Here is a 144,179-nt window from a genome sequence, read left to right as displayed (position 1 = left end):
AACTTGAATTTCTGAGTCAGTCCTGCCTGTTTAGGAGTCCGGTAGTCTTTCATTACCGTTTGCTTGGGGGAGCCCCGTGTTCTAGCCATCCCCTACCCTACCCCCATGTGTGGCAGCTCCCAATTTTGTATTGATCAGAAGCAAGTGATCAAGCCAATATCATAAGCCCCTTGTTTTGCCTACACACAGTCATATCTGAAAGGGGCAAGCAGTTCATGTATGAGATGAGCCTAGCGGCTCTCTGGATTAATGTCCCAGCTAAAACCAGTGGCTCTTCCTCCCCACAAAGGGGGAGGCTGCGCGTGATCTCAGTTGCTCACAGTCTCTCCCAGTGCTATCAGCAATGGGCAGCTGATGTTCTCAGAATGGGTATGCAACTCCCCTAGATAGCTGGCAGCCAAGTTCAAATCCACATCTTCCTAACGCTGCCAGCCCACACCCCCACACAACTGCTCTCATAGAAGCCCTATAAAAAAAGGGGGGAAACTGCCAAAAAAAATATATGAAAGGATTTTCAACCTCACTAACAAACAGGGGAATGCAACCAAAACAACAAGAAATAATTTTTCACCCACCAGACCGGAAAATATGACATTTTGGCAAAGTTTAGGGCAAAGAGGCACTTTTGTTACTGCAGGAAGTATAAATTGGCACAGCCATTTTGCCTAACAATTCGGTTGTGTCGCTAAGACTAAATATGTACACATTATATGACTCGGCATCTGCTTTAGGAAACACACCCTGGAATAGATAGATGGGAGACGTTCACCTTGGCATTGTGTATACGAGTGAAAATCTGGATGCAACCTAAAGGTTGTCAGTATAAGTGAAATGTGGTGTTTTCACCATTTCATAGCTCAGAATGAGCTAGATGCACGTGTATTAACAGGGATTTCAGAACCGGATAAGATGGCTGAGTAAAAAAAAAAAAAAAAAAAAGTAAGGAGGACTGCAAACAGTGAATGATACTACAGGAGAGTATTAACTTTCTAAAAACAGGCACATACATTTTTATATACATATTTTTAAGTTCTATAAAGATTTATTCCCAAGCCGTAATAAAGAGTGGAGAGGTGGGGAGGAGAGGGACCTAGATCAGGTTATAGTTAAAGAGGACTTTATCTTTATTAATAATGTACTTTTTCTCATCCAGAGAATGTTTTATTCTTACAAATGAAAATTAGTAATAAAAATAATGCTTGTTACTCTGGAAAGTTTACTTACCTTAAAATGCTCACTCATCTGGTGTATGATAAAGACCTGCCTTTGGCAACAGCCTTTTTGTAGGACCATAGACCAAGTGGCCGCAGAAGCTTCCAGCAGTACTCCCATGGAGATGCAAGGTCTCAGGGGCTAACCAGGCAGGCACAGCAGAACTTCTTTATGAGGCTTAAGTCAAATTTAAACAGGAAGATTCCAAAACTTTTGACAATCCACCAAAACTAACGAGCCAGCTTTGGCCCTCGAATGACTCAGCTACTGCTGCATAATGAATCGTCTCAAAACTTAATGGCTCAAAACAGCATTTATTTCCTCACAGTTACTGTGGGCCAGGAACTCGGGTTTCCCACAGTGCTTCAGTCAAGATGTCGACTGGGGCTACGGTCTCATCTGAGGGCTCCATGGGGAAGCGTCTGCTTTCAAGCTCACTCAGGGGGTTGCTGGCAGGACTGTGTTCCTCACAAGCTGTTGGACTGAGAATCCGGGTTCTGGTGAGGGCCTTAGTTTCTCACTGGCTTTTGCCCACAGACTGTCCTCAGTTCCTTGCCATGCGGACCTCTCCATGGTGTAGATCACAACACGGCAGCCGGCTTCATCAGAATGAGCAAGTAAGAGGCACCAGACAGAGACGGCTGTGACCCAGACAGAAGTCACAGTCTTTTGTGAGCTGATCTTAAAAGGGACAACCCATTGCATTTGTTGCATTCCATTCATTAGAAGCAAGTGACTAGTGCAGCACACTCAAGGAGAGACAGGCGTCGTTGGGATCCAGATCAGAGGCTGCGACAATCGTCCCATGTGAATTCTGTGTTGTGTTTGTGCTGTGTTAGGATGGGGCCAGTAAGGTGCCCGGGGCGGCAGGGGGCGGGGGTTGCCCCAGGCATGGCAGAAATATTAGTATCCAAGAGTCTCGAAAGACAGATGCTGGCGTTAGAGAGATTTACTAGTAAGTCCAGCAGATGGCAGCCCTCACTGTGAGCGCGCACCGCACCCGCTCCCTGGAGAATAGCATCTTCTAACACAGCTACCCTGGGAATAAAGAGATTTACTCAGCCAATTAAATAATCTTGTTAACAGGGAATTATGATCTATACCTATTGATGATCAGTTTTCAGAGCAAAATAATATGGTTCTGCTATAATTTGAAGTGATTTCTGTGATCGTCTTTTTAAAATTTTGTTGCACATTTTGACAGTATGGTGACAAATTATGTCACAATGACATGGAAAGTTTTTGCATGTGAGCCAGGATCTGACTAGTACGGAGAGAGCAGTCATTTTAAACTGCAAGTACCCCAGTTCAGCATCACAACTGCTAAATTCAGCAAGCTGTGGCCCTTTGTGTCTAACAAAGTACTGTACTGCCAGAAAAATGGCCATACCGTCGATTACCTTTTTTTTTAAGATTTTATTTATTTATTTGACAGAGAGAGATCACAAGTAGGCAGAGAGGCAGGCAGGGGGAAGCAGGCTCCCTGCTGAGCAGAGGGCTCGATCCCAGGACCCTGAGATCATGACCTGATCAAGACATGACCTCAGTGGCTTAACCCACTGAGCCACCCAGGAGCCCCCCATCAATTAACTTTTAATCTTTCTTCACGTGGGTAAAAATCTCTGGGTAATTATAGATATCAAGGGTCATCCAGAAGTGTTTTTCAGTCTTTACTAAGACGACTTATGAGTGCATCAGAAGGGACATTGCCATGGGGGCTGAGCGATCTTCTAGGTGGTTGATTTGTAGACTACCTGTGGAGTGCTCGTGTTCTCTCTCTGTTTCTGTCTCTGTTTCTCTCTCTCTCTCTCTCTCTCTCTCATCCCGTGTTCTCCGGGGGCTTGTGCCGAGCACTGGACAGCAGCAACACAGACTCTCTGCCCAAACTACCCCAGGAAGCCAGCAATCCCCAACAGACACAGAGGCCACGAAACATCCCCCCCCTCCACTCCGGCCCACTAATCCTCAAAACAAACTCCATAATCAGAATGAGCATCGCAGCCACACAATAGGAATTCTCAAATGCAAACACAAACACGGAAAACTCAGGGAACATTTGAGAGAATCCACTACCATGAAAGACAGGCTCAACCGACACGAGAAATACCAAAGTTGCCTCTGGTATTTATGGAGGGATAGTTCTGAGTGTGTGTGTGTGCGTGTGTGTGTGTGTGTGTGCGTGTATGTGCGTATGTGTCTTCTTTCCACTCCACCTGGAGGAGTCTGAAACATCTCCAAGTTGGGATAATAGGAAGAGGGTTTTTTAGAAATGTAATTAAAGGCGAAGGAGTCATGAGCTCTTTCAGCATAATTAGCTTCAAAATAGACACCAACAGGAAGTTATCCTCCTCAGAAACGTCTGACTGCTTTGTAACAATTTCTCGCGAAGGTCACCTCACCACACTAAACCCTTCCACCAGCAGGACCTAAAATTTGGTCCTCCTCCATCCAAGAGGGGAACCGGATGGAGCGCCCCGTAGCTGACAGCCGTTATCAGAAGTAATAAAGGGATCAGGGGATATGGGGAGAAGCCAAGGGGTTGGGCATGGTTCAGGGAGGTTGCTCTCTCCTAGCGGGACAAGGGGACACAAGCGCGCAAGATGGTTTGGATGGATGAGGGCAACCTGCCAAGTTCTTCTTTCGAGCCCATATGGCTTGGATTAGGAAGTGACGAACCAGTGCTGTGTGTTTGCTAGGCTGGCGTGTGGGCGTGCTACATCCTTTACCTCTCGAGCTACTCACAAAGGTTTGCTTTCTCTCCAGTAGAGGATAAAGAGGAAGGGGTCGTGTACGGGGTACTTATTGTCCCTCCTGCCCCTTCCCCAACAAGGTGAAAGTCACTAAGCCTAGACTGCATTGTGAGGCGCTGTAAGCCATCCTTGTGTTTGAGAGTGTAATATTCAGCTGGACTTTAGATCGAAACTTTTGTGTTAAACCTGAACAAGAAAACATTTTCACCATAAACGTCAGACCGTCCGAACAATGATGTTAAAGGACAAGAGTTGGGCCACCTGGGCGGCTCAGTCAGTCAAGCATCCGACTCACTTCATGACCTCGTGGGTTGTGAGAGAGCCCTGTGGGCTTGGTGCCGGGAGAGGAGTCTGCGTGAGATTCTCTGCGCCACCACTGTACACTCTCTCTCCTTCTCTCAAATAAATAAATAAGTCTTTAAAACAGGAGGGGGGCGCCTGGGTGGCTCAGTGGGTTAAACCTCTGCCTTCGGCTCAGGTCATGATCCCAGGGTCCTGGGATCGAGCCCCACATCGGGAATCTCTGCTCAGCAGGGACCCTGCTTCCCACCCCCCCTCTGCCTGCCTCTCTGCCCACTTGTGATCTCTCTCTCTCTCTCTGTCAAATGAATAAATAAATAATATTTTTTTAAAAAGTAAGAATAGGAGTTGTCCCGACCCAAATGGCAATAGCTCTGAACTTCACCCCAGATAGCCCCCCAGAAAGGGACATTGTGAGATTTGAAGTCAAAGTGGCAAATTTGGGGAAGACTATGTTGTCGGAACTGCATATATTAAAGAGAAACCCAATATAGGCCGCATTATGTAAGTCTCCCAAACTGAGCAAGTCCGAAGTTGTAAGTCGGATGTTACTTCAAACATAACCTCCACAGATGTCTCATCTCCAAAGAAATTCAAGTTCTTCCTGGATGGGGACCGAGGTCTTGTGACCAACAGGCTTGCATTCACTCAGGCCCTCGTAAGCCCCACCAGTGCCCCCAGCCCCCTGGGACCCGGGAGCCCCCGTGAGGTTGGGGATACCATATGCTTTAGGGTCACTGATAGCGAATACTTGCTACCAGAAGCATGATCAGTTTGCGAGAAGTATTTCTTAAGGCACCAGATCGAAAGACTTTGATCTGTGATTTGAGATGCCAGCGAAAGGGGACCAGAGTGGAAGGCACACGAACAGAGCAGCTCTCAAGTGACTCCCATGTTAGGGCAGTTCGTGGGCTCTAAGTCACCAAAATGATTTTCTGTTTGTTCTGAGAGCCGCCTCACAGCCCTTGAGAGAAGAGCAGAATGGACGATGCTGGCAATTCACAGGCCCCATTTATTAGCACGTGTTGGTGAGAAGGGGACAGGACACTGCCCCCTTCTCTGGACTGCCACAGCCGGCCTCTCCCGGGAAAGAAGACCACAAGTCCGGAAGGGCCAGAAGCCCCAGGAGCAGAGCTTCTGAACCTCGGCTACACGCTGAGTCACCGAGGGAGCTTTCTAAAAATACCGGTGTCTTGATTCCTCCCGCAGACAGTCACAGTCTCCCAGCTGGGGCTGAGTCCTGCGAGGAGGGACTTTTTCAGACGGTACCCGGTGAGTCTAATGTGCCGCTAGCATCAAGAACCTCTGATCCAGATGAAAAGCCTGTAATCCTAATTTATAGCTAAGATTTATTAAGCTGTCTTGGCTTCAGCATGATTTTCCGAATCCTCACTGCTGGTGAAGCTAATCTAAGGAGAAGAAAAAGGTCATTCATAGCTGTTCTCCAAAAGCAAGAGTGAATAATCAAGCCCAGACTGAAGATTCTGGTGTAGATCTGTTGGGGTGGGGGGGAGTGACCCAAAATACAAAATTGGACCCAAGATAAGCAAGATCCCAGTGATTTAGATACAGCAGGGTCGGGGCACCTGGGTGGCTCACGGTGGGTTAAAGCCTCTGCTTTTGGCTCAGGACATTATCTCAGGGTCCTGAGATCGAGCCCCTCATCGGGCTCTCTGCTCAGCGGGGAGCCTGCTTCCCCCTCTCTCTCTGCCTGCCTTTCTGCTTACTTGTGATCTCTCTCTGTCAAATAAATAAATAAAATCTTAAAAAAAACAATTTTAGATACAGCAGGGTCTGAAACCCGAGGAGGGCCCTTCCCTCCCCAGAGTTCTGCTGGGAGACTCTACACACTAATTTGCTTTCAGCTGAACGGGATGAATCATGACAGGGCTGGCAGGAAGTTTTTTAGCCATTCGTACCCCCTAGCATTTTGGAAACTCAGACAAGTGTACATAAATGAAACCTCAAATGCTACCTCCAAACACTGGGATGTTCTATACGGCCTGGGTTTGTTTCGAGTTGTTAAGGAAGACTGCCAACCAGCGAGCAGCCTGCGAACACAAAGAGATCTACTTGGTGAATGTTTTCTCATTGTCGCGTCACACGGGGCAGAAACTGTGGCGTGTGCCTCTCTCTGGCTCTAAAGTACGTGAGAAGAAATCCAGATGAACGCAGTCAGCCTCGGCCTGGCCTGGCCTCCACAGAACCAAAATAGTCATTAAACTCCTAGCAACAGGAGAAGGATGGAGGCTGGACTCGAGGAGTGTTCTTTGGATGCCGCTATGAAACTCTGGGCCTCTCTTTGCAGAAACTTTCAAATACTTCCTTAGGAAAAGTGTAACAGGGACAGCAGTTTTATAGTACGAACATTTTTTTTTAAAAGATTTTATTTATTTATTTGACAGAGAGAGATCACAAGTAGGCAGAGAGGCAGGCAGAGAGAGAGAGGAGGAAGCAGGCTCCCTGCTGAGCAGAGAGCCCGATGCGGGACTCGATCCCAGGACCCTGAGATCATGACCTGAGTTGAAGGCAGCAGCTTAACCCACTGAGCCACCCAGGCGCCCTTAGTACGAACATTTTTGATAATATGAACTATCATCCCCCACTAAGTTCAGTTTCTAAGGGAGGAAGAGTTTTTTTTTCATGTGGCAACTCTGGGGCTTTCCTTTGTTGAGGAGAATCCACAGGTAAGGCACAAAGAGATTAAAAAAAAAAAAAAAGTAAAGAATACAGAGATTCCAAGTTGGAAGAGGAGCAAAGAGGGAGAAAAACAAGCTCCAGGGACTAGTTATTTGAGGGGATTTGAGAAGGTTGGAAAGTGACAGTGGGAGAGATTTTCAGAGATCTCTCACCAGCAGTGTAAAGTTTATTAGAGAACAGCAGTAGGGAGAAGGAATATTTAGTATGTTGGTAGGCATTAAAAATGCATTTTCTCTTTGGTTTTTCCCAAGAGACCAAGTAAAGCTGTAAATTACTCATGGTGAATGTGGGTTGCTAACCTAGATTTCTTTGGCTAGATGCCTTGCAATAAATGGATCACATGAAGTCCCGGCTAGATGCCTTGCAATAAATGGATCACATGAAGTCCCGGCAAATTAAAAGTATTAGACTTGGAATTAACTATTAATATCAGGAGAAAGATTAGAGAGGCTATCACATTCATAAAACAAGAACTGGCTGTTAAGAAATAAACCAATTAAAAACTGGAAAATAAAAATTTGAATATCAGAAAACACTCTCGCCGAAGAACAAGTTTTTCTGAGGGATTTTCTCAGAACACAGTGCAAAAGGGGAACAAAAGAGGTAAAAATGTGAAAGAAAAGAGAACAAGGACAAATTTAGAAGTATCCGCACTGATGTAATGAAAATTCCAGAGTAGCTAAAGGGAATAGAGGGGAGGATTTAACAAAAGAAATGAGATGAAAATGCCCCAGACGTGAGAGACACTGGATTTCAGATTTTAAAAGTCAATCCAATGCCAAGGAAGATGATTTTTAAAATATTTCTCTGGATCTATTGTGATGAAATATCAGAACACTGAGAATAAAGGGGAAAAAAAGTCCTTTAAATTCCCAAACAGGAAAAACATACTGCCTTCAAAAGAACCAGAATAATATTATTGTCAGATTCTCATCACAGCCTCTAAGTACCATAAGAAAGGAAATAATACAGCTTCAACTCTCAAGAGTGAGAACAGAATAGACATATTCAGACATGCAAGGACTCCAGGTTTCCCAAACCCTTTTCAGGAATTTAGAGGATGTGTTCCAGCATGCAATTGTGTAAGTCTAGAAAGAGAAAGACAAACTATTAAAGAAACAGCAAATACGACCAGGAAAACAAATAGAAATAATTCAAGAACAGGAGCTGCACAAAGAGACCTAGAGAGAAACCACACCCAGTTAAAACGGGGGAAGGAGGATCCCAGAGGGGGGAAAATTGTGAATAAACCCAACCATCCAAACGCAGAATTAAAATAAAGAGCTCAAAAATGGCTCTGCTGTGGTAAAACGACGGGTGAGGGACATTAAATATAAATTTAGAATTAACACTAAACTAGAAATTATGTTTATAGAATAGAATGCAAATTTCAAACACCTTAACGAAGTAAAAAAAAAAAAGTAACCCATAAAAAATGGACAGTATATTTTCTATTTTGGGCAAGAGTAAACTAACTTATTGTATACAAGCTCTTTCACGAAGTATGGCCAGAAACACCAGGCAAGACATTTTTCAAAATCTGTTGGAGGGTATCAGGGCCAATGCAAAGAGGACTTGAGAGCCAAGATAAAACAGAGATGAGAAACATACAAAGATGAGACCAACAAGCAGCACTGACTTCTTTGAGTAAATCCCTTTGAGGCATTTACTGATTCTAAAAAAGCAGCTGAAAGTCTGAAAAGCTTAGCAAATGCAATGACTCATAAACTGTGGAACTGAGCAGTGCTTCCAATAGTCTCTAAGGGATGGGGGGAAATTAAAGAGTTTAGGGTCCACTAAGGAGGAGGGACACTGATAAATACTTCATGTTTTCAGCTGAAATCTCTGACAGACCACACATTAGGGATATGAATGAATCAGAAATGAGTAAGCCCTCAAAAAAGGCTTACTCCTAGATTCAAATCAGTTTAATCCCTGATTATATTAAGGAGAATTGTGTCCCTTTCAGCTTCTAGCCTGAAGCTAAACAAACAAACAAACAAGCAAACAAAAAAGCTGTTCCGTAAGAATTCACTACAGTGAATCAAGTTGTCTCTATAATTTTTCATACACAATGTCAAACATTCCATCAAACATTATTAGAAGGATTCTGGCCAAGATGGAGTAAGAGGATTGAATTTACCTTCCCATCTGAAACAACCAAAAGATAGGGGAGAAAAAAAAAAAAGGAAAAACTAGGTTACAAGACATGATCTTTAAGCAACAAATGGCAGTGATGGGGAGAACTGAGAAATAAAAAAGGTGACCCCTAGGACTGCCCCACATCACTGCCTTGAGTTTTGAGCTCCCAGGGCAGGAAAGAATTCAGGCATAGCCTGGCAACCTCTCCAAGTTGAAGAGACAGAGCCGAAGATCTAAGGAGTTCAAAATGGTGGAATCTGCTGGAATGAGTTCCAGAGAGGAAAAAAAAAAAAAAACTGCAAAGACACAGAGAGAACTCCAACTATCTACAGAGGGCCTCCCGAGTATTCATCAGAGTGCTAATCAGCACAAGTATGTTAGCAAGCTGCCCAAGGCCAGGGGAAAAAGTAAATGAAGAGGGAACAGTACTCAGGCTTACACAAGGCCAACAACACTGCCTGTTCCCACTAACCAGACTGGACAACTTCAAAATTCACAGGGAATTTGGCAGAGTACTCAGAAGAATCTTGGGTCAGTTGTGGAGATAATTAACCCTAGACTAAACACTGTTCTGGTCCTGTCTAACAGATCTTAAAAGCAAGATCTGAAAGGATCAAATTGTTTCCAAGTGACTTAACTGTGTCACAGAATAAGACTCAAGAGTGTTTATAGGATCACAAAATTATCCAGCACTCAACAAGGTAAAATTCACAATGTCTGGCATCCAATTAAAAAATTACTAGGCATGCAGAGAGGCAGGAAAATGCAAACTAAAATGAAGTGGTAGGTGGGAATAAATCAATGAAACCAACCTAAAATGACACAGATGTGAGAATTAGTAAACAAGAACATTAAGAGTTATAACAGTATGTCATACGTTCAAAAAGTTAAGACATGGACATTATATAAAAAAAAAAAAAATCAAGCTTCAAGAGATGAAAACTATAATGTCTGAAATGAAACTACACTGGATATTAATAACAGATTAGTAATAGCCAAAAAATTCCAAAAATGAAGAAAACTATTAATTCACAGATTTAAGAAGGTCAGTGACATCCAGGCGCGCGCGTGCACACACACACACACACACACACTCACTAAACCATGAAGAAAACCATTACAAGACACATCTTAATCATATTGCTCAAAACCAGGGATAAAGAGAAAAATCTTAGAAGCATCCAGATAATCAAAAAACACGTTACACAGCATATTTCTCTTTGGAATGATGCAAGCAAGAAGTCAGTGAAGACACAACTTTAGTGTATTAAAAGAATAAATGTCCACCTAGAATTCTGTGCCAAGTGAAAATCTTTCATAATGAAGGGAAATAAAGACTTTTTCAAACTTACAATAGCTGAAAGAAGTCATCACATGGTGGGGAAAGGATAGTCTCTTCATAAACGATGTTGGGAAAACGGGATCTCAAAGAGATACCTGCATTCCCATGTTCACTTCAGCATTAGTCACAATAGTCAAGATACAGAAACAACCTAAGTGCCTGTAATGAATTAATGGCTAAAGAAAATGTAGCATAAGGGGCACCTGGGTGGCTCAGTGGGTTGAAGCCTCTGGCCTCGGCTCAGATCATGATCTCAGGGTCCTGGGACTGAGCCCTGAGCCGGGCTCTCTGCTCAGCGGGGAGCCTGCTTCCTCCTCTCTCTGCCTGCCTCCTGCCTATTTGTGATCTCTGTCAAATAAATAAATAAAATCTTTTTTAAAAATGTAGCATAAGTATACACATGTACACATATATACACACATACACACACACACACACCGTATACACACAAGCACTAGAACATTATTCAGCCTTTGAAGGGGAAAAAAAAAAGGAAATTCTGCCATTTGTAACAATGTGGATGAACCTGGAGGACATTATGCTAAGTGAAATAAACCAGACATGGAAAAACAAACACTGCATGATCTCAGTTGTATGTGTAATCTAAAAAAGTTGAATGCATAAAACCAGAGAGTAGAATGGTGGTTGTCAGGGACTAAGAGGTGGAGGAAATAGGAAAATTTTGGTCATAGGGTACAAAGTTTCAGTTATGTAGGATGAATAAGTTCTGAAGATATAATGTACAACATAGTGACTATAGTTAATAATACTGTACTGAATATTTGAAATTTGCTAAAATAGTAAATCTTAAGTGTTTTTGCCACACACACACAAAAGGTAACTATGTGGGGCAATAGATATGTTAACTAGCCTGAATGTGGTAATCACTTCAGGGTGTACATGTAGATCAAAACATTACATTTTACACCTTAAACATTTGTCAGTCATACCTCAATAAAGCTGGGGGGTGGAGAACAAGGGGAACAAAGAACAGATAGGATGAACAGAAAACTAGCAAAAAAATGACAGATGTAAACCTAATCACATCAATATTCATATTAAATGTAAGTGGTCTAAACACCCCATTAAAAAGGAAGAGATTGTCAATTTAGATTACCAATAAGGATAACCTAACTATAAGAAAGGGACCTTAATTATAAAGAAACTTGGTTAAAAATAAAATGATGGAAAAGATATACCATTCTAAAACTAATAAGAAAGCTGGAGTGGCTATACTAATTTCAGACAAAGCCTATTTCACAGCAAGGACTATTATAAGCAATAAAGAGTATTTCATAATGATAAAGGGGTGAATTAATCAAAACAGCATGAAAATCCTAAACATTTATGCATCTACTAACAGAACTCCAAAATACACGAAACAAAAACTAAAAGAACTGCACAGAGAAAGACAAATCCACAACTGTGGTCAGAGATTTCAATATCCCTCTAAATAATTTATAATAGAAGTAGGCAGAAAATCAGAAAGGATATAGAAAATTTGAACAAAACTACCCAACACCTGGACCTAACTAACTGACACTTAATACTCCCCCAACAAGAACAGAGTACACATTCTTTTCAAATATTTGGTTACTAAATAACACACTTCTCTATAATTCACAGGTCAAAAAGGAAATTAAAAAGTAAACTGAACTAAATGAAAAAGAAAATAGAGCATTTCAAAATTTGTAAGATGACACTAAAGTAGTACTGAGATGGGAAATGTTTAGGACTAAATAACTAAATTAGAAAAGAAGCAATGACTTCAGCTTCCACCTAAAGAAACTAGAGAAAGAAGAGGAAATTAAACCCAAATTAATCAGAAGGAAGATGATACAAAGATCAGAGCAGAAATCAATGCAAAAAAACCCCACAAAAATCCAAGAAAATAAATGAAACCAAATGCTGCCCCTTGGAGAATTTTAATAAATCTGATAAACCTCTAACCAGATGGGTTAGGGAAAAGAAGAAGAAATCATCACAAGATATGAAAACCACAAACCAGCATGCATCATGAACATAGCTACAAAAATTCTCACCATCCCTCAAACCACCTTCTCCTCCCCATAGCTCTGCCAATAGTTGTGCATCACCATTCGAGTCATCCTCAAAACCCATTTTCTACTTCTCTTTATCTCTGCTTCCACATGCAATCAATCAACTTGTCTTTAATTTTCCTTCCCCACTCACTGGTTTCAACGCTGTTCCCCCCACCCCCGCCTTTCCTTTCCTACCATCCCTGCTCTAGCTCAGGTCCCTGCTGTAGCTCAGGTCCTTCCTATCTCACAACGGAACTCTTGCCTCAGTCCTTGAATGGCATCCTCTTCTGGGTCCAGTCCGTGCAGAACACCTGCACACTGGTACAAACCGGATTGACCTTCCAGCAGCACCGTCTTTGCTAACACCTTGAACTAAATGCCTTGTGTCAACAAGCACTAACCACAGTGTTTTATACATAATCAGCACTCAAACATTACTTGCCGGATGAAATGAACAGTGAGTTCCTCAGGGTGGGGATCATGTTGTTTACCAATGGACAGTCGTGATCCAACATGGTGTACAGGGTAGCACTCAATAAACGTTTGATTGACTAAATAAACAGAAGGATGCCACTTATCTACTCAGAAGTTTTCAAGGGCTCCCTGTCCCTATTGACTATTGATTCAAACTGCTTAGGCTGGCATTCAATACACTTTATAAAATATTTCTGTATTAACCAGGGCTCTTTATGTTTTGAAAGATTAAAAGTCCAATTCAGAAGAATTTACGCATAAAAAAGGACATTTATTGGCTTGTGTAACTAGAAAGTCCAAATACCAAGAACAGGATCAGTTGAGTCCATGGGTTCACTGTGGGCGGTGGCATCCTAAAGATGTCTGAGGCAAGATCTCAGGGGGAAGCATGCACCAAGTTAAGAGGAAGCTGAAGAATCAGAGGTAGTGGGGAGCAGTGGGGGAGTAACTGATAGGTGTTTGAGGCAAATCCAGGAGTCGGCAGGCAATCCAGGGCCCTGTGTGTGAACAAGAGCAGGTCCATTTAAAGCAGCCTCAGTGGGTAATACCCTGGTGAGTGTTAAGGACTAAAGGCCAGGCCCACTCAGCCTGGGTTGCGGGTGGAGAGAGGAGCTCCGTAATACCCCACAGGAATTTCTACTCAGTGAGAAAGACATTTTCACCTGATTATACCTCCCTTCCCACCCAAGTGAAAATTATTTCCTTCCTGTCAAAGAACATCAGGGTTGCTGATGGCCCTGAAAAACTTACACATTCATATGCTTAATATCATGGCCCCGCCCCAGAGGACAGCTTCCTGTGCCTTTCACTGCAATGAATTCCTATTTGTTTCCCTTTGTCAGTAACAGGAGATTTCCCCAAATTTCAGAAAACCGGAGTGATCCAGGGTTGATGCAAACAAGTTGTATCTTTTGGAACTGTGTGTGTCCCCAGGACCCAAGCCTACACCCTGGGGTTACAAACCCAAGGCAATAGAAGCACTGATGTTAACTGTAAATATTCCAGGAATTTCTTGACGCATATGAAGGGGTACTGTAGTTCAAAAGAAAATTCTAAACAAAAACTTGGTAATGTGAATTCAACAATATATAAAAAGGAAAGGACTTCTACAAAAAAAATCCAGAGCTAAAATAATACTTATGACTGAAAGACTGAAGGCTTTACCCCAAAGAGCAGAAAAAGGCAAGGATTTCTAATAAGGCCAGGAAAAGAAATTTCGTAAGATGGGAATGTAACAAGTAAAAACACGTCACAGATGACATGATTGTCTATGTAGAAAATCCCAGTGACTCAACAACGAAAAGCTCCTACACCTAATAAGCAAATATATAAAAGTAGCAAGTTTCAAGGTCAAGATACAAAAGTCAATTGTATTTCTATATGATAACAATGAACAATTACTGGGAGCAGAAATTAAAAACCCAATATCACCACAACAATTCCCAAACTAAGTACTTAGGTATAAATCTAACAAAACGCGTACAGGTTATGGGTGCTAAAAATTACAAAATGCTAGTAAAAGAAGGGGAGACATGCCATGTTCTTGGATTGAAAGACTCAGTAAAAGTAAGATGGCAATTCTCATCAAATCGCTCTACAGATCTAATGCAACTCCAATCAAAATCCAGGGGAAATTTTTGAAGATAGAAACAAACTTTTTCTAAAATTTATATGGAAATGCAAAGGAATTGGAATAGTCAGAACAATTTTGATATAAAGTTGCAGGACACAGACTACCCAATGGTAGGACTATACTATGAAGCTACAGTAATCAAGACAATGTGGTATTAGAGAGGATAGACACATAGATTAATGGGGCAGAACTGACTCCAGAAAGAGAACTATAGAAATATGGCAAATTGATTTTTGACAAAGCTGCAAAGTCAATTCAATGAAGAAAAGATAGTGCTTTCAACCAATGATGCTGGAACAAATGGATATCCATATGTCCCCCCCCCCAAAAAAAAAGAAGCACCTCAACTTAAACATCAAACCTTGTACAAAAATTCACTCGAAAGGGATCATAAATCAGGGGTGCCTGGGTGGTTCAGTGGGTTAAGCCTCTGCTTTCAGCTCAGGTCATGATCTCAGGATCCTGGGATCAAGCCCCATGTCTGGCTCTCTGCTCAGCCTGCTTCCCCCTCCCTCTCTCTGCCTGCCTCTGCCTACTTGTGATCTCTCTCTCTGTCAAATAAATACATAAAAATATTTTTTTAAATGGATCATAAATCTAAATCTCAATTGTAAAACAAGATGTAAAATAGAAAAATCTTGATCTAGGGTTAGAGTTCTTAGGTATGATGCCAGAAGCATAATCCATAAAAAGAAAAAAATGAAATATTGGACTTTGTAAAAAACTTAAAACTTCTGATCTGCAAAAGATGGTGTGAATACATCAAATAAAAAGATAAGCTATAGACCAGAAGAAAATATTTGAAAGTCACAAGCCCAACAAAGGCCTTATATCCAGAATATATAAAGAAACTCAGAACCCAAAAGAAAGAAAAAACAACTCCTTTAAAAATGGGCAAAATGCATTAACTGACACTAAAACAGATATATGGGTAGTAGACACAGTGTAAAATTCCCTTTCTTTTAAATGACCAGAATAGCAAACTTATGGAGAATGAAAGGAGCTTAGGGGTTGCCAGAGACTGGAAGGAGGGCGGGCATTACAGAGTGACTGCTAGCTTACTAGCATGGGGTTTCTTCTGAAGTGATGAAATCGTTTAAACTTAGATCTTGGTGATGGTTGGGAACTCTGAATTGTACACTTTAAATGGGTAGATCTTAGAGACGTGAATTCTATCTCAATAAAAAAAATTTTTTTTTAATTCAGTCAAACAGGGGCTCCTGTGTCTCTCAGTGGGTTAAAGCCTTTGCCTCTGGCTCAGGTCATGATCTCAGGGTCCTGGGATCGAGTCCCGCATCGGGCTCTCTGCTCAGCGGGGAGCCTGCTTCCTCCTCTCTCTCTCTCTCTCTCTGCCTCTCTGCCTATTTGTGATCTCTGTCAAATAAATAAATAAATCTTTAAAAAAAAATAAGTCAAACAGTGTGGTATATTTACAGAAAAAGACAAATGACAAATGGAACAAAACAGAGAAAAAGACCCACATATGTAGGAATATTATTCCTATTATACCGCTGGTTCCACAAATCAGTGGGAGGAGTATTGGAGTTTTTTGATGGAATTCAAATGGTACCAGTTTGGAATTGAAAAAAACCTAAATTGGATGCCTAACTCATATATTTCCTAAAACCAACTGTAAAGACTTCAATAAGGGAAGTCAAACTACAGAGCTTTTAGAAGATGGTATTAGAGAATATCTTCCTTATTGTAGAGAAAGGAAGCCTTTCCTCAGACACATTAAGTGCTAATCATAATGAAAGTATCTAGGGGCGCCCGGGTGGCTCAGTGGGTTAAACCCTCTGCCTTCGGCTCAGGTCATGATCCCAGGGTCCTGGGATCGAGCTCCTGATGGAGCCCCTGATGGGCTCTCTGCTGGGGGGCGGGGGTGCTTCCTCCTCTCTCTGCCTGCCTCTCTACCCACTTGTGATCTCTGTCTGTCAGATAAATAAATGAAATCTTTAAAAAAAAAAAAAGAAAGTATCTCAATTTTACTTATTTATTTTTTATTTTAAAAAAATGTGTAAGTAATCTCTACACCCCAAATGGGGCTCAAACCCAACCCCGAGATCAAGAGTCACATACCCCACCGACTAAGCCAGCCAGGGACCCCTCAAGTTCACTACTTTAAAATGAAGAACTGTTCCTCAAGAAACACAATAGAAAGAGCCTTAAGGCAAGTCACGGATCCGAGAGAAAATGTGTCCAGGGATTGTTAAACATCAAGGACTAATACCAAGAATATATAAAGGATGTTTATGAATCAACAAGGAAAAGGCAAACAAGCCAACAGAAAATGGACCCAAAAAACCCTATACAGCCATGTCACAAAAGAGGAAACACAAAGCATCAACAAACATATGAGAAGATACTCAATATTATTCATTGTTGGGATATGCTAATTAAAGCCTCAATGAACTAGTTTTTTTTTTTTTAACACGCATAAAAGTACCAAAACTAAAAAGTCTGAAAGTACTACGCTTCAGTGAGAGTGCATAACACTGAGAATTTTCACACGATGCTGCCCATCTTCACCAAAACTGAATTTTCAGATTTTGCTGGTAAGATGTGTAAATTGGTCCGGTTTGAAACAGAGCTTGGCGTTGCATGCGCAATTTGAATAAGTCATTGGCCCTGGTTATTTTCTCTCTCATTCTCACCGGCTTAACAGGACGTACAGCATTCCAGCAGAGAAAAGTGTGGGAACTCAGAGCCAGCACTGCCTATATGCTAAGCATTAAGACTGTTTCACACACTTCTTTAAAGTTGAGGCAAGGGGTGCCTGGGTGGCTCAGAGGGTTAAAGCCTCTGCCTTTGGCTCAGGTCATGATCCCAGGGTCCTGGGATCAAGCCCTGCATTGGGTTCTTTGCTCAGCAGGGAGCCTGCTTTCCCCTTTCTCTCTGCCTACCTGTGATCTCTGCCAAATAAATAAATAAAATATTTTAAAAAATAAAAATAAAAAAATAAAGTTGAGTCGAAAGGGGTGCCCAGAATGCTGTTATTCTTTGACGAGAAACTTCCGGCTAAAGTTGCTTCTACTAAAGAAAAATATCCCAGGAGCACTCTTCCTCCATCTCGAGAAGGTACACATGGACAAGTATTACTGTTCCCTGGCTTCTTTCTTCAAGAGACACTGGGTTTCAAACACTGCAGTTTTTCGGTACAAGAGTGATCACACAGTGAGGTGTGGGAATAAAGGGATTTTTCCTGTCGGTGCCGTTGTAGGATGATGAGACAAATCCAGGAGACCTTGGCTGTGAGTGATAGGAATGCCCAAAGTAGCAAAACACCGATCAGAGAAGTAATAAATACAAGCATGAGAAAATTTCCTTCCCCTGAATGGGGATTTGACTCGTCAGGAAGAAAGGACTCAGCAAATAAGCCCCAGACATGATCAGGACATACACACACATACACACAGGAGAGATCCTGGTAAACTTTCTAAATTCCAAAGATAAAGAAAAATAAATCCCATAACCTTCAGGCAACAAAAGAACAGGAAACATATCTAAAAAACAAAAACAAAAACAAACTGCCACACCAGCATCAGACTTCTCAGAACACTGACGCTGGAAAACAGTGAGACATCTATGAACTGTCAAAGAAAAGGGACTGTGACCTGAAGCTGTGACATCCCCAGTAAGATACCATTTGTCAAAGCAAAGGAGATATTTTGGGGGTAGTTGAGGCCTCAAGAAGAATATACACCCACACTGCAGACACGAGAGAGCACACATGATCTATGCATCAGTCACACGACAGTCTCCTCGGCATGCAGATGGCAAATGGGGAGAGATAAAATGACTGAGAAGCAGCCATGACAATAAATCCTGCAGTGCACACTTACATCTCAATTGATTATGATAACACAACTGAGGTCTGTAATAGAAGAGATAAGAAAAGACTGTTGAAATAGAAAACGTACCAGACAAAGCAGAATTCGGGACCCAATACGTTAAAGAGGACGAAAATGATGCTCTGTAAAAGGCACAATCATGAAGAAGTCACACATCTATGCAACAAAAATCTATCCAGACACCGAATATATAAAGCAAAACTTGAAACACAAGGAAACTGCCTAAAACACGCTTATGGGGAAAGATTTTAATATTTTTTCAAAATTAAAAAATTTAGGGGCGCCTGGGTGGCTCAATGGATTAAACCTCTGCCTTTGGCTCAGGTCATGTTCTCAAGGTCTTGGGATCGAGCCCCACGTTGGGCTCTCTGCTCAGTGGGGAGCCTGCTTCCCCCTCTCCCCCGCCTGCCTACTTGTGATCTCTCTCAAATAAATAAATAAAATCTAAAAAAGAATTAAGTAGTCAAAAATTAGCAAGGATATAAAGGATTTGAAAATATCATCAAGAAGCTAGATTTTATTTATAAGTTTATACCAGATATGGAAAAGTAAACATACTAATGTGTCTGTGTTTTATTTCTGAAAAACCTTATTGTGCCTCTCCCAAAAAGAAAACTTTAAACATTTCCCCCAAATGTGGAGGTTATACATGCCATACTTTAAACCCAAACCAATAAAACTAGAGATCAACACTTGAGAAATTAATAAAAACTTTTACTATTTAGAAGTTAAACACTATTGTAAAGAGGAAATCAAAACTCTCATGTAGAACTATCTAGAAAATTATGAAAAAGAACAATTAATATGCAATGGGGCATAGCTAAAGTCATATACCGAATAAAACGCATAGCTTTCAAGGAGTTCATTTAGTCGGAAACAAAAATAAATGAAATCTGAAACATAACACATTTCAATTAGATAACAAAATAAATCAAAAGAAAATAGGAAAAGAAAACCAATAATAATGTAAGAGGAAATTAAATAGAAAACCGAAACATATAAGGAATAAACAAAATTAAAAGCCATTTCTTTGGGGCGCCTGGGTGGCTCAGTGGGTTAAGCCGCTGCCTTCGGCTCAGGTCATGATCTCAGGGTCCTGGGATCAAGTCCCACATCGGGCTCTCTGCTCAGCAGGGGGCCTGCTTCCCTTCCTCTCTCTCTGTGATCTCTTCCCTTCCTCTCTCCTACTGTGATCTTAAAAAAAAAAAAAAAAAAGCCATTTCTTTGATAATATCTATAAATAGCCAAACCTCTGAAAGCCGGCTTAAAGAAAAACAGAAGGGGCACCTGGCAGGCTCAGTCAGAGGAGTGTGTGACTCTTGATCTAGGGGTTGTGGTTTCAAGCCCCACGTTGAGTGTAAAAATTAGTTAAAAATAAAATCTTTTAAAAAACAAAGCAAAATATACAATATCCAGGATGCAACAGGAAATAAAACCCTTAGTGCAAGAGAATTAATCATAATAATACTGTGTCTACCTTCAGGGCAATAAATTAAAAATCTGGAAGACTAGCTCTCAACCTTAGCTATGCCTTATAATCACCTGCGTTTGCAAAGCTACTGATGACTGAGCCTGCCCCAGAGGTTCTAATTTAACTGGTCAGGGCACGAGAAAGATGAAGGCTGGGCCACATGATTCTCATGTTCCCCCCAAATCTAGAACCACTAAATCCTTACAGGGCTTGAGCCATGTGCTCCGTGAACCAGCAGCATCAGCCTCTCCAGGGAGCTTATAAGAAACTCAGAATCTAAGGAAAAAAAAAAAATGAAAAACAAAATCAAACATAAAGAAATGCAGAATCTTGGGCCCCAGACATGCAGAATCAGGATGAGCATTTTCAGGGCATCTCGCAGGTGATGCGGACGCACATTAACATATGAAATGTAGGCGCGTCTGGGTGGCTCAGTTGGTCAAGCCACTGCCTTCCGCTCAGGTCATGATCCCAGAGTCCTGGTATGGAGTTCCATGTTGGGCTTCCCCTGCTCTGCAGGGAACCTACTTCCCTCTCCTTCTGCCTGCCACTCCCCCTGCTTGTGCTCCCGTTCTCTCTCTCTGTCAAATAGATGAATAAAATCTTAAAAAAAGAAAAAAAAAACCATATGAGATGTACTGATGGAGAACATGGACAATTTCCAAGGGAAATAGAGACATGGAAATTTATTTGAGAAGAAAACCTGATGGATTAATTAATTAATTTAATAATTAATATAGAAGAGATCAGAAAAGTGAAGATCTCCCATTTGTTTGTTTTTGGTTTTGCTTATGTATTTATATATTTTTTCTTATTAACGTATAATGTATTATTTGTCCCAGAGGTACAGGAGAGATACCATTTATAGAGACATCAGACCCAGGGTGCCTGGGTGACCCAGCGGGCTCACTGGGCGTCCAACTCTTGATTCCCACTCAGGTCCCGATCCCAGGGTTGTGAGGCTGAGAGCCCCGAGTCAGGCTCTGTGCTCACTGGGGAGTCCACTGAGATTCTCTCTCCCTCTGCCTCTGCCCCTCCACCTGCTAACTCTCTCCATCTCAAATAAATAAATAAATAAATTTTTTAAAAATGATGACGATTCAAAGATGTATTTATTTATTTATTTATTTGACACAGAAAGAGAGAGAGACAGTGGGAGCGGAAACACAAGCAGGGGGAGTGGGAGAGGGAGAAGCAGGCTCTCCACGGAGCAGGGAGCCAGATTCAGGGCTTGATCCCAGGACCCAGGGATCATTATCTGAGCCGAAAGCAGATGCTTAACGACTGCGCCACCCAGGTACCCCCCAAAATGATGAACATTAAAAAAAAAAAAGAAAAGTATCAGACCCAAATTCTTTCACAATTGAGATCTAGCTAATCCTTAAAAATTAGATAATGCCTTCGGTTTTTAAACCCTTCTCGACTATAGAAAAGTTTCCAAGTTTATCTTACGCAGCTAGTGTTACATGAACATTCAAACCTGACGACAATAGTTCCAAACAAGAAAATGCAACAATTATGAACACAGATGCAAAAATTCTAAATAAAATACTAGCCAGTTAAAGCGACAGTATAAAGAACAACAAAAATCGCCTAAATAAGATACTTTCACCCTAGAAATTCAAGTACAGTTTAACTTTAAAAAAATCTATCAGTGTATGGGGTGCCTGGGTGGCTCAGCGGGTTAAGCCGCTGCCTTCAGCTCAGGTCATGATCTCAGGGTCCTGGGATTGAGCCCCGCATCGGGCTCTCTGCTCAGCGGGGAGCCTGCTTCCTCCTCTCTCTCTCTGCCTGCCTCTCTGCCTACTTGTGATCTCTCTCTGTCAAATAAATAAATTTTAAAAATCTTTAAAAAAATCTATCAGTGTGGGGCACCTGGGTGGCTCAGTGGGTTAAAGCCTCTGCCTTCGGCTCAGGTCATGATCCCAGGGTCCTGGGATCAAGCCCCACATCAGGCTCTCGGCTCAGCGGGGAGCCTGCTTCCTCCTCCCTTTCTCTGCCTGCCTCTCTGCCTACTTGTGATCTCTGTCTGCCAAATAAATACATAAAATCTCTTAAAAAAAAATCTATCAGTGTAATTCAGTGTACTTCATGACATAACAAATAAAAAGAGAAAAATCAAGTACTTATTATCAATAGGAGGCTAAAAGGTATGCGATATTATTAGCCTTTCCTAACAAAATCTCTAAGTCAAATAATAATGGAAAGCAACTAGCATTTATGCTACTTTCCAAAACCAACATTATACCAAGGGGTTAAATACTGAAGGATGGCCATCCAAAGGGATAACACAGAAATGTCTGCTACAATTTGTATTCTTCAACATCGTTTTAGAATTTCTAGCTAAGATAAGATGCAAAAATGAAATAATTGACACCTTTCTGTGGCGACTACATACACAGAAATTCAAGAGATGACCAAAGCACAATTGGAATTGGGACGATAATGCAGTAAACCATTGGGTACATAAGAATATATAAAAAAACCAATAGCTTTTCTCTACACTCTAGCAACCTCTAGGTAGCCAAAAATTTATAATGTACTTATGACAAATATGACCTATATGAAGAAAGCAGTAATATCTTATGAAAGAATGTAAAACAAAACCAGAATAAATGGAGGAACATGAACGTGAAGACAATGTGATACACATATCAGGCTCAATTTAATATTGAAAACTCAAGCCATTTGGAGTGATAAAAAATCCCAATGGGTCTTCTAAGGGAAACCAGGTGAAATGATCTTACTGTTCCTATGAAAGAATAAATGTCGAAGAGACAGTGAAAAAGAAAAGGCCTTCCCTTTTGATCCTAAAGTTCAGCACAGAGCACTGTGAGTAAAACAATATGGCTTTGGCATAAGAACAGCAAATAGATCACTGAAACAGAATGCGCTTCATAAATGAGTCCAAAGTTAAGTTATGAACTTGGTACATAAAAGTGTAATTTCAGTTCCTCACGATCAAGGATGACTTACCATAATAAGTGGCTCTCTATCCAAGAGAAAAGGGAAACTAGGCCCTTTACCCAATAACATATACCCAAATAACTCTAACTGTATACAAATCCAAACAAAATCAAAACATCACAAGAAAATATACGTGTGTATTTGTAGAAACGTGGGGTAGAAAAGGCCTTTATAAGTAGGACAAGAAACGTTAGGATCATAAAGGAGGAAAATAAACGTATCTGATTACACAAATATTACAGATTTTTATGTATGTAAAGAGAATGTAAACAGTAGCAAGATAAACAATAGACTGAAAAACTGTGCAGCAAGTGTATTAAAAAGCTACTAGGCTAGATGGTCAAAGGGCTAAAAAGAAAACTCAAAGGGCTCTTAGCCCTTAGACTGAGGGGAGTAGCTACAACCCTGAAAACCTCAACGTCCAACAAATATCTCTTTAGTATCCACTACACACCATGCTGTTCTAGGTGAACTGCAATGAACAGAACAGACAGGAATCCCTGTGCTCCTGGAACTGACATTCCAACAAAAAAATAACTTGCTAATATCGAGTGACATTTTCAAAATAGCACATATCCTCTCACTTAGCAATCACATCATAGGGGAATCCATCCTACAGAAGTCGAAGCCCAAGTATGTGAGGATTATAGGCACAGGGACAATTATTTCAGTATTCCTGTAGTGGCAGGAAGCTGGAAACAACCTAGATGTCCATTAAAAGGGGAATGGTTGACCAAATTATGGTGGGTTCAGTATCTGGAAAGTTATTCAGCGATCAGAATGAAACAGAGCTCTGTCTCCTGTCCCAGAGAGATGCACACAATATATTAAACGACTTGCAAAGATACATAATCAGACTTTGGTCAAAAAAACGTGAAATTTCTGCCTCCCCTGTTTTCCCAGCTTCCTCATACTCTCCGTTACCTATCTTTGTACGGGTTTGTAGGAGTATGGAGGGAAAACACACAGTCTGTTAATGATGATGACCACGAGGAGAGGGATTTATTTACTTGACAGAGATCACAAGTAGGCAGAGAGGCAGGCAGAGAGAGAGGAGGAAGCAGGCTCCCTGCGGAGCAGAAAGCCCGATACAGGGCTTGATGCCAAGACTCTGGGATCATGACCTGAGCCAAAGGCAGAAGCTTTAACCCAATGAGCCACCCAGGCGCCCCTCAAGCTTGTCTTTATACTTATTTTGTATTGTACAACACTTGTTCCAATAACATGTATTTTACAACTAAAAAACCTAATAAAATTAAAACTCAGTAAAGATAGTCTTAAAAAGATAATATGTTCGTCTAGATAGGTCTCCTGAGGGAAGGAAATGAAGCAAAAATGAACTATTGGGACTTCATCAAAATAAAAAGCTTCTGCACAGCGAAGGAAACAATCAACAAAGCTAAAAGGGAGCCTACGGAATAGAAGATATTTGCAAATAATGTATCTGATATAAAGGGTTACTATCCAAAGTATATAGACTTAATCAAACTCACACAAAAACCAAATAATCCAATTAAAAAATGGGCAGAAGACATGAACATTTTTCCAAAGAAGATATCCAGATGGCCAACAGACACGCGAAAAGATGCTCAACATCATTCATCATCAGGGAAATGCAAATCAAAACTATAATGAGATCTCACCTCACACCTGGCTGGATGGCTGAAATCAACAACACAGGAACCAACAGGTGTTGGCGAGGATGTGGAGAAAGGGGAACCCTCTTGTACTGTTGGTGGGAATGCAAGCTGGTATAGCCACTGTGAAGAACAGCGTGGAGGTTCCTCAAAAAGTTGAAAATAGAGCTACCCTACGATCCAGCAATTGCACTACTAGGTATTTAGTCAAAGAACACAAAAACACTAATGCAAAGGGATACCTGCATCCCAATGTTTATAGCAGGATTATTTATACAATAGCTAATGTATGGCAGCAACCCAAGTGTCCATCAACTGACGGATGGATAAAGATGTGTGTGTGTGTGTGTGTGTGTGTGTGTGTGTGTGTGTGTGTAAAAAAGAATATTATTCAGCCATAAAACGATGAACTCTTGCCATTTGCAATGACAGAGCTGGAGCTAGAGAGCACTATATTGAGTGAAATGAGTCAGTCAGAGAAAGAAAAATACCATATGACTTCATTCATGTGGAATTTAGGAAACAAGCAAATGAGCAAAGAGGCAGAAGAGAGAGACAAACCAAGAAACAGTCTTAACTCTAGGGAACACGCTGATGGCTACCAGAGAGGTGGGGGATGGGGGAAACAGGTGATGGGGATTAAGGAGGACACGTGTCATGATGAGCACCAAGTGATGTACGGAAGTGTTGTACACCTGAAACTAGCATTACACTGTATGTTAACTAACTGGAATTTAAATAAAGCTTTTTTAGAAAGAAAAAAGAAGATAGTATGTTCTAGGTAATGGGATTGAAAAAAGGCAGTTTACTTTCTTCTCAGTACCATTCCGAATTTTCCATATTCTCTCCAAAAAGAATGTGCATTAAAAACTTTTAAAAGACAGCCAGTAGATAGGGAAATAGTTGATGCTTGAAATGAAAATTCCTTAACTTAGAACCGATGCTATGGTAGCAAGACAGATAAAAGATTTACGTGTACAGATGAAGACCAGAAGATGAACAAAGATGAACTCCTTGAATAAAGCAAGTAGCACTGTGGGTGATCATTTTTCTAAATTTTGTTACAAAAATATGTAATAAAAGTAACTTGCAAAGTTATCAGCTTTAAATATAAGTAAATTTGCCCTTGAAAAGTTGTTTTTCTCAAGAAAAACTAAAGCATACCGTACCAGAAGAAACAGGAACTAAACCTTTTTTTTTTAAATTTTTTTTAAAGATTTTATTTGACAGAGAGAGAGAGAGAGGGAACACAAGCAGAGGAAGTGGGAGTGGGAGAAGCAAGCTCCCCGCTGAGCAGGGAGCCGGACTCGATCCCAGGATCCTGGGATCATGATCCGAGCCGAAGGCAGACGCTTAATGACTGAGCCACCCAGGTGCCCCTAAAACCTTTTTTTTTTTTTTTTTTTGAAGATTTATTTGAGAGAGAGACCAGGGGTTGGGGGCTGGGGGGAAGGTGCAGAGGCAGAGTCTTCAGGAGACTCTGTACTTAACACAGAGCCCGAGGTGGAACTTGATCTCCTGACCCAGAGATCACCTGAGCCAAAACCAAGAGTTGGATGCTCAACCAACTGCACCATGCCGGCACCCCAGGAACTAAACCTTTAAAAGTCTGTCACAACCACCACCTCAAGGGGGACAAATAGAAGTGAATTGCGGAAAAACAGCAAATATTTAAGGTTACAGTAAAAACCTCACGTTTTGCCATGGGGCTAATGGCAGGGGGCAACCCGGAATTGGACTTACCCTTACTATTTTACGAAGATGGCAGGAGGCAAGTCTTCTCCGCCTTCCCGGAGTCCTGGCCTGGGAGGGCTGGCGAGGGTACCGCAGCCATTCTCCCTCACTTGCTCCATTTCTCTGGTGGGAGACCGAGTGGTCTCAATGGCTCAGAGGGACTTCGAGTGACTGGCTGCATCAGTCAAGGCCTCGACTAGGGGGAGAGAGATTTGGCTTCTGGGTCTCCCAATTCAACTTTACTAGAAGTCTCACATTCAACTGGTGGTTCCTGTCTATTTCCAATGTGGTTAGAACCCAAAGAGGAGAACAGGTGGAATTAGAACCCGCAAAACCCCAACAGATGTCTGTGCCATACCTCTCCTTATTTCAGAGCAGCTCAGACAAAAAGAAATGGCTTCTGAATTTAAAGCCAAGCATAACCATACAGGAAAAGCAGAAACCTGCCTCTCTTAGAAGGCAAAATAACGTAGGTTTTGTTAACTATTCTGTTTTCGTCAATGCGTTCGGATTTTTCTGTGATAATTCACATCATGAAAGAAGAAATGCCATCTAAAATTCCTTCGCAGGTTTTCTGTAGCAAAGTATCATCATAGTGGCTTTACTCTAGCAGCAGGTCACAAACGCCAAATCCTTTGTGCTCACCAATACCAGCAATACAAGTAACACGAGCCCAAAGGGACAGAAAAATCTAAATAAGGTAATTCTTGACGTTGACCTCAAACTTGGCAAACTAAGAATTTCCCTCAGAAGTCATGAAAATGATTTTCAAGTCAGAGTTAGGAGCAGATGCTACAGTGATATTTCCACTGATGCTGGAAATGCTAGAAATGAAGGGATCACATCACCCAGTTTATACTTTGTTGGGGGTTTATTAACTTTGTGATTTAAAGCACTTCACTTCTGTGTGTCTGTGGGTGTATGTGTTTATGTGTGTGTTTGCATGCGTATGCCTTGTCTATAGCCAACACTCCACTAGGGTAACTTAAAACAAAATAGGAATTTATTTACAATAGCAAAGATGTCAAAAGTAACAGAAACTATATATAACAAATCCAAGAGTTATTTTATCAAAAAGGCAAACAATATATACACGAAAGAAAACAAAATCCAAAAGGGCAAACTTAATTTTGACTTGATCTGAAGAGCACCGGAATATGGCAAAATGATTTTTCAGATATGAATTACGTAAGTAATGATGGGCCAATCAAAGACACTTTTCAGCTTTTCTCCTTTACTTGCTGAATCTTCCTCTGAATCCTATTAACCTCTGGGGAATATAACTTGGAGGCCATTCAAGACTGATGAAATACAGGCCACTTAATGTATACTAGAAAGGATACGCTTCTTGTCTGGAGGGCTCACACTTTAAAAAAGGTAAACCAAAGGTGTTAACTAAGTCCCATTTCACCCTCACAGCTTATTTCTGTGTGTGTGTGAGAGAGAGAGAGAGAGAGAGAAAGATTTTCTTGTCTACCACACAAAATGCTGCACCAGTGATCTTTTCGGTTTCCCGGGTGCTCTGAAACGGTTTCCCAAACCTGTGCGTGCATCAGAAGCCCGCAGAGGACATGTTAAGACACAGATCACCTGGTCTTGTGCCCAGCTGCCCAATTCGGTGGGTGAGGCGTGTGACCAAGGATTTTTATCTTTAACCAACTTCCAGGGGATGCTGCTACTGCCACTGTTGCAGACCACACTGTGAAAACCACAGCTCTAAAATAACACCCTTGGAACGTTTGGACCGGTCCCACTTTTCCTTCACGAACCCTAGCATTTGTGGGCAACCAAACTGCTAATACCGAGATTCCCAGAGAACAGAACCGGACCTTACCTGCCTGCCTGGGATCCGAGCAGTTAAGAGGCTGTCTACCAGGCATTCTGTTACAATGAACGGTTTCACACGCTCCGCTTTTGTGTGGTTTATGGCTCTGGGCAGTGACACTCACCGTGTTCCCTTGACTGCTGACCCCAAGTTTTGATTATTTACCGTTTCAACTATTAGGCAAACACACACTTGTTCCTACATAGCTGAAGATCTGAGGATCTCATCTTTAAAAATCAAAGATGGCTCAGATCAATGTTACTCTCTTTTGACTCCTGGTCACTTTTACCTAACTTTCGATTTTTCTAACTGTGGCCACTCTCCAGCGAGTTAGCGTCTATGAAATGAAAACCCTCCAAATGTGGCCACAGAGGCGTTACTCTAGGGGGGGCTTCTGCTGTGGAGGTGGGGACAACACCCCCTGATTAAGTGTGCTATGCAGTGATACCGAAATGAACCTTCAGTGTTCTCAGAAACCATTACGCATGGCAAATTCGTCTCAGGGGAACTGGAGATGCTAATAAAACAAATCCCTTATGAAGAGAAAAGGGAAAAAAGGAACTTCAAGGACATGTTCATCAAAGGACTCACCCATCATCTCTTAGGCTCTCTGATATATGACTTGTAAATTTGAAGGGCTGAACTATGAGGAGTATTTGCATCGAGTCACAAAATTCAAAGCAATCAAGCATTTTGCAATCCACTGCTGCATAAAAGGAATTAAGAAATGGGGAAATGAAAATAATCCACTGTTTTTGATGTTTATTAGGTTTTACAAAAACTGTACATTTTTTTCCTTAAGAAAAAGCATTAACTTAGTACTGGTATCAAATAGACTAAACATCCATTAACAGGAAAATATTCTGATTTTTATTTTTGCACGTTATTCTCAAGTACACAATTACAATAATGTCACACATCCCTATATGATTTTCTTTTTATGTATTTTACTTTTTTTTTTACAAAGTGTACAGAGGGAGGGACATACAATATTTAATAGGATATTTCTACAGAACAATAACTTATATTATGTCCTTGTAAAAATCTGTACCTCTTTAAAACATTTAACTGAAACATCCATTTTTTTTAGCTTTGCTAATCAAAATTGTTTTAAGAATTAAAACTAGGTTGTAACTAATGTCAGTACGTAACAGTGACTACAATTTCATTTTCTCTTTATACAGACAAATACATTTCATCATATTCACTTGACCAAACCCTTAAATACCTTTTAAAGGTTTCAATATTGTGCTTTAAAAAGAAAGTACACTGTGTATGATTCCAGACTATGTAAGAGAAATATAAAGTGTGTAGAGTGTTGTGTTCTTTATCTTTCAGTTTATTTAAAAAAATATAGTTAAATGACCAATTATTTATATTTTCTGTACTAATTTTACACCATGTTTTAAAGTTAATAAATTTCCACTTTCATTTAAGTGTCTTCTTTTACATGATTTCTGGGGAAAAAAAGAAGGGAGATTTTAAAGGTTCTCACAAAAAAACAGACAGAGCTTTCAAGGATAGTACTGCAGGGCAATGAACCACACAATTGTTTAAGTTATTTAAAAAAAAAAAAAAAAAGCAGGTATGAGAGCCAAGAGGGCACAGGAGCTCCCACTAGGATAGGCCCATGCCTTGGCTTTAACTGGCATTCAGGTTGGAGTTCATACCAGCCTAAAGCACTTGATTTACAACTGGACGAAATCAATCTAGCACTTCAGAGGCTTGCCAACCACCAAATATTTAGATTTCTAACCCTATAAATATACTTCTTGAATACAAATATCAATGGCAAAGAGAAAGACGAAAGGTCAAGACCTAACAGCACAGAGGGGATGAAGCACCATAATGAAGTGGCAAGGCAACTATCAAGTGGGAAGAAAATTCCTCAATCTCCTACGATGTGCCAGACACTCTATGCTGATAGCCAATTTAAAGGACCCCAGAAAGTGTTTTTCATTTTCCAAGATCCATCTTAACATAATCTAGTTCTCATTAGCCAAGTTCAAGTTTTATGCATGTCTGACTCTTGATTCAGAACTGCTTGTTTAAAAAATGTCGGCTCTCAAAGAAAAACAAAACTGTGAAAGACTTGGTGACGTTCCAAATAAGGCCTCCGCTTTTCCTCATGCACTTAAACACACCTTTATCTTCTAACCAAAGCCAATTTGAGCATTCAGTTTTTAAAAGTTTGCTAACTGCAACTAAGAAGTAACAGGGCAGGCTGAACCTGCCAAGTTTGAGTCATAATCAGCACCCGATCTCTGGGACACGGAGCTGTGGTTTCCTTAATCCGCCTCACTGGGTGACGCAGGGTTCCCTCACGGGCTCCAGAGAGAACTGAGGGAGTTATGTCCGGATACTCATTAGCTTTTCAGAAAAATATAAAGGCATGGAGCTGAAGTTGTATGAAAACATTCTATCTAGAAACATCTTAACGTCTATTTTTTTCAATTACCAAAGATATTTAAAAGAAAATACCTTTACTCTTTAAAAATACTAGTGTCCTTATTTTCCTTCTAATTCTTCACCTGAGTAGTCTCTCTGAAGAGCATGATTCACAAAATGCTCTCGTGCATCCCTGCATCGTTCATGTTATTGTAAATTTAATACTTTTCATTATAGATCTTAACTACTACTGGGGTTGTGTGTATAAATATGTAAAATAAGCAATACACACAGATACATGTTCTCTATATATGTGCATATATATAATTCAGGGTACATTTACATATATAAAGTCGCAAAAGATCCTACGAGCCACGAGTTACCTCTAGGAGATTCCAAAATGCAGTCCTCGATAATCTCATTTGTAGCACACAACCATTCCAAGACAAAGCAGCACAGACGGAATAATCAAAATACAACAGCATCAAGTAAAATTTGTCAAGGAAGTTCTTCTAAAAGTTTGCTATGCTGACAAAAGATGTCAATACACCAAAGAAAGCCCCCAAAGAAGTACAGTTTGTCTGCTAAACAAAACGGAAAGGAAACACGAACCCAGCCACTGTTCTCTCCTCAGCGATGCTAGGGACGCAAAAGCTCAAATGGAAACTTTCATTGTCATGTGGTCTGAAAATAGTAAGCAAGACGAGTAAATGACTTCCATGTTAGGATAATTAGAGCTGACTGGAAAAACCTCCCATTTATGTTAGTAGATGTCTCTGACAATTTTATTGTGAGAAATTTATGGGGGGGGGGACTGAGTCAACATGAGTCCTTTCAGAGTTACCAATCTAAAGTTACCTTAACTTTAAGTTAAATGGTCTTAGAAGAGTACCATCAAGGTAAGCAAGGTAAATATTTAAATAAATATAAAACTTCTAAGATAGAAAAATTCAGTATAGAACCAGGGATTATTTTATTAAAAGCAACTTACTTGTTGCTGCTTTCCCCCATTTATTAAACAAACTGAATAGAATTCAGAACACACTATTAAACAAAATGTAAAACAAAAACAAAAACGAAAAACGAAAAACCAACTCAACTAGAAGCAATAATTCTATTTGTACACGGGATAATCAATATACAGTATTGTATGTGAACGAGACCAATTGGCTCTAAAATGAAATTTCTGCTTCAAGGCCAACATCGCCACAAACGTCCGTGGCGGGACCGTTAGGGCAGGCCCACTTCTTTGTGATGTCGCATTATGTGCTGGTTCTTTTCCGAAGGTCTGCGGAAGCCCTTCTTGCAGTACTCACACCGGTGAGGATAGTCTTTCGTGTGGATGGAGATGACGTGCCGTTTAAAGCCCGAGGCGTCTGTAGTGCTATACTCACAGTACTCACACTGGTACACCTTCCTGCCACTGTGTGTCTTCATATGCTTTTTAAGCTCATTCTGTTGCCGAAATCCCTTTCGACATCTCTTACACCTGAACGGAAGATCTTTCGTGTGAACCGAGAGAATATGGCGACTTAGGACAAACGGATCTGCGATCTTAAAGTCACAATGTCTACACTGGTGCATTTTTTTACCCTTGTGGGCAGCCACGTGTTTCTTGAGTTCGGAAGGCCTGTGAAAGCCTTTATCACACATGTCACACTTATGGGGGTAGTCCTTCGTGTGAACCGAAATGATGTGTCGTTTCAAATCGCTTGAGTTCGAGCTCTTGTGGTCGCAGTGCAAACACTGGTGTGTTTTGCTTTCTTGGTGGATAAGAGCATGTTGCTGCACCTCTTTGGTATCTGAGAAAGTCAGAAGGCAGATGTCACACTTGAACGGCATCTCTTTACTATGCTTCGTTTTTACATGTGTTTTCAAGTTAGAAGAGTCTGCGGACCGATACTCGCAGTACTGGCACTGGTACGGCTTCTCGCCGGTATGGATGCGCATGTGCTTTTTGAGCTCGGACGGGTGACGGAAACCTTTCCCGCACTCCACACAAATGTGAGGAAAGTTCTTGCTGTGGACCGCCAAAAGGTGGCGATTCAACAAGCCTTGTTCAGCTGTCTCATATTCACAGAATTTACACTTGTGCATTTTGTTGGCTCCTTTCTCCTTATGCACCATTTTGTGAGTAAACAAAGCCCCAGCATGAGAGAAATGCTTCCCACACTCATCGCATTCGATGGCCTTCTCTGCCTTGCTGGTCAGCTTGTGGCTCTCCAGGTGGTTGTGTAAACTTATCTTCTTGTTGGTAGTGTAATCACAGTCAGTACAGCGGTACTTCTTCTTGGTAAGGTGTTCAGGATGGTTTTTCATGTGCCTTTTCAGAAAACCTCTCGACTTAAATTTTTTCCCACAAATCATGCAAGGATAGACAGTCAAGGGATGTCCATCAGGGCCAATAATTATTGCTAGGAAAGGAAAAAAAAGGAGCATGAGTGATCAAACCAGGTTTCGTTTGGGTTTCTGCAAGCATTTCAAGTGTGCGTTCAGAACGTTATTAGGCAAGCATTCCCACATTAAGCTATCTGCTACGTAACATTCCTTCGACCGTTTTTTCAGTATAAGAGGCAGAGCAACCCTGTCATAAAGAGAACCCTGGTCTGAAAACTTCATTCAGTCTGGTAGTACCAACCTCAGTCCCTCCAGTTTAAAAAAAAAAAAAAAAAAAAAAAAAAATCAATCAATAAATATGTAACTTCTGCCAGCTAGTGATCAAAGCTCTATCAATTTAGAAACCGGCAGAAAATTCTTCATAAAAATCAAGTTTTGTAATCACAATTCCTGCTTTGGTTATTCTGAAAAACCTAATTTTGTGTCACTCGACAGTAAAGCTTAAACCTATCTATGAAAATTTTAATATGCAAATCACCATCCACGAATAGACAAGAATAGGGTCAGGTAAACTGAGGTACTTGTCCTACTGCTCTGTAAATTAAGCCTGCCTTAAGGTAACATGATTCAATTCTTTGCGTTAATTTAGGTTTTAAAACAGTTAATGCTTGTAACATGTCTGAGGGATTTCTTTCATTTCCGCATAAAAACCACCCGAGTTTTGAATTTTGTTCCCCATCCATGATTGATCCATTCCCTGTTTCTTTTTATCCCAGGCAATCATTCATGAATATCACTGAATTCTTAAAATTATATTTTCAAATTCCACACACAAAAGCTACATGTGGTCTAGCAGCTAAAATGCCATCACAACACCTCTGTGGATACATACTAGAGTTTCATCTGAGAGCTCGCCAAGCACGCTGCGCTGTGGGACTTGTGTGCCCTCACCTGTTTGGTACTGCCTGGAATCAGGTCTTCTCCTTTTCTTTGGTTTTTGTTTAGCCAGTCTGCCGAGCCCAGCAGACTCATCTATGTGCAAGAGGGCACTTGCAGTGCCATTCCGGGTTTCAATTCCATCAGAATTATTACCTAACAATGCGCATTAAAAAACAAAATCATACAGTATTATAAACTATAAAAAATTAGGGATGCTTTATTAACTATAACAACGAAAAGTAAGCCATGATACTCATGAATGACAGAAAGTCCCCATTCTAGGTAATGGGTTTTAGGACCGCATTTATTATAGTGAGACAGCAGGAAAGGCCTTGCTTCCAAATCTAAAAAACACATGTCAGCATTTTGTCCCATGAACTCCCATGTCATCTCCCCAAACTGTAAAGTCATGGGTCAGATACGATCAAGATGAAAAGGTTCAGCTTGAAAGCCTCTGTACTTCTTACAGTACTTCCTTCTATGCAATACACACACAGAGGAAATTCCTGTTATAAATAAACACAGAAGGTAGACTTTATCATCTTACTGTCCTCCTGTTCAAATCAAGTAACCCTTACAGGGTAGTGGTGTTTCCTATTTCGGAAACCTAAGGCCACAGACACCGTTTTCAATCACAAAGTCCCACTTGCGAGCCAAGTCCGTCTGAAGAGCCGCCAAGGGACTTACCGTAAGCCGCTGCCCAGGCTATTGGCATGAAGGTTTTGATTTCATTGTCGTCGATCTGCTGCTCGTGCGCTGCAGCGGCTGCTGCCGCCGCCGCCGCATCCTCCTCCCCTACGATCACCTCCATATACACCTCATCAGCGATTTCCGCGACATCTAAGTAGGAAATTATATCAACTTTTGTGACCACGTTTACAGAGATCACAGGAAAGGCATTTTTATTTGAATTCAGGTAACAGACGAGTAGAAAGAAGGCTCAAGTGTTACACACCTAGAACTTTTACAGAGTCCTAAGCAGGCAACAAGTATTTGTTGAACGAATCATTTGTTTCTTGGCTTTCACCTTAATGTGTCTGTAAGGCAACGTTCTATGCATCCACAAAGAGTTACTGAGACTGCCCTTGGAGGCACACGGTAGCATAACAATCTCTACAATAATGCCACTTATTTTCCTTTGAATACTGACCGTATTTAAAAAGAGAGCTACAGAAACGTAAGACTTTCTCCCACAAAAAGGCCACCTACTTACTTAAATCTTCATCTTCTTGCTGAGAGTCATTGACGGTCATATAAACCATCTTTTCCCTTGGCACACGAATACTGCTATTCTGATCAAGTAATTCAACTCCATGGTCATTCTCAGGCTCACTCTCCACAATGTCTACAGTGCCACCTATTAGGGAAGATGACAGCTCTGAGAATTTATCTGAAAACTTCATTTCCACCCATTTGCCTTAGTATGTTTCATATCCTTTTCCACAGCTACATGAAAATCCTTGCTTAAAAGTTATCTTCAGACAAGATTTCAAAGGTCTGTAATCTCAACCAGCCAAAAGAAATCAGGTTGATGTGCCTGATCAGGATGCATAATACGGTGAAGATTTCCTCTTACCTAAGTCATCCTCTCCGGGGTCAGCTTTAAAAATGTACACCTTGATGACTTCAGGGCAAGTGCCATCCACCTTACAAGGATCAATTTCCGACTCTGCATCCATGGTCATTCCAGAAGAACCATCATGTTCTATTTTGCCAGCATCATCCACTGAAAAGGCAGGAAACACATTACAAATAACAATAGCAGATAGTTAAATAAAATGTCATGTTCTGAAAAGTCCTTTTTACAAATACCCTAACAGGATTCATACAAAATGGGATGATTTTATCTAGACCAGTAGGGGCATGGTGGGAAATGAGGTTGACTGCTAAGCCAAGTGTTGGGGGTGGGTGTCATGGAGGCCCTTGCGCAACCAGGCAGAGGGGTTCAGACTTGACAATGATAGGTCAGAGGTTTCTCAGTCTGGTCAGATGTCAATATCTCTTAGGGAACCAAAGAACACAGGCTCCAGCCCGCCAGCACCACAGAATTAGAATGTGTAGGGGTGAAGCCAGGTACGTGGAGAGATTTAGAGATTCTGAGCAGAGACGTTTCAGGAGAGCAGTGAGAATGGCAGATCGCCATTTTTGCTAACACCATGCTGACCTTTAGAGAAGTGGATGCCAAGGGATGGAGACATAAAGCAAGGGTACCACTCGTGGGTCTACCGCAAACATGCGGGTAACACCTCCCCACCCCCAAATGCAGGCAACAGAGGACAAGGCCTTACATCAGGACAGAAGGAGGATGGATGGGGAAGAAGGCAGGACTGGAGCCCTGTCTCAGGACTCATGGTAGAATCCAAGAGTGAAAACTGAACATAACAAAGGAGCCAAGAATAACTATGAGGTTTCTGATTTAGGTGATCTCTCTTCCTACATAGCTAATTAATTTAAGGTCTGAAAGTTAACATCCCTAAAAGCTCTCAGGCTGGTGCCTGTCCCAGTTCTTTGATATTCACAGCACCCTTTGCTTGCTTCTCTCCTTTGCTTGCTTCTCTCCAAGGACACGGTTCACTGTACTGTCACTATCAGAGACTTTCCCCCCTCTTCCCCACAGATAGAGCAGATACCTGTCACTTTACTCATCAGTCTTTAAAGACAAGAATCTGGTGACAGCAGATGCTCAGAATGTGGATGAGCCAACAATTCGATGAATGAGACAGGAAGACGGTTGCTAGGTATTTGAGTCTGAAACTGAAGGCCGACACACAGGTTTGGGAAACCTAGTAATGCCCACGGTAATAATGCAGCACACACCCAAGTCAAGGAGAAATGTCTGTATGGACTGTGATCACCTGGAAGTCACTGAGGCTCCCGGTGAAAAGCAGTGTAGTGAAGGCTACACACATACATATGTGGGGTCAGATTAAAGTGGGGTGAGGACTGAATGGACGGTGTGCATTTCTTCAGAAAGTCCAATTTTAAAATGGAGAACATAGGGGCAGTAACTAGAATGGGGCACAGGGTCAAGGACTTTTCTATTTAATCGATAAGAATACTTAAGCATATTCAGTCTGTGGGAGCAAATACAACAGAAGGGAAGAAGCTTAAGCCAGAAGACATGGGAAAACTTCCGGATCAAGACCTCAGAGGAAAAGGGGAAGATGAAATTAAGAGGCTAAGATGACGAAATTCTCCTTAGACAGGGGGAGCAACGTGTTACCCTTCTAGGACTCAAGGTGGTAAACACGGATGCGAACACGGCCACCCCACGTGAAGGGGGAAGGCTGTCCTGCGGGGAGCTGGAGGAGTTGGTGGCTGCTGGCTTCAACCGTGGATATGAAACTGAAGGCAAGGGCTTGGGTTACCAGGAGAAAATGGCAAACCGGGTGAAGAGCTGGAGAAAACGAGCTGATCCCGGACAAGCTTCACAATATGCAGGTTCAGAGACCAGGTGGTTAAACTCTTTGTGGTTCGAAAAAACAGAGAGGTTCCCTGAACTCTGCACATGACTAACTAAATTCAAGTATCTTGACTATGCTTTATAAAAATGGTTTGTAGGGGGAAAGAACTGGCATTAGGTCCTTATTTCTGGCCTGCTATGTACTTACCCTTTTTCAAAGCTAAATATTTTTAGGACATACCCAGCTGACTGAACCAAGGCTGTTTTCTTAAAGATAGCTCTGCAATTTCAAGGTGAGATAGAGTTTACAAGGATGAAGAGCCCAGCACACTAGCTGCAGAGGCCTGCTGTTACATATTCAGAAAACTCATCTCCGAACAGTTAGGTACTGTTGATAAAGCTTGCCCTTTTTGGGCAAGGTCTGGCAAAACAGATTCTAACAGGTACTGGAAAATCAAATGTCCTTGTGTTTACAAAGAACAAGGTTTAGGCTGGCTGTTCTAGCATATGTTAGTTTGTTGGTACTAATAAGATGAAGCCTTTGATGATGGAAAAAATCTAGTCGTTTTGGAGCCTGCAAAATGTCACGTATTTATCTATAATTTAGAGCAAAAGACCTTTTGGCTTGCTTTTGTAAATATGTGGGGAAAACACATTTCAAATATATGAGCTCACCTGAGCCAAGCCAAGCTATTCTATTATTAGACTAAAGTAGAATTCACCTTTGGGTTTTCACCTTGAGAATTTGCCCCACACTGAACTTATGAAATTACTCTGAAGATGAAAAATTACAAAAGTGACTTTAAAAAAAAAACCCACTTTTATGGTCCTGATAAGTACTCAAAATTTCTCTGTGCATTTAAAGCTATCATTAAAAATGAACTTCTAAAAACAGACAAAGAAGCCTTGGATAAAACTGAGTCACCATACGTATGATTTCCGCCTAAGTGCCTTCTCCTAATGTAGTGATGAAGGCCTAGAGCTCTGGAACAAGGCCTCTCTAAAATAGAAGAGCATAATTTCTGGAAATTAAGACTACTTCTAATAATGATCACCATCTTGCATGGCATTCTGCGATTTCCTTAACATTTCTCGGTACTTTTATTTGATCTTTACCTTTTCCAGATAAAGAAATAAAGGCTCTGAGATGGTATGTGACTTGCCCAAAGTCAGTGAACCAATGAGTGAGGGATGGGAGAGAGAAAAGGTGCCTGTCTTTACAACACAGACCTTTATTTTCACCTTCTGGTTTTTAAAAAAATGTATGATTACTGTATAAAATTTAGAATTAAAAAAATCACCAATAGTCTCACCAACCAGAGACTCCTTCATGATGTTAGTGAATTTTCTTCCCAGTTTTTCTATTTTTGTTAAAGTAAAATTGGCATCAGTTTCCTCAAGCCTTACATAATAATAAGCTTTACAACTCATCCAGTATTATAAACTTCAGAACTGAGAAACCTCTGACTTACCCATAATCTCATTAGTAACAGCAAAACTATAGCAAAACATAGGCAGGACTTTATACTGCTTGAAAGGAGCTTCAGTAAATTCTCTTCGAAGACCAAAAATTGAGGGATACTTATTTGCAATGTTACAGATATAGTGGTGTCTAAAAATATAGTTCATCAATATCTCAAAAACCCCAGTAGTTTCTGGAAGAGAAAAATTACTGGGGTGGGGGTAGGAAATACATCACTTCAAGTAAATTGTTTTTTTTGTTTGTTTTTTAAGAGAGAGAGTGTACAACCACCTGTGGTGGTGTTGGTGGGGGGCACCGGGGTGGGGGGAGCGGCAGAGGGAGATGGAAAGCAAGAATCTTAAGCAGGCTCTACGCCCAGCACAGAGCCCAAGGCAGGGAACAGGACTCAGGGCTCAACCTCACAACCCTGAGAACAGGACCTAAGCCCAAATCAAGAGGCAGTCACTTAACTGACTGAGCCACCCAGGCACCCGTCTTTTTCTTTACGTAGGCTCCACACACAGTGTGAAGGCCAACGCAGGTTTTGAACTCACGATCCTGACATCAAGACCTTAGCTGAAATCAAGAGTTGGATGCTTAACTGAGCCACCCAGGTGCCCTCAAGTAAACTGTTAAACGAACATTGATCGAATTAAAAGATCAGTAAAACTAAGCTGCTGGAGAATCTATATAACAAGGAAAGATGATGGCCATGATGGATAATGGTTAACATTTACTGACCACATAGCTCATATGCCCAGCATGATGATAAGCCCTTAAAATGTAACCATTCACTCCTCATGAAAACCTTATGAAATACTTAATACTGTTTTGTTACTTTCACTTAAGTTTCTAGACAAATTTTAGTATAATTTTTACCAAGACAGAAAAATATATGATACTGGATTATGATGGGATTGCATTCTGTACAAATTAACATCATGAAAATAAAAGATCTTTACCATTTATCTCTCTCTTCCTACATTTCCTACCAAATACCCCTAGACATAGGCCTCAGTCAGCTTTCCTAAAACAAAGATCCAGTTGCCTTACTCTCTGGCCCAGAATGGTACTCCATCTCCTACCAAATAAAATACAAACTGCACAGTCTAGCAATCTCTGACCAAAGTGCTTTCTTTCTTTCTTTTTTTTTTTTTTAATATTTTTATTTATTTATTTGACAGAGAGAGAGATCACAAGCAGGCAGAGAGGCAGGCAGAGAGAGAGAGAGGGGGAAGCAGGCTCCCTGCTGAGCAGAGAGCCCAATGCGGACTCGATCCCAGGACCCTGGGATCATGACCTGAGCCGAAGGTAGCGGCCCAACCCACTGAGCCACCCAGGCACCCCCCAAAGTGCTTTCTGCTTTCAATCCTGTTTCTCCAATCGGGCCCTAGACTACCCGTGTGCCCTGAACTTAAATAATGCACTTTTATTTTTATTCTTTTACGCTTCTTGTACTTGTATGTTATTTGTTGTAGAAATCATGCAGTTTACTGTTCAAGAAAAGTATTTTTAAAGATTTTATTTTTATTTGAGAGAGAGAGAGCATGAGCAAGAGAGCACAAGCAGGAAGAGCAGCAGAAACAGAGGGAGAAGCAGGCTCCCCACTCAGTAGGGAGCCCGACACGGGGTTCAATCTAAGGACCCTGGGATCATGACCTGAGCCGAAAGTAGCTGCTTAACCCAGTGAGTCACCTAGGCCCCCCCAAAGAGAAGTATTTTTAAAGTATAAAAGGAAATTAAGGGACGCCTGGGTGGCTCAGTTGGTTAAGCAGCTGCCTTCGGCTCAGGTCATGATCCCAGCGTCCTGGGTCGAGTCCCACATCGGGCTCCTTGCCCCGCAGGGAGCCTGCCTCTCCCTCTGCCTCTGCCTGCCATTCTGCCTGTGCTCTCTCTCTCTCTGACAAATAAATAAATAAAATCTTTAAAAAAAAAAAAAAAAGAAAATTAAAATGTGATCAAGATCCTACCACTTAGAACTATCAATTTACCGATAATTATTCAGACACATTTATATTTATAAATAAATATGCTTATTTATAAATAAAAGAGTGAACAGATATTTTAATGAAAACTGGATATCGTAATATGTCGTTTTTAAACAAAAAACACTATGTTATCATTTACTTGAACTCAACTTGAATTACACAGTGACTCTCATTCCCTTGCTCTCTGATCCCCCGCCCTCTCCCTCCTTTCACTCCGTCATACTGGCTTGAGAGAAACACAGACTTGCCTAATTTCAATTCTCCTCTCTGCCTCTGTACCAGCTGACCGGAAACACGCATGCACCCCGATGGTCCCACCCTTAAATCTGTGACCCTAAACCTGAAGCAAACTGTTTCTGCTACTTTCTCTCTCTCTCATTTTCTAGTATCCTCTCTGCTCAAATCTCTAATTTCACCTCCCCATCCTCATTCCCAGTTGACAATCCTCTTACTTCACTGAGAACAAGGGAAAACAATCGAAGATTCACCATCAGCTTCTACTCACCCACCAGCAGCCAAACCCGGCCTGTAATCAAGACAAATCCCTTCCATTCCTAGCTAAAGCCTGCCCCCTCTGGATTGTTCCAGCATCTCTCCCCCTCTACTGGATCACTTTCATCAGCATATAAACAAACTATTCTTTTCCCCTTTTATAACAAAACCTCTTTTCCCCATTTCTCCAATTGTCTTTCCATATCTTCTAAACTCACTTCAACTGCGCCCATGATTCCACCAAAACTGTTCATCAAGGTCGCCCATTCTCTGCATTCCTTTGACTCTGATTCACTTTCCTCACTTGGTGTCCAGGATGTAAGCTCTTGGCTTCCTCCTCCCTCACCAGCCCTGCGTCCTTAGTCCTTTGCAGGAGCGGCCTCTTAATGTTGCAAACCTCAGGCTTGGCTTTTGGTGTTGGTTTATTTACAATCACTCCTTTGGCAATGTCATTCAGTTATATAGCTTAAATCTCATCTCTGTGCCAGTAACTCTCAATTTTGCATCTCCATTCTAGTCCTATTTCCTGAACTCAGATTTGTACATATCTCTGAAGTCTATCAGGTATCTCAAAATTAAGTCTCTGCTCAAATGTCATCTCAGCAAACCCTGCCCACATCTGCAACCCCGAATCCTCCTTATACCTCTGTTTTCTTCCCAAGAAGGTATCACATATATTACATCACTTATTTATGTCTGTGTACCTCTGCTACAACATAAGGGAGGGGAAAAGCACTGGCAACTGTTTTGTTCAATGATGTATCCCAAGTGTCTACAATACACTCTGATATACAGAAAAGATTTAACATTCGTTTCTTAAATATGTGAATGCTGATCTTCAAGTAAATGCCAGACATTATGTTACTAGTTCTTAGACCTCTAAAGATGAAAAAATATATTAAAAAAACATTTAGCCATATTTTGCTTATAATACATGAATCATTTTGTTTTTTAAGGAGAGTGAGAGTGTATGCACAAGAGTGGGGGGGAGGGGCAGAGGGAGAGGGACAGAGAGAATCTCAAGCAGGGTCCATACCCAGCGCAGACCCTGATGCGGGGCTCAATCTCGTGACCTCAGCCAAATCCAAGAGTTGGACACTTAACAAACTGAGCCACCCAGGCGCCCCATGAGTCAATTTTAAGGCCAGTATCTACTGCCATCCTACTATGAAAGATATGGAAATGAACATATCAATACCCTCCCATTCCCCCCCCCCCTTTTTTTTTGAGAGAGGAGAGAATGCACCTGTAGGGGATGGGGGTCAGCAGAGAGAGATGGAGAATCTTAAGCAGGCTCCATGCTTAGCTTGGAGCCCAATGCTGGGCTCAATCTCATGACTGTGAGATCATAACCTGAGCCAAAATTGAGAGTGGGGCCCTCCCAGGTGCCCCTCCCTGTCCCAAGTATTTTATAGTTACTTAAATATTAAAGGAATGCCAATGCTCACTACCAACTCTTTTATCAGTTTCTCCATTCTAGAGTTCTTTATACTGAATGATCCCTTGGTTTGCTTAGATTACCAAATAGGGCTGACATGAAAATGTTAGTCTGTGGCCCTCACTTGAAGAATACACTGGCTGGGTATAAAATTCTTTATTTTATTTATTTATTTGAGAGAGAAAGAGTGACAGAGAGCATGAGAGAGAAGAAGGTGAGAGGGAGAAGCAGACTCCCCGTGGAGCTGGGAGCCCGATGTGGGACTCAATCCCGGGACTTGGGGATCATGACCTGAGCTGAAGGCAGTCGCTCAACCAACTGAGCCACCCAGGTGCCCTGGGTATAAAATTCTTAGTTACTTTTTCTCAGAACTTTGAAGAGTTGTTCCACTCCCTTCAAACACTGAGTATTTCTGTGTAGATGTCCCTACAACTCTTTATCCTTAAATTTCACTAAACATCACTATGATTATGACTTGCTGGTTTTATCATTCTATCAATTTCCTGAAACAAGAAAGATTTGATCTTTATTTCAGGAAAATTCTGTGAAAGATTCCAGTCTTTATTTTAGGAAAATTTCTTCCACTATAAATATTTTTGTAGTTCATTGGTTGTTCCCTTGAGAACTCCCCTTATGTGTCTACCTCCTTTATCTGTCTCCTGTATCTAGCCTTCTTCTCCGTAATCATTTTTGCACCTTTTCCTTCTTAACCATTTCATTTTTGTGATTTCCTAAAGCTGGATCCTCTGCCCATGCTTATTTACTGAGGCATATTTATTCTTATATTTGCTTCTATGGTGGCTTTTATTTTGATTCTATTTTTATTTTTCTCCTCAGCTTCTTTTTGAATTTTGTTAGTTTATTTTCTAGATGCCTCTACTGTCTTATAATATATTCTTTGAACTTCTGCATCTCCTCTTTGGCTTTTAAGAAAGATCACGTTGGAAATGTTCTATATCTCTATCTCCACTAGCTACATGTGGTTATTCAGCCCTTGAAATGTGGTTGGTGCAACTTAGACAATAGATACCTAATTTTATTTTTCATTTAATTAAACTTAAATTTAATGAGCCACATGGCTAATGACTATCATAATGGAACACAGAGGTGCAGACAGTTGTTAGGATATACTTATTCTGTTTCTTTCAGAGATTCTTCTTGCAATTAATATATTGTATTAATAAATAAAATTATTTCAGAAACCTGAAGATTCTTTAGATTCAAAGAACTCATCATTATTGAAAACACAGTGCAAGAAAAGACCTATACCTAGCTAAGCACAAATGTATGGTATTTCAGACCAGGAGGGATAAAAAGATCTTTAAAGCTTTCAGAATAAAAAGAAACACTTAGGAATGAGAGTCAAGATGACATCAAGCTCCTAAACCGTAACACTAGATGCTAGGTGACATTGAAACACAGCAACACAAGTTCTCAAGGAAAATTCTCTTTAATCTAGAATTCTGTACTTAACCAAATTATCAATCCCATTTACGGGTAGAATAAAAATATTTTAGTACACAATCTATACTCCTTAGGAAGTTATTTCAATATGTGGTCCAGTACAATAAGGGAGTAAATCAAGAAAGAAGATGGCAAGGGAATCCATAAAACAGTGGATTAATCTGGGGAAATAAGAGACGGAAAATTTCAGAAAAATGTCTGTATTACATTAAACCTAGAAAGCAACTACTTCACAATGGAGCAGAACAAGAAGCTAGCCACCTAATAGATCTTAAAACAGGTTAATTTTGAAAGAAAAATAAAGATGATTTTATATCCTAAATAATTTATTTCAAGGGACAGTCTGAATACACAAATCTTTATTCTAAAGTTTTAACAAGTGTGAATGTTAGGATTAACATCATGGAGGGAAATCAGGCCTTTTCAGAAGACCCCGACAGTCAGTCTTGCTATTGAAGAAAGAATTTGGTTCTCTGAACCAAGAACCTGTTCTAACTTACTCTGATAAGCCCAATCATCTTACCACTACTTAATCATTTCAATCTTTAAACCTCTAAACCCAAAATCCAATCAAAAGAAAAAAAAAACTACAGAGTAAAAACTTGGTATTATTTAATGTCTTAAGGTTTCCTTTGTGAGCAGGTAAAAATACCGAAGGACACCTGCATGGCTTAGTCAGTTAAGCATTGGCCTTCGGCTCAGGTCACGATCCCAGGGTCCTGGAATCAAGTCCCGTATTGGGCTCCCTGCTCGTTGTGGAGCCTGCTTCTCCCTCTGCCTGCTGCTCCCCATGCTTGGGCTCGTTCTCTCTCTCTCACAAGTAAATAAAATCTAGGGGAAAAAAAAAATAACCACAGATGGGCAGCACCCCTTAAAAGGATACCTGAGCTCATGAGCAACTGTTATGTCCTAGACACTGTAGTCAGTGGTATCCCTCTATTTTATCATGATATCAATGACAATAGCTCCATGACTTAGGTGTTTTATCTCCACTTTACAGATTTGAAACCTGAGCACTTAAGACTAAGTAACCTGCAGGAAGCATTCTGCTGAGTAAGCAGATGTTCTAGCAGATAAATATACTTACAAGTTCACTTTTGGGCCTTCCTTTCTTAGCTTCCTCCTTAGGAACCCTCTTTTTGTGGTTAAAATTCCATCTTATTTTCATTATATAGCGTATAAAAGATTTCAGAGGATTAGTTATAATCTATCTCCTTTACCTCTTGAAGCTTTCCTGGAGACATTCAAAGATTTAATGAAATTAGTGTATTCTATAGAAGGGGAATTAAAGGATCAGAGCCATTCAAGTGTCTGATCTCAGTTACAGTGAGCTCTAGCATGATGTCAGAGACAGAATTTGTGAAAAATATTTGCCAAACTGGTCTAAAACACAGCTAACCAAATCTAGTTAGCCAAGAATGGATTTCTTAATACTATAAATTCAGGGGGAAAAGAAAGGAACGACTATCACACTCTCACCCTGTGCGGGCCTTTAGCAAAGGATTTCCTGATCAGACAACAGAAAGGTCTTAAGTGAAGCCAGTCCAGAGTTAGCGATGCCACTAACAGAGAGACTCCGTGTGAACAATAATGACTAGCCATTACGGACAGGCAGGCTCTGCCCTGGGTGCCTGCTGCATAGGATCTCTAATTCTCCCAACCAGTCCACAGGCCAGGTAGAAGGACTGCCATCTTACAAATAAAAAAACAAAGGCCAAAGAGAAATCAGTAAATTTGCTCGGAATCATACAGCTAATGACCAGCTGGGCTGGCATCCAAATGGAAAGCTGGCTCACTCTAACACTGTTGCCATACACTGAAGAATTTCTTGAAGCATGTTCTTTCTTTCCCTCTCTCATTTCTCTCTCCCCTGCCCAGCCCCCATTACCCCACAAAGTAATCACAGATCTGTTCAAAGGGCAAGCTGTTGGACAATTTTGTCTAGGTCACAAGCAGATGAACAGTAAATATGAGTCACAAGGCTCATCTGAAGCTCCAACTGCTTCTAAGGCCTTCAAGATAGACTTTTTACCCAATCTTATTTTTGGTGGGGAGAGGGGAGGACAACAATACATGTGCCTTACTTGACTGCTTCACCCTTGGTACAAATCCAACTGACATCCACACTGAACATTAAACCGATAATTCAGAGTGCCCACAAGAAAGACCATAATTTTAGACGGATTAACAGAAATCTTTTTGAAATTTCATCAGAACAGGCTTAAAGCTTATTCAATATGTCTTCCTTAAATAAGACTTTTCTCACATTTCAGAAACATTCCCATGAGGATATGTATTTTTTAAACTCTAAAATTGTATACTGTTGTTTACTAAACGTTAAGAAACAAAACTGACAGTAAATAAAAATAATGGTAAGATACAGAAACATCCAACAATCTGCCCACAGAACAAAGGAATAAAACAAATATTTTACCATGTCTCCTACACTAACAGCCCTGAGAATCAGTAAATAAACCATTAGATTGTATTAACCCTCAGAGTTTATGCATTAAACATAGAAGTTTGGATTTATTTCCTCAATCATTCCCAGAAGGACTTTTGTGGGAGGAGGTGCAGAGGGAGAGGGAGAATGAGAATCTTAAGCCCCAGCACAGGGCTCAATCTTACAACCATGAGGTCAGGACCTGAGCCAAAATCAAGTTGGACACTTCACGGACTGAACCACCCAGGTGCTCCCTTCCCCCAGAACCTTTTTTTTTTTTTTTTTTTAGATTTTATTTATTTATTTGACAGACAGAGATCACAAGTAGGCAGAGAGGCAAGCAGAGAGAGAGGAAGGGAAGCAGGCTCCCCGCCGAGCAGAGAGGCCGATGCGGGGCTCGATCCCAGGACCCTGGGATCATGACCTGAGCCGAAGGCAGAGGCTTTAACCCACTGAGCCACCCAGGCGCTCCCCTCCCCCAGAACCATTTTTATTAGCTATCCACTATGACCAAAAGTTGTGCTTAACTAGGAGCTAACATCAGACCATCTGGTCAGAACACCTCCTGCCTTACCCACCCACTCGTCTTTCAAATGAATTCACCTCCAATGATTGTTTTAAAGATGTGACCATGATATTGTTTCATTAAAAAAAAAAATCATTGTCCTTCAGATATATATACTAAACTACCTATGAATGAAATGATGAATGGAATCTGCTCCAAAATAATTATGAGCGGGAAGGAAATGGTTAGGAGCAGAGATGAAATACAGAGATTCAGGTCTTCAACCAAGCATCCACAGAACTCTGGTTTGTAATGCTTTCACAGCACGTAGCGCACAGAAGTATACCAAAAATCCACACACAACCCCATTTCCGCCCTTAACGCTTCCAAAATACTTCGTATTTTCAGTTTTGTATCTTTTCACAATCCACTGTAATGATCTGTTTCTGTTTGTCTTCCCTCTAGGATTGTGTGCTGGACTCTAAAAAGCCAGAGACTCGCACTGTTTATCTCTAACAGCTACCAAGGTTCCTAGCTTATTGTGGCTGGTCAAGAAATGTTTCTGAATGAATGAAGCTGCAAGGAAAGTAAATATGGGCAAAAGTAAAAATAACAGTTTCTGTATGATTTCTTTTTCTCATTTAAACATAAATTTGAAAAAAATCTATTCTTTAGATAGAAAAACAATAGAATAGGATTTGGAGGCCGTCTTGGTGGCTTCTGCTATGAGTTAAGAAAGAAAATGTTTAAGTCCCTTAAATTATTTCCTAACACTGCTGAAACTGGGTATTCAATAATACTGTAAATTTTTAAATTTTTTAAAATAATATAAATTTTAAGAACCACTGAATTCTAGTTGCCTCCTCCACCCACCTATAAGCAGTATTTAAGCCAAACTCTACTGCTTTGTAGTAGAAGCTTTATATTCGATGTATATAAATACACACACACACACACACACACACACACACACACACGAAAAAGGCAATATGAGAGTAGAGGGCAGACACCGGAATAAAACCACTTGATTCCACATCCTCAATCTAATGCCAGCTGGATGTATAACTTTGCTCAAGTTACTTAAACTGATCCTCTTTCCTAGGAAGTTAAGAAGAGTGATAACACCAACATTTATAAGGTTGTGTAAAGAAAATAATATACACTAAGTTCTGGCACACAAATACTATTTATTGAAGGTTTACTCTTACCTATTTTTATTGTTACCAACTTGTTACAAATCTACAATCTTTCCTGGGATAAAACAGCTTATGTCAAAAAATTTTTTCTTAATTGTCCATTTTGACTTGGTAACAATCAAACCACAAATATAGTCATAAATATTTTCCCCTTGAAAAGTGACCTTTATTAACAATAAACCTGCAAACTGACTCAAGGGTCATTTAAAAAATAGGTCTGTTGAACATGTTCCACACATTAGCACCTGAGCTCTTCTCGAAATACTAACTCAAATGGACTTAAATTATATAAATGCCACCAAACCAAAAGAGCTTAAGAAGCATTAGTTAAGAACTAACCAATCTAATGATTTATTATCATTCAGCTTTTATACAAGCAGTTACAAACTGTAGAAAACAGTATTTCGAAATCAACTTTATCTTAGTGAAAACATCTTTAGCCTTAGTGTATAAAACCAACTAAATGGAGAGAAGACAGCTGTATTATTACTCCACACTCACCGTCATAACTTTTATTAGGCTTATGGTCGGAACAAAGTAAAAATTTCCAATTTTATAATCCACATGTTAAAAATTATGACATACTTTAACCAAATTAGTTTAAAGGGTTCTAAGTATTAATTATTTGCTATAATTATTCTTAATTTATCTATTTTAACTGCTTAAAATAACCGAGAGCACATATTTTATTAGAATGTATAGAAATGAAATGAAGCCATCATATAGGTTGACATTAGAAAAGAGGCTCTATGGCTAAATGTTCAATTTTTGACTGGAAGGACCGCATGCTGTAGAAGTGTATTAGTCGTTTCCCCTGATGTTACTGTAAGACAGGCAAGCATGCCCAAAGCACCAGTGTTTTCCATAAGAACATACAATGTCGCCATCACTTATTGTGTTACACCTTTTAAAATGGAATTATGCATTTTTGCCTGGACTTAAAAATTTAAACTTTAACATTGAGGGTATACTAAATTTTGCAAATTCACAAGGCACTCCTGACAGCATGGAACTAGTATAAGCATAGTATAAGGAACTAGTATAAGGAACAGAGTTAAAAGTCCAAAAAATAAACCCCTCACATTTACAGTCAATTATTTTCAACAAGAGTGCCAAGGACATTCAATGGGGAAAGAATTGTTTTTTCAACAAATGGTGCTGGGACAACTGAATATCCACATGCCAAAGAATGAAGTTAGCTCCTTATCTACCTCACATCATACACAAAAATAAACCCAAAATGGATCAAAGGCCTAAATACAAGAACCAAAGCTATAAAGCTCTTAAAAGGAAACACAGGTGTAAATCTTCATAACCTTGGAAGAGGAAGCAGTTTCTTAAATAGGAGACCAAAAGCACAGCAACAGAAAAATGTATAAATTGGACTTTATCATTATTTAAAGCTTTTGTACATCAAAGGACACTATCAAGGAAGTGGAGACTACGAACAGAATGGGACAACATACCTGTAAATCATTTATCTTGTAAGGAACTTGTAACTAGAATATACAAAAAATTCTTTCAACTCAATAATAAAAAGGCAAGTAACTCAATTTAAAAATGAGCAAGGCATCTGAAAAGACATTTCTTCAAAGAATATATCCAAATGGCCAATAAGCACATGAAAAACTGCTTGACATCATTAATCATCACAGAAATGCAAATCAAAACCACAACAGGATATTGCTTCCCATCCACCAGGATGGCTAGGATTAAAACAAAAACAAAACAAAACAAAAAACAGTATTCACAAGTGCTACAAAGGGTGTGGAGACACTGGAACCCCCGTACACTGCTGGTGGGAATGTAAAATGGTGTAGCCCCTTTGGAAAACACGCTGGCACTTCCTTAAAAGAGTAAACATAAGAGTTACCATATGACCCAGCAATTCCACATATGAAATGTATGTCCACAAAAACTTGAATACAAATGTTAAAATCATAGCTACAACAGCCAAAAAGTAGAAACAACTTACAAATGGACTAAAACATATACCCCGTACACCGAGAAAGATAGGAATAATCTTCAGTAATAAAAAGGAATGAAGCACTGACACCTGCTGCAACACGGATGAATGCTGAGAACATTCTGCTAAGTGAAAAGAGCCAGTCATAAAGATCATGTATTACAGGATTCTGTTTATAGGAAATACCCCTAACAGGCAAATCTATCCAGGCAGAAAGCAGATTAGGGGTTGCTTAGATATGGAAGGGGCAGAGAGGGTTGATGGGAGTGATAGCTAAAGGGTATGAAGTTTCTCCTTGGGGTAACTACAAGTTACTAAAGTCTGATGATGGCTGCACAAGTGAGTGAACACACTAAAAACCACCGAATTGCACACTTCCAATGGGCAAACAGTCTGGCACGTGTTACACGCTGTTACATGTGTCAAAACTGTTACCAAAAAAAGTTTACTTCAACACTTAAGTTGAATCTAGGATTAGAAAGAATACCTAACTCCTGTTCCTCTTCTAACTGTTCTAATTAAAAGACATGGGACATGTCAACAAGATCGAAAGAGTGACTTCTCATCGCTCATGGTAATACCAGAGGCACCCAGAGAATACTTGGCTGCACGCAGCTGTCGTAAGGCAGCGCCTGACTCATCATCACCAGATCTTCTCCAGCTTTCCCTATTGTACAAATTGATGTTGGACAAAATAGCATCTTGACTACACAGCTGCAAAGTGAAACTCCAGGAGGCTGGAGACCACTGCAAAGAAATCAGGGATGTCTGGCAGCTGTCTCAGATTAAAAGAGAACTAAAAAACAACTTGGTTAACACATGGATGACTCAAACATTCCACCTCAGAGACCCAGAAAGCTCTCTAAGTGCTCTAAAGCGGTACCACCGTATCTAGCCTAACCAGAACCAAGTGAGAACCAACAGCTTTTGATAGGGAAGAAATGAATTATTAATACCTTCAGTGTGTCACAATGCCTACAAACTTGCAGCTATAGCCTTCGTATATTCAACTAATATTTATTTCACACTAACAGGCATAAGGTTTGATGAAGAAGATATATCAATAACTAAGAGGCAGTGGGTACTTCCTATTTTCAAGACAAAGACCATCAAATTCAGAAGCAATCTTAATGTCTAGACTACAGAGATGACATAAGGAGGTCATCCTGGCCTCAAAGGCAGTTCTAGTGTGACAAAGAACATTTGTGTCTATATACACCATCAGGACACTGTAAAGAATGAGGATTGCTACTTCCTCATCATTTTAGTTTTTTAAAAATATTTTTATTTATATGACAGAAAGAGACACAGCGAGAGAGGGAGCACAAACAGGGGAGTGGGAAAGGGAAAAGCAGGCTTCCCGCTGAGCAGGGAGCCCGATGCAGAGCTTGATCCCAGGACCCTGGGATCATGACCTGAGCCGAAAGCAGATGCTTAACGACTGAGCCACCCATGTACCCCTTTGTCATCATTTTAAATGAGACCTTCAGAGGGAAGAAATCTGCCAGGGTAGACACTAAAGACTTTATTAAAAGCCGTTTATTAGGCTCTTAGATCTAATGACTTACTGAAATTTTTGAAGAGTATTTAGATGTCTGTTCATGTTCTCTGACCAGTGAGGTAAATAAGTATCATAGGAATTCAGAGATACTACTACTATCTCTCATCATTTTATGAAATGCACTGAAGTTGACTGCTAGTAACAGCATCTCTGCGTTCTCTATCATGGAGAAAATCAGACCATAGTTCCCCTATATGCTTACCACAAAGCCTTTTTCAATCCTAAACTTCTGAAATCAATTTTGGTTTTAAACTGAAATGCAGTACTGGGAGGCAGAAACAGGAGAAATGTTAATTCCAAAGCATTCAACTGGTTTGTTCCAAAGCCAGTAGTAAATTAAAATTTTTAACATGACAATACTTTGAAAGGAAAAGGGATGGTGGTATGGAATGGAGGAAAAATGAATGAAGTTATCTGCAAAAGAACAACAGATACTACCAAAAGGCACCATCACCCCCTCCAAAGTCCCCATCCCTAAACCCAACTTAAAAGCAATCAGGGGCACCTGGATGGCGCAGCTGGCTAAGCATCCGACTTTGGTTTCAGCTCAGGTCATTATTTCAAGGTCATTAGATCAAGCCCTGTGTCGAGCTCCCGGCCTGGCATGGAGTCTGCTTGGGATTCTCTCTCCGTCTGCCTCAGCCCCTCCACTCATGCTGTCTCTCTCTCTCTCTCCCAAAAATAAATAAATAGTGCTTTAAAAAAATTTTTTTAAATAAAAGTAATCAAACCTTTTCATTATAGTAATATAGAGGGATTAGGTTATGCATGCACACGTGTGTGTGTGTGTGTGTGTGTGTGTGTGGTGTGTGTGTTCTGTATTCTTTAAGCTTGGATGTGACATTCTATTTTAAAAAGAAAGGAATAGGGGCACCTGGGTGGGTCAGTCAGTCGGTTAAGCGGCCAACTCTTGATTCTGGCTCAGGTCATGATCTCAGGGTCCTGGGACTGAGCCCCATATCAGGCTCTGTGCTCAGCAGGGAGTCTGCTTAAGAATTCTCTCTCCCTCTGCCCGCCCCCCACCACTCACATACTCTCTTTATCTCTGAAGTAAATAAATCAATCTTTAAAAAAAAAGAAAAGAAAAACTATCACTGTATTGTTAACTTATATACATACATAAAATATATAAAAATACATAACAATAACAGTTTGTATCCACCCTTATTTGCTTTTTAAGGAACATTAAAATCTATATAAAATAGCAGAAACCCAGGGACCAAAAGAAAGAGAACTGTAAGATTTTTTTTTTTTTTAAAGAGGGAGTTTTCCTTTTTTCTTTTTCATTTATTTATTTGTTTGTTTGTTTGTTTGTTTATTTATTTGACAGAGAGAAATGACAAGCAGGCAGAGAGGCAGGCAGAGAGAGGAGGAAGCAGGCTCCTTGCTGAGCAGAGAGCCCGATGTGGGGCTCGATCCCAGGACCCTGAGATCATGACCCGAGCCGAAGGCAGCGGCTTAACCCACTGAGCCGAGCCACCCAGGCGCCCCGGACTGTAAGATTTTTAATGAAAATTCTGTAAGTCTGGACTCTGCAATACGGTGTATTCTAGTATACTGGGGTCTCTGGGTGGCTCAGCTGGTTAAGCATCCGCCTTTAGCTCAGTCGTGATCTCAGGGTCCTGGAATGAGCCCTGTGTCTAGCTCCCTGCTCAGTGGAGAGTCTGCTTCTCCCTCTGCCCCTCCCCCTACTCATGTGCTCTCTCAATAAATAAAATCTTAATAAAGAAAAAAAGAATCTAGTATACTATGTCAACCCTTACTAAATCAACTTTTGGGAGGTTTTTTTAATGACATTCCTGGAGGGCTGAACTTCCTGAAAGAGTAATGAAGGCAAGAGGTAGTATGAAGCTACAGGTCAAACCAATGTTATACATTTTACTCCTTAGCAAACAAGTTTCAATGAAAAGGGAAGTCAAGGAGAACCAAGAGTGCTGTCTCCTAAATATTTCACCAGATCCTTTTAGCCCTTTGCCCTCATAAAGTACGATGAATCCAACTCCTTACTTTCTTCAGCCTTGCCTCTGGGCTGCCTGGTCTTACAACAGAAAATCTGGTAGTGGTATTTCAAAATGGTGTTTTCACACTGAATGGCACATCTGACATACAAACTAAAGACTCCCAATCTCAGCCAGCCCCTCGATGCAGCTAAATAATCTATCCTGTAAGTTCTTAAACTTCCTGCCCTGGTCCCTCCCTTTAAGACTAAGGCTTTTCAACTTGTCACCTCTATTCTTCAGCCTTCCACCCAATCTCTGTACATCACATATTGGCAGATGAATTTGCCGCACAAAGAAAATAGCTCTCAACATTTTAATTTATTTAGTTAAATTATTTTTAAAAATTTATTTACTTGTCAGAGAGAGCGAGCAGGGAGAGTGGTAGGCAGAGGGAGAAGCAGGCTCACCGCTGAGCAAGGAGCCCAATGCAGGACTCAATCCCAGGACCCTGGGATCATGACCTGAGTGGAAGGCAGATGTCCAACTGACTGTGCCACCCACGCATCCCTTTATTTACCTTTTTAACAGATTTTATTTTTAAGTAATCTCTACACCCATTGTGGGGCTCAAACTCACAACCCTGAGATTAAGAGCTACATGATTTTAAAAAAAAAAATTTTTTTTACATGCTTTACCAACTGAGCCAGCCAGGTACCTGTTCCCAATATTCTAAAGCTCCTTTTACTGCCTCTGTCTCAGAGAAGGTAGTCCCTCTTCTTCTCTAGACCTCACCCAGCAGCCTTCCACGGCTACCCTGGACCTCATTATTCCCTCCTCCTTCTCTGGAATTGCTCCATCTGGTAACCCCTGGTAACCCTTCCCTTATCTTTAGTCTCTCTATCCAATGGTTTGTATCCTGCACATATAAGACAATACATATACTCAATACACTTTCACTATCCAACCAAACATCAAAAGCTATACTCTTGCTTCTTCTGTCCCTTCCCGACCAAAATGGCCATTTATACAAATCGCTTCACCTACTTCACTTCCACCAACTTCTCAATCCATTACCGTTCAGCTCTTCTATTTCCTCTCCATTGCCCCATGCTGTATTGAAACTATTTTAATTAAGATACAAATGACCTCCTAATTGCTCAAAGAAACAGGTCCACTATCTCCTTTCAGTGATGACATTCTAGAAATTCTTTTCATCTTTAACAGTATTAAAAAGGTCTAAAGATTTTCTCCTCCACTTCCCCAAACCTTCTGATTTTCATGCGCTCCTCTCCATATACTTACTGAATATCTAAAGGACCCATACTTGTTATTCTGCAAGCACTCTCTGAGGAACCACCACCCATTTCCATACGGGATACCCTCTGTATTTTGTTGTCCCAAATTTCTTCCTCTAGCCACAAACCCTCTCAAAAGCAGCAAATTCCAGGGGCACCTGGGTAGCTCAGTGGGTTAAAGCCTCTGCCTTCAGCTCAAGTCATGGTCTCAGGGTCCTGGGATAGAGCCCCGAATCGGGCTCCCTGCTAAGCGGGGAGCCTATTTCCCCCTCTCTCTCCACCTGCCTCTCTGCCTACTTGAGATCTCTCTCTCTCAAATAAAAAAATAAAATCTTAAAAAAAAAAAAAAAAAAAAAAGGCAGCAAATCCTATTAGCAACTGCTTAGAAAAAACATCCATTAGATTGACCCCAGCGAGCAACTCTAACTTCTAACAGGTCCTAAATCATGTTCTCTCCACCTCTCGGGTAACAGCATGGCCAGGCACTCAATTCCCCAAGGCAGAAATCTTAGGCTCCTCCATGAATTTTTTTCTCCCTCAGCTCCCCACCCCTATTATATCTGTCACCAAATCCCATTCATTTTACTTCCTGAACTCTTGAATCCAGTTCCCCCTTTCATCCCCATTCCTATGAAGGCACTTAGGATCTTCTTTATCTCATAAATGAACCATTTCAACTAACCTCCACCACCAGTCTCTCCCTCATCTATTCTTATTCTGTATCACTATCAAAATTATCTTGCTAAAATAAACTCAAACTTCAAATGGCTATCATATTTTTCCCTGTGAGATTGGCAGAAACTAAAAAGGAAAATAATACCGTGTTGGTCAGTTGTGTAGGGAAATGGATCTTCTCATAAACCTGGTGGGGGAATTATTATTGGGCAGAATATTGTGGCAATATCACCAGACTTATAAATGTGTATATCCTCTGATCTAGCAATTCTGTTTCAAGAAATTTGTTCTAATGAATTCACCAAGAAGTACCCAAAGATATACAAGTACCTCCTAAAGTTCCCATCATTCCCAGAAACAGCCAGGACTTTTTTTTTTTTTTTTCTTTTTAAACATTCTATACAATTTGCCTCGAATGTCTCCCAACTCGTGCCCTTCTTCACCTGGTAAAAACTAGAACTCGTCCTTGAGCTCAGGTCAGCAACTCCACCTGGTCTCCACAGCAACTTGGTCATGTCTCTGCATCACAGGGCAATCTCTCTTTCTCTCCTGCAATAGGCTGTGAGCTCTCTAGCAACAGTGGTTTTATGTATTTTTTTTATTTATCACCTATCCATATCTGCACTACTTACAACAATGTCTAACACAGAGTAGGGAAACCAAACACATGTGTTCAAATGAAGGCGTTTTCTTCCTCTTCACACAAAGAATTCTCAATTTCCAAAATCGGGAGCTTTTAAAAAGTATTTCTTAAAATGCTGGTGGACTCCAATATATGTTATGTGAAATTCCTCTATTGTAACGGGTATTCAAGCAAAGCAAACAGTCTTGTGAATTTATATAAGCAAATAGTCTGTGAGTCTTTGTTTGACGTTTAGTTCCTAAAGGCACAAGAATCCCCATACTGGGTCAGAACTGTGGTCTATCCAATTGAGGATTTTATCTTTGAAAGTGGTACCAAGAAACAGGTTGTATAAAGATACAGCTATCCTTCCAGACGTTAAGTTAGAAATGTTCAAGTGTATTCCAAAACACCTTACTTTCTTCAATAACCTACTATGAGTCCATCATACTTGAAATCACGTTTTGGAATCATTTAAAGTTTCAATACTATGCCAGAGCTCTTTTCCATGCTGTTACAGAAATAGCATTTCACATGTAAGTAGGGTAAGTACGTAAGTAGTACATAAGTAGCACTGTGCATCCATATACAAGAATGTTAGTTTGATTATACACTTTTTTCCAAGTTGAACTCCTTTTTAGTTTCAAGAGGATTCCTAATTCTAATAAAGGCTCATAACAGCCTAATCACATCCTTCATGATTTCAGAAAGTTCAGTTCTACTCCTTTCCATCTTTGTCTTTCTAGACTGAAGAAATCTCATCTTTCTATTGTGTCCTTATAGAGAAACGCCTCTTTACTCTGCACCATTTCACTTTTCTTAATTTTGGGTTATCTTATAGGCTCCACACTGAAACAATGCAGGTAGATCTATGAGATTTACTTTAATTTTATAGAAGTCGAGAAAAATTTCACCCCTGATGTAAGTTAGGAAAGACAGCCTTCAAAAATACCTTTGACAATCACGGTACCCCAAGACTTACAGGAAATCATAAGGTAGTCCTCACAGTTGCTTTTGTCATCATCTTGCTGGTCCACAGGGATCCCATTGGCATCTATGACTGCTTCAGAGGCACAATCTGCTACCAGTACTTCTTCTGAAACGACGTCCGTTGTCAGAGGGTCGGTGACGATTTCTGCTTCCACTACACTGTCATGAACCACGTGTTCAACATGTCCAACATCAGACACATGTATGGATTCACTCGTCAAGACGTGTTCTGGCATAGACATTGAGGCTGAAGTAATGTCGGAAGCTAAAACATCATCTGGGACTGTGCAATGTGCTAAAGAAACTTCTTCAGTGACATCTGAGTCCAGCACTTGCTCAGGAATGATGACCGTTTCAGACACATCTGCTTCTTCCATGATATCAGGGCACTGAACATCTTCTATAACAACATCCTCAATAACATCCTGGATCACAACTGAGTCTGGGTCATCAGGAACAAAGTTATGCACAGTTATGTCTGAATCCACAACATCTGAAACAAAAACAGTTTCTTGTACTTCCACAACAATCTGATCACCGTCCATGTGTGCAGCATCAGCTCCTTAAAAAAAAAAAACAAAACTGAAATCACAAATCACATGTAGGTGTGCATGACTACCTCAAATAATGTAGAAACTATTTAATTCCTACCAGTAAAACAGACTAGCTCCTCAGTTTTCTCAAACACTAATACAGATCAAAGAGGGAATCTATTTTTGAATCATACCAGAAACATAAATTTTTAATACAAGAACTTTTACTCTCATCCCAAATCAACTGACACATAAGGAAATACAGGAAAACATTAGGCACCCGAGACAGTCTCACACACACACACACACACACACACACAGAAAATCATCAGAGTAAAATTCTGGGCTCACTAAAGCTAATCCCATATACAAAGGTACTTAAGGGATGATTATAAAAATAAGTAATGCAAGTTCAGGCGACAAATACACCATTTTCCTTCATTATATATGTTCTCATTTATTTTTCCTTCTTGTTCCATCTCTTTCTCCTCAGCTCATATTTTTTCATCTCTCCACCTCTCTCATGTATCTCTTTTATTTTCACCCCTTCCATTTTTATCCCCCTTTGTTCTAGAACAGTATCTCACCAATACCCTCCATTTATGACTGTGGAAATTTAGAAATTATCCTCTGAATCTAGGATATAAAAGGATCAGGGCATAAATGAGAAGAGGGCTAGGAGGCCACAGTTACAGAGAAAAGACAACTGGCTAAGGAGTCTCTGTGGACAGATGAGATGCATAAAAGTGCAGCTGCTCTGGAGTGGTGGAGGCCAAAGTTAGTTGGAATGGTGCCTGCCCCAACTTCACCAGGGTATTCAGTCTCCGCCCAGCCTCTTCCTGTCCCCCTATAACCCAATCCCCCAGGCAGCTCCTCAAAATATAAGAAACCTTACTCTAGTCCACTCTGCAATTAAGGAATAAAGGTAGAGGGTTGAATCAACTGAAGCCCCGCTGAGATTAAATGACTTCACCAAGATCACACAGTGTGCACAATTATGGTGCGCTGTAAATATTAATCTGAACGAATGCCACAAATGGGAATCAAAATCAAATATCCATGCCAAAAACATAGGATAAAAGAAAACAAATCCAGTATCTTGGATCCTGGTCTAGAGAAAAGCAAAGTTTTATAAAAGTCTTAACCTAAAATGCTACTCTGTTGATTGGTGCTTCTGGAAGTGACTCAAACCAGGCTGAGTCCAAGCAGCTGCCTAACTCAACAATTGTGTGTCACTGGCCAGGTCCTCAGAGACATATGGCTTTGTTTAACAAAGAATTACTAACAAGGGCCAAAAAAAAAATCATTAAAAAGATGTAGGAAATCTTACAGCCAGTTAATATCCATTTTAATCACATCTAGAAATAATACAGAGTATGTTTGCTTTAATTTCTATAGAACTTTTACAAAATGCTTTATTCTCATTTATATTCCATATTCTCAATATTAACATCAGCAAAAGATCATTGTAATCTCCATTTCACAGACATGAAGATGAGAGCATTTGATGGCAAGAAGAGCGGTTATAAAATCTAAATCAGAGAATACAGTTTGGACACTTGTTCGTTTTGTGACCTTGGGCAAGTCATTTAACCTCTGAGTTTCGGTTTCCTCATCAGTCAAATGAGGACAGTAGTATCTGCCATGCATACCTCACAGGACTGTTGTGATGATCAAATGGGAATGTATGGGAAGTATTCTGAAAAACTGTAATGAGAGGTTTCATTATTATTAGGACATGAAAATGGAGGCCCTGACAGATTAAGTGACTTGCTCAAAGATAAACAAACACCGTAGTGTTAACAATCAGGGCTGAAATGCAACAGCCCTTCAATCTACCACTTAGCCAATGACCTAGGCTCACTTGTGGCAAGATTAAGCTACTAAATAGTGTGTGTTTTTCTCCAAAGAGCTTAGTCTCTCTTTCAAGCACATTAATTCTACTTCATGTTCTAATGAAGAGAGAATTATACCTTTGCATTTATCATTATCAAACTGAAGTTACCAAATGTAAGTTAAAAGACTATTCTAAGAAAAATAAATATACCCCTACTGGATTTAGAGATTAAAGAGGATTGAAGGAAAAATTAAAATTTAAAATTATTAATATTTAACTTCCTGATAAACTGAATCACTATTTAATATACTGCAATATGACCATTTTAAGTCCAATGGAAAACCAGTCAACATTTTATTTAAAAGGGTGGCTAGCTAGTGGGATAAAAAACCATTTTACATTATAAAACCTAGCATAATCATTGTACAATGCTACACAACTGCAATCATGGGTAACCTGAAACTGTAAAAACATTTTATTTCCTATTTTTAGAACTTCATGAATTTCATCGTCCTTGGAGTTTGGAGTGTGAGGGAAGACTCCATCTTCCTGAAGCAGAGGGCTCCTTTTGTCACCCTGTGAGAGACACGGTTGTAAAAGCAGGATAGGGTCAGAATGTGAAGGGCCTGGGGCTTATATTTTACCTTCAGGGTAATGGAAAACAGAGAAAGGATACAATCCACATGTTATTTTTTTGATCAGTATTCTAATTGGTGGGCAGGACAAAAGAGACTAAGGGTAAGGAAAAGAATTTAAAAGTTACTAAAGACTAAGAATGAGACAACAGAGAACGTCTATGAGGGAGGAAATCAAATGAAGAGATGTAAGCAAGGAACATTTTCAAAGGGAGAAATAACCAGACTCAGCACTGTAACTCGGCAAGATGCGAGTAATTAAAGGGAGCACCCGCGTTTTGATACTGCTGCTGTTATGGAGAAGAACACGAATGCTGGTTGTGAGGACATTTTTAAGGACAGGAATAATGATGTGCTCATTTTAACAAATGTAGGCGTGACAGGATAAAAATATACCCAAGTGTGAGTATCAATGTGAGAGTCTAGCAATTTGTCCACTTGATAGCCAACTCCAAATCTGGTAGTTGGGAAGCACAACAACCCAAGTTATACCTGTTGCATCAAAAAATGAGTTTGGCTCTTGTGGTTGTAATTCAAGTCCATCTTCATCCATGGCCTTTAATTCTCATCAGTCACAGTTCCTAAATCAGAAAAAAAAAGTAAACCAAGCATTACTTTTTTAATATCATGTATTAAAAATCTCATCATGACATTTACATTTCTGAAACATTCGAAATTGCATGAGAGATGAACACCTATCAAAAATTTATCTGGGGGACGCCTGGGTGGCTCAGTTGGTTAAGTAGCTGCCTTCGGCTCAGGTCATGATCCCAGCGTCCTGGGATCAAGTCCCACATCGGGCTCCTTGCTCGGCGGGGAGCCTGCTTCTCCCTCTGCCTCTGCCTGCCATTCTGTCTGCCTGTGCTCGCTCTCCCCCCCCCCCTCTGATAAATAAATAAAATCTTAAAAAAAAAAAAAATTTATCCGGGATGCCTGAGTGGCTCAGTGGGTTAAGCCTCTGCCTTCAGCTCAAATCATGATTTCAGGGTCCTGGGATCAAGCCCCACATCTGGCTCTCTGCTCAGCGGGGAGCCTGCTTCCCCCCCTCTCTCTCTGCCTGCCTCTCCGCCTACCTGTGATCTCTGTCAAATAAATAAATAAAATCTTAAAAAAAAAAACCACCCCTTGGGCATTCTGCCTAACTTACACTGACCCCTCTTAACTGACCCTCCAATCTAGAGAAGTAAATTCCCACAGTGTACTTATGCTCTCCAGGCCACATGTGACTGGCACTAGGTAAAAAAAAGTAAACACAAGTTCATCTGTGAGCATAATAAAATCAAAGTCTTATCCCTGACAATCTGAAACCATGAACAAAGGTCTTCTCCCCACCACTACCAACCCTGGTTGTAACACAGGACATGAGGAAGGCCATTTTCCAACTTCAGGTTAGATTAGTGAGACAAGTTTTACATATAAAAAAATAAAAAAAAGAATCCACGGAATGCCTGGAGAAATAAAGTAGAGGGAGTAGGGAGGGGAGGTTTACCAAAAGCTTTTTAGCTCCTGGTTCTAGACCTTTCTGAAACCCAGCTAAAGAACCTTACTTGCCTTGGGTTTTTACATGACAACCCAATGACCTTAATGCTCCCTTTTTTCTACTTATGCCCAAACTTACAAAAACAAAAAAACTTGGGGCGCCTAAGTAGCTCAGTCGATTGAGCAGCTGACTCTTGGTTTCTACTCAGGTCATGATCTTGGGTTGTGGGGATCAAGCCCTGCACTGGGCTCCTCTGCACTTAGCAGGGAAGTCAGCTGGAGGATTCCCTCTCCCTCTGCCCCCTCTCACTGCTCACGCACAGAAGCTCTCACTCTCTCTAAAATAAGTAAATCTTTAAAAACTGAAAATCTTAACTAATTAAATACTACACATTTAATACTAATTACTAATAAAGGATTGTGGTTTATTCATGTTGTAAATACTGCATAAACCTCCTCCCTCATTGGTTTCCTTATCTACTTTCTCACTTTCTAATCCAGCCTAAATGGTACTATTTAGATGCATTTTTCTTTTACATTTATCATTTTTTGCTGGTGATATAAGGACTGAATGCCTCTTACTAAAATTCCAAATAACAGAAAGTACAAAATTTTTCAAGTTTATTATTTTAGTAATCTCTATAACCAACATGGGGCTCAAACTCACAACCCCCAGATTATGAGTCCCACATGGTGAATGAGCCAGCCAGGTGCCCCAAGAGTCATTTTTCTAAAGATTCACCTAGATGATGTCACTCTTCTGTTGAAAAATATTTAATGGATTCGGGCTGCTTCCAAATAAAGTTCACACTCCTGCCATCTTCTGAATTCCAGCCCCAAACTACCTTTCCATCATTCTCTCCCCTACCTTCCCTTCAACCACCTCCCCCGAGGACTTCAGGAACACACTTCAGCCAAACAAAACTGTCCCATGTCCCCACTAAGATGCCAGCTCTACACTGAGCTCAGGGTTGCCTCTACCTGGCACTCCTTTCCCTTATTAACTCTGCTTAGACCTTTACCCCAAATGCCCTCAAACAAACAAACACACACACACACACACAAAAATAATCTCTCCTTCCTCTCAATTTCTACAGAACTTTTATCCTTTTACTGATTTTACTTGTTGCAATATTTATTTTTATATAACTTATTTTCAGATGTTAAACATACATATAAATAGTTCTTAAACATCCATGAAAAACTGAAATAACATTAATATAACAAATGATTTTCAACATGTCATCTCTGAGACATAGTCATTTTCAAAGAAGGACCTGTTTTGTGTTATTTATTCAAACTGCTTCGAATTAAAAGGAACAAAATATTTTCAACTATGAAAAATGGAAAATATACACGCTTTAAATAATTTGTCAACTGCTCTCTCCGCATTAAAATCACCTCTGGCAGGGCATCTGGGTGGCTCAGTTGGTCCTGAGTCCTGGAATCAAGCCCCCTGTCAGGCTTCCTGCTCAGTGGGAAGACTGCTTCTCCCTCTCCCTCTGGCCCCCCACTCGTGTTCTCTCACTTTCTCAAAAATAAATAAATTCTTTAGAAAATAAAAATAAATATAATAAAATCATCCCTGACCATAATGTTTTCTCTTCCCCCCCCTAAAAATGTAATTACAAAATGATAAACAGTAAATTAATCTTCTAAACATAATGGCATACTACTTTCCAAAATTAAGCCAATTAAGAGGCCAATAAATAGGTTAGGGTATTAAGGCCCTCTCTCCAGTTTCCCTACAAAACCCAAGCCCATCAGCTCTAAGAATTCTCAACCCGCACACTAAAAATTCTTTTGCTGGGTATTCATCCTCCTTGGCTTTTCCATTTGACAGATAATCACTCCCCTGGATTCCAGGATTCTCTCCTTCTCTCATTTCTCTTCCCACCTTGCCAACTGCTGGTTACTCTGCCTCCCCACTCCTTACTGCAGCCTTGCCCCAAAAGATCAGCCCTCTTTTATTCTTTTTATTCCACGGTTTCAACTGCCATGTACACAAAGAGGAGTCCCCAAATCCACATACTCGGGATAGCCCTAACACTTACTTCCACCAGACTGCCTGCGGAACATTTTCATCAGGACAGAACCCTGCTTTCTCCTGACATGACCACTATGGCCTTTTCCTTCTTCCCTGCTTAAATTCAATCAGGTTGTCAGCCCTTCTCCGTTTCTTCTCCACAACTTCTCAGGAATCTGTCCCTCTCTATTTCCAGCGTCACCGCTTACTCTGAGCTTCCTATTTCCTGATTCCCACCACCCACCCCCACCGTGCCCCGCCCCCACCCCCCCCCGCCCCCGCCCCGGGAACGGGGGATGAAAATAGCCTCTCCACTGGCCTTTCTGCCACTCCCACAACAAATGACGAGGAAGCACGTTCCGTGTGAGGGCTGGGGCCAAGTCCTGAGGAGGCGGTCCTGCAAGTCACATCTGCTGCACACTGATCCTCCCAAGCACCGCTTTGACCCTTGCTCAGAAAGCCTGCAGTTCCCCAACATGCCAGCTGCTCGAAAATATTAACCCCAGCCATCACAACAGACTTATTAGCCATTATTCCCATCATTTTACATCCTATCCATTTATTTTCTAACAGATATACTGGCCCAAGTGGTGGGTATCCACTCAACTTATTTTTGACATAGGTGAGCAGTAATTATTAAACAGTTTTGACTGATTATTTTTCACTCTATTTTGTCATTACAAAATTCACATCAGGAAAAAACACGTTTTGTACCTTCAAGCGGAGAGGACTATCCTTCAACTTTGTAACCCCTGTGTGGTTAGAAGTAATTCTGATAATCAGAATGAAACCAATGTTCTTAGAACAGAAACTACTTAGAAGAGTTCTCAGGATTAGGAAAAACTAAGAGTGGGGAAATGTGCACTAATAACATAACTGAAATTGCCCCTGCCACTGCTGCAAAAACCAAGGCCAGAGTTGAATCTGGAGGCAAATAAGCAGAATGGTTCAGAGAACCAATACTCTTAACCATTTAGGTGAACACATACTAACATTTTGTCTGATTACCAAATGTCCTCAAAAATACTTCTGCGATCCCATTCTCCCCTCAAGGTCAATAAAACAGTCCCTTCCCACTTGCAAAAATCATGATCCTAACCATGGTGTGGAAGGATTCACAAGAGAAAAACGCAGTTTTAAGGGAAATAATGGGATGAGCAAAACTCAACAAATTCACAAAAACTTTCTTCCATTCTTTAAAATAAAGCAGTAAAAATACCATACCAAGTTAACAGGTATAGCAAGGGCATTTATCTATCTTAAATTAGGGTAAAGAATATATTTCCATCTTGGATCTCTTGATGCCTAGACATTGTAATGATCTCCCTTCTTGAGCAAGTTAACAGGGTTCTTACATATTCACTTTGCTTTCTGCAGCTATTACGCATACAAGAATTACTTTTCTGCTTTTGGCCTCCCCAAAATTCACTGCCTTTTAATTTTATGGCTCAACCCTAGTTCCTCTCCCTAAGTCAAACTCAGAGAACCAAACCGTACTGTACACAGCAAATGGAATTGCTCAAGCTGCAAGAAAGGCAAAAAGCAGATCTGTTTCTAAGAGAACTCTTCTTTCTTTCTCTTAAGTAAACTCTACCCCCAAATGGGGCTCGAACTTGAGACCCTGAAATCAAGTCACATACTCTTGAGATTTTTCTTAGAGCAAAAGTGGAACTGGTGAAAATTTACATTTAAAGCCTAATTAATATCTTCCCTCTTAAGCTACATTTCTAATTTTTACCCCATGTTGTTCGAAGTTGGCCATTATTTCTTCAGATACCTAATGGAATTATATTTCACTTTTCTTACCAATTCTGCCCTTAAATTAAGTTTGCCTCTAAGCTAGCCACTCTTAAATTTTTGTCAAGTCCTCTTTATTTTCACTGCTACCTCTCTACAAAGCTCTGATTTCTTACATCCAGAACCCAATGGGGCCTTTCCAATTAAAAGACTTGAGCCCTTCTGGGGGGCACTGAGCTGGCTCAGTCTTAACATGTGGGACTCTTGATCACAGGGTCATGAGTTCGAGCCCGGTGTTGGGCACAGAGATCGCTTCAAAAGAAAAAAAAAAACCCTGAGCCCTTCTTGAACTCAAGGAATTTTCTTCTGTTGTTTTTGTATTTCCTCCCATCTTCTCTATTCATTCATATTAGAATTTCTGTTATATGATGTAAGGACTCCTAAATCTAGCCTCCATGTTGCGTTTTCTTTCATATTTTCTTTCAACTACATTCTAAAAACCCCTAAACTCTTTTCTCTAAGCTAGCTAATTTGATCTTTACCCCTTCAACTGAGTTTTTAGGTCATATTCTAAGATCAAAATAGACTTAGCTTCTTTTTCACAGCAATCTTTTCTCTCTTTTTTTTTTTTTGGTGGATACAGTATCTTCCCAAATATCTCTGAAGATCTGAAGTTAACTCTATATTCTAAATTAAACTGTCTCCTCTGCTGTCTCATTATTTAAGTGTTTAGATTTGGTGCCTCTTTCAGACTGATTTTCCTCAAAAGCATGATTCTTCTAGATTGTCAATTAATATCTGTAGATGAAGGTCAAGACTAAAGTTACATTCTGATAACTGGATTGTATTTCCTCAGCTCAAGTGAGAATCCCTATATGCCTAGCAATGAATCTAAATTATGACCACATTGAGAGCTCTATAGTCTAGAAGGATGAGGCCAAGGGAGAGAAAAGAACCATGTAAACAGCCAGGCTTTCCTTTAATGAGGGACAAGCATCCCATCTTCCAAGTACGGGAGGTCCAATAACCCTCAGATTAACTACAAGCTACCTAAAGCACTGTCCCTTTCTCCCCACAGTATCCACACAATGGAATTTCCTACGGACAATCTGTAAATCAGAGTGTTGAATTTCTGGCATTATCTCAGGAGGAAAACCACATGAGAAGACATCTATACTCATAGGTAAATGATTTAGCTTTCCATATCTTTAATTAACTGGCTGTGACCTCAGCTTGCTCTTTCAGACATCCCTGCTTCTGAGACTAGGAATAATGCAGAATGAAATTTCTGGATGGTCCTTCCAACTTTTTGAAAAAGGCTACAGGTTCACTAAGCTCCCTATGGTACTGCCATTTTTTGATTCTCAATTGCTTTATTCAACCAGAAATTTGTCATATTCTGGATGACAAGTGGCATACCTGTCAGTTTTTTTTTTAATTTCTCTGGATTTTTCTGCTTCTTCAATATGATTTTCAAAGGGGGGGGGGAGTAAAATGTGTGTGTTCTCTAGTCTATCTTGAATTTGAAATCATTAAGAATTTGCATGTATCAAATAAAACATGAAAATATGGGGCGCCTGGGTGGCTCAGTGGGTCAAAGCCTCTGCCTTCAGCTCAGGTCATGATCCCAGGGTCCTGGGATCGAGCCCCACATGGGGCGCTCTGCTCAGCGGGGAGCCTGCTTCCTCCTCTCTCTCTGCCTGCCTCTCTGTCTACTTGTGATCTGTCAAATAAATAAACAAAATCTTTAAAAAAAAAACAAAACTATGAGACAGAAAGAAAAAATTAATAGTAGTGGCAAGTTACAACTCTTACCAACACTTGACAGATCAAATACTCAAAAACTAAGGAGGGGTGCCTGGGTGGCACAGTCAGTTAAGCATCCAACTGTTGGTTTCAGCTCAGGTCACGATCTCAGGGTCGTGACATCAAGCCAGCCCCACCTTGGGCTCCACACCCTCAGTTCAGAGTCTGCTTGGGGTTCTCTCCCCGCCCCCCCGCCGCCTCTCACCCTGCTCTCCTGTGAGTGCTCTAAAATAAATAAAATCTTAAAAAAAAAAAAAAAACTAAGGAAAGAGATGTATATAATTAACAATATTAATCTAATAGCTTTATCTCAAATTCCATTCCTGAAGAATAATATATTTTATTTTCAAACAACCTTGCCCACCCTCTGTGATTGGAGGAGGAAGAGAAATGCTTACTGCTGTGAATACCCGAATCCCGTCATCCTTCCTTGCCTTGCCCTACTCGGAACTTTTGTACACTTGCTCAAAATCTCAATGCCAAGCTTTTGTTACAGATCAGTTTTTTCCATAGAACCAAACCGAGCCAATCAATAACTTCACTGTTTTGTTTAAAGTCTAAGAGTTTGAACTTGCAAAATCTATTAAAATCTGGTCCTAAAATGACAAGTCTTCTTAATGCCTTATTTTTCCAAAGCCCTTATTCATGCTCAGACTTAGAGCTGCCAAAGGACCCTCTGAACCTAGATGTACTGATGTGCCGTCACCACCAAGCACTAGAGTTTTTAAAGGCCTTTAAGTCTGTAGCTTGATGTTAGGAAATGCATATCCTTTCTAACTAGTTTTTCTTATGTAAAGCATATGAAAATATTGCTATTTAATTCGCTTAATAATATGTCAATCCAGGTTCATTACACAACAATCTACCGTAGGGGGGTAGAAGGATGGACAAAATGGAAAGGATGTAAAAGGTACAAACTTTTAGTTATAAATTAAGTAAGATAGGTAAAATGTACAGAATAGGGAATTCAGTTAATGATCTGTAAAAACTTTGTAGAGTGACAGATAGTAGCTAAATTTATCATGGTGATTACTTCATAAGGTATATAAATGTTGAGTCACTACATTTTAATATACTGAATATACTGTACCACATATACTATACAATAATATATAATACACTGGAACTAGGAACACTGTATGTCACCTACACTTCAGTTAAAAAAAATAATAATGTATAAAAACTCACTTTGGATCACTCTTCTTGATTTTGTCCTGAAAAATAATTTTTAAATAGTTTATTAGTCTTTATTGAGATTTTGAACAGAAATCCTACTCACATATTTCCTCTAATGAAGTATTCTGCCTTTAGTTGCAGGTGTACTGGAGTGGGAAAATGTCAAACACTTGATGTGACCGAAGGATAAAAGCAGGTTCCTGACATAATATGAACGGGAGATTAATTTAAACTACATTGTACATGAAATAGTTAATGGAAATAAACTGCATGTGGAGGGGCAGCATTTTTAAAAGGTCAATCTCTGTTAAATACAGTACATGATGAAGAAAGACTGGTATTATTAGAAACTCTGTTCCTCCCCTTTTCCTTTTTCTTGTACTTGCCATGTTTCCCAAAACTGGGCATTTAATTCATTTCTTGAACTGATTATTCCCATAGTTAACTAAGTACTTTTCTTATCAAATTCCTTCTTAATGAGTAATGTCTCCTTATATTTGAAAATCTTTCTGATAATGCATTAGAATTTGGGTGGTCTTTTTTTTTTTTTTAGATTAAAGCATTCTTGTTTTCATGTTACTTCATTCAAGCTAGTGCTTTTCTTAGTTTTCTGGCAACTAGTTATATAAACCATGTATTACAGATTTAGAGTTTTTAAGCTATTTTAAATATTCTTAAACTATGAAACGTCTTAAAATTACTGTCTTGCCAGATCACCAACACGACCCTACTTTTTCCCTTACCTACATGAACACATGCTGCTTATTATGGCTTTTCCTAAATACAGGACTTTGGGTTTACAAGGTTCTACTGACACTAACAATGTTCTCTGTATGTGTTAAACACTGGCAAAAAATATAATGCCAGGCTTTTCAACAACTATAACAAAAAAGAAATTTTTTAGGATTTTATTTCTTTGGCAGAGACAGAGAGCACAAGCGAGGGTGGGGGGCAGCAGGCAGAGGGACAGGGAGAAGCAGGCTCTCCTCTGAGCAGGGAACTTGATGTGGGGTTCCATCCCAGGACCCTGGGATCATGAACTAAGCCGAAGGCAACCGCTTCACCAACTAAGCCACCCAGGTGCCCCATAACAAAATTTGTAAATTCACAGTTGCAGAATCATGGAATGTTTTTATACTGATTTTTTGCTAAAGCAATTAGTAGTATGTTTTATACCTCTAACTTGTTAAATCCTTTCATAATTAAAAAGAGGAAAAAAAAAAAAAAAAGACCAGGCTAGACACCACAGGGATTGGTTTGCAACACACCTGCTTTCTCCTCTTTTTCTTTTTATAAACCCTATGTTGAGGGATCACCTGCTTCTTATATGACTAACAGTGGCATGCTCCACTGAGTATCAGCTCCAGGTTAAGTATCAGCAGCATTAATTCCACCATCATTCTCTGGGGCAAAGTTAGGGAGCCAGTCAATTTATACCTCACCAAAAGAATCTAAACCTGGCTCTTTTCAGGAGTTTGGGGAGATAGCAAAATACTACTAGATAATAATCTAAAATGGGGGGGGGGGGCAGAGACTGAGAGAAAGCACAAACATATAATTTGAAATGATAAACACACAAAAAAATTTTAAATCCTGTAAGAAAATAGCCTATAATTCTGTGTTAGCACATTAATGAGAAATGTGTAAAGCATTATTAATTCATTAAAGGAAAACCCAATCACCATGAAATTGTGGGGAAATTTTTTTGAATAAAGGAAAAAGAGGAGAAAAGAGGAGAAAAGCTTTCTCTTTCTTTTACAAAATCTTGCCATTTTTTAAAAAACCTAACTAAAATAATGTAATCAAACCACAAACTTGATTAATTATGAATCCAAAGTGAAGTGTTCGCAAATGTGATCCATCATGTAAAAAGCATGTACACACAGACACACACAGACCTTGACAAACTATGGTTATTCCGGAATTCAAGGATGGAGCCAAATAATGGCCCAAATTAATGGGTCAAAAAAGTAAAATCCTAATACTCTCACTAGATGCCAAAAAAGTTGAAATTCAACATCTATTTCTGTTATATGTCGTTTTTAGCAGTATTCTCTCCAGGTTTGGGCAGGGTCATAATTTAACAATTAGTCAGGATGTCTCCTTTTTTGTCCACTTTTCATTTCCCATACTCTGGAACATTTACTTTTTATTTAAAACAAACTACTCAGGAGGCGCCAGGGTAGCTCAGTGGGTTAGGTATCTGCCTTCTCCTTGGGTCTTGAGATCAGGCCCCACATCCCTACATGGGGTTCCCTGGCTTGGCGAGGAGTCTGCTTCTCCTTCTCCCTCTGCCTATCCTCCTGCTCCTGCTCACTTGTGGAATAAATCTTTAAAAATATATTTAAAAATAAATACTCCGTTACACTGTAATATAAAGATTTTTTAAAAGGTTTTATTTCTAAGTAATCTCTGTACCCAACATGGTGCTCAAACTCACAATTCCAAGATCAAGAGTCACAATGCTGTACCTACTGAGCCAGCCAGGTAGCCCAGAAAGATTATTTTCCTAACAGTTAAAAAATACAGGGGCGCCTGGGTGGCTCAGTGGGTTCAAACCTCTCTGCCTTCAGCTCAGGTCATGATCCTAGGGTCCTGGGATCAAGCCCCGCATCAGGCTCTCTGCTCCACAGGGAGCCTGCTTCTCTCTATTCCTCGCACCCACATGCCTCTCTGCCTACTTGTGATCTCCGTCTGTCAAATAAATAAATAAAATCTAAAACAAAACAAACAAAAATACAACAGGAATGGAGGGCCCGGGTTGCTCAGTCCATTAAACATTTGACTTTGGCTCAGTTCATAATCTCAGGGTACTGGGATTGAGCCCATAGAAGAGAGCCCACATCACCCCACCTTGGGATCCAGGTTCTGTGCTCAGCAGGGAGTCTGCATGTCCCTCTGCCCCTCCCCCAGCTCATTCTCACTTGTACACATGGGGTGTCTCTCTCAAATAAATAAAATCTTTTTTAAAAAACACAACAGGAGGGGTGCCTGGGTGGCTCAGTGGGTTAAAGCCTCTGCCTTCGGCTCAGGTCATGATCCCAGGGTTCTGGGATTGAGCCCCACGTCGGGCTCTCTGCTCAGCAGGGAGCCTGCTTCCTCCTCTCTCTCTGCCTGCCTCTCTGCCTACTTGTGATCTCTGTCAAATAAATAAACAAAATCTTTAAAAAAAAAAAAAACACAACAGGAATGAAACACAAATACATGCTACCACATGGATGATCCTTGGAAAGAATATGCTAAGTGACAGAAGCCAGAAACAAAAGATCATGTATTAAATGTCAAGAATAGGCAAATACATACAGATAGAAAGTAGATTAGTGGTTGTGAGGGGTGGGAGTTAGTGATCATGATTGCTAATGGACACAGGGTTCCTTCTGGGGGTGATAAAATGCCCTATAATTAGTGGTGATGGTTGCACAACTCTGAATTTACCAAAAACCATTGAATTGTACATTTTTAAAAGGTGAATTTTATAACAATTTTATAAATTATAAAAAACACAAGTATAAGCAAATCTTAAACTAGTGCATGTTACACAACATGTTTTTGAATAGGAGAATGATGTATGAACTTATAACAAAAAAAGACATCGATTCAATTAAGGTAAAACATTAAAAGTATTCCTTCTAAAGTCAATGGAAACAAGGACACCCTGGGGTGCCTGGATGGCTCAGTCCCTTAAGTAACGGACTCATAATTTTGCCTCAGGTCATGATCTCAGAGTCATGAGTCTGAGCCCAGCACAGAGCTCAGCACTGGGCATGCAGCCTGCTTAAGATCATCTATCTCCCTCTCCCTCTGTCCCGCCCCACCAACTCCCTAACACTCTCAAAAGACAAGTACACCCAATAACAGTATTATTAAGATTACATGAGAATTTATAGCCAATGTAATTAGGTAAGATAATACAATGCAAACCACAATTATTTAAAAGAAATTATACTTATTTATATATGATATAACTATGCAGTCCAAAGGAATCAAATGAAAAACTACCATCAGTATGGTTTTATAGTGTGATGGTACAAAATTAATAGACTTGAAGACAAAAGTTTTCTTACGTAACACATTTAAATCCCATTGATAAAAATACTTGAAAACTCTAAGTGTGATTAAAAAACACAAACATATAGATACATTAATCTTGCTCTTCAAACCCACAACTATATAGTCAATTAATCTTTGACAAAGTGGGAAAGAATATGCAATGGGAAAAAAGTCTCTCTAATAAATGGGGTTGGGAAAATTGGGAGTTACATGCAAAAGAACGAAAACTGGACCACTTTCTTACACCACACACAAAAATAAATTCAAAATGGACGAAAGACTTAAATGTGAGAAATGAAAACATTAAAATCCTAGAAGAAAACACAAGCAAATAACTTCTTCGACATAGGCAACAGCAACTTCTTTCTAGATACGTCTCCTGAGGCAAGGGAAACAACAGCAAAAGTAAACTATTGGGACATGATCAAAATAAAAAGCTCTTGCACAGCAAAGGAAACAATCAACAAAGCTAAAAGGCAAACTACAGAATGGGAGAAGACATTTGCAAATAACATGTTTGATAAAGGGTATCTAAAATATATAAAGAATTTATAAAACCTCAACACCCAAAACAGAAATAATCCAATTAAATAATGGGCAGAAGACACAATGAGACACTTTTCCAAAGAAAACAAACAGATGGAGAATAGACACATCAAAAGATTCTCAACATCACTGATCATCAGGAAAAATACAAATCAAAACTACAATGAGATATCACCTCACATCTGTCAGAATGGATAAAATCAACAACAGAAGAAACAACAGGTATTGGTGCGGATGTGGAGAAAGGGGAACCCTCTTTGCACTGTTGGTGGGAATACAAACTGGTACAGCCACGGTGGAAAACAGTATGGAGGTTTCTCAAAAAGTTAAAAAAACAGAACTATGCTATGATCTGGAGATTGCAATAAGTTATTTACCCAAATACAAAAATAGTAATTCAAAGGTATACATGCATTCCAATGTTTATAGCAGCATTATCTACAATAACCAAATTTTTGAAACAGCCCAAGTGTCCATCAACTAATGAATGGATGTGGTATATATACACAATGGAATATTACTCGGCCATAAAAAAGAATGACATCTTGTCATTTGCAATGACACAGATAGAGCTAGAGTACTGTGCTATGCGAAATAGGTCAGAGAAAGATCAATACCATTTCACTCATATGTGGAATTTAAGACATAAAGAAAACAGCAAAGGGGAAGAAGAGAGGCAAACAAAGAAACAGATGTTAAAAAAAAAGATTTATGTACGTATGTATGTATGTATTTATTTTGAAAGAAAGAACCCAAGGGAGCACGGAGCATGGGCAGGGGGGAGGGCACGGGCACAGGGCACAGAGGAAGAGGGAGAGGGAGAGAGAGAATCCCAAGTAGACTCCCTGCTGAGTGTGGAGGCTGACGTGGGTCTTAATCTCGCAACCCTTAGATCATGACCTGAGCCAAAACCAAGAGTTGGACGCCCAAATGATTCAGCCACCCAGGTGCCCCAAGAAACAGACTCTTAACTATAGAGAAAAAACTGATGGTTACCAGACAGGAGGTGGGTGGGGGGATGGGTTAAGTAAGTGTTGGGGAGTATGCAGTGTTCTTGCTGTGATGAGCACCAGGTGTTATATGGAAGTGCTGAATCACCATATAATACATACGAAACTATTATTACACTGCATGTTACCTAACTGGAATTTGAATAAAAACTTTTTAAAAAGTCTTGTTCTTTAATATGTTGAATAGTATCAATTCTCCCTTAATTAACCTCTACATTCAATCAAAATCCCAACACACTTTTGTTGTAAATCAGCTGACCTTCTCTATGTAGGTCTTCTCTCAGACTGTTCCAGTCTACTGATCAATCTGGCTTTGTGCCCGCTGTTTTAATCAATCTAACTTTATAATGAGGTTTGATATATAGTACTGTAAGTCTTCCAACTTTTTTTCAAGATTGCCTTCGCAATTCCAGGCCCTTTGCATTTCCATATAAATTTGAGAATTGATCAAAAAAAAAAAGAAGTCCTGTTGGGGTTTTGCTTGGCATTGCATTGAATCCCTACATATCACAACTGACCTGTTCGAAATGCTGATACTTCCAGTCCACGGATTTATCTCTCCCCACTAACTTAGTTATTCTTCTACTTCTCAGTAAAGCTTTTACTAAAGGTCTTAGTATGTTTTTACTTACATTCCAGTTAACACATAGTGCAATATTAGTTTCAGGTACACAATACAGTCATTCAACATTTCCATACAACACTGGGTACTCAACACAAGTGCAATCCTTAATCCCCATCACCTGTTTAGCTTGTCCCCGCCACCCACCTCCCCTCTGGTAACCATCAATTTATTGTCTACAGTTAAGACTCTATTTCTTGGTTTGCCTCTTTTCCCCCTCTGTGCCTTTGCTTCTTAAAATTCTATGTATGAGTGAAATTATATGGTATTTGTCTTTCTCTGACTTATTTCATTTACCTTAATACTCTCTAGCTCTATCCATGTCGTTGAAAATGACAAGATGTCATTCTTTTTGATGGCTGAGTAATAAGTACTGGCTCTTAAATTTGATTTTCATTGCTTATTGTCAGTACAGAGAAATACGGTTTATTTTTACATATCAATCAGTACTAACAACTATAATGCAATAATATAGAAATAAATGTCACAGAGACAAGAGAAAAAAAATCCCATAGATTTAAAAACAAATTTATAAATAATTCACTGAAGTTATGAAAATCACAGTATATTTAGAACTTAATAAAAATGAATTAATGTCAAAATCACAGCATCAAGTCAGAGTTTACAGAAAATTTATAGTTTTAAAGGCATAATAAGAGCAGAGATTAAATATTAATAAGCTAAACCTTCAAATTAAATTTTTTAAAATATCAGAGTAAATGCAAATAAAGTAGAAGGAAAGAAATATTACTCATATCAGTAGGAACAGAAAGGATCAATAAAAGTGCTATTTGGAAAGCCTTAATAACATAGACAAGTTACTGGTAGTAATGGTCAGGAAAAAAAGAAACAAATTAATGAAATAAATATTTTAAAGTCATTATAGAAGCCTGTATTTTATACCAATATATTTGAAATTTTATATTCTTCTAAAATATTGTTCCTTTTGTGTAACAAGAAACAAGAAAAGCCAAAAAGACTTACCATCATGAAACTATATCAAAAATCAAATCACAAAAAATACCAGTTTCAAAGATGAATTCTAACTTTCAAGAAACAGAGCATCTCCATTAAATACAATTTGTCTCAAAATATAACCCATCTTATGAAGTTAGCATAAGCTTGCTATGGAAACAAAACTAAGACTACACCAAAAAGGAAAAGTACTTGGTAATAACAAAGGAATGCAAATATCCAGGGCATCCAAACACAATTTAAAACAGAAAAATCTAGGGATGTCTGGGTGGCTCAATTGGTTAAGGGTCTGACTCTTTATCTCAGCTCAGGTCTTGATCTCAGGGTCTTGAGTTCAAGCCCTGTGGTGGGCTCCACACTGGGCATGGAGCCTACACTAAAAAAAATATATTAATGCAATTCATCACACCAACAGATGCAGCAAAGGCACACACACACACAAAAATCAATTGTTCAAGACGAAAATTCTAAAATGATCAGTAGAAAATAAATAATATCTATTCCCTCCAAAAAAAAAAAAAACCCACTACAGCATGATATGCAATGACAAAATATTAGAAGCACTCCATTAAAGTACCTAGAGAAGGATGCCTGATACCAGTGCTTCCATTCAACACTGTGCTAATGAATGATTAGTCAATGCAGTTTCAGAAGAAAATAATGAAACAGGGTGCAAAATCTAATGGTAAATAAGAAATAAAATCTCCACTAATCACACTCAACTACTTAGAAAATACAAAAGAATTATAAACTATTATCTGCACGTTTCACTCAATCTAAAGATACTACCAACTATAAGATACACCGTTGTTTTACATAAAACTACGAAAAAACACTGCCAATTAAACCAATGCCATACTTTTTTATCTAGAATTTTCATTTTAGATTGAGACCATTCTTTTAGACTTATATATTTTATCATATCTTGCACATATACAGAAAGAAAAATAAAAGCCAAACTTTCCTATATAACTTTCCTAAAACTTCACATTCAAGGTCCTACTATGGATTGCTTTTTTCTACTCAAAGCTATCCAATCTTTCTTAACAATACTGTCCTCGGCCAACAAGAGTTTTGGTGACACAGCATTTCTTAAGATGCTCCACTATTATCTGTGGGATCTTCTTTCCAGTCAGACATTCACTTCACAATTTCTTCTGCCTTCACTTGTAGTGTTTGGCATGAAATAACAACACAACAATGTACATGCTCATTTAAGTAATGACAAAACAAAGAGTGTTGACCAAGTGTGTGCAATGAGAACTACATCATGACTGCTGCCTGAATGACAGTAACTATAAGGTGACCTACCAAAAACCTATTTTGATTTTATAAACTCTAAAATACGGGGGGTGGGGGGGTTGCATCTCAGAATCTATGAAATACAGTAAGAGCAAAGATCAGCAAGTTTACATGATTAATATATGTAAGTCCATAGCATTCCCTATGCATTAGCAATAACTAAATAAAAATAACTAATAATAAAATCCTATTCACAACAATTGCATAGTATCTAGCAAAAAAGCAAAGCTGTGCAAAAGCTTTATGAAAAGCAGCAGCGCATGCTCAGATTCAAATTCCAGCTCCACTACTTATCATGTATCTATGCGTCTATATATTTATTCTGTAAATTTGATGCAAATACAATAAAAGTCCAACAGTTTTTCCATAGACATTGACAAACTGACACCTCCCCCCAAAAAAGAAAATAGCTTTAAAAGTTTTGAAGAAAAAGAACAGATTATTTAAAAAAAAATTTAGTTATAAAGCTATCACTTTTAAGTCAGAGTGGTACAGAGAGTCAAACAGGCCGATGGAATCAGAAGACAGAAACTAGAAACAGATGTGTATATATGAGAATACAATAAACCTCAGGAGTTTCATTACAAATCAGTGCAGAGAATGGCTGAATTACTTGATGAATCCATATTAAAAAAATAAAATTAGATCCCCACATCATACAACAGAGAAGAAACTTCAGATGAATTAATGACCCAAATATTAAAAAGTATCAGTATGACCTTGGGGTAAAGGAAGAACTGCCTGCATATACAAAAAGACATAAGCCATCAATGAAAAAAAAACTGAGAAAACTGGCGACCTTCACATTAAAAAATCCTACACAAACAAGCTAAAAGATAAACCACAAGCTAGGAAATGGTATTTTCAGTATGTATAATTACAAATCATTAGTATTCAGAATATAAAAAGAATACCCATCAACCAATGAGAAAAAGAAACAACCCAACAGAAAAATGGACCCAAAGGTAAAAATAAGCAAGTCACAGAAAATTCAAATGGTCAATAAATACACAGGGGGAAAAAAGCTCAACCTCAATAGTAATCTAAGAAATGCAAAGTGAAAACAGCAATGAGATACAATTTATACTCAACAGATTGGAAAAAATTGTAAAAGCTAATCTTTTGGCAGTAGTCTCCAGAAATAGAGGCTCATACGCAGCTGGTGGGAGTGTCATATGGAACACAATTTGATGATTCGGCAATTCCCAGTAAAGTCGACAAACTCACACTCTTGAATGTAGCAATTCTACATCTATAATCTCAAGAGAGAAGAACACCGTGTAAGGATGTTCATAGCAGCACTGTTTGAAACTGCACAAAACTACAAACAACATAATGGCCCCTCTGAAGAACAGATAAATAAACCACAGTATATTTATACATTGAAATACAAGTATAATGAACTAGATCAGTAGTTTTCAAACTTCTTGGTCCCAGGACCCCCTTACATTTTTAAAAATTGGGGACCCCAAACAGTTTTTCTTTACATGTATTCTATCTATAGATACTTACATTAGAAATAAAATCTGAGACATTTAAAAATATTAATTCATTAAAAACAAGCCAACTGTACATAAACACTTATTTTAAAATAATTTTTCAAAACAAAAAATAAGTGAAGAGAGTATTGTTTTACATTTCTTCAAATCTCTTTAAAGATAGGCTTGAGAGAGGACAGCTGGATTCCCATAAATGCTTCTGTGTTCAACCTATTATGACATCACGCATCATGTAGCCTATGTACAGCACTCACACAGAGCACACAAGAATGTGGGAAAAAGAATTTTCTGGATCCCTAGGAATTCCCAGAGCACACTCTGAGAACTCCTGAACTAGATCCACATACAAAATGGAAAAACCTCAAAAACACAATTTTAAGTGAAAAAAATACATGAGATGACCCACACAGTATATACCATTTATTTAAAGTTCAAACATAAAAACCAATACCTGATAATGGTTTTGGTACATATGTATTAGGACAATTGTTATTTCTTGCAAAGAAAAGACAGGAATGGGCTGGGGGGGACACTCTTTAAATGGATTTGTGAAATTTTCTTTCTTTAAACAAAAAAAGTTATGAAGCAAATATGTAATAAACTATTAAGTTCTGGGTGATCCTTGCTTTTCAGGAGTTCTGAAATATTTCACAATTTAAAAATTTTAAATATATTTTTAAAAATCCTATACCTATGTGTCACCGAATTTTCCTTAAAGTGTGCCTCCTCTGAATAAAACATAGTTATGAGATACCTGGATTTTTAAACATTTATTTGGGGTGCCTAGGTGGCTCAGTAGGTTGAGCATCTGCCTTTGGCTTATGTCACAACCCGGGGATCCTGGGATCGGCCCCACATCGGGCTCCCTTGCTTCCCTCTCCCCCCACTCGTGTTCGCTCGCTCTCTCGCGCAAACAAATAAAAATACTCAAAAAAAAAAAAAGGATTTATGTATTTTAGAGAGAAAGCACACCCTAGCGGGATGAGCACGGGGAGAGGGAGAGAAGCTCAAGCAGACTCCACAGAGCGCGGAGCCCAATGCAGGGACTGATCCCAGGATCACGAGACCATGACCCCAGCCAAAAGCGAATTGGACAATTAACTGATTATGCCACCCAGGCACCCTGAGATACCTGGGTTTTTACTGTAAAAAGTTGTTTGGAAAAATAATTTGAAAAAAAAAGAAAGAAAAGAAAAAGAAAAATTTGAGAGGAGTAAGAACTGATTGGCCATAATGACCCCAAAAAGTTAAGCAGTGGGGGTGGGGATACCCAGCTCATGTATGTGCCTTAATATGTATACTCCTTGGACAAAGGACACACAGATTAGATGCTTTAATACCTGAAAACTAATCAACTACAAAAAGTTTTCTATAACCAATAACTGAGATCATTGTTTTCAGAGACAATGACCACGTGCCAGGTACTGCTCGAGGATAATAAAAGAGAACCTGTCTCTACAATCAGAGTTCAGAAAAGATGACAAAAATATAAACACACAGGGGGCACCTGGGTGGCTCAGTGGGTTAAGCCGCTGCCTTCGGCGCAGGTCATGATCTCAGGGTCCTGGGATCGAGTCCCGCATCGGGCTCTCTGCTCAGCGGGGAGCCTGCTTCCCTCTCTCACTCTCTGCCTGCCTCTCTGCCTACTTGTGATCTCTGTCAAATAAATAAATAAAATCTTTAAAATATATATATATAAACACACAGTTAAAAATATAATAGGTCAAATGCTAAATTAAAGTTGCCCACACTGATATGAGACAAAGAAGAATGAGCCTGGAAAAACAAGAGTGCGAATAACAAAAAGAAAGTGAGACAGCAAGATTTGTTTGAGGGACTCTGAGATAAAAAACAAGTAAGAAAAAAGACTATAACTAGTACTGAACATCTACAATATACCAGATAAATTTGGTTTCATCCATGTTGAGACAGTAACACACCTGGGTAGAGATGGTCAGTAGGCAACTGGAAATGCTAGACGAGAAACTAGAAGAGGGTTGGCATGGTAAAGGGACATTCAAACCAAGGGAGAAGACTCAAGAAAAAGGACAGAGAATTAACCTTGAGGGAAATCCCATGACAGAAGACGGAGAAGGCACAGAAAATTTCTGAAACAAAGAACACTTTTATTAATACATCCAATGACATCTTCTGAAAGTTTCCCAATTTCGGAAATGGTGGATTCAGGAGTAAGTGCAATGAAAAGAAATAAAAGTATTGGTGCAGGAAACGAGAAGACTAGTGAGGTTTTTGTAAGATGAGCAAACCTAGGAGTGTTTCTGAGGAGGAAAGGCACCAGCATAGGGGCAACGATGCAAGCAGCAGAATCACTGAAAGAGCCTCGTAGGCGGAATGGTTGTGGGCCTGAAGGAGGCCAATTCTTTCAGCAGCGAAAGAACTGGAGGAAAGCCTAGGTAGAGAGAGAGGAGGAGTATACAGGGGAAAGGAAGGAAACTCAAATGCTTAGATCAGATTGTTGTCTATCTTTCTGGTTTAAGTAAGAGATTAGATAATTCTGTGAGGCTGAGGGGTTTCAAGGGCGGGTGGAGGAGTTTTAGAGTCAAAAAATAGTCTGGAATCGCCAGTGTACACAAACACAAATAACACAGGCAAGGTCACCAATGACAATTACGAGTCCCGATGGGGTTAGAGACGAAGCATTTACAAAGAGCAATCTGGGGGGACAAAATTTTTTTTAATGCACTGTGGGCATGTTTTGTTAAAAAAAAAAAAAAAGGAAACCTGAACCTATCTGAAATATACGCATAAATTAAGAACACCTTATTTATCCAAAATGGTTGCGTAGTAAAGTGTTACACCAGTTTTCCAGATCATCAAGGTCTACCCTTTCAGGCAAAAACTTAATGGTATCCGACAGAAATCCTTCTGAACTACACATGATCTGTTTTCCTGACTACACAAGTTGAATCTCAATGTTAACCACCTAATCCTGCTGTACTGTGTGTGCAGCTAGACAGTGCTCTCTTTTTTACAGCTCTTCTATGTCTTTCCCAGCTGTCAAGATAGAAAGCAACTGGTTCTTCTAAGTTTATGTTTATCCTTACCACCTCAACAACCACAGCCCACTTGCTTAGCAACTTGCTTCTAGTCAGCCTCCTACAATGCAGTGTTCTCCAACTTTTCTAAACCATGGCCCCTTATGATAAACACGAGAATCTTAATCTTCAGTTCCCTTCTGTCCTCTTATGGAGCATCAGTGCTCCGACTCCTGGCAGTCCAGGAAAATGGAAAAACTGAAACAACTTCCTAGTGAATACTTATGCTACTTATAGATTTAGATCATAGGATTCTAGGAAACACATTCCCCACACGTCCCTCTAGGACAGTCAAGTATTAATCAAAACATGAGCAAGTTTAGCTTAGCAAATGGCCTTAGTCCCCTCTCAAACAAAAGGGTAGTTACTCTCACCAGGCTTAAGAACAGGGACTGCCAAAGGCCATCTGAAGGCTGCTGCCTTTTTAGTAAACTTTCTTCTAACTTTTCAAACTGACTTCTTAAAAAATCACCATGAAAATACCTGCAGGAAGTAAGTTCATTGCTCATCTTCCAAAGTAACCCAGAGCACTACGGCTGCAATTTTCAACCACAGTAAATGAAAAGTTAGAAACCTCTCACTCTTTGTTTACTACAAAAATTACATCTCAGAACTAAACGTTATTTGGAGAAGTTAGTCATTGAAAAAATAGCAGAATTGGCTTAACTTCCAAACAGTTTTGATAATCATTCAGGTAGTGAAAACACTGATCCACTTGCTACTCTCATTATTTCTCAACGCTGAATCTTTTCCTAGGTCCAATGGAACTGGTAAGTAAATATAAACGCCAGCTCAGGTGTATCGCCATCCTTCTACGTGAGCGCTTCCCTGGGCAGCCCGATCATATAAGGCCCCCCCCCCCAACCTGGCAAGCAAGCTCTTCCATCTTTTCTAGCCAGGATTCCCACCACCCTCCTACCTTCCCCATCGACTCCTGCCAAACTACAAATACTTATTGCTTGTTTTTAGCTTTGGTTTTTTTTCCCCCCACATACTAATTTGTAAAGAAGCTTCACCCTTGAAATGCCCTTTCCCCAGCCCCCACCTCTGCTTAACAAATTTCTACCCATCCTTAAGTAACCTCAAAACGTCACCTACTTCAGAAACCCTTTCCTCATGCTCCAAATAGAAACTCTGCCTTCCTCTGCTACCCCAGTAATTGGTTGTACCTTTCCCGCAGCACTTGAGCGCAATCCACCACGTCTCCTCCGTCTCTGAACAACGAACTTCTTGCAGCCACCGTCTGCATTACAAGAACCTTTCTACTCTTTCTTATCAGCCAGCGCAGTGCATCAGTAACACTGGGTTCCAAGTTTGCGGGGGAGTTGTACAGTATGCAATCAAAAAGCCCTTTAAGGGACAGAATGCCACCTAAGAATTTTTAAAATCAAATAAACTAAAAATCATAGCAAGCAGAGGAACAGTACTGCAACACTAAGAAAATAAAACTTTCTGCCCGTCTTATTCCTAAAAAAAAAAAAAAAAAAAAAGTTAATACGAACAGATCACTAATAGTTTAAACGGACCTTTTCAAGAAAGTTGTTTTCAAATAAATGAGTGGAAAAGACTCCTCTAAAAATTTATTCGTTTTCGTGCTGTGCAAATTACACTTTTCCCCCTGTTGGATAAAGGAGTGACAAGAACTTCTTTCCTACCGAATTTTATTTGTATTTGAATTTTATTTGTACTAGAGAAAGCAGTGAGTGTTGGAAAACCGCATCAAGGGCCCTATAACAGCCACGTACGACGCTGACTAAAAATACAATGTCGTGGGGTTCCATTTGCCGTAGTGAACCTAGACGCCTGGGCTGCCACCCGTCCCGGCAGCCCTCGGGTTGCTATAAGAGCGGGAGAAAGGCGCGCAGCCAGGGACGCTGAGGGACGAGATGGCCGCCTGCGGCAGCTCAGTTAAAATGCAGCGGAAGCAGCAGCCAGTCACGGGGCTGCGGGAGGGAGGGCAGCAAGGTGGCGCTGCCGCCGAGCGCCTAGAGCCTGAGCGCCCATCATGGCGGCAAGGGCAATGGCCGCTGTGGGGAGCGAGCACGCCCCCTCCGCGCGCACACGCTGCCGTGCCGAGCCTCGGGGGCCCGTCACCGGAGCCGCCGCCGCCGCCGCCGCCCGCTCTCCGACCCCCCCTCACGGGCTGTAGCGGAATTTTCTCTTCAGACGCCGCCTTCAAGATGGCGGCTCCCCCTCCCGACAACCCCCTCAATCGTCCCCTGCAGCAGGCGCCGAGCCGCCGCCATCTTGTCCCCCGTCCCTCCGCCCCCCCCTCGCCGATATTTACATAGCGAAAATCGGCCCGGCCGGCCTGCGGCCTTCACCTCACGCCTGCAGCCTTCGACTCCTTGCCAGGCCTCGCCCCCGCGCGGTGCCCCGGGCAGGCCGCGGCGCCGACCCGACGCCCCTCCGCCGCCTCCCGGGCCACCGGGCGACCCTCCCCCAACCCCCGCCCGTTCACGGAGAGCGCCTCCGCCGCCGCTCGGGGCAGCCGGGCTCCTCCCCGGGCCTAACTGCGGCCTCCTCGGGGCCTGCTCGGCGCCACGCGCCGCAACGCCCGGCCTAGCGCGGAAGGGGGCCTCGCGGGCCGCCGACCAGGCCGGGACCAGGCCGCTGCGCGCGCGCTAGGCCCCACGGCTGCGGCGGCGCCCGGAACTCACCGGACGGGCGTGCGGGCGGTCGGCGACGGTGCCGGGTGCTGCAGGCCGGCCTTTCTCTGGAGCACTGGGCCGGGCTCCGGCTGGTGGGGCGGGCGGAGGGAGGGAGGAGGGGCCGAGCTCGGAGCTGACAAAAAGCGGCCCAGCTCCCCGGCACGGGCCCGCCGTCAGCACGTCACGTCACCGCCCGGGAGAGAGACCCAGGAAAATGCGGAAGGGTAGATAGGCCCCCTCCTCCGCCCGGTGTGCCCCCTCGGCGCCCCGGGTTGGCACCGCTCACGCTCCGCGACCGGGGAGCCCAGTGGCCTCGCTGCGGCGGGGTCTCCGGCGGCCGGAGTCTCCGTGACAGCGCCCCCCTTCTTTCCACCTCCTCCGCGCTCCCGCCCGCCGCCGCCGCCGCCGCCGCTACACACGCGCCGCTGCCGCCGCCTCGGCCGTAAAGACCGCGCCGGGCCGCGGTCCTTCGACCCCGTGGAGAGGCGGGCGGCCCGCACCCGACCCGGCCTGGCCGCCCCCCCCCCCCGCGCTACCATCTCCTGTGGGCCTCGGCCGCCCCCCGGGCCCTCCCCGGAGACCTACCGCCTCTCCGTGCCAGTCTTGGCCGAGGCGCCTGCTCGAGTTGTTTGCAGGGCCTCAGACCCCCGCCCGCAGTAAATGTGTTTTCTTCATCCCTGTGGCTGGAGAAGATAAATTTAGCAATCCCCGCCGTCCCCTGCCTTGGCTTAAAAAAAAAAAAAAAAAAATCTGAAATAAAATGAAAAAAGGCTTGCCAGTCTAAATGGGTGTGTGGGCACGAGGAGGGGGAGAAGGGTTATCCTACAGCTACTACCAAATCGTTTAATTTTTCTTTTAACAAGCATTTAGTCAGAGGACCTGATTTTATTAGTTTGCAGGATACAAAGATGAGGAAAAGCGCTGCCTTTTCAAACTGGTTTCGCACATTGCAATGAACAGGAATTTTTAATGTATATTTTCTACATACCTATTTCAGAGTTTGGGAGCCTATGAAACCTAAGCCTTGTGTAATTGTTTTATAAACAATGAGTTTTTCAGTCTTTAGAGAGGTAGCAGAATTGAGTATAGTTGGTTTTTTATTTTACAAACTAAAACAAGCCTTTTAAACTTTAAAAATATTTAAGAGCAAAAAAATATGTATTTGATAAACAAGCATTTATGAACTCCAAAAATGCATATTTGCATTTCCATTAAATTTTCATGCTTTCCATACTGAACTTGGGACCCAAACTATGTTTACAAGTTACTAGTTAAACGTTAAGCGATGTAATCCTTATATTAATCCAGAATCTGACGTTTTATTTCTTCAGTTCACTAAATGTTAAAAAGAGATTTTTAAACAGTAACGAACACAACGGTTATAAAGCAAATAGCATACCGGTGTGAAGTCTCTTCAAATACAGAGGCCATGTATTTATTTAGGTTCCTATCATAACTTTAAAACTCCCATAATGCAAGTTGTCCTTTCCCTCAGAAATTCTACAATTATAAAATGCTTTCAAGAAGGAAAAACAAAGGTATAATAACCAGAAATCTCTGAAGACATACTGGGGGGTAATTTTCCTCTCCAGGCTTTACCTTTGGTTTTTTGCAAGAGATTAAATTTCCTTTCAAAAATGGTGAATGACAACATGTCTTCAACATTTCTAGAAAATTGCATTGGGTTGTGAGACAGACTGTATTCACAGAAAGGTAAATAAAACTAATACTTGTTCAAGTAAAATATGGGAAATAGCTTGTGTGTGCATACTAATAACCAAAAACTGATAACCAGTGTTTTAAGTACTTTCCAAGGGCCTCCATTTAATGCTATGGTATGTCAAGAATGGGGCCTCATCACCATGTAGCTACAAGCAGCATGAATACAAAAACCTAAAGTCAGCATTCTTGTTAGTTCCTCCATAATTACCATCAAATACTTCTAAGTACACTGATATAAAGCACTTCAGAAAACAGTATGGGGTTCATAAAAGAAAAAGATGTTTCCTCATTTAGAAGTCCGGAAGTAGTTTAGGTCTTTAGATTTTTCAAAAGCCCTTTACCATTACTTTTCATACATAAGAGACTATTAACTTCGTTGGGAAACAAGGAAACAATGCCCCCTGGTTCTATCGATTACATTAGATAAAACTTTTTTGCGGTACAACAAATATTCTATAGCTGGTCATACAGATGAGCTCAACTATAAGTTGTCAAGAAAGGGAAAGTAATTTGTACTTTAAATCCATTTATGGAAGGCCATAAACAACAGTGTATGATGAAGATCATTTTACTAGCAGTACACTCAATATAAAATACTCATTATAAAATAAAGGAACAAAGAAAGTATAAGCAACGGAGATCAGAAATTGTTCAATCTTATAGTAACACACAAAACGTAGTTTATGAAAATATTCACACTGGGACCTGGAGGACACCTAAGATCAATGAAAGCATTTGGTAACCAAGCGGTGAGTGATTAAGGACCTGACACCTTACCCTGAACGACAGCCTATCTTGCATTGCTGCTTTTGTTCAATGTTTTGGTACTTGGGACCTATAGAATTCTGGGCACAGAGAGTAAAAAGATGTGGTGCTTGCCCTTGGGGAACTGCAAATAAGGAGGCTGTGTGTGGCAGAATAAAAACATTCTTAAGTGCTTTCATTTTCTCGCTTAAATAAGCACACAGTAAAAGGAAATTTTATTTAGGTACATGGAGAGCGGAATATTTCAGAGGCATATGCTGTGAATACAGAATAGATGTTTTCAATGCAGTCAAATGGATTTTGGTTATGTGCTAAAATTTATTTGTTCCTTCAGAGCTGTTAATGTATATCAGATAGTTAAAAGCTTCTACTCAAGGTTTTGACAGTGTTTTAATAACTTAACTAAAATCCCTGACATGTTTATAGGTCCTTGAGCCAGAAATAATACCAGGCCTTTCAATCACTTTTCCAGAGAAAGATTAGTCAGAAAAGAAGCTGTTAGAAAAAAAAAAAAAAAAGAAAGAAAGAAAAGAAAAGAACAACAAGAAGAAAAGAAGCTGTTGATTTTCATTCCACGTCACTGACTGATGGAAATCCAAATGGGAAACAGTAAATTATTGCCTTAGAAAACAGAGACCTTCTTGAATAAAGTTGTGGTAATTCATTTATTTTATATCCGTAAGGTTGAAAATTATTCACTTTCCCCTAGAAAGGCCCTAGTTTTATTGAACTAAGCATGCCCTATAAAAATGAACCATTTATCTGATACTTGATACTTAAGTTATACTTATCTTAACATGAGCAAGTTGCATCATGTTGGAATTCAGCTGGCTATAATTAACGTCAAGTAAGAATATTTAATCTGAGCCTTTAAGCCACACACCCTCCCCAAGGGAAATAATTTTTAAATAAACAGTGACTGACAATTAGGTGATTTTCAAACAGTATTTTTTCACACAAGTCATTAGTTGAATAAGACAATGTTTAGTTCCTGAAAGTCACCAATAGCCAAATTCTCATGGATTATAAATCACAGAACACAACAAACAAATTCCTCCACTAAAAAGGTGAAAATCGATATGTGAGGCCTAGAAACAATGACCTGCCAGGTCCCCAGCCTTGGGCCTCTATGTACAATTTTCCACTAAAGGAACCAGGGTTTCTGGAAGAAATGACGGATTCCTGGGCTGAGGCAGAAAAGTACATAGCAAACGAGGAATATCTCCTCATAACAGAAAGCAAGAAAAAAAATGTCAAAGCTTACTAGGGGTGTGTCAGAGAGTCTCAGGGACCAGTTTATAGAGGCTCTAGTTGGCTAAAGATGAAAAAATTTGGATGTCAAAGGATTAACTGCTGTGGAATGAAACACATCAAGTATGTTTGTGAGTTTATAATGAGACTTTTAAAAATGATCTATTGCACAGCTTTGTGAATATACTAGAGACTGGTAAATCGTACAATTTAAAAGAGTGAATTTTATAGCATGTGTATTATATTGTGAATTTTTAAAAAATGATCACCTTTGCAGAATGGTAGAGAACCAAATTATTGTTTTGAAAACTAGTAAAAGGAAAGATGAAGCACTATCCTGTATGATATGTTCCTCAGGCTAGACAAACAGCTGATGGGGTGATTTTCTTTTAATAATTCTATAAATACATGAAGAAGACTTGATGGAATTAGAATAGAACCATTTTGCAACCCCAAGTGAATTAATGGATCTAGGCAACGAACAGAAATGGCTGCTACCAGAACGACAACTAGACATATACCTCGTGACTAAAAAAATCAAACCTGAACCTGGTCAACTCTTTAGCTCTAACTGCCAATTTACAGGAAATACAGGGAACAGAGAAACATACCGACGGACCACAGGGATGCAATCAACAAAATTCAGATGGTGGGAAACACTATAGGACCTGCTTTCTTCAACAAATAAACTATACCAAAAAATTCTAGGGGAAACCAATAGATAAGAAAAGACTTAAAAGACATTATTAATAAAATGCACTGTATGAATTTTATTTCGATCTTGATTCAAACAAACAAGTGTAAAAAAAAAGTAAGAGAAATGTGAACACCGAATTGTTGTCAACATGAACTGGATATAAACAATTTATTGTCAATTTGGTTTAGGTGTAATGACGATGTGATTAAATCTTTTTTTTAAAGATTTTATTTATTTATTTGACAGACAGAGATCACAAGTAGGCAGAGAGGCAGGCAGAGAGAGAGAGGGTGGAAGCAGGCTCCCCGCTAAGCAGAGAGCCCAATGCGGGGCTTGATCCCAGGACCCTGAGATCATGACCTGAGCTGAAGGCAGAGGCTTAACCCACTGAGACACCCAGATGCCTCTGATGTGATTAAATCTTAAAAGATACCTTATCTTTTAGAGATACATTATCAAAATGTTTTCGATAAAATGATATAGTACTGATGAAAGACCTATACTCAGAAAGCTGTAAGACACTGATTAAAGAAACTGAAGATGACACAAACAAATGGAAAGATATATTGTACTTATGGGTTGGAAGAGTTAATATTGTTAAAATGTTGATACTACCCAAAGCAATGTACAGATTCAATGCATTCTCAATCAAAATACCAATAGCATTTTTCAGAGAACAGAAAAAATAATCCTAAAATTTGTATGGAACAACAAAATATCCTGAGTAGCCAAACCAATTTTGAAAAGAACAAACCTGGAGGTATCATAATCCCAGATTTCAGACTGTACTACAAAACTACAGTAATCAAAACAGTATGGTACTGGCACCCAAAAAAGACACATAGATTAATGGAACAGGATAGAGAGCCCAGAAATAAACCCGTGCTTACATGGTCAATTAATCTAAGGCAAAGGAGGCAAGCACATAAAAGCACAATAAATAATGGGAAAAAGACAATTTCTTCAATAAATGGTGTTGGGAAAACTAGACAGCGACATGTGAAAGAATGAAACTGGACCACTTTTTTATGCCATATACAAAAATAAACTCAAAATGGACCAAAGACTTAAACGTAAGACCTAAACCAATAAAACTCTTAAAAGAAAATATAGGCAATAATCTCTTCGACATTAGCCTAAGCAACATATTTATAGATAGTATTTCCTGAGGTAAGGGAAGCAAAATAAAAAAATAAACTATTGGGACTACAACAAAATAAAAAGATTTTGCACAGCAAAAGAAACCTTCAACAAGTCAAAAAGGCATCCAAATGAATAGAAGAAGATATATGCAAATGATATATCTGATAAAAGGTTCTTATCCAAATTATATAAAGAACTTATATAAACTCAAGACCAGCAAAATAAACAATCCCATTAAAAAATGAACAGAGGACCTGAACAAACATTTTCCCAAAGAAGACTTATAGATGGCCAACAGCCACATGAAAAGATGCTCCACATTACTGATCATCAGAGAAATGCAAATCAAAACCACAATGAGATACCTTATATCTATCAGAATGGCTAGTACCCAAAAGACAAAAAACAACAAATGTTGGCAAGGACGTGAAGAAAAGGGAACCCTTTTGTGCCCTGTTGGTGGGACTGTGAATTAGTGCAACCCCTGTGACGGAGAGTATGGAGGTTGCTCAAAAAATTAAAAATACAAATCGCATATGATCCAGTAATACCACTTTTGGGTATTTACCTAAAGGAAATAAAAACACTAATTTGAAAAGATATATGCACCTCTATGTTTAATGCAGCATTATTTATTTTATTAAAAAACATTTTGTTTATTTATTTTAAGCAAGCTCTACACCCAATATGGGGACGCAAACTCATGGCCCTGAGATCAAGAGTCACAGGCTCTGCTGATTGAGCCAGTCAGGAACCCCTGCAGCATTATTTATAATAGTCAAGGTATGGAAGCAACCTAAGTGTCCACTGATAGATCAAAGTATAAAGAAGATGCAGGAGATAGATAGATAGATAGTTAGAGTATGTATCTATTATGGAATATTACTCAGCCATAAAAAAGAATGAGATTTTTGCCATTGCAGCAACATGGATGGGACCTAGAGGGTATTGTGTTAAGTGAAATAAGTCAGACAGAGAGAAATAAATATCACATGATTTCACTTACAGGCGGAATCTAAAAAACAAAAGAAATGAACAAACAAAAAACAAAAAGAGACTCATAAGTAACAGAGAACAAACTGGTAGTTGCCAGAAAGAAAGTGGGTGGGGGCACGGGCATAGTAGGTGAAGAAAGGTAAAACTTCCAGTTATAAAATAAATAAGTCACAGAGATGAAAAGTACAACACAGGGGATATAGTCAATAATAACGTAATAACATGACAAGGTGACAGGTACAGACTACGCTTACTGTGGTGATGAGCACTTCGTAATGTATAGAACCACTGAAACACTATGTTGTAAACCTAAAATTAGTGTAATACTGTATGTCGACTATACTTCATAAAGAGAATGATATGCTATCAGAGATGACCTTCAAACTAATGAGGGAGGTTGAGGGTGAAGTGGGTGGGGGATATAAATGAAACAGAATTGCCATGAAAGGACAAATATTGATTCTGGAGGATGGGCACGTTGGGGTTGGATGCATTATTTTCATTGTGTATATATTTGAAATTTTCCATAGCAAGTTTAAAAACAAACAAAAATAAACATACGAAAAAACATTACCTTTACATTTCCCAGAATCTTTGGAGTGGGGCAAGAATTACAGACACTCGATTGCCTCCTTCTCACTTCCCTCTGAACAATATAATAGCACTTATTTTTAAAAGAATTAGCATAATTAAAAATAGAATAAATAAAACTAGACGACTTATGATTAAGAAAACAGCAATGGTTTTCAAATTTGCAAGGGAATAACTTGCTAAAGAGGCAGGCTGCTGGCTCTCACTTCCGAGAAATTCTCATTTTGAGTAGCTAGGCACTAGAGCTAAGGAATCTGCAGTTTAACCAGAGGCCCAGGTGATATATAGACAACCCGGCCACACAGCAATACACTTTAAGAAACATTAGTACACTCCGGTAAATGTCTCTTTGCCCACATTTATAAGAGTTTCTCTTGGAGTATAAAGAAGTAAAATTGCTGGAAAAGGCATTGCTGGATATGGCACATTTTCAATATTACTCTCCAAAATGACTATGCTAATATATATTCCTTCCAGCAGAAGAAGAGAATTCCCAAATCCTCATTTCTTGGCTAACTCTTGATGTGCTCATACTTTTTAACTTTTGCCAAGAACATAACTAACTACCTTACAGAATGATCTTTCAGTTAGCAACATTTGCTAAAGCAGCTCTTGAAAAATCTGCCACATTTTAAACAAAGACTCCTTTTTCACGACATAATGACTTTTCACCTCAAAATACATTAAATAAATATGACAAAAGAAGTGATAATTCAACATTACAGTTTAAAGCAACATATTCTCACCAATTACAGAATATAAAAAATTCTCATCAGAGAATCTCATATGGAACAAGTTTGAATTGTGCTCTATGTTTACATGAACCACAAATGTGTTTTGCTTGTTTTTGCACACAGACATAAAGCAAATAGAAACAAACACCCCAAATTGGGAACAAAACAGGAAGGAGCAGCTGGCAGAAATGTGGAAAGTTTCGTAATTCTTGAAAAGGTGAAGTAAGCCAAGGACACAGCGGGAATCTGACCGAGTGAAATTCAGGTTTCAAGTGTGAGGTGTGCGTGTAAGAACTCAGGTGGCCGGCAATGCGGTCCCCACTCGACGGTGAAGACACGACGTCGAGGAAAATTCACATGAAAATGAAGTGAGAGGTCGAGCCGGAGCCTGGCACGAGGCGGTCTGCCGAGGAGTCTGGGACGCTCTTCGCTGTAAAGAATGGCGCCGTGAGCAGCCACAACCGACGGATTCGTTATACAAGGGCTACAGGGCGGTGAGCCGGGCTCTGGAGCAGAGCTTCTGGAACTTCATGCGCGCACAACCCCCGCCCCCCGACCCCCGCCCCCCGACCCCCGCCCCCCGACCCCCGGGGGTGCTGTGAACAGGCTCTTCTGCGGCAGCGGCGGGGCCAGGACGGCCCGAGACTCTGCATTTCCAACCAGCTCCCGGGCCAGGCCTCGGCGCCGAGCAGCGGGGGTTCCCGGGATCCCGGGGCCGCGCGGGGGCTCCTCCCGCGGGCTCGGCTTCCAGCCGGTGGCCCGCAAGCCACGCAGCACACGCACGCAGCCGCCCGCGCTGCCGCTAGAAGGACGGTGGCAGCGGGAAGGGGCGGGAACCCACGGCCTGCGCCGCCGGGCGGGGGGGGGCAGCCGGGGGCTCAGAGTCCTTTATTCCCCCCCGAGCCTCACACGCGGCCCAGGAGGGCTGAGGGAAGGGCAGGGGGGCAACCGCGGGGGAGGGGAGGGGAGGACCGGCCCCCGCGCCCGCGCCCCCCGGGGACCCAACGGAGAGATCGGGGCCGAGGCGGACAGGTACCCGCTGCTCCCAGCCCAGAGAGGGGCTCAGGAAGGAGCTTCTGCAGAAAAGGTTTTGAAGCCTGAGGCACATCTCTACCTGCAAACTGGAAGAGCTCCCCACACCTCGGGGAGAATTACCTCCCAAGGCACCGACACAGCTGGGCGACAGTTTCCAACGACCACTCTCCACGGCAGAAAGCCCTGCAGTCGTGACGACAGGAGCAAACCCGTCCATTCTTGAGGGCTCCCCTTGTGCTCTGCACGCTGCTTGGTGCTTCCCGTGAGCGCCCTCATCTGAAGTTCACGGCGCTCCAGGGAAAGCCATGGTGCGGGCCTTGGGCTTGACTGCGTTCAGGAACTCCATCGATGTGGCCAGGCCGCCTTTACCCTCCAGCGGCCTCAGCTCTCTTCCATCCCACGCTGTAGCGGACCGCCTCCTTCCACATGGGCACACGAAGCTCCGCACTCACGGCATCGCAGCCCAGTCCCCTCCGGAAGAAAGAGAGAGTCTCTCTTCTGGGGACAGTGGCCCCTAGCCTTCTTGTCCTGCTCCTCCAGCCGTGGAACCTCTGCCTGTGAGCAAGCTGGAGCAGGAGAGATCAGGTCCCTGTTCTGCAGCCTACTGCTCATGCAGTAGAACTTCTGTCCCACAGTGGAGGCTGGACAGGAATGGGACCTCCAGTCCTCTGCCTTGAACCTACCTGGGTATAGCTTCTGCAACCCAGAGTTGGGGGACTGAGAGATGCTGATGGCCTGCCCTTCCTGGAGTGAAACCATAGCCCTCGACTGGGTGCCGGGAGGAAATGGAATCCATCAGACTCAGCTGCGCAGTGGGAAGCAGTTCATGGCTCAAATGTCACAGGATGTCTACTGACCTTACCCCACCATTTTGGAAGTCCATACTTCAATCAGGTTTTTTTGTTTTAAAGGTGAAAAATAAGTTTGTTTTATAGTATTATAAACTCATGATTCAAAAACATACTCCACGTGTTTCAGTCCACTGCAGTTATTCTTACTGATGTTCAAATTATCCCAACTGAGACTAGGGGAAACTTCTCTAGGTTGGTTCCTAAGTCGTTTTGGCATGTTCTTAGCAGTTGTTGAAAGCTTTCTTGCTGTTAAAATACTGTGTACATTCTACTTGCTTCAGCAGTACACATACTAAAATTGGAATGATACAGACATTAGCACGGTCCCTGTGCAAGGATGACACAGATTCATGCAGCGTTCCATATTTTTAGATGCCGTATGATTTCACTCATGTGTAAGACTTAAGAAATGAAAGAAATGAACAAGAAAAAAAAAAAGAGACAAGCCAAAAACCAGCCTTTTAACAATAGAGAACATACTGATGGCTACTAGAGGGGAGGTGAGAGGGACATGGGTTAAATAGGTGAAGGGGATTAAGAGTACACTTATCTTAATAAGTACTCAGTAATGTACAGAAATTTAAAAAATAAGGAAACATTAAAGATAGAATAAAAAGGGATGCCTGGGTGGCCCAGTCGGTTAAGTGTCTGACTGGGTTTTGGCTCAGGTGGTGATCTCAGAGCCCTGAGATCAAGCCCCAGGTTGGGCTTCACGTTCAGCATGGAGTCTGCTTGAGATTCTCTCTGTTCCTCCTGCTCATGCTCTCTCTTTCTCTCAAATAAATCTTTTTTTTTTTTTAAAGAAAGCATAAAAAATAGGACATGAATAATAAAAAACGTATTAGTCATCATGATAAATATATTGGAATCCACACCCCTATTAAAAATTAAGATTCAAGGGGCGCCTGGGTGGCTCAGTGGGTTGGGCCGCTGCTTTCGGCTCAGGTCATGATCTCAGGGACCTGGGATGTAGTCCCACATCCGGCTCTCTGCTCGGCAGGGAGCCTGCTTCCCTCTCTCTCTCTTTCTCTGCCTGCCTCTCTACCTACTGTGATCTCTCTCTGTCAAATAAATAAATAAAATCTTAAAAAAAAATTAAGATTCAAAAGGAAAACAATTAAGATTCACAGGGGTGCCTGGCTGACAAAGTTGGTAGAGCATGTGACTCTTGGTCTTGGGGTTATAAGTTGAACCCCTGCATGGGGTGTAGAAATTACTTAAAAATAAAATCTTGGGGTGCCTGTGTGGCTCAGTGGGTTAAGCAGTCATGATCTAAGGGCCCTTCGCCCTCCCTCTCTCTGCCTGACTCTCTGCCTACTTGTGATCTCTCTCTGTCAAATAAATAAATAAAATCTTTTTAAAAAATAAAATCTTAAAAAATATAAAAATTAGGATTCAGAAATTGGATTAAGAATTCTGTTTTATGGGGGCACTCGGGTGGCTCAGTGGGTTAAAGCCTCTGCCTTTGGCTCAGGTCATGATCCCAAGGTCTTGGGATCGAGCCCCACATTGGGCTCTCTGCTCAGCGGGGAGCCTGCTTCCCCACCCCTCTCTCTCTCTGCTTGCCTCCCTGCCTGCTTGTGATCTCTATCTGTCAAATAAATAAATTTAAAAAAAAAAGAATTCTATTTTTTGTTATTTAAATGAAACACAAAATGAATCAAAAAGATTAATGTAAAAGAAGAGGAAATACATAAAAGAAATGCAAATGAAAAATCAAAAATGAAAAACATTAGCACAATTTGACATTTAAAAAATGACATTGGAATTTACAAAGCCAAAATATGAAGAAGGATATAATATCACTTAGTACAATTAATAAGTCTTCCTTAACAGCTTCCTGGAAAGAAGCAGGTATTGAATACTAGATAATATGCTGGGTTTCTTTTTTAAAAATTGTATTTATTTACTTGACAGAGAGATGGAGAGAGAGAGAGAGCACAAGTAGGCAAGTGGCAGGGAGAGGGAGAAGCAGGCTTTTCTCCCAGCAGGGAGCCCAAGGCAGGGCTCCATCCCAGAACCCTGGGATCATGACCTGAGCTGAAGGCAGCTGCTTAACCAACTGAGCCACCTAGGTGCCCCAATAATATACTTTTTTCCCCCTAGTGTCATGTAGCCTTTACAAAAACTGAATATATAGCTCTACTAACAGTGGCATGTAAGTAGGGTTCAAATGTTAAAGAAGACACACAGGACCCAAGAGGACATGGCTTACAAATGTAGTCTATTATAGGAAAAGGAAATGCTATAGAAACAGCACAAAAGTCAGAATATACATCACAGCATATGAATCATAGCAGAGGTCTGGAGAGGCCAGGTGCAGGCTCCTATTGTCCTCTTCTTCAGGTCCTAAGAGATGTTCTGCGCTCATCTTATATCTTCCCTGCCCCAACCCTAGAATCAGCCATTTCTTTAAGGAGCCTTGGTTCCGTTTATTGAAGAATGATATTTAGGAACACAGATCTGGGTGCTAGGTGTGCTCATTGCTGCTGGGGTAACATGGCTTCTAGACCAATTCAGAAGCCAGAGCCAGAAAATATATCTAAGTATACTACCCTAGGTATATATGTATATGTCTATATTTCTGTATATATCTACCAACTAGACTTGGTACGTACACTTATGTACAGTTCTTTTTATTGTTAGCCTTACAATATCTAGTCAAAACACCATTTCTTTTTTTAAATTGAAGTATAGTTGACATACAACATTTTTTAGTTACGGTGTACAACATAAAATTCAATATTTGTACATAATGCAAAATGATTACCCCAATAAGTCCAGTTAACATCTATTACCATATACCCATTTATTTTTTTAAAGATTTTATTTATTTATTTAACAGAGAGAGATCACAAGTAGGCCGAGAGGCAGGCAGAGGGGAAGGAGAGGGGGAGGGGGAAGCAGGCTCCCCGCCAAGGAGAGAGCCCGATGTGGGGCTTGATCCCAGGACCCTGAGATCATGACCTGAGCTGAAGGTAGAGGCTTAACCCACTGAGCCACCCAGGTGCCCCATATACCCATTTCTTGTAATGAGAACTTAAAAGACTTCCTGTCTCGGCAACATTCAAATATGCAATATAGTATTTATTAACTATAGTCACCATGCTGCACATGATATCCCTAAGACTTATTTATTTTATAACTGGAAGTTTGCACTTTTTGACTCCCTTTTACCCACATTTCACCCCTATCCTTTGGCTACCACCAATCTATTCTCTGTGTCCATAAACTTAAAAACAGTGTTTCAAAGTTATTTAACATTTCCCCTTGCCCTCTTTAGCAAGGTTATGCCCTACAATTTTAATACAATTAGATTCTTTTGTCACAGGCTGCATTCCATCCTAGGCTCACTGACAATCAGAAGGATTTTAAAAAATTTGCTAACAGTAAAGTTCATTCTTGGTGGTGTAACAGTCTATGGGTTTTTGACAACTGTAGAGTCATATATAGCCACCCTGCCCTGGTACAACCCATGATGTACTCAACCCTTCCCTCTCTCACAATCCCTGGTAACCACTGCTCTGCTTTCCATCCTGTGGTAGACTGAATAACGACCTGAAAAAATATGCAAGTCCTAATCCCTCCAACCTGTGAATGTTACATTACATGGCAAAAGGGACTTTGCAGATGGGATTAAGAATTTCGTGATGGGGAGATGATCCTGGATTATCCAGGTGAGCCCTAAATGGAATCACAAAGGTCCTTAAAGGAGAGCAGCAGGACAGTCAAAGGAGGTAGTAGGAGCCATAAGGATGGAAGCAAGAGGTTGGAGTGATGTGAGGAAGGGATTACAAGCTAAGTAATCCTTCCAGAAGCCAGGAAAGTCAAGGAAATGCATTCTCCCTTAGAACCTCCTGAAGGAACCAGTCCTGTAGCACCTTGACTTTAGCATAGTGAAACAAATTTTTTACTTCTGGCCGCCAGAACTGTAAGAGAATAAATCTGTGTTGTTGTCAGCCACCAAGTTTGTATTATTGTTTTACAGCAACAGTAGGAAACGAATACATCCCCCTATAGTTTCGCCTTTTCCAAAATGTCCTATGAATGGCACTATACAATACTTTTGGGTCTTAGAACCTGGCTTCCGTCACTTGGCAAAATGCATTTACAATCCATCCATGTTGATGTTATATATATTTCACCACTAAGAAAAGAGATTCATTCATGTAGAGTGAATCAATAGATTTTTTCCTTCTTATCACTGACTAATACTCCACTGTACCCATGTGCCAGTTTGTTATCCATTTACCTGTTGAAGGACATCTGTTAGTTTCTGAATAGAGCCGCTATGAACATTTGCATACAAGTTCGTGTGTGCACACAAATTTTCCATTAATTTAGCTATTAAAGAAAACTCATAGGTATTCAGAGCTTTTAGGACATGAGGATGGCAATTTAGATATCATTACCAGGGAAACACATTATTAAGTAATACAAAAAAAAAAAAGACGGGTGCCTGGGTGGCTCAGGTGGTTAAGCAACTCCCTTCAGCTCAGGTCGTGATCCTGGAGTCCTCAGATAGAGCCCCACATCAGGCTCCCTGCTTGGCGGGGAGTCTGCTTCTCCCTCTAACCCTCTCCCCTCTCATGCTCTCTCTCACTCTCTTTCTCTCAAATAAATAAATAAAATCTTAAAAAAAAAAAAAAGAATTACGGAATTTTTAGGGCCAAAGTTACGTTCACAAAACAAGCCAGAAGTTTTGAGTTCCAGATATCTTACAAGACCTCTTTGTTAGTAATAACATTTTCAAGGACATATTAAGAAACCAGAAAATTGTCTTATTCTGTTGCGGAGATTTCTTATACTGGCAGTTAGGACAGCCTGCAGTTTTCCAGACCAAATGCTGAAATTCCATTATTTAGAAATGAAAAGAATTAAAGACAGATCTAGGAAGATTAACACTTAACAATGGAAAGGAAAAGGGCAAAATAGAATTATAAACAATTGGAATATTTGCATGGAATGTTATCCATCCTCCAGTGTGAACAGCAAAAACTGACAATATCTGAATTTCTGATTTATTATATTGACAATCCATTTGCCTCTAGTCCTTAGTACTGTTGCCATGAAACTTTTTCAAATAATTTCATGAAGTCATTAAAACGTACCTGTTTTGGGGCGCCTGGGTGGCTCAGTGGGTTAAAGCCTCTCCTTTCGGCTCAGGTCATGGTCCCAGGGTCCTGGGATCGAGCCCCGCATCGGGCTCTCTGCTCAGCAGGGAGCCTGCTTCCCTTCCTCTCTCTGCCTGCCTCTCTGCCTACTTATGATCTGTCAAATAAATAGATAAAATCTTTAAAAAAAAAAAAACGTACCTGTTTTTTCCAACAGATATGCTGTGACACCTCTGTCAGGGGAGTTTTGCCTGAATGAAACAAAAAATAAATCATTCAAACATAAAAGTCACAAAATTTTTCTCTAAGGGACCCAAACTACACAGGAATAATTTGGAGTTGCAAAGTGTTTAATAAGTATTTGCTGGGGTTTGAGAATTTTTTTTTTCTCCTGCTTACATGCTAACAAATTAGCCTGTGACCATTTCCTGGATGCCAGCAGCATGGTAAGCAGTATATTTGTGTGGGTTCCCCCCTACCCAAGTCCCACAGGGGCCATGCAGAGGGACCCAGGGGACAAACTTTTGTACATGTACATGCACTTTTGCATTACAGCCAAGGAACGCTGGCCTTGTGGGAATTCACATCTTTTAGAGCAAGCCTCCTATTTGTTCAGAAGGAGATAATCACTTCATCCTTCAAGGCAGCTCCCTACAAACAAAGCCCTGGCAAAGGGCTCAGGTAAAGAGCAGTCTGGGTCTCGTGTTCCAGGCACATGGAAGAACAGGCAGTGTGGCTCTGGGCTGCGACGGACAGCATCTTCCAACAACAGCATGCCCATAGAGAAAGCAGGCTATCTATCCTTCCACATGAAGCGGAAAATAAGAGGTCCTGCCCAAAGTTTTGCTCCCGGAATATTTTCCTTCACCACCATATTTCAGGGACTAGAATGTAACCATTTTTAAAGCTGGTGCCAACAAACCGTGCTTAGGTAACCAGGCCTGTGCTTTTTCTCTGTTAACCAATCATAGAGAACTCTCTGGGAAGTCATAAATGTGGGTTAAGGGAGATGTAAATCAGCAGAAGCCAGTACCATGGGAGTTTAAAACATCGCTTCATGCACTTTACTTGTGCCTTCTGACCCGTTTGGACTCAGTCATGTATGTACAGTGTTACCATTTTCTACTGGAATACTGTTGTCACATCCAGTTTTAGTGTTTCCATGGATCAGATGACACTCACTTCCTGATGGTCATTTCAAGCAGCACATCTTACTCTTTAACCTTCCAGATTTCCATGGATTGAAACTATCCAGAAGCTGGAGTGCAAAGAAAACAATTGATACGGCCCCTTCCCATGGCACAGAGCAGGTAGAGAGGGTGGAGTGAATCTGGAAGGGCAAATGGAAGATATCTAGCCCAGCCCATAAATGGCATTGATGTCAGTGGCACGATTTTCTAAAACATTAAGCCATTCTTGGGAAAGTTCCAAATGAAACAGCACGCTCCTTTCAATTTAACAGTAGTTCCGTTCCTGGAAAATTCCAGGATATTAAAACCATGCAAAAAATACTTTGAGTTATGCTCACTTCAGCAGCAATATACTAAAGTTGAAATTATACAGAGAAGATTAGTGTGGCCCCTGCACTACTGGAATGACATGCAAATTTGTAAAAAGCACCCCATATTTTCAAAAATAAATTTCAGAAAGAGAAAAAAGTACATTGAGTTTATATGCAAAATAAAGTCAGGTTTAGGTTCAGATAATTACAAATAAGCTTTTCATAGACATGAATGCCTAGGGGATGTTTGAAAATTACATAAGATGTAGGAAAATTCATCCTTGTAAGAAAGTCACATGCATTGAAGGACATATGACATTCTTGGCTTCTGCCCAACTAACTAATCCCCAGCCAGGGGTTCCCATCAATCACTGCAACAGCCATAGTAGCCCCATGTGTTTTCAAAGCATACCCTTGGATGGTACTGCCCCTTGTGATACTCTACTAAGGTGAAACATTCATCCTTGTAGAATTTGAGTTTGATATTTCATCCACTTAGCATCTGGAGGCAACACTCAACAGACGAAATTACTTCTCAATTTATGGATTCTTGTTCAATCCAACATACAAAAGTCTCTCACCCAGTTACCAAAGACTTGCTGCCATTTCTGGCAATGTATACTTGTGAATTTAAATTTTCTGATTTTGTATAAATACAAACTAAGAAAATAACTGAACATGAAGCTCAAACTTCACATGGAGCCAGATTAAAGTTTATAAATAACCACATTTCATATCACCTGATACTAAACTATAACTTTTTTTACTTTTAACTAATATATTTTAAGTAATACATCCACATGACATAAAAATACTAAATATAAAATATAAACAAAATATATATAAAATAAAATACATAAAAACAAAATATATTTAAAAATATAAACAAAAGTAAAGAATAAAAACATCACATTCTATAGTAGACAGAATAATGGCTCCCCTCAGATATGTCCACGACCTGATTTCCTGGAACCTGTGAATGTTAACTTACACGGCAAAAGGGACTTTGCAGATGTGACTAACTGAAGGTTCTTGAAATGGGTAGATTATCCTGGATTATCCAAGTGGGCCCAATATAATCACAGGAGTCCTTAGCAAAGGGAAACAGAAGGGTCAGAAGACAGAGAGAGTGATGTGACAATAAGAACATATATTGGAGTAATGCAACCAGAGTCAAGGAATTAAAGCAGCCTCAGCTTCAAAAAATGGAAGACACAAGCAATGCATTCTCTCTTAGAACTTCCAAAAGGAACCAACCCTGAAGATGCCTTGATTTTAGTCCCACAAGCCTCTTCCTATTTCTGACCTTCAAAACTGTAAGAGAACAAATTGGTGGTGTTTTAGGGTACCACATTTGTCGTAATTTGTTACAACAATAGGAAGCTCATAAACATTCTTACCTCTGCCCCCACTGAGATATCCACCATTGTTAACACCTTGGTACCTGTACATCGGGATCTTTTCCTATACCGTTATATGTGTCTGTGCATGTGTGCGTACTTCTTACAAAAATGAATTACAGTTGGATCACACGCTATTTTATAACCTGCTTTTTAAGTCTACAAACTCCATATGTCCATTTCATCAAATCTCTAGACTACATTAAAAATTTCCCAAATGACACAAAATGCCCTGAACAGTTGTTTGGTCCACAACAGGATCTGTTTGAGGACCACACATAGCATCTGATTTTTAGGTCCCTTTTGTTACGATGTTGACTATTAAAGAGACAGTTCTACAGCTGCTTTGAAGAATGTGCCACCTTTTGGTTCATTTAGTTTCTACCTCTGGTGCTTTTTAGTTTGTCCTTTTATCCCTGTATTTGCTGTAACATTTTTCCTAAACATTTTTGGCTAGAATTCTCTGTAGGTGATGGGCATTCAGGCCGAATCATATCAGAAAACATGTAATATATGGATAATTCATTAATGATGTTAAGACTGACCAAAGGATTAAGGTGATGATTGCCTATTCATTCCATTTTACAGTTATATTTTTGCCCTGAAACTAGAAGTGACCATTGTTCTTTTTGCTTTTTAAAAATATCCAGTTCCAGGGTACTTGGCTGATTCAGTTGGTAGAGTATGTGACTTTTGATGTTGGGGATGTAAGTTCAAGTCCTACACTAGGTATAGAGATTACTTAAAAATAAAATCTGTTTAAAAAAAATCCAGTTCCCATTAATCATTTTAATACCTATAGATATGGTGTTATGATCATTATAAGTATCATGGTAATTTCATTCAAGATTATGATACTTTTCAAAATCTATCATCTCTTCTACATTCACTAATTAGCATTCACCTGTGAAGTAAATCTTTCCTTCATTTGGGGAGATATTTGGTTACATGAAATACAAATTCTACTGGAAAGGCAGGATAAAATGCTTTTTTTTTTTTTTACCACTAATTACCAATTTCCTGTTTTAAAAGATTTTATTTATTTATTTTGACAGAGAGAGTGAGAGAGGGAACATAAGCAGGGGGAGTGGAAGAAGGAAAAGCAGGCTTCCCGTTGAGCAAGGAGCCCAATGCAGGGCTCGATCCCAGAACCCCAGGATCATGACCTGAGCCCAAGGCAGACACTTAACAACTGAGCTACCAAGGTGCCCCATAATTACCAATTTTCATAGTAAGTAGTTGATTCAACAGTTTTCTCAAATGGTGCCTTTTCGAGTCCATCTGTTTGAACTCATTGTCACGATAGTCTTTATAATGCTCTAAATGTCATGACAATGGCCAGTGGAACGTAACCCCAGTAATCTTTAAAAACTTCATTATTTCCAGCACAACAAAATATCCCTGGCTTTCCTTGTATTTTCCCTGTTCCAGCCTTGGAATAAGCTATTTCTCCAAAAGGCCCAGTTGCGCTTTAATGGGGAATGGTTTCCAGAGACCACAACCTGAGCACTCAGGGGCATTCATCATAACTGAGGTGACACTGCTTTTAGGCCATTTCAATGGATAGAGCTATAAAAATATACATATTGAGGCAGACAGGCTCTAGGGTGGCCCCCATGATCCTTACCTCCTGGTGTTCATGTCCCTGTGTGCTCCCCTCCTGAAAGTGGAAGGAATTATGACATGCTTCTAGTCAGTAGTGTATGGCAAAGACAACAGGATGCATATGTATGTATGACTGATGCCAGTCTTAGAGTATCACCCTTGCTAGCTCTAAAGAAGCCAGCTGCCAGGCTGGGAACCACTTATGGAGAGAGCCACTTGAAAAAGAACTAAGGGCAGCCTCTGGCTAATAGCCAGCAAGAAACTGAGACCCTCAGTCCAGCAGCCTGCAAGGAATGAAAAACTGCCAATAACCACAGCGCTTGGGAACAGATGCGAGCACAGCCTTGAATGACACATTGATTGAACCTCTGTGAGTCCCTAAAGCAGAGCATTTAGCTAAGCCACGCCCAGACTCCCGAACCCACAGAAAATGTGAAATAATAAATGTGTCCTGTATTAAGCCTCTAACTAGGTGGTAATATCATGTAGCAATAGATAACTAATACACTATTTAATCATGGGTATATATGAATTTTTAAATTCAGTTTTAACATTACAGTGTTTTTCTTAATTTCTCAGAATTTTATATTAATAATCTCATTAAAATAATGGGACTATTGGGGCGCCTGGGTGGCTCAGTGGGTTAAGCCGCTGCCTTCGGCTCAGGTCATGATCTCAGGGTCCTGGGATCGAGCCCCGCATCGGGCTCTCTGCTCAGCAGGGAGCCTGCTTCCTCCTCTCTCTCTCTCTGCCTGCCTCTCTGCCTACTTGTGATTTCTCTCTGTCAAATAAATAAATAAAAATCTAAAAAAAAAAAAATAATGGGACTATTGATCCTAGCCCCTGGAGGACTGCACACCAAATGGTAAGCAAAAAACTAAAAATGAGGGATCTTTTCTTTCTGTTTTTCCATTCTGCCTCTCTTTGAAGGACAGCATTTATTCATTCATATTTTTTCATTTACAGTCTTGCTCATTTAAGTTAACTAAGTCAGGAAATCACTTTATAATAATTTTAGCCCTAAAATTCCTTAAATTGTTATTGTGAAGTATAACATTTCCTATTAATATAGTACTCCATGGTTTAAAACTAATTTTTTTTCATGTCAAAGTTTCTCTAATAAATTTTGGAATGGAGTTCAATTAACAGAAGTTTAGACACAATTATCACACAAATTACTTGCTTTTCACTAACTATGCTTATTTCCCTGAACAAGGCATATCTATGCTTTTTAAATGTTTTTTTGAAAAGAATACATAGTTTCCTTCTTCATATTTTAAGAAACATATGAAATAGAAATTCAAAGTGCAAGCTCTGGACAAACACTTATGGTGAACAAAGATGTCCCTAATTAAAATAACTACTTCCTTCTTTTAATATTTAGTAACAAACATTTATCTAGTTTTTTATTTTTTATTTTATTTATTTATTTATTTATTTGACAGAGATCATAAGTAGCAGAGAGGCAGGCAGAGAGAGAGGAGGAAGCAGGCTCCCCACTGAGCAGAAAGCCAGACATGGGACTTGATCCCAGGACCCTGAGATCATGACCTGAGCTGAAGGCAGAGGCTTTAACCCACTGAGCCACCCAGGCACACCACAGTTTTTTAAATTATATAAATAAATCTATATTTCTATTATTTATGGTAAAAAGTTAAATGTTTTCAAATACCCACAGGGAGTAATGTCATTAATATTGATAAAAGAAAAAAATACTTAGATTCACTTTGAATACTAATCTATTACTTTCAGGTTTAGTACAAGATGTTATAGAACAAATAATTCAGCCAGACAAAAACCATTTCTCAAAAGTACTACTTCCAGTAACAATTTCTCTTTTGAATGAGACTTGACAATAAATATTGTAATGTTTCTTACAATCACCCTGCTCATGAGTCAACAAGTATACTATAATGTATTTTATAGAAGGCAGCAAGGCTGGCCTTACAGAAGCTTGAGGACAATAGGTAGGTTCTCTTGACCAAAATTATCATATCCACTAAAAAAGAAATTAAGTTACTTAATTCAAAGACTTTTCTGGCACAGCTTCACACATTCTTTAAAACTCTGTTCCATGTCATGAAACTCTTTTTTCTAGATTAGTAAAGTATTAAAGAGCTTGAAGGAATCTTGAGAAATAGGTCTAGGTTTTATTTCTTTTTCTGTCCTCGGGTCTAGTATAAAACCTGGCATATTAACTCAATTAATGTTAAATAAGTGAATGAGTAATTGGAGGAAGGAAGGAAAGGGTGTGAAGGATCCAGTGAGATGGCCTTAGTGCCTTTAAGTTACTGTGAAATATATTGAAATGTTTTTAAATGAATAAAGAAATATAAAATTATGAAAAACTGAAAAAAGTTAACGAAAACCTTAGTGAAAGCTGCAGATTTCCATGAATCAATGAAAGAAATAGGTATTAGTAGGAGGATCCCCAGAAGATGGGAGAGTAGGATTCTCAGCTCCCCTCTTCCCACAGATTCAACAAAGCCATAAATACATATAATGCAACTCACTCTGAAAATCACCTGAAGTTTGGAAGAACAGATCTTCCATAGCTAAAGACCAAAAAAAGAAGACCACATCAAGAAGAGTAGGAGGGGCAGAGACACAACTGAGAATCAGATATTTGACATGGTGACCCACAAGAGCGAGAGACATTACAGACACAGAAGTTATCTCTGAGGAGCAAGGGACCAAGCCCCACACTGGGCACCTCCAGCCCTGGGGACCTGCACTGGGAATATGAGCCCCCAGAATGTCTGACTTTGAAAATCAGCAGGGCTTACCTCTGTGAGAGTTAGAAGACTATAGGAAACTGAGTCTCCACTCTTCAAGAGCCAGTACACTGTAACACTTGGTCAAGACCCAGCAAGGATGCAACGTGTGACAAGCACATGGGTTATACATAAAGATTTATTTTAGGGGATGTTTTCGAGGAGAAAGGATCTTTAGGAAATTTCTCTGGAAATGGAAGTTTTGGGAGGCACTATTTGTCTTACCCTCCCTCAGTGTAGCTAGCAAGACGCTTTTGGGAGTCAGTTCTGATACTCTCCACCTACCTTGCAAGCACCTATTACCCCACAATGGCATTCACCTGCAGACCTGCCGTGACAGGTGCCTCTCCAAGGCAACTTCTGTCCTTCCATATCTGGTGGGCACCCCCAGCTGGGACTGGAATCCCCCCAAAGCAGCTATCAGCCAACTACATCTGGCAGGCAGCCCTGGTGGTACTCCACCCCTCCAAAATGACTCCTGCCTTGAGAAATCAGAGAGGGGGTGTCAGTTCTGCCCACTAGCACAATCATAGAAGTTGTAGCCTGGTTCTGGTAACCAGGGGAGACTGGATTAGTGGGCCCTACGGGACAACTTCTAAATAAGGCCACTACCTTCAAGACTAGGAGACGTAGCTGACCTACTTACTTAATACATAGAAACAAATACAAAGAGTGAGACAAAATGAGGAGACAGAGGAATATTTTCCAAACAAAAGAACAAGACAAAAATCTCAGAAAAAGAGCTAAACAAAATAGAGATAAGCAAGCTACCTTATAATGTGTTCAAAGTAATGGTCATAAAGATATTCACTGGGCTTGACAGAAGAGTGAGAACTTCAAAAAAGTGATAGGAAATATAAAATAGAACCAATCAAAACTGAAGAATACAGTAACTGAAATGAAAAACACAGTACAGGGAATCAACAGCAGATTATGGTATGCAGAGGAACAGATCAGTGCTCTGGAAGATAAGGCAATGGAAAGCATCCAAGCTGAATAGCAAAAAGAAGAGGTAATTTTTAATAATGATGCCACCTGATTGGCTCAGTCAGTTAAGCATCTGACTTTGGCTCAAGTCACGATCTCAGGGTCCTGGGATCGATCCGCCTCCACCTTGAGTCAGGGTCTGCTCTCAGCAGGGTGTTTGCTTGTCCTTCTCCTGCCCCGTCCCCAGCGTGTGCTTGCAATCTCTCTGTCTCAAATAAAAAAGTAAAATCTTTTTTAAAAATGATGATAGATTAAGGGATCTCTACAACATCATCTAGTGTGCTAACATTCACATTACAAGGGCCCCAGAAGACGAGAGATACAGAGGTAAAAAAATTATTTGAAGAAATAATAGCTGAAAAATTCCCTAACCTGGGAAAAGAAACAGACCTCCAGGTCCAGGAAGCACAGAAAACCCCAAACAAGTTGAACCCGAGGAGGTCCACACCAAGACACATAATTAATATCTCAAAAATTAAAGATAATCTCAAAAGCAGCAAGAAAAAAGCAAATAGTTATGTACAAGAAAAACCCTATAGGGTTATCAGCTGATTTTTTTTTCAGCAGAAGCTTTGTAGGCCAAAAGGGAGGGGCATGATATATTCAAAGTCCTAAAAGGCAAAAAACATACAACCAGCAAGGTTATCATTCAGAAATGCAGGAGAGATCAAGAGTTTCCTAGATAAATAAAAGTTAAAGGAGTTCATCACCATTCAACTGGCCTTACAAGAAACGGTAAAGCAGAAAAGGTCAGGGGTGCCTGAGTGGCTCAGTCGGTTAAGTGTCTATCCTCACCTCAGGTCATGATCTTGGGGTCCTGGGAACAAACCCTGCATTGGGCTCCCTGATCAATGGGCAGCCTGTTTCTTCCTCTCCCTCTGTCGCTCCCCTGCTTGTGCTCTCTCACTCACTCTCTCTCAAATAAATAAAAATTTTAAAAAGAGAAGAAAAGAAAAGGCTATAAAACGAAGTGATAGACTAATGAAAGAACACAATTTCACTGGTAAAAGCAAATATATAGTAAAGGTAGTAGATCAATCAGTTATAAAGTTAATGTAAAGGTTAAAAGACAAAATAAGTACAATCAATTCTATCTACAAAAATTGTTAAGAGATAGACAAAATATAAAGATGTGAAATATAACATTATATACCTAAAATGTGGATGGGGGAGGAGAAATGCTGTGCTTTTAGAATGTGTTCAAATTTAAGCAGCCATCCACCTAATAATAAAGATTGCTATATACATTGGATGTTATATATGAATCTCATAGAAGCCACAGATCAAAAACCTATAATACACAAAAAATAAAGAGAAAGAAAGCCAAGCATAATACTAAAGAAAGTTACATAGTCATAAGGGAAGAATAGAGAACTACAAAAAAACCAGAAAACAATTAACAAAAGGCCAGTAAGTACATTTCTATCAATAATTACTTTAAATGTAAGTGGACTAAATGATGCCATTAAAAGACAGAGAGTGACTGAATGGATAAAAATAACAACAACAAGACATGTATATATATATATATATATGTATATATATATATATATATATATATATATGCTGCCTACAAGAAACTCACTTCAGACTTAAAGAGACATACAGACTGAAAATGAAGGGATAGAAAAACATATTCCATGCAAATGAAGGCAAAAAAAAAAAAGGCTGGGGCAGAAATACTTAAATAGGGCAAAATAGACATTAAAACAGAATGTAACAAGAGACAAAGAAGGTTATTACATACTGATAAAGGGATCAATCCAACAAGAGGCTAACAATTGTAAATATCTATACACACAACACAGCACAACCTAAGTACATAAAAAAAAATTAACACGGGTAAAATTTTTTTTTAACTGTTACCTTTTTATTTTTTAACGATTTTTTACTAGTTTATCTAATATATATATATATTTTTACCTTTTTCTTAGGTGTTTTCTTTTTTTAAAAATTCTTTTCTTTTCTTATTTTTTTCTTTTTCTTTTCTTTTTGTTTTTTTTTTTTTTTCTTTCTTCCTTTTTGAACCTCTTTTTATCCCCTTTCTCCCCACTCATGATTTTGGATCTCTTCTAATTTGGTTAAAGCATATTTTCCTGGGGTTGTTGCCACCCTTTTAGTATTTTACTTGCCCCTTCATTTACTCTTATCTGGACAAAATGACAAGACGTAAAAATTCAACACAAAAAAAAGAACAAGAGGCAGTACCGAAGGCTAGGGACCTAATCAATACAGACATCGGTAATATGTCAGATCTAGAGTTCAGAATGACAATTCTCAAGGTTCTAGCCGGGCTCGAAAAAAGGCATGGAAGATATTAGGGAAAACCCTCTCGAGAGATATAAAAGCCCTTTCTGGAGAAATAAAAAGAACTAAAATCTAACCAAGGTGAAAAATCAAAAAAGCTATTAATGAGGTGCAATCAAAAATGGAGGCTCTAACTGCTAGGATAAATGAGGCAGAAGAAAGAATTAGTGATATAGAAGACCAAATGACAGAGAATAAAGAAGCTCAGCAAAAGAGGGACAAACAGCTACTGGACCACGAGGGGAGAATTCGAGAGATAAGTGACACCATAAGACGAAACAGCATTAGAATAATTGGGATTCCAGAAGAAGAAGAAAGTGAGAGGGGAGCAGAAGGTATACTGGAGAGAATTATTGGGGAGAATTTCCCCAATATGGCAAAGGGAACGAGCATCAAAATTCAGGAGGTTCAGAGAATGCCCCTCAAAATCAGTAAGAATAGGCCCACACCCCGTCACCTAATAGTAAAATTTACAAGTCTCAATGACAAAGAGAAAATCCTGAAAGCAGCCCGGGAAAAGAAGTCTGTAACATACAATGGTAAAAATATTAGATTGGCAGCTGACTTATCCACAGAGACCTGGCAGGCCAGAAAGAGCTGGCATGATATTTTCAGAGCACTAAACGAGAAAAACATGCAGCCAAGAATACTACATCCAGCTAGGCTATCATTGAAAATAGAAGGAGAGATTAAAAGCTTCCAGGACAAACAACAACTGAAAGAATTTGCAAATACCAAACCAGCTCTGCAGGAAATATTGAAAGGGGTCCTCTAAGCAAAGAGAGAGCCTACAAGTGGTAGATCAGAAAGGAATAGAGACAATATACAGTAACAGTCACCTTACAGGCAATACAATGGCACTAAGTTCATATCTCTCAATAGTTACCCTGAATGTGAATGGGCTAAATGCCCCTGTCAAAAGACACAGGGTATCAGAATGGATAAAAAAACAAAACCCATCTATATGTTGCCTCCAAGAAACACATTTTAAGCCCAAAGACACCTCCAAATTTAAAGTGAGGGGGTGGAAAAGAATTTACCCTGCTAATGGACATCAGAAGAAAGCAGGAGTGGCAATCCTTATATCAGATCAATTAGATTTTAAGCCAAAGACTATAATAAGAGATGAGGAAGGACACTATATCATACTCAAAGGGTCTGTCCAACAAGAAGATTTAACAATTTTAAATATCTATGCCCCCAATGTGGGAGCAGCCAACTATATAAACCAATTAATAACAAAATCAAAGAAACACATCAACAATAATACAATAATAGTAGGGGACTTTAACACTCCCCTCACTGAAATGGACAGGTCATCCAAGCAAAAGATCAGCAAGGAAATAAAGGCCTTAAATGACACACTGGACCAGATGGACATCACAGATATATTCAGAATATTTCATCCCAAAGCAACAGAATACACATTCTTCTCTAGTGCACATGGAACATTCTCCAGAATAGATCACATCCTCGGTCCTAAATCAGGACTCAACCGGTATCAAAAGATTGGGATCATTCCCTGCATATTTTCAGACCACAATGCTCTAAAGCTAGAACTCAACCACAAAGGAAGTTTGGAAAGAACCCAAATACATGGAGACTAAACAGTATCCTTCTAAAGAATGAATGGGTCAACCGGGAAATTAAAGAAGAATTGAAAAAAATCATGGAAAACAAATGATAATGAAAATACAACGGTTCAAAATCTGTGGGACACAACAAAGGCAGTCCTGAGAGGAAAAATATATAGCGGTACAAGCCTTTCTCAAGAAACAAGAAAGGTCTCAGGTACACAACCTAACCCTACACCTAAAGGAGCTGGAGAAAGAACAAGAAAGAAACCCTAAGCCCAGCAGCAGGAGAAGAGAAATCATAAAGATCAGAGCAGAAATCAATGAAATAGAAACCAAAAAAAAAAACAATAGAACAAATCAACGAAACTAGGAGCTGGTTCTTTGAAAGAATTAATAAAATTGATAAACCCCTGGCCCGACTTATCAAAAAGAAAAGAGAAAGGACCCAAATAAATAAAATCATGAACGAAAGAGGAGAGATCACAACTAACACCAAAGAAATACAAACTATTATAAGAACATACTATGAGCAACTCTACGGCAATAAATTTGACAATCTGGAAGAAATGGATGCATTCCTAGAAACATAAAACTACCACAACTGAACCAGGAAGAAATAGAAAGCCTGAACAGACCCATAACCAGTAAGGAGATTGAAACAGTCATTAAAAATCTCCAAACAAACAAAAGCCCAGGGCCAGATGGCTTCCCGGGGGAATTCTACCAAACATTTAAAGAAGAACTAATTCCTATTCTCCTGAAACTGTTCCAAAAAATAGAAATGGAAGGAAAACTTCCAAACTCATTTTATGAGGCCAGCATCACCTTGATCCCAAAACCAGACAAGGATCCCACCAAAAAAGAGAGCTATAGACCGATATCCTTGATGAACACAGATGCGAAAATACTCAACAAAATACTAGCCAATAGGATTCAACAGTACATTAAAAAGATCATTCACCACGACCAGGTGGGATTTATTCCAGGGCTGCAAGGTTGGTTCAACATCCGCAAATCAGTCAATGTGATACAACACATCAATAAAAGAAAGAACAAGAACCATATGATACTCTCAATAGATGCTGAAAAAAGCATTTGACAAAGTACAGCATCCCTTCCTGATCAAAACTCTTCAAAGTGTAGGGATAGAGGGCACATACCTCAATATCATCAAAGCCATCTATGAAAAACCCACCGCAAATATCATTCTCAATGGAGAAAAACTGAAAGCTTTTCCGCTAAGGTCAGGAACACGGCAGGGATGTCCATTATCACCACTGCTATTCAACATTGTACTAGAGGTCCTAGCCTCAGCAATCAGACAACAAAAGGAAATTAAAGGCATCCAAATCGGCAAAGAAGAAGTCAAATTATCACTCTTCGCAGATGATATGATACTCTATGTGGAAAACCCAAAAGACTCCACTCCAAAACTGCTAGAACTTATACAGGAATTCAGTAAAGTGTCAGGATATAAAATCAATGCACAGAAATCAGTTGCATTTCTCTACACCAACAGCAAGACAGAAGAAAGAGATATTAAGGAGTCAATCCCATTTAGAATTGCATCCAAAACCATAAGATACCTAGGAATAAACCTAACCAAAGAGACACAGAATCTATACTCAGAAAACTATAAAGTACTCATGAAAGAAATTGAGGAAGACACAAAGAAATGGAAAAATGTTCCGTGCTCCTGGATTGGAAGAATAAATATTGTGAAAATGTCTATGCTACCTAAAGCAATCTACACATTTAATGCAATTCCTATCAAAGTACCATCCATCTTTTTCAAAGAAATGGAACAAATAATGCTAAAATTTATATGGAACCAGAAAAGACCTCGAATAGCCAAAGGGATATTGAAAAAGAAAGCCAACGTTGGTGGCATCACAATTCCGGATTTCAAGCTCTATTACAAAGCTGTCATCATCAAGACAGCATGGTACTGGCACAAAAACAGACACATAGATCAATGGAACAGAATAGAGAGCCCAGAAATAGACCCTGAAATCTATGGTCAACTAATCTTCGACAAAGCAGGAAAGAATGTCCAATGGAAGAAAGACAGCCTTTTCAATAAATGGTGCTGGGAAAATTGGACAGCCACATGCAGAAAAATGAAATTGGACCATTTCCTTACACCACACACAAAAATAGACTCAAAATGGATGAAGGACCTCAATGTGCGAAAGGAATCCATCAAAATCCTTGAGGAGAACACGGGCAGCAACCTCTTCGACCTCTGCCGCAGCAACATCTTCCTAGGAACAACGCAAAAGGCAAGGGAAGCAAAGGAAAAAATGAACTACTGGGATTTCATCAAGATCAAAAGCTTTTGCACAGCAAAGGAAACAGTTAACAAAATCAAAAGACAACTGACAGAATGGGAGAAGATATTTGCAAACGACATATCAGATAAAGGACTAGTGTCCAGAATCTATAAAGAACTTAGTAAACTCAACACCCAAAGAACAAATAATCCAATCAAGAAATGGGCAGAAGACATGAACAGACATTTCTGCAAAGAAGACATCCAGATGGCAAACAGACACATGAAAAAGTGCTCCATATCACTCGGCATCAGGGAAATACAAATCAAAACCACAATGAGATATCACCTCACACCAGTCAGAATGGCTAAAATCAACAAGTCAGGAAATGACAGATGCTGGCGAGGATGCGGAGAAAAGGGGAACCCTCCTACACTGTTGGTGGGAATGCAAGCTGGTGCAGCCACTCTGGAAAACAGCATGGAGGTTCCTCAAAATGTTGAAAATAGAACTGCCCTATGACCCAGCAATTGCACTATTGGGTATTTACCCTAAAGATACAAATGTAGTGATCCAAAGGGACACATGCACCCGAATGTTTATAGCAGCAATGTCCACAATAGCCAAACTATGGAAAGAACCTAGATGTCCATCAACAGATGAATGGATCAAGAAGATGTGGTATATATACACAATGGAATACTATGCAGCCATCAAAAGAAATGAAATCTTGCCATTTGCAACAACATGGATGGAACTAGAGCGTATCATGCTTAGCGAAATAAGTCAAGCAGAGAAAGACAACTATCATATGATCTCCCTGATATGAGGAAGTGGTGATGCAACCTGATATGAGGCATGGAGGCTTAAGTGGGTAGAAGAAGAATAAATGAAACAAGATGGGATTGGGAGGGAGACAAACCATAAGTGACTCTTAATCTCACAAAACAAACTGAGGGTTGCCGGGGGGAGGGGGTTTGGGAGAAGGGGGTGGGATTATGGACATTGGGGAGGGTATGTGATTTGGTGAGTGCTGTGAAGTGTGTAAACCTGGTGATTCACAGACCTGTACCCCTGGGGATAAAAATATATGTTTATAAAAAATAAAAAATTAAAAAAAAATAAATAAATAAATTAAAAAAAAAATTAACAGATACAAAGGGAGAAACTGACAGTAATACGATAATAGTGGGGACTTTAACACTCCACTTACACCAATGAATAGATCATCCAGGGAGAAAATCGTAAGTAAACAGTGGCTTTGAATGACATATCAGACCAGATAGACTTAAGAAATATATTACAGAACATTCCATCCCAAAACAGCAGAATTCACATTCTTTTCAAGTGCACATAGAACATTTTCCAGGATAGATCGCATATTAGGCCACAAAATAAGTTTCAATAAATTTAAGAAAAATGAAATCATATCAAGCATCTTTTCCAACTACAATGCTATGAAACTAGAAATCAATTACAAGAAGAAAATTGGAAAAAATACAAACAAATGGAGCCTAAACAACACGGTACTTAACAACCAATGGGTCAATGAAAGAAATATAAGAATACCTGGAGACAAATGAAAACAAAAGCACAATGGTTCAAAATCTCGGGACATAGCAAAAGCAGTTCTAACAGAATTTATAGCCGTAAGCGAGAAACAAGAAAAACCTTAAATACACACTCTAACTTTACACCTAAAGGAATTAGAAAAAGAAGAACAAACAAAGCCTAAAGTTGATAGAAGAAAATAATAAAGATCAGAGTGGAAATAAATGAAATAGAAATTAAAAAAAAACAAATCAATGAAATTAAGACCTGGTTCTTTGAAAAGATAAACAAAATTGATAAACCATTAGCCAGACTCAAGAAAAAAGGGAGAGGACTCAAATAGATCAAACTAGAAAAGAAAAAGTTACAACTGATACTACAGAAATACAAAGGATTATAACAGACTACTATGAAAAATTATATACTAACAAATTGAACAACCTGAATCAGGAAGAAATAGAAAAATCTAAACAGACTGATTATTAGTAACAAAATTGGGTTAATAATCAGAAAACTCCCAACAAACAAAAGTTCAGGACCAGATAGATTCACAGGTGAATTCTATAAAAAGTTTAAAGAAGAATTAATATCTATCCTTCTCAAACTATTCTAAAAAACAGAAGAAGGAATATTTCAAAATTCATTCTATGAGGCTACTATTACCCTGATAGCCTAACTGGACAAAGACAATACAAAAAGAAGATAAAAATATTGAAGAATATCCCTAATGAACACAGATGCAAAAATCCTCAACAAAATATTAGCAAATCAAATTCAACAATACACTAAAAGAATCATTCACCACGATCCAGTGGGGTTTATTCCAGGATGCAAGGATGACTCAATATCTACAACTCAATCCACATGATATACCACATTAAAAAAATTAAGGATAAAAATAATAACCAACTCAATAGATGTAGAAAAATCATTTGACAAAATTTAACATCTATGCCAATAAAAGCTTTCAACAAAGTAGGTATAGAGGGAACACACCTAAACAAAATAAAGGTCACATATGACAAAGCCACAGCTAACATCATACTCTATGATGAAAAGCAAAAAGTGTTTCCTCTAAAATCAGGAAAAAGACAAGGTTGTCCACTCTTTTATTTAACATAGTACTGGAAATTCTAGCCACAGAAATCAGACAAGAAAAAGAAATGAGGGGTGCCTGGGTGGCTCAGTGGGTTAAAGCCTCTGCCTACAGCTCAGGTCATGATCTCAGGGCCCTGGGATCGAGCCCCGCATTGGGTACTCTGCTCCGCGGGGAGCCTGCCTCCCCCTCTCTCTCTGCCTGCCTCTCTGCCTACTTGTGATCTCTGCCTGTCAAATAAATAAATAAAATCTTACAAAAACAAGAATAAAATGCCTACGAATGAATTTAACCAAAGAGGTGGGAGGCCACCGTTACTATTTAACATAGTACTGGAAGTCTTAGCCTCACCAATCAGACAACAAAAAGAAATAAAAGGCATACATATTGGCAAGAAAGAAGTCAAACTTTCACTCTTTGCAGACCACCTGTTACTCTATGTAGAAAACCCTAAAGACTCCACCAAAAAAAGCAGCAGAACTAATACATGAATTCAGCAAAGGCATGGGATATAAAATCAACATAGAGAGATCTGTTGCATTTCTAGACACCAATAATGAAGCAACTGAAAAAGAAATGAAGGAATCAGTCCCATTTACAACTGCACCAAAAAACGTAAGATACCTAGGAATAAACTTAACCAAAGAGGTAAATGATCTATATCTTGTGAACTATAAAACACTTATGAAAAAAACTGAAGAGGACACAAAGAAATGAAAAAACATTCCATGTTCATGGGTTGGAAGCACAAACATTGTTAAAACATCTATACTACCCAAAGCAATCTACATATTTAATGTAATCCCTATCAAAATATCAACAACATTGTTCACAGAGCTAGAAAAAAAAATCCTAAAATTTGTATGGAACCACAAAATAGCCAAAACAACCCTAAAAAAGAAAAGCAAAGCTAGAGGCATCACTATTTCAGACTTTGAGCTGCATTACAAAGCTATAGTCATTAAGACAGTATGGTACAGGCACAAAAACAGACATAGAGATCAATGGAACAGAACAGAAAACCCAGAAATGGACCGAACTACATGGTCAACTAATCAACAAACCAGGAAAGAATATCCAATGGAAAAATGACAGTCTCTTCAACAAATGACGTTGGGAAAACTGGGCAGCAACATGCAGGAGAAGGAAATGACCATTTTTTTATACCATACACAAAAATAAATTAAAAATGGATGAAAGACCTAAATGTGAGACAGGAAACCATCAAAATCCTAGAGGAGAGCAGAGCCAGCAGCTTCTTTGACTTCAGCCATGGCAGATTCTTACTCAACATGGCTCTGGAGGCAAGGGAAACAAAAGCAAAAATGAACTATTGGGACTTCATCAAAATAAAAAGTTTCTGCACAGCGAAGGAAATAATCAACACAACTAAAAGGCAGCCTACGGAAAGGGAGAAGATATTTGCAAATGACAGAACTGATAAAGGGTTAGTATCCAAAATTTACAAATAACTTATCAAACTCAACACCCAAAAAACAAATAATCCAGTTAAGGAATGGCAGAAGACATGAATAGACATTTTCCCAAAGAAGACTTCCAGATGGCTAACAGACACATGAAAGATAAGATCATTTATCATAAGGGAAATACAAATCAAAACCACAATGAGATACCACCTCACACCTGTCAGAACAGCTAAAAGTAACAACACAAGAAACAACAGGTGTTGGCAAGTATATGACAAAAAGGGGAATGCAAACTGGTGCAGCCACTCTGAAAAATGATAAGGAGGTTTCTCAAAAAGTTAAAAATGGAACTACCCTACAACCCAGCAATTGTACCACTAGGTATTTACCCAAAGGATATAAAAATATAGATTCGAAGTGGTACATGTATTCTGATGTTGATAGCAGCATTATGAACAACAGCCAAACTATGGAAAGAGCCCAAATGTCCACTGACTGATGAATGGATAAAGAAGATTTGATATGTATGTATGTATGTATATATATATATATATATATATATATATATATATGATATTACTCAGCCATCAAAAAGAATGAAATCTTGTCATTTGCAATGATGTGGATGGAGCTAGAGTGTATTATGCTAAGTGAAATAAGTCAGTCAGAGAAGACAAATACCATAGGATTTCATTCATATGTGGAATTTAAGAAACAGAACAGATGAACATATGGTTAGTGGGGGGAGAGGGAAACAAACCATAAGAGACTTAAGGACAGATAACAAACTGAGGGTTGATGGAGGAAGAAGAGTGGGGGATGGGTTAGATGGGTGATGGGTATTAAGGAGGGCACTTGTTATGATGAGTACTGGGTGTTGTATGTAAGTGATGAACCACTGAATTCTACTCCTGAAATAAATATTGCACTGTATGTAAACTAACTAGAATTTATAATTTTTAAAAAAGATTTTATTTATTTATTTGACAGAGAGAGATCACAAGTAGGCAGAGAGGCAGGCAGAGAGAGAGGGGAAAGCAGCCTCCCCACCACCCCAGGACCCTGAGATCATGATCCAAGCCAAAGGCAAAGGCTTAACCCACTGAGCCACCCAGGTGCCCCTAGAATTTAAATAAAAATTGAAAAAAAAAAGAGAGGTAGAAGACCTATATAGTGAAAACTATAAGATATTGATGAAAGGAATTGAAGATGACACAAACAAATGGAAAGATATATCATGCTCATGGGTTAGAATCAATATGTCCATACTAACCAAAGCAATCTATAGATTCAGTGCAATCCCTAGCAAAATAACCACATTTTTCATAAAACTAGAACAAATAATCCTAAAATTAAAATGGAACCACCAAAGACTGTGGATAACCAACGAAAGCTTGAGAAAGAATAACAAAGCAGGAGGTATCACAATCTCAGGATCAAACTACACTACAAAGCTATAGTAATCAAAATAGTATGGTATTGGCACAAAAAAGACACATAGATCAATAGAAGAGGATAGAGAGCCCAAAAGTAAACTCACACTTATATTGTTAATTAATTTATGACAAAGGAAGCAAGCATATAAAATGGAGAAAAGACAACCTCTTTAATAAATGGTGTGGAAAACTGTATAGCTACTTGCAAAAGAATGAAAGTAGACCACTCTTTTATACCCTACACAAAATAGACTCAAAATGGATTAAAGATCTAAATTTGAGCTCTGAAACCATAAACTCCTAAAGAAAATATAGACAGTAAACTCTTCAATATCGGCCTTAGCAATAATTATTTTTAATCTATCTCTGCAAGTAAGAGAAACAACAGCAAAAATAAATCACTGGGACGACATCAACCAAAAAAATTTTTTTTTAAGATTTTTTTAAATTGTTTTAAGTAATCTCTACACTCAATATGGAGCTCAAACTTAAAACCTCGAGATCAAGAGTCGAATGCTCTACCAACTGAGCCAGTCAGGCACCCCAAACTAAAAAAACTTTTGCACAGTGAAGGAAACCATCAACAAAATGGAAAGGCAACCTACTGAGTGGGATAAGATATTTATAAATGATATATCTGATAAGGGGTTAATAACCAAAATATATGAAGAACTTGTACAACTCAACATAAAAAAAAACCCAAAAATCCAATAAAAAATGGACAGAGCAAGTGAATAGACACTTTCCCAAAGAAGACATACAAAGGGATGCCTGGGTGGCTCAGTTGGTTAAGCAGCTGCCTTCGGCTTGGGTCATGATCCCAGCATCCTGGGATTGAGTCCTGCGTTGGGCTCCTTGCTCCGCAGGGAGCCTGCTTCTCCCTCTGCCTCTGTTTGTTACTGTGACTGCCTGTGCTCTCTCTCTCATTCTCTCTCTCTCTCTGTCAAATAAGTAAATAAATAAAATCTTAAAAAAAAAGAAGACATACAGAGAGCCAAAAGACACAAGAAAACATGTTCCAGATCACTAATCATCAGGGAAATGCAAATCAAAATGAAAATGAGATATCACTTCACACCACTCAGAATGGCTAGAATCAAAAAGAAAAGAATTAAGTGCTGGTGAAAATGTAGAGAAAAGGGGACCCTCATGCACTGTTGGTGGGAATGTAAATTGGTGCAACCACTGCGGCAACAGTATGGAGGTCCCTCAAAAAATTAAAAATAGAAATACCATACAATTCAGTAATACCACTTGGGGGTATTTATGCAAAGAAAAAGAAAACATTAACCGGAAAAGATGTATGTACCCCTGTGTTTATTGCAGCATTTAAAAAATTTTTTCTTAAAGATTTTTATTTATTTATTTGACAGACAGAGATCACAAGTAGGCAGAGAGGCAGGCAGAGAGAGAGGGGGAAGCAGGCCCCCTGCTGAGCAGAGAGCCTGATGCGGGGCTCGATCCCAGGACCCTGGGATCATGACCTGAGCCAAAGGCAGAGATTTTAACCCACTGAGCCACCCAAGTGCCCTGCAGCATTATTTATAATAGTCAGTATATTGACTAAAGCAACTTTAGTGTCCAACAATAGATGAATGGATCAAGAAGACATAGTATACATATGCAATGGATATGTATTATATCCATATATCCAGCCATGAAAAGGAATGAAAGCTTGCCACTCACCACAACATGAATGGACCTAGAAGGTATTATGCTAAGTGAAATGAGTCATACAGAGAAAGACAAATACTATGATTTCACCTATAACTGAAATCTAAAAAACAAAGCCAGAAAGAGATTCATAAATACAGAGAACAAACTGCTGGTTGCCAAAGGGGAGGGCTGGGAGGATGGATGAATTAGTGCAGGGGATTAAGAGGTATAAACTTACAATTATAAAATAAATAAGTCATGGAGATGAAAAGTACAGCCTGAGTTGATAATAGTGTAATAACTTAGTATGGCAACAGACGGTAACTATAGTTATTATGGTGAGCATTTTGTAATACTTATGTGTTAAATCAAGATATAGTACACTTAAAACATTAATATATTTTATGTCAACTGTACTTCTATTAAAAATAAAAATTAATAATAGTAATGATTTTTAAAAATCCAATAAATGCATATTAATAGGCTATAAACCCAGAAATGAGGATTATGTGGATAGCAGGTACAATCCCTACTTTAAGTTTTGGAATCCATGTCATTTTGTCTAAAAAGGGGTTTAGGGGCACTTAGATGGCTCAGTTAGTTAAGCATCTGCCTTCAGTTTAGGTCATGATCTTAGGGTTCTGGGATCGAGGCCCACACCAGGCTCCCTGCTCTGGAGAGTTTGCTCCTCCCTCTCCCTATGCCCCTCCTCCCACTCATCCACACATACAGGCTCTCTGTCTCTCTCTCTGTCTCTGTCTCTGTCTCTGTCTCTCTCTCAAATAAATAAAATCTTTTTATAAAAAGGGTAGGGGGCAGTGGAATTAGTCTGCCCTTAGAGAGCTATGGCACAGACCTCACAATCTGCCAGGCTTTGGCCAAAGGGCAACCTCAAGCCAAAATAGACAGCAATTGCCTTGAAGTAATAGGGACAAAATTGTCCTCTATGGAGTACTTTGGAAGTTTGTGCACTTTTTTGGACATGCTGGAGTGAAACTGCAAAAAACATCAATGATAAAGGGAGTCTTTAAGGCCACAAGAAAAAAAGGCACTACCATTAAAAAATGAAAACTAGACTGTCAGCAGACTTTGCATCAACTGATACCAAAAGACAGTGGAATAATATTTTCCAGTAAAAAAGAGAAATTATTAGCAACATAGAATTTTATACCCAGGTTAAATTACCATTCTAGAGTAAAACAAAATAGGGACATTCACAGAAAGAAAAGTAGTTTCCCACTCACAGACCTTATGAAAAGAAATACTGTTTTAAAATTTTTAATTCCAGTATAGTTACTGGAATTAGAGTTACATTAGTTTCAGGTGTACATTATAGTGATTCCACACTTCCATGCATTGCCCAGTGCTCATCATGATAAGTTTCCTCTTAATCCCCATCACCTATTTCTCCCATTCCCCAACCGCCACTCCTCTGGTAACCATCAGTTTGTTCTCTATACTTAAGAGTCTGCTTTTGGGGTTGTCTTTTTGCTTTGTATCTTTGTATTGTTTCTTAAATTTGACATATGACTGAAATCATATAGTATTTTTCCCTCTCTGACTTACTTAACTTAGTGTTTTATGCTCTAGAAAAGAAATGTAACTAGCAAGAAAGATATCACCCTTATTTCCCAGTCTCAGTGAAAGAGTTGAAGCCTAACTTTGATAAGCACCAATTAGCAAGTACAGCCAGCCTCATCACATAGACCAACCTTCCCCTAATGTCCTCCAGTACTTTTTTTTAAAGATTTTATTTATTTATTTGACAGAGTTCACAAATAGACAGAGAGGAAGGCAGAGAGAGAGGGGGAATCAGGCTCCCTGCTGAGCAGAGAGCCCGATGCGGGGCTCGATCCCAGGACCCTGGGATCATGACCTGAGCCAAAGGCAGAGGCTTTAACCCACGGAGCCACCCAGGTGCCCCAAGTTCTCCAGTACTTTTGCACTAGCTCACCTCAATGCTTAAATTTTAGAGGTGAGTTCAATCACTCCCCCATTGCAATAGTTATTTTTTTTTAAAAAGATTATTTTAAGGAAAAAAAAAAGATTATTTATTTGTTTGAGAGAGAGCATGCAACCCAGCGTGGGGAGGGACAGAAGGAGAGGGAGAGAAAGACTCTCAAGCAGACTCCCTACTGAGCACAGAGTATGATGCAGAGCTTAGTCTCACAGCCTTGAGTTCATGACCTGAGCCAAAATCAAGTCAGATATTCAACTGACTGAGCCACCCAGGTGCCCCTGCAGTAGTTTTGAATAGTTTTCCTTGACTTTTCAACTGGTCTGGTGCAATTTTTCTTTTACAAAAATCGTTCAAAATGTTGCTATTAGAATGAGTACATTTTAAAGAAGAGAACTGGAGAAGACGATCCTTTAATTCCATGTATGAACCAGCACAATCCCAAGCTCACCTATGATGAACATGCATGGGACACACCCAAAGCAATGTAGCAAACAAAGACTTTGAGAACTGAACGGTGATACAAAACACCATTCAAACTAGCCCCTGAGTAGACAGTATGTGGGATAAGCTCAAAGTATCAGAGCAAAGGCTTTGAAAAGGGAACCGATATTGGGACTAATGCATACAGAAGGTGAGCTGGGAATTTATAGTCTGAACCCAACCAGGTTGATGGCCTACCTGCTTTTTAAAAAATCACATCCGCCAGAGGACTTTATGACAGGACTCAGATTCTTACAACATAAGATTTTAAATATCCAGTATAGAATCCAAAATTACTTGACATACAAAGAATCAAGAAAATGTGACTAATTCCCAAGGAAAAGACATTCAACAGATGCCAAACCCAAGATGACTCAGCTACTGAAATTTATAGACAAAAACTTCAAGGCTGCTATAATTACACCCTGTGAGTTAAACATACCCTTTAAATAAGTGAAAAGATACTTCTCAGCAGAGTAAAAAGAAACTATAAAAAAATAACCAAATGGGAGATTTTAGAGGATAAAACTGTAATATATGAAATAAAAAATTCACTAGAGGAGCTCAATAGCAGAAGTATACATGTAACATGTATGTATAATGTATCGAAAGCCATCATTTTATATGATATATAACCATATATGGTAGGTAAATATGAGGATTATGAGGACTGCAGTCACAACTCCTACTTTAAAACTTTGGAATCCATGTCATTTTGTCTCTAGAAAGGGGATTAGTCTAGCCTTGAAGATCATGAAAAGTTGGAGATCTACACCCCAGGTCTCACAACACAGCCAGTCTCTGGCCAAACAGCAAGCTTACTCAAGAGAGGTGGCAATAGTCTCTCAAGTGTTATGGTGTAAAAGAAACAACAGTGCCCTCTAGGGAGCATATTGGAAGTTCGTGTGTGTACGTTTTTGGGACACATTGGAATGGAACTGCAAATTACCAATGATAAAGAGAATATACATACAAAGGAAGGCAGGGAGAATGGGAGAGAGTAAGGATTTATCTAATGTGATTGTTGGGGATGGAAAATTTAAAATCCTCAGGGCAGGCCAGTGGGCTGGAAACCCAGGGAAAAACTGATGTTGCAGTCTTGAGTCTAAAGGTGGTCTGGAAGCAGAAATTTTTCTTCCTCACAGCAGGTCAATCTTTTTTTCTTAAGCCCTATAATGATTAAATAAGGCATACCCACATTATAGAAGATCCTCAAAATCTACTGATTCACATGCTAATCACATCTAAAAAATACCTTCACAGCAATATATAGGCCACTGTTTGATGAAACACTAGGGATCATAACCCAAGCCAAGTTGACAAAGTAACCATCACAGATGACAGGGAAAGAAGACTGTAAGCTTGAAGACAGATCAATGGAAATTATCCAATCTAAAGAATAGAAAGAAAAGAGAGTGAATAAATTCAACAGAACCTCAGGTCTATGAAAAAATATGAAAACATCAACCATTTGTGCCATTAGAGTCCCAAGAAATCAGAGAGTAGTGCAGAAAAAAAATTTGAAGAAATCATGACTGCAAATTTTCCAAATTTGGAGAAAGTTATGTCTCTATAGTCAAGATCAGCAAACTCAAAACAAGATAAGCTCACCAACAAGAAAAATTTGTTCATTCTTCTCAATTACATATGATGCAATAATAAAAACTGACGAAACATAAGTGACAGTTTCAATAAATATTAAAAAATCAGTATTAAACAGACATCAGTCTCTAAGAGAGAAAAGAATAAAAATATTTTTTAAAAAATAAATGTTTAGCCAATTATACTTCAGTAAAGCTGAAAAATGTTTAGAACAATAAAATGCAAGGCACCTGGGTGGCTCAGTTGGCTAAGCATCTGCCTTTGCCTCAGGTCATGATCTTGGGGTCCTGGGATCAAGCTCTGCACTGGGCTCCCTGCTCAGTGGGGAGTCTGCTTCTCCATCTCCCTCTACCTCTGCATCTCCCCCCACCTCCACACCCCCACTGCTCATGCTCTCTCTCACTCTCTCAAATAAATAAAATCTTTAATAAGAAAAAAAAAAGAAAGAAAAAGAAAAGAACAGGGATGCCTGGGTGGCTCAGTCAGTTAAGCTGCTGCCTTCGGCTCAGGTCATGATCCCAGGGTCCTGGGATCAAGTCCCACATCAGGTTCCTTGTTCAGCAGGGAGCCTGTTTCTCTCTGCTTCTGCCTGCCACTCTGCCTGCTTGCGCTCTCTTTCTCCCTCTCTCTCTTTCTATGACAAATAAATAAATAAATAAAATCTTTAAAAAAAAAAAAAACAATAAAAATGCTACTAAATAACTTATGGATTTAAGAGCAAATCGTGATTTTTTTTTTTTTCAAATCATGATTTTGCAAAGCATTCTTAAATATGATACCCAAAGCACCAGCAACAAAAGAAAACAGATATACTGGATTTCATCAAAATGAAAAACTCTTGGGCTTCAAAAGACACCATCGAGAAAGAGCACAGAAGACCCACAGAGTGGGAGAACACATTTGCCAACCATAAATCTGATAAGAGATTTGTATTTAGAATATACAAAAAATTCTTACACCACAATAATAGAAAGACAAACCAGCTGTAAAAATGAGTAAAGGATCTGAATACACATTTCTCCAAGGAAGATGTACAAATAGCCAGTAAGCACATGAAACAATATTCAGCACCATTAGCCATCAGGAAAATGCAAATCAAAAGGATAATGAGACACCACTTCACACACACTAGGATGACTAGAATCAAAAAAATCATAATAAGCAACAGGAACTGTCACTCATTACTGATGAAAATGCAAAATGTACAGCCACTTTGGAAAACAGTTTGGTAGTTTCATACAAAACTAAACGTACTCTCTTACCATATGATCTTACAATCCCTGTCCTTGGTGTTTACTCAAATGAATTGAAAAGTTACGTCCACACGAAAATCTGCACACAGATGTTTATTACAGCTTTATTCTTAACCACCAGAATTAGAAACAATCAAACTGGTTTGTCTTTTTGTTTTCCTGAAAAGCAAACGGTGGTACATTCATAAATGGAATATTACTCAGTGGTAAAAATAAATGAGCTCTCAAGCCAGAAAGACCCTGAGGGACTTTAAATGCTTATCATTGAGTGAAAGAAGCCAACCTGAAAAAGCTACATATAGTGTGATTCCAACGGTATGACATTCTGGGGAAGGCAAAACTATGGAGACAGTAAAAAAGAATAGTGGCTGTCAGGAGTTTAATGGTAGGAAGAAAGAAAGATATGAGTAGGTAGAGCAAGGGGACTTTTAGGGCATTGAAACTATTTTGTATGATAGTGTAATGGTGAATATATGTAATTATACAACTATCAAAGCCTAGAGAAGATACAACATAAAGAGTCAATCCTAATGTAAATCATGAACTCTAGTTTAAAGAAGAACACACACCTGTTGTAAACAATATCAGCTAAAAAAGAACATAGCCAAAAGAGAAAAAAAAAGCCAGAGCAGGGCGCCTGGGTGGCTCAGTGGGTTAGGCCGCTGCCTTCGGCTCGGGTCGTGATCTCAGGGTCCTGGGATCGAGTCCCGCATCGGGCTCTCTGCTCAGCAGGGAGCCTGCTTCCCCCTCTCTCTCTCTGCCTGCCTCTCCATCTACTTGTGATCTCTCTCTGTCAAATAAATAAATAAAAAATCATTAAAAAAAAAAAAAGCCATAGCAACAGGTGTTGGTGAGATGTGAAGAAACAGGACCCTAACATATCGCTGGTGGGAATTAAAATGACACAGCCACTTTGAAACACAGTCTGGCATTTCTTCAAATGATCAAATATAAAGTTAACATAAGATCCAGTGATTCTCCTCTTAGATATATACTGAAGAGAAATGAAACATGTGTCCACACAAAAATTTGCACACAAATGTTTATAACAGCATTATTCACAGTAACCAAAAGGTGAAAACATAAATGCCCATCAAGGAACAAATGAATAAACAAAATGTGGTCTATTCATACAATATTTTTCAGCAATAAAGAGGAATGAAGTATTAATAGATGCTACAACATCAATGAACCTTGAAAGCATGCTAAATAAAAGAAGCCAAGGGCAAAAGGCCATATGTTGTATGATTCCATATCTATTAAATGTTTAAAATAGGCAAATCCATAGAGATACGAATCAGGTTAATGCTTGCCAGGGGCTGGGGCTGGAAATGACTGCTTAATGGGTATGGGGGTTTCAGGTTTTGGAATTAGATGGGGTGATGGTTGCACAACTTTATCAATATACTAAAACCCACTGAATCATGTATGTTAAATTGGTGAGCTATATGAATTGGTGAGGTATATGAATTATACCTCAATAAAAAATAAAGTAAACAACATCCTGAGCTTCAAGAAACAGATGGGCCCAGCAGCTGCTTCTGGAAAAAGGGCTTGATTAAAAAAAAAAAGTTGCAAAAACAAAAATAGGAAAGGTTGAAAATAAATGAGTTACATATTCAGTTCAGGACCCTAAGGTGAAAAAGGTAAACCCAAAAGAGGTAGAAATACAGGTGTTAAAATAGAAAAGCACATAAATTGGTGACAGAAAACAAAACAAAACAATAATCAACAAAACCAACATGGTGTTCCATGACAAAACTATTAAAACAGAAAAAAAAAACCTCCATCAAGTCTGTTAGAAAAATAAAGGAAAAAAGAGAGAGCATAAGAGAGAGAGAGAGAGGAAGCAGGAGAGACAGAGAAAGAGAACATTAGAAACAGAAAAGGAAATATAATAAACAATAAGAGCAGAAATTTTTAATAACATGTGAGAATACTATGAACAAATTTATTCCAGGACATCTGAAAACCGAGAACACATGGAAAGATTTCAAGTGAAGTACAAATTACCAAAATAGGAACTGATAATCAAATGTTGCTCAAGATTAAAAAAAAAAAAAGTCCATTGTCTACTAAAGAGTTTGATCAAGAGGTGCCTGGGTGGCTCAGTGGATTAAGCCTCTGCCTTCGGCTCAGGTCACGATCTCAGGATCCTGGGATTGAGCCCCGCATCAGGCTCTCTGCTCAGCGGGGAGCCTGCTTCCCCCTCTCTCTCTGCCTGCCTCTCTGCCTACTTGTGATTTCTCTCTCTCTGTCAAATAAATAAGTAAAATCTTTTTAAAAAAAAGAGTTTGATCAAGTCTTGCAAAGAAAGATAATCTTTCTTTATTAAACAATATCTTTCAAAAAATAGAAGTGTAAAAGTTACTCAGCCCATTTTACGGGCTAATATAAACTTCAAAACAAACTCACTAAGTATTAAAAGAAAGTAACATTTTAGATCAATCTCACTTATTAATATGCATGCAAATCTTCTAAATAAAATAATAACCCTAACTTAAGCAGGGTATTTAAAAAGAATAATGTGATACAACCAAGTAGGACTTTCTGAAGAATGCACCGAGTTCAACATTAGAAAATCTAGCAATCTAACATTTTATAGATTAAAGGGAAAAATATAATCATCACACAAGATACGGAAAAGATGATGATCATTTATTCATTATTTAAAACAAGACAAAAGAGTAAAACCTTTAAGATAATTAGACTTAAAATAATAATTAATAATAATTAAAATAATAATTAGCCTTGAAAAAAAGAGTCATTAAACAAACCACACTGAGGAGGCAAGACTTTCCGGGAAAATGGAAGACAAATTATGTCCCTAAAAAGTAATTATAAATTTGGATAAAAGTGACAAAAACAACCATGTTGGTGTTCTAGAAATCAACTGAGGTGGGGAGAAAGAGAACACAAACTACCACTCCCAGGAATGGAACAGGACATATCACTATGGACCCTATAGAAATAGTAAGGATAATAAAGGAATATTACAAACAACTCTACACTTGAAAACTAAGATGAATACACCAATTCTTTAAAAAACACAAACTCCCTTGGGGCGCCTGGGTGGCTCAGTGGGTTAAAGCCTCTGCCTTCGGCCACAAACTCCCACAATGCATCCAATATGAAATACATAATTTGAATAGCCCTCTAACTCTTAAGGAAATTGAATTTTTATTTTTAAAATTCTCCCAAAAAGAAATCTCCAGGTCCACAAGGCTTCCAGTGGAGAATTACAATCTTTTCCAGAAAAGAGAAGAGGGAATACTTCCCAATTCATTTTGAAGCTAGCATTTCCCTGACTAAAACCAAAGGCAATAGAAAAAAATGAAAATTACAGCCAATATCCCTAGTGAATGTAAAATGCTTAGCAAATATAATTCAGCAGTATGTAAAAAGAATTATTAAAAAGAATTCCAGTAAAATTCAGTAAAAAGAATTCCAGTATTATTTACATATATATATGTGTGTGTGTGTGTGTGTGTGTGTGTGTGTGTGTATTATAGTCTACAACTCAGTAACAAAAGGCAAACAACCCACTTTAAAAATGAGCAAAGACATAAATAGACCTTTCTGCAAAGAAGATATATGGATGGCCAACAAGCACATGAAAAGATTCTCAACATCATCAATCATTACGGACTTGCAGATCAAGACCACAATGAGATACCACTTTACACCCACTTGGATGGCCATAACAACATCAACAAAATGTAAAATATATGCTCGCTGATTGGTCATGTAAGCGTATATAAGTGTGTAGACTTGCGGAAATAGAGAGAAGATGCATCTGAAAAAAAATGTAAAATATAAGTATTGACGAAGATATGAAGAAACTGGTGGGAATGTAAAATGGCATAGCTACTTTGCAGTCAAATGCTCTTACCACTGAGCTATACCCGCTGGCTTAGCTACTTTGGAAAAGAGTTTAGCGGTTCCTCAAAAAGTTAAAACGCTGCGGGGCGCCTGCAATGGCTCAGTAGGTTAAGCATCTGATTCTTAATTCTGGCTCAGGTTATGATCTCAGGGTTGTGAGATTGAGCCCCATGTCAGGCTCCGCGCGGGGCATGGAGCCTGCTTATTTTCTTTCTCCTTCTCCCTCTTCCGCTCCCCATTCTCTCTCCACTTCCTCTCTTAAAAAAAATTTTTTTTACGTTAAAACACTGAATTGCCGTATGACCCATTAATTCCACTTCTAGGTATATACACAAAAGAATTGAAAACAGGTGCTTAAACCAAAACTTGTATGTTCACAATCGTGAAAAAAAGAGGAAACAACCCAAATGTCTAGCAACAGATGAATGCATAAACAAAATATGGTATATTATTTAGTCATAGAAAGGAAAGAAGCACTGACACATGCTATGACATGGATGAACCTTGAAAACATTATGCTAAGTGAAAGAAACCAGACACAAAAGGCCACACAGTGTATAATTCCATTTATATGAAATATGCAGAATTGGCAAATCCAAAGAAACAAAAAACAGATTAGTGGTTGACAGGGGCTGAGGGGAATGGGAATGTGGAATGATTGCTTAATGAGTATGAGGTTCCCTTCTGGGGTGATGAAAATGTTCTGGAATTAGTGGTTATGGTTGCACAACACTGTGAATGTACTTAGTGACAATTGTACATTTTCAAAAGGCTAAAATGGTCAATTTTATGCTATGTGTATTTTACCACAATAAATTTTTCTTAAAAGAATCATACACCAGGGCCAAATGAGGTTTTTTCCTCTGGATAAAAATCTAGTTAAATATTCAAAACTCCCATCGACTAGCTAAAGAAGAAAAAAAATCACATAATCATATCAAACAGATGCAGATAAAGCATTTGACGAAACTCAACACCCATGCCCAATAAAAATTCTCAGAAAACTAGGGATAGAAGGTTACTTTAACTTGATTTTTTAAATCTGTAAGAAAAAGATGCCTGGGTGGTTCTGTCAGTTAAGCATCTGACTCCTACTCAGGTCATGATCCTGGCGTCCTGGGACTGAGCCTCACATCAGGCTCCCTGCTCAGCACAGAGTCTGCTTCCCCCTCTCCTCCCTCATTTGTGCTCTCTCTCGCTATCTCTGTCTCTCTCTCTCAAATAAAAAAATCTTTTTTTTTTTTTAAGATTTTATTTATTTATTTATTTCACAGACAGAGATCACAAGAGGCTGAGAAGCAGGCAGAGAGAAGAGAGGGGGGAAGCAGGCTCCCTGCTGAGCAGAGAGCCCGATGCGGGGCTCGATCCCAAGACCCCGGGATCATGACCCAAGCCAAAGGCAGAGGCTTTAACCCACTGAGCCACCTAGGCGCCCCTTAAATAAAATCTTTTAAAAAAATAAAAAATAAATAAAATCTACAGAAAAACTTTACAGCCAACATTATACTTATTGGTGAAAGAGTACTTTCCTCCTAAAAACAGGAGCAAGGCAATGATGTCTACTCTCATCACCTTATTAAACATAGTAGGGGAGAGGCGCCTGGGTGGCTCAGTCATCAAGTGTCTGCCTTTGGCTCCGGTCATGATCCCAGAGTCCTGGGATCAAGCCCCGAATCAGGCTCCCTGCTCAGCAGGAAGCCTGTTCTCTCTCTCCCACTCACCCTACTTCTGTTCCCTTTCTTGCTGTGTCTCTGTCAAAAAATAAATAAATAATATCTTCAAAAAATAATAATAAACATGGTAGTGGATGTCATAGCCGGTGAAACAAGGCCAAAAAAAAAAAAAAGGAAATAAAAGGTATCTTGACTGGAAAAAAAGAAATAATACTGTTCCTATTTTTGAATGAAATGAATGTATATGTAAAAAATCCATAAAAGAACTAGAACTACTATGTTATTTCAGCAAGGCTGCAGGATATAAGATAAACATATGCAATCGACTGTGTGAACACAAGGACATCAAATTTTATCGTTCCAATATTAGTATATGTGCTGCTGAAGCGAGCATGAGGACATCAAATTTTAAAATACAATACCATTTACTATCAGTCAAAAAAAGAGAAATACTAGGGGCGCCTGGGTGGCTTAGTGGGTTAAGCCGCTGCCTTTGGCTCGGGTCATGATCCCAGGGTTGTGGGATCGAGCCCCGCATTGGGCTCTCTGCTCAGCAGGGAGCCTGCTTCCTCTCCTCTCTCTGCCTGCCTCTCTGCCTGCTTGTCATCTCTCTCTGTCAAATAAATAAATAAATAATCTTAAAAAAAGAGAGAGAGAAATACTTAAATGTAAATCTAACAAAACATGTATAGGACTTATTTGCTAGAAACTCCAAAACAATGATGAAAGAAATACAAGAATTTCTAAATAAATGGAGAGATATTCTGTGCTCATTAACTGGAAGACTCAACATAAAAAGATATCAATTCTCCTCCAATTCAAATACAGGTTTAATCAAATTCCTATCAAAATCCCAGCAATATTTTTTACAGATATAGATAAGCTTATCCTAAAACTTATATGGAAAGAAAAAGGAACTAGATTTTCTAAAGTAATTTTGAAAAAGAATAAAGTGCAAAGAATCACTGCACCTGATTTCATGATTAATTATATAGCTATAGTACATCAGATTATGTGATATTTGCAGGGAAATCTATGTAGATTAGTGAAGAGATTAGAGAACCCAGAAACAGACTCACACAAATATGCCCAACTGACTTCTGACAAAGGTGCAAAACGTAATTCAATGGAGGAAGGAGAGACTTTCTGTCAAATGGTGCTGGGTCAATTGAATATTCATAGGCCAAAAATTGATTCATTTATATAATATTCTTGAAATGACACAATTATGGAAATGGAGAACAGATTGGCAGTTGCTAGGGGTTAAAGACTGAGGGGAAGCGAGGGTGAGGGGTGGGCAGGAGGAAAGCAGGTGTAGCTATATGAGGGCAACAAAAGGGATCCTTGGTGATGGGAAAGTCCTGTATCTTGACTGTATCAATGTCAGTATCTTGGTTGTGACATGCTACTATAGTTTTATAAGATATTACTAGTGGGGGACACTGCATAAAGGATACATGGGATTTCTGTGTGTCATTTCCTAGGAATGACAGCGTGTGAATTCACAATTATCTCATAATAAAAGTTTAATTTTGCAGTGCCTGGGTGGTGAAGTTGGTTAAGCATTCGACTCTGGGTTTCAGCTCAGGTCATGATCTCAGGATTGAGATCAAGCCCCACACAGGGCTCTGTGCTCAGCACAGATCTGCTTGGGACTTTCTCTCTCCTCCTGCCCATCCCCCTTGCTTGTGCTCTCTGTAATAAATAAATAAGTCTTTTAAAAAATTTTTAGAAGATTTTTATTTATTTATGTGACAGAGAGAGCGAGAGAGCACAAGCAGGCAGAGCAGCAGAGGGAGAGGGAGAAGCAGGCTCCCCACTGAGCAGGGAGACTGATGCAGGGCTCAATCCCAGGACCCTGGGATTATGACCTGAGCCAAAGGCAGTCGCCCAACCAACTGAGCCACCCAGGCGCCCTTAAATAAATCTTTCTCAAAAAAGTTTAGTTTGGGGATGCTTTGGTGGGTCAGTTGGTTAAGTGTTAAGTGTCTGCCTTTGCCTCAGGTTATGATCCCAGGGTCCTGAGATCAAGTCCTGCATTGGGCTCCTTGCTCAGCTGGGAGCCTGCTTCTCCCTCTGCCTGCTACTCACCCTGCTTGTGCGCACTCTCTCTCTCTCACAAATAAATAAAATCTTAAAAAAACAATAAAATGACAATTAAAAAGTTTAATTTTAAAAACAGGGTGGGACGGGCGCCTGGGTGGCTCAGCCAGTTAAGCATCTGACTCTCGCTTTGGCTCAAGCCATGATCCCAGGGTCACGAGACTGAGCCCCATTCAGGCTCAGCACAGAGTCCACTTGAAATTCTATCTTTCCCTTCCTCTCTGCCCTTCCTTCTGTGCATGGGTGCACACTCTCTCTTTCCCAAATAAATCAGTAAGTAAAATCATTTAAAATTTAAAAAAAAAAAACAGGATGGGATACAGAGAAAATGGTGCATGGAAGGAAATTTGTAGCTTTAAATATTTATATAAGAAAAAAGATTGAAAAAAATCAATAACCTACACTTCTACTTTAAGAAACTAGAAAAAGAAGAGAAAACTATACCCAAAGCAAGTAAAAGAAATAATAAAAATTAGAACTGAAATCAATGGAACAGAAAACAGAAAAACAATAGAGAAAATCAAAGAAAGTGAAAGTTGGTTCTTCGAAAAGATCAATAAAACAGACACGTCTTTAGCTGGATTGACCATAAAGAAAAAGAGAGAGAGAGAGATAGAGGGAGGGAGAGAGAGAGGGAGGTTACAAATAACCAAAATCAGGAATGAAAGAGAAGACATTACTACCCATGCTACAGAAATTAAAAGGATTAGAAGGGATTATATTAACAATTTTATGCCCACACATTAGATAATTTAGACGGAAACGGACAAATTCCTGAAAAAACAGAAATTATAAAAATTAAGCCAATAAGCAACAAAAAATCTGAATATATCTATAACAAGAAATTGAACTAGTATTTTAAAATCTTCCCCAAAAGAATAGCTCAGGTCCAGGTGGCTTCATTGGTAAACTGGTAAAGTCTATCAAACACTTAAAGAAATATTACCAATCCTTCACAAATCTTTCAGAAAATAAAGTAAGATAGAACACTGCCCAAATAATTCTTTGAGACTAGTATTATCTCATACCACTACCAGACAAAGCCAACACAAGAAAACTAAACATAAATATCCTTGGAATCCTTAACAAAGTATAAACTAACTGAATTAAGTAATATATTAAAAAGGATCATATGCTATGATTTATCCTGGGAATATAGGGTTGATATAACATCCCCAAAATCAATTAATGTAATATACTGTGTTTATAAAGAATAAATGAAAAAAAAAAAACATGTTCATTTCTATAGATGCAGGAAAAAAAGTTTCACAAAATCCATCACCCACCCATGATAAAAACTCTCAACAAACAAGGAACTGAAGGGGACTTACTCAACCTAAAAATCCCAAAGTTAACATCATACTTCATAGTAATAGACTGAATGCTTTCTTAAAATTAGGAACAAAGCAAAGATGTCTGCTATTGCCACTTCTAGTCTCCACTGTTCTGGAGGTTTTTATCCAGTACAATAAAGAATAGAAAAGTTAGGAGCGCCTGGGTGGCTCAGTGGGTTAAGCCACAGCCTTCGGCTCAGGTCATGATCTCAGAGTCCTGGGATCGAGCCCCACATCGGGCTCTCTGCTCAGCGGGGAGCCTGCCTCGCTGCCTGCTTGTGATTTCTCTCTGTCAAATAAATAAATAAAATCTTAAAAAAAAATAGAAAAGTTAAAGGCAGCCAAATTAGAAAGCCAAATGTAAAACTGTCTTTATTTGCAGATGACATGATCTTATATATAGAAAATACCAAGGAATTCACACACAGAAAAATGACTAGAAGAAATATATTAGTTTGTCAAGGCCATAGGACATAAGACCAATATATGAAAATCAATTACACTTTTACATAGGAGCAACAAACAATCCAAAACTAAAATTAAGAAAACAATTCTATTCACAGTAGCATCAAAAATAACTAAATAATTAGAAAAAAATTAACAAAAAAGGGTAAGATTTATACACTGAAAACCAACATTACTGAAAGAAATTAAAGAAAATCTAAATAAATGCAAAGACATTCCATATTTATGAACTGGAAGCATCAATATTGTCAAAAAGTTATTTCCTCCACACTGCATTTACAAATACAATTTCTATCAAAATTTCAGTAGGCTTTTTTTGGGGAAACTGACAAGCTGAACCTAAAACTTTTATGGAAATTCAAAGGACTTTAGAATAGTCAAAACAATTTTGAGGAAAAAAAAAGTTGGAGTATTTTGTTTCCCTATTTAAAAGTACTGTAAAGCCACAGTAATCAAGACAGTGTGGCATAAAGATCAATAGAAAGAATTCAATACATTAATTTTCACACTTGTGATAGCTGATTTTCAAGAAAAGTGCCAAGACAGGGGTGGTGCCTGGGTGGCCCAGTCACTTAGGCATCTGCCTTCAGCTCAGGTCACGATCTCAAGGTCCTGGGATCAAGCCCCACGTCTGGATTCCTGCTTCCAGGAATCTTTTGGGGGAAGATTTTAAAATACTAGTTCAATTTCTTGTTATAGATATATTCCAGCCTACTTCTCCCTCTCTCTTTGCCCCCGCAACTCGTGCTCTTTCACTCTCTCTGTCAAATAAATAAATCTTTTTTTTTTAAATAAATGAAAATTTTTTAAAAAGTGCCCACACAATTCACTGGAAAAAGGATAGTCTTTTCAACAAATGGTTTGGGACAAGTGGATATCGATATAGGAAAAAAAATTAGGCCTTTACCTACACCATAAAAAATTAACTAAAAAAATACAATCCAAAAAACAAATAATCCAATTCAAAAACACGCAGAAGACATGAATAGACATTTCTCCAAAGAAGATAAATGGCCAACAGACACATGAAAAGATGCTCCACATCATTCATCATCAGAGAAACGCAAATCAAAGCCACAATGAGCTATCACCTCACACTGGTCGGAAGAGGTAAATCAAAAACACAAGAAACAAGTTTTGGCGATAATGTGGAAAAAAAGGAACCCTCCTGCACCATTGGTGGGAAGGCAAAATTGTGCAGCCACTCTGGAAAACAGTATGGTGATTTCTTAAAAAGCTAAAAGGAGAACTACTCTACAACCCAGTAATCGTACTACTGGATACTTACCCCCAAAATACAAAAACACTAATTTAAAGGGATACATGCATCCTTATGTTTATTGCAGCATTATTTACAATAGCCAAATTATGGAAGCAGTCTAAGTGTCCACTGATAGATAAGTGGATAAAATGTGGTGTATATACAAAATGAAATATTATTCAGCCATAAAAAAGAATGAAATCTTACCATTTGCAACACCACAGATGGAGCTAGACAGTTTTATGCTACACGAAATACGGTAAGGAAAGACAAATACCATATGATTTCACTCATATACGGAATCAGAAACAAAACAAATGAGCAAAGGGAAAGAGGGAGAGAGAGGCAAACCAAAAATGGTTTGAGAACAAACTAATGGCTATCAGAGGGGAGATGGGGGGGGAATGGGTGAAACAGGTGAAGAGGATTAAGGAGAGCACTTGTGATAAGCACCAGGTGATGTTTGGAAGTGTCGAATCACTGTACTATATCCCTGAAACTAATATTATACCATATGTTAACTATACTGGAATTAAAATTTTTAAAAATAAAAATAAAAGTTTCTGGAACAAAATTATTAACTCAAAATAGATCATAGGTCTAAATGTAGGAGCTAAAACTATACAACTTCTAGAACAAAGGAGAAAATCTTTGTGACCCTGGAGTAGGCAGAGTTCTGAGACAGAACACCAAAAGCATAATCCATAAACAAGAAAAAAGATAGATTGGACTTTACCATAAAGATTGCATTTCAAAAGATATCACTGAGAAAATAAAAACACAAGCCACATAACAGGAGAAATTATCTGCAAATCATATATCTGTTAAGAGACTTATACTGAGAATATATACAGAACTCCTACAACTCAGTAATAGAACAAATAACCCAGTTAAAAAAATGGGTAAAAAACTTGAATACCATTTCACCAAAGAAATATGGTTAATAAGCATGTGAAAAGATGCTCAACATCATTAGTCATTAGGAAAATGCAAATTAAAACCATATGAGATAGCCCTCTATATCCACTAAAATGACTGTTATAAAAAGAGACAGCACCAAGTGTTGAGAAGGATGTGGAAAAACTGGAATCCTCCCACATTGTTGATGGGAATATAAAATGGTACAGCCCCTTTGGAAAACAGGTAGAAGGTTCTTAAAAAGTGGAACATAGGCTTATCGTACAACCAAACATTCATTGCACTCCTAGGATCTACTTGAGAAAAATGAAAACGTGTCTACACAAACCCGAATGCTAATGTTCACAGCACCATTATTCTTAATAGCCAAAAAGTGGAAACAATCCAAATGTCCGTCAACTGGTGCATGGATAAACAAAACGTGGTGTACCTTTACAGATTATTATTCAGCAATAAAAACAAACCATTGATACATGTTACAACATGAATGAATCTCAAAAACATCTTATGTGGAAGAATTCAGTTGGCGAAAGACTACATATTATAAGGGCAAGAAGGACTTTTCTGGAGTGATGGGAATGTCCTATATCTTATTTGGGCTGATAGATACACGGGTATACAGAATAACTACAACTCATCAAACTGAACACACAAGATTTGTGCATTTTGCTGAATGCAGATTATATCTAAATAAATGAGTAACCCCTTGTTTGATTCTGCTGTAAAAGTCCCAAGTGGGAGCCTTCAGTATTTATATTAGAAATGAGAAAGGCAGAAAGAAAATTAAGCACTTAGTAAAAACAAAACAAAAAAATAAAGCCAAAGAAAGTAAAATAAAGAAAATAATAAATGTACGAAATCAATGAAATAAAAACAAGAGACTCAGAAAGCCAAGATATGGTCTTTTTTTTTTTTTTTTTTTTAGGATTTTATTTATTTATTTGACAGAGATCACAAGTAGGCAGAGAGAGAGGAGGAAGCAGGCTCCCCACTGAGCAGAGAGCCCGAGGCGGGGCTCTATCCCAGGACCCTGGGATCATGGCCTGAACCGAAGGCAGAGGCTTTAACCCACTGAGCCACCCAGGCGCCCCAAGAAATGGTCTTTTGAAAAAAAAAAGAAAGGCTATGAATCACAACAGTGGTTGATGAGAAACTTTAAGACAAAAGACTGATAGTGCAAAAGACTGTTGAATGAGTTTGAGAATACAAACCACTGGGCTAATGGGTTTTCTTGCAGTTTTACAATCCTTTTGGAGAAAGTTAGTTTATTCTCAAGGAATAAAGGTCTTGAGTTCCAGCTATATTCAGTATCTTGCCATCTTTAAAATGTGTTCCTGGTTCCTGGTTCCTGTCCGCTGTGACATTCTTGACATACATATTATCTATACAGGATTTATTGTTGACTCTTTTGGAGTATGATACTTAAAGTTATGATTCCTGGTAAATTTTTATACATTTGTTGTGAGAATTACTCACTGTATGATTGTAATAGGAAATCATATTTATTCATATTTATTATAGGAATATAGATAGTAATAAATATACCAGTATGACAGTAATCAACTTGAATGTGTAATTTTACTACTGTGTAAGTGGCTTGAATTCACTTGCTGGCCTTGGCTTTCTCCCCATAAACTTGTTAAGAGAAAAAGACCCTGTGATTCTAAGAGTCAACGCTAACACTGACATAGAGCTTATTCCTTTGACATTCATTCTTTCTGCTGAAAGGAACAACAACCAATAGTGCATTATGAATTCTCAAAGCACTTTAAGTCAAAGACATTACTTCCTCTCAAGGGTTTTCATGAAACATGTAGGACCAATAGTTTCACCTTTAATTTTAACCAAGGCTGAATCAAGGGTGGCTTACAGTTTTATTATAGTTTTCATAATAGAGTAAATGTACCACCAAATGTATTTAATCACTCCCTTCTAACATTTAGGTGTCTTACAACTGTTACCATAATAAACAGTGCTGGAATAAACATTCTATGTAGATCTTTGTGAACATGAGCAGATACTTGTTTAAGATGCATTCCCAAATAAGGAATTCTGGGTCAAAAGCTGAGATATTTTAAATCTGGATAGATATAATCAAACTGTCCTCTTCAAAAAACATTCCAGTTTATACTTCCCACCAATAATGTATCCTCACCAACACTGACTGCTATAAATCTTTTCAATTTTTGCCAATTTTTTTGAGTATAGGTGACACAATTTTCGCAAATTTTAATCAGTGAAAATGAATCACATTGTTTACACGTTTCTTATTACTCGATGGGCTCAGCACTTTACAAACGTGTATTGGGTATTATATTATTTCTTGTATATAAATTTAGCCCATACACATTTGCAAGATGGACTTCCCCTGTTGCCAAAAGCTTCAGTCAGACACACTGTTCAACAGCAGTGCTCTATCCCCCAGAATGCAGTTATTTCCCTGAAGCCCAATATTTGTGAACATTCCCTTAAATGAAAGCATTAAGTATTTGTCTAAGTTCTTCTCAACAGGGAATACAATCCCAGAGTATAAAAGTACACTGGCCCAGGGAGCGCCTGAGTGGCTCAGCTGGTTAAGCCTTTGACTTTTGGTTTTGGCTCCGGTCATGATCTTAGCGTCATGAGACTGAGGTCCATATCAAGGTCTGCACTGGGCTCCAAGCTCAACACGAAGTCTACTTCAGATTCTCTTTTTCCCTCTGCCCCTCCCTCCTGTACTCACATGCTTTAAAATAAACAAATCTTAAAAAGAAAAAAGAAAAAAACACAACGGCACAATGGCTCAGGACAATACTCATTTTCTCTGATTCAGCAAGAACTGACCTTACAAGGAGGTCACTGGCAGCAGTGGAGGCCCTCCCTGTTAAGTCTGAGGCATGGAGAAAACTCCACGGAGATGTCACATTCTGCTCCTGCCTGAGGGATCACTTGACTGCCACTAACAAAGGTCTTCGCCCAAGTCCAATCAGCATGCTCCCGAGTCAACACCACCTCTCTTCCTGTCTTTAGTTCACTGAAAGGGTTGCAATAAATATTTTGTCCCATTTCTGTTTTTTATCTTATGGACTTGTTTTAGGAATATTAATCTTTCACATGTCATGTAAGTCTTAAGTATTTTCTCTCAATCTATCATCTTTTACATATGTGATATCTTCGGCCCTGTTCCGAACTTTTTAGATATTAGATCTGCCAACCTTTCCTTTACGGTTTTTGGGTTTGTTTTGCACACCTCACCCAAATTATTAAACCAGTCTTTTTCTTTGTTCCAAATTTTGTCTCAATAAAATGAAACCTTAAATAAGACATTTTTTTTAAAAAAAGATTTTATCTATTTACTTGAGACAGAGATCATGAGAGAGAGCAGGGGTGGGGAGGAGAGTGAGAAGCAGACTCCTCACTGAGCAAGGAATCCAACACACGACTCAATCCCAGGACCATGACCTGAGCCAAAGGCAAACGCTTAATCGACTGAGCCACCCAGGAACCCGTTAAATAAGACTTTAAATAAAAGATCTTTTACCTCCAAATGGCTAGTTATTTGGACTAAAAAAGTCTTTCCTTTTCTTCACAGACATAAAATGCAGCCTATAGCATTTATTATTAAATTTTTATATATGGTTATGTTTGTTCCAATGATCTATTTTTGCATCAATACCATACTTCTTATACTGTGGCTCTCCATGATCTAAAACATGGTGAGTCGACTCTCCCGTAACTCTTTTCCGAAAGTTTACTATTCTTGTGAATTTACTTTTCCAAATCTTTATCAGCTGGACAAGTTCTTTTAAGTTTTATTGATACCTACTCAGATTGCACTGAATTTATAGCAAAAAAAAAAAAAAAAAAAATGGCAAAGGCGCCTGGGTGGCTCAGTGGGTTAAATCCTCTGCCTTCGGCTCAGGTCATGATCCCAGGGTCCTGGGATCAAGCCCCGAATTGGGCTCTCTGCTCAGCAGGGAGCCTGCTTCCTCCTCTCTCTGCCTGCCTCTCTGCCTACTTGTGATCTCTGCCTGTCAAATAAATAAATAAAATCTTTTTTAAAAATTTTATTTATTTATCAGAGAGAGAGGGGGGAAGAGAGAGCACAGGCAGACAGAATGGCAGGCAGAGGCTGAGGGAGAAGCAGGCTCCCTGCTGAGCAAAGAGCCCGATGTGGGACTCGATCCCAGGCGTCCCAATAAATAAAATCTTAAAAAAAAAAAAAAGAATGCATTATTCTTTTAATTTAATTTTGCTGGCATTTACTATTTTAGCATGGATTTTGTAACTTGGTGAAAATACGTTTCAGTGATTTGGTTTTTTGCTTTTGGTAGTATTTTCTCCAAGTTTGGCAGCAGGGATAGAACTTTGAACAATGAGTTATGAGGTCTCCTTTTGTCTTTTCATTTCCCATATTCTGAAACAGCTTAAACAGAAATGACCTAATCTTTGAAATTTGGCAGAATGAATATTGTTTGTGGAAACTTCTGCAGAGGTAATGGTTTTTTCAAAAATTTGATTTATTAATCTAACAGAGTGTGCAAGAGAGCAAGAGAGTGAGAGAGAATGAGTGGGAAGAGTGGCAGAGGTAGAAAGACTTCCCACTGAGCAAAGAGCTGGATCCAGGACTCGATCCTAAGACCCCGGGATCATGACCCAAGCTGAAGGCAGAAGCTTAACCAACTGAGCCACCCAGGCATCCTTGCAGGGGTAATTTTTTAGTAAGCCAAGTTTCTTGATTATAAGTATATTAAGGGTACTGGCTTCATTTCTTATAATTCCTTAAAAATTAATGTATTTCTAGGGACGCCTGCGTGGCTCAGTGGGTTAAGCCGCTGCCTTCGGCTCAGGTCATGATCCCAGACTCCTGGGATTGAGTCCCGCATGGGCTCCTTGCTGGGCAGGGAGCCTGCTTCTCTCTCCGCCTCTGCCTGCCTCTCTGCCTGCTTGTGTGCTCTCTCTCGCTCTCCTTCTCTCTGACAAATAAATAAAATATTAAAAAAAAAATTAATGTATTTCTAGAAAAGCATCCATTTCAATGAATGCTCCTCCATATTAAATTTTTCTAGAAATAAGATTTCAGAAGTTTTATTAAGAGTGCAGCTATAGGGGGCACCTGGGTGGCTCAGTGGGTTAAAGCCTCTGCTTTCGGCTCAGGTCATGATCCCAGGGTCCTGGGATCAATCCCCACATCGGGCTCTCTGCTCAGCGGGGAGACTGCTTCCCTCTCTCTCTGTCTGCCTCTCTTCCTACTTGTGGTCTCTGTCAAATAAAAACAAAATCTTAAGAGTGCAGCTATATGTACTCTTATCAAAGAAAATTATTTTTCCTCTGCAAAACCCAAACACACACACATCATTTTTGGAGGTTATGTAACAGAGAGAACTTTCTATGGCAACCTGGAAATCATTTGCATGTCAGAGCTAGATTGCTCTCATGACCCCCATTTCTGTGAGACTTTAAAACTTACCATACAGTGGTACACAAAGCATTCTCTTATAAAAAGAGTAACACTGGCTGTGTTGACAAGAGACTGCAGTGGGGCAAGTGTGGAAGCACAGAAGAGTTATGTGTGCACTGCTGTTGTAGGTGATAGCCCATGGTGGTGTCAACTCTATCATTAACAGTAGAAGGGATGAGAACTGGTCAGAGTCCAAAAATATCTTGACAGGTGAGTCAAGAGGAAGTATCCATACAATGTACTTTCATCAGTAACACTGCATCACAGGCAGATTCTCAAGCAGGTACAGCTGTTGCTAAGAATCAATGCACTGACTTCAAGTTTTAAGAAAATCAGGCCCACAGTTTTCATGTTTGTATATACCTATTTACATTAAACATAGTGCTTCATAAATCTGTTGAAATTCATGTAGATGCTAGAAATAGACAAGAGACAAGACTTTTGCTTTCAATTCTGACATGAGATTACTTAAGATAAATTTAGTCAACTATGGAAACTCTGGGTCTTGTTATCCCTGAACTACTGGTGGAAGGTGCTTACAAAACAAAGGGAACATGCTAAATATAAAATTAATGTCTGGATTAGGACCTTGCTTTATTTAAATGTCCTTCATGTTACAACACAACCCTTCAAAGTCAATCAAGTATGCAACATCATATGTTTCTTCAGAACTTATAAATTTAAGTAATAATTCATAGCCATAGCCACACCTTCTAAATTTCTACAGGACAGTTTCAATTCCTAAAAAGGCTTATTATTAGTCTGTGGCATCAAGTCCCACATTAAATGCAATTTAAGAAAAGCAACTAGAGACTTAATATTATCAGACTATCAAAACTCAGTAAATTTTGTGTTATTTGATACACCTACTTCTCAGCTCTCTATACTCACTTCTTAACACTGGGGAATTTTTAAAAATATCAATTCCAGGGCTCCATCCCTACTCAATTAAATCAGAATCTCTTCAGGACACATTTTTCTTTTTTTCCCCTTTTTTTAAAGGTTCTCCAGAAAATCTAATGTCAGCTAGAACTGGGACCTACCACTTTAAGAGAATCTTACAAAGTAAAAAATAAATAAAAATAAAGCAGGGGTGCCTGGGTGGCTTAGCCAGTCAAGCATCTGCCTTCAGCTTGGGTCATGACCTCACGGTCCTGGGATCAAGCCCGGCGTCAGGCTCCCTGCTCAGTGGAGT

General features: G+C 39.5%; 1 protein-coding gene and 2 non-coding genes across 11 annotated transcripts; 2 read left to right on the top strand and 1 right to left on the bottom strand.

Annotated features, from left to right (window-relative positions):
* Window positions 1–28,825: 28,825 nt before the first annotated feature.
* On the bottom strand, window positions 28,826–84,815 carry ZFX (zinc finger protein X-linked). 9 transcript variants are annotated; one of them, XM_045089416.1, is made up of 10 exons: window positions 84,134–84,642; window positions 82,643–82,940; window positions 68,426–68,451; window positions 60,682–60,770; window positions 57,177–57,746; window positions 35,321–35,470; window positions 34,958–35,101; window positions 34,432–34,584; window positions 33,757–33,897; window positions 28,826–32,882 (listed from the first exon to the last, which is right to left on the bottom strand). In XM_045089416.1, the coding sequence occupies exons 4-10, from the start codon at window positions 60,740–60,742 to the stop codon at window positions 31,699–31,701; spliced, it is 2,403 nt and encodes an 800-aa protein (XP_044945351.1). In that variant the 5' UTR covers window positions 60,743–60,770; window positions 68,426–68,451; window positions 82,643–82,940; window positions 84,134–84,642; the 3' UTR covers window positions 28,826–31,698. The 9 variants fall into 9 exon arrangements, with proteins under 9 accessions (XP_044945351.1, XP_044945350.1, XP_044945352.1 ...); XM_045089415.1 differs by lacking the exon at window positions 68,426–68,451; XM_045089417.1 differs by lacking the exon at window positions 82,643–82,940.
* Window positions 84,816–94,177: 9,362 nt separating this feature from the next.
* On the top strand, window positions 94,178–94,279 carry LOC123394777. The gene has a single exon (XR_006609528.1). It is a non-coding gene; the product is annotated as a U6 spliceosomal RNA (small nuclear RNA).
* A 6,265-nt stretch (window positions 94,280–100,544) lies between these two features.
* LOC123394774 lies at window positions 100,545–100,652 on the top strand. The gene has a single exon (XR_006609525.1). It is a non-coding gene; the product is annotated as a U6 spliceosomal RNA (small nuclear RNA).
* The last annotated feature ends 43,527 nt before the right edge of the window (window positions 100,653–144,179 follow it).

The sequence above is a fragment of the Mustela putorius genome, unplaced genomic scaffold (genome assembly GCF_011764305.1).
Source record: "Mustela putorius furo isolate JIRA1106 unplaced genomic scaffold, ASM1176430v1.1 tig00003836_pilon_pilon_pilon, whole genome shotgun sequence".
NCBI classification, from domain to species: domain Eukaryota; kingdom Metazoa; phylum Chordata; class Mammalia; order Carnivora; family Mustelidae; genus Mustela; species Mustela putorius.
Note: the sequence above shows the minus strand (reverse complement) of the source record. Positions and strands in the feature narration are given on the sequence as shown.

Excerpts from the sequence above, each read along its gene's own strand:
- ZFX (XM_004769158.3), bottom strand. The coding sequence starts at position 60,742 with ATGGATGAAGATGGACTTGAATTACAACCACAAGAGCCAAACTCATTT. Across the intron at positions 57,747-60,681 it reads CTCATTTTTTGATGCAACAG|GAGCTGATGCTGCACACATG; the intron begins GTATAACTTGGG and ends TTTTTTTTTAAG. Across the intron at positions 32,883-33,756 it reads TTCCAGGCAGTACCAAACAG|CAATAATTATTGGCCCTGAT; the intron begins GTGAGGGCACAC and ends TTCCTTTCCTAG.